General features: G+C 40.5%; 5 protein-coding genes and 1 long non-coding RNA gene across 10 annotated transcripts in view; 3 read left to right on the plus strand and 3 right to left on the minus strand.

Moving 5' to 3' along the window:
* cpt1a2b (carnitine palmitoyltransferase 1A2b) overlaps positions 1 to 2991 on the minus strand; it is a 59337-nt gene extending 56346 nt beyond the window's left edge. The window contains exon 1 of the mRNA XM_076882889.1: positions 2863 to 2991. The gene's annotated coding sequence lies outside the window, so the exon portion shown is untranslated. The remainder of the gene's footprint in view (positions 1 to 2862) is intronic.
* Positions 2992 to 14355: 11364 nt separating this feature from the next.
* Positions 14356 to 47204, minus strand: LOC101479871 (serine/threonine-protein kinase BRSK1). Of its 2 annotated transcripts, none has more exons than XM_076882890.1 (20): positions 45821 to 47204; positions 45347 to 45441; positions 41925 to 42010; positions 41577 to 41717; positions 39929 to 40045; positions 39515 to 39548; positions 39368 to 39436; positions 38060 to 38206; positions 33359 to 33390; positions 32525 to 32689; positions 30384 to 30481; positions 30073 to 30223; positions 29886 to 29946; positions 27986 to 28256; positions 27691 to 27739; positions 25229 to 25352; positions 25003 to 25104; positions 19492 to 19600; positions 15807 to 15896; positions 14356 to 15714 (listed from the first exon to the last, which is right to left on the minus strand). In XM_076882890.1, exons 1-20 carry the CDS (start codon positions 45906 to 45908, stop codon positions 15500 to 15502), a joined length of 2244 nt encoding a protein of 747 aa, XP_076739005.1. In that variant the 5' UTR covers positions 45909 to 47204; the 3' UTR covers positions 14356 to 15499. The 2 variants fall into 2 exon arrangements, with proteins under 2 accessions (XP_076739005.1, XP_004570371.2); XM_004570314.2 differs by having other exon boundaries at positions 27986 to 28592.
* Positions 47205 to 64650: 17446 nt separating this feature from the next.
* LOC101479694 (uncharacterized) lies at positions 64651 to 77161 on the minus strand. Of its 2 annotated transcripts, XR_191727.2 has the most exons (4): positions 77050 to 77161; positions 73697 to 73849; positions 65874 to 65984; positions 64651 to 65018 (listed from the first exon to the last, which is right to left on the minus strand). It is a non-coding gene; the product is annotated as an uncharacterized LOC101479694 (long non-coding RNA). The 2 variants fall into 2 exon arrangements; XR_001167984.3 differs by lacking the exon at positions 77050 to 77161 and having other exon boundaries at positions 73697 to 73918.
* A 2196-nt stretch (positions 77162 to 79357) lies between these two features.
* prl (prolactin) lies at positions 79358 to 84251 on the plus strand. 2 transcript variants are annotated; one of them, XM_004570313.3, is made up of 5 exons: positions 79358 to 80650; positions 81655 to 81767; positions 82123 to 82230; positions 82969 to 83151; positions 83267 to 84251. In XM_004570313.3, exons 1-5 carry the CDS (start codon positions 80608 to 80610, stop codon positions 83456 to 83458), a joined length of 639 nt encoding a protein of 212 aa, XP_004570370.1. In that variant the 5' UTR covers positions 79358 to 80607; the 3' UTR covers positions 83459 to 84251. The 2 variants fall into 2 exon arrangements, with proteins under 2 accessions (XP_004570370.1, XP_076739006.1); XM_076882891.1 differs by lacking the exon at positions 79358 to 80650 and having other exon boundaries at positions 81289 to 81767.
* A 12209-nt stretch (positions 84252 to 96460) lies between these two features.
* On the plus strand, positions 96461 to 99333 carry LOC101479120 (prolactin-2). 2 transcript variants are annotated; one of them, XM_004570312.2, is made up of 5 exons: positions 96461 to 96540; positions 97222 to 97334; positions 98034 to 98129; positions 98377 to 98559; positions 98669 to 99333. In XM_004570312.2, exons 1-5 carry the CDS (start codon positions 96501 to 96503, stop codon positions 98840 to 98842), a joined length of 606 nt encoding a protein of 201 aa, XP_004570369.2. In that variant the 5' UTR covers positions 96461 to 96500; the 3' UTR covers positions 98843 to 99333. The 2 variants fall into 2 exon arrangements, with proteins under 2 accessions (XP_004570369.2, XP_076739687.1); XM_076883572.1 differs by having other exon boundaries at positions 98037 to 98129.
* Positions 99334 to 100170: 837 nt separating this feature from the next.
* LOC101478841 (dual specificity protein phosphatase 3) lies at positions 100171 to 107435 on the plus strand. Its single transcript, XM_004570311.4, has 3 exons — positions 100171 to 101211; positions 104437 to 104669; positions 104948 to 107435. Exons 1-3 carry the CDS (start codon positions 101036 to 101038, stop codon positions 105154 to 105156), a joined length of 618 nt encoding a protein of 205 aa, XP_004570368.1. The 5' UTR covers positions 100171 to 101035; the 3' UTR covers positions 105157 to 107435.
* The last annotated feature ends 14461 nt before the right edge of the window (positions 107436 to 121896 follow it).

The raw sequence follows: 121896 nt of genomic DNA on the forward strand, positions 1-121896 counted from the left end.
AGTAGCAGCTCAGCAGTTCTGGGTCTTCTTTAGTCACTATTTGTCTTTCATGATACTTCAAATGTGAAAAGTCTGGACCGCAAGCCATTCAGCAGCCGGACTAATTTACTAAAATGCCATGCTGTTGTAATAAGTGCAGTGCGTGGTTTAGAAATGTTTTGCTGAAATATGCCAGGCTTTCCCTGTAAATTATGTCATTTGGATGGAAGCAGATGTGCAAGCTGCAAATCACAAATTTTTTTTTTGTGAGCATTCATTTTGTCAGTTCAAACATTTGATGCATTTTCTCTGTTCAACTCCAAATAAAATATGGGTGCATGAAATTTACAAATCTTTGCAGTCTGTTTTCATTTACATTTTACCCAGGGCACCAACTGTTTTATAACCTTGCACTGTTTTTGTAGTTACACTGTTAAACTGCTTTACTGTCAAGCAGTTACACACTTCACTTGGAATTTCCAGGAAAAACATCACTTGGGATGCTTTTGTGCTTATATTTGACTTATGCTGTGTCACTATAATGCTGCTGCCGGCAACTTGTGGCAATATATTTATACTCTAAACTAGAGATGGACCGATCCGATATTACGTATCGGTCCGAAACTAGCGTAAATCACTGGATCGGATATTGGAGAGAAACAAAAAAATGTAATCCGATCCATTAAATATCAAAAAAGCACCTCACAAAACTTGCGACACAGCATAACTCGGCTCATAACCGTAGCACGTCGGACCAGTGAAAAGGGAAAAGGGGGCACAAAGACATACTTTTCTTTCTTATTCTCATTTAAAATGTCGAGCTTTTAATAAATAATTATCTGAATCTTACACCCAAAGTTTTAATCTGATGTAAAATGTATAGAAGTCCATTACTGTATATAGTAACTATTAGGTCTAATATACCCTAGTAAGCTATACTACTTTTTCCTTTGGGAGGGAACCATCTGTGCAGTCTGCAGTTCTGTTGAAGAAAGATGTTGAATCTATTTAATATTTCTTGAAAAATAATTTATTTCTGTGCTTTTTTTTTTTTACACACTGCATCAAATTACAGTTGATTACGTCAATTAAGCATCATGAGGTGGAGGGTGGGTGGTTCCCTATTTTATTTTTATTTTTTTTGCTGGGGGTTTTAAAGCCCTATTAGTTAGGTTGCTTACTCTTTAAAATACCAGAATAGGGAGGATGGAGCAGGTTTAAGTTTATTAGGTTGATCAGTTTTGCTGAACTATGAAATATTTTGGCTGCAGTGTATTTTTTTTTTTTTAAACATACAGGTATAAAAGAATAGCTTTAGTGGGGGGTTTTAAACTTGAGTATGAACTTATACAAAAAGCAGCAAGATATTAAAAAAAACTGTTTTATTGATTAAAAAACACTATATTGGATTCATATCGGTATCGGCAGATATCCGAATTTATGATATCGGTATCGGCAGATATCCGAATTTATGATATCGGTATCGGACATAAAAAAGTGGTATCGTGCCATCTATACTCTAAACGAGGTAGTGTGTCATCAGTGAAAGCCACGACAGATGTTTTCCACCACTTATGTTTAAACTAAACAACTACACTTCTCCCCCCACCTATGTAACCAGAAACAGGTGAAACGGACACTTGACCTTTCACTGGCTTTGCACACTTCGACTAGCTACAAGCCATTGCACCTTTTCTAAATGACCTCTGTAAATTCCTATAGGATTCCAGTCCTGTGTGAATGAGACGTCGACAGATGTTTTTTTCTTTCTATCGGGTTTGTTTTTCTTTACTCGAAGAGTTTAAATTATTGGTGGAGACAATTCAATAATCGCTGGATATTGGTGGGGACATGTCCCTTCCGTCCATGCCAAATCTACGCCCTTGTGTTCTAGTAGCGTTAGTAAAACTACGAAATGGACTGTCTTGCTGAAGCATCTGAACAACGTAGACAAGCTGGTTTTTCCTGCCGTTGGCGCGCGTGCACACGAGGAGGCGCGCGTGCACACGAAAGCATTAACATACACTACCTTAATGTAACGTATAGCCAGTAGGAAAGCTGTTTCTAGCTTTTTAACACGGAAGTTAAACTAGCACACACCAAACACGGGTGCTTTAAACAGTGGTTTTAAACTCTTACCAGTCTACTTAACTACTATCTTAATTATCTTGCCCACCGATCTTTCAGACTGAGAGTTAGATGCCATAATTAGCTTCGTCAAACTTTGTTTTGGAATGTCTTGCATATCGTTAGCTTCATAGCATAAGTGCCTAAGTCATTTGACTAAGTCAATGACTTAGGCACTTATGCTATGAAGCTAACGATATTCTTGTTTGTATGTTTCTATATTTACACCCGCCCATGGCACAAGGTCAAGTCCAATGAATCAGTTCTGTTTGGTGTAAGGGCTTGTCCCAACTCACCAAATCAATACAAGGGAATAATGATAGCAGATTTGAGTATCGGGGAACTTTCCCACCACCAACCCGTCCTGGATACGGCTAAGCTCCTTCCATTCTTGGTAAAGAAAATGCCAACAGTGCAGCCATCCTGCTCACTCGCAATCACTTTGTTTTGTAGTCGCTTCTAAGTGTGGAGCGTGAGCTACCAAACAAAAACAGCTGCCACTAAAACCCCACACCGAGATCACTTGTGTGAACTACACCGTGTTAGTTAGCATATATATATACTGCAAGTGCACATTACTCCCATTTCACTTCAACTTCACAGTGGTCCATTCATGCTCGACACCAGCTTCCACCCCGCGAGATTCACAAAAGCCAAGAGCGCGGAAAATGTCCAGAATAGTTTAAACTGAGAAGTTAGATTTTTCTTTTAAGGTCGCAGTTCAAACAGTGGTCTTCAAAGTTAATCTAAACGTACCTCTGCAGTTTCTCCGTGTGAAGTTTAATACGCAGACGCTGGTACGAACCGCACCTCTTCCAGCAACAGAGTGCACGCCACAGATTGAAAACCCCCAACCGCTCCGCCGTCTGACAGAGATCGTCTCTATGTACAAAGATGCTGCACTCTCACACGCTCATGGGCCTTAATGTGTACGCATAATGGGCATATGGCAAATAACATGAAATTGACACAAAGTTATAAAAATACATAGAAATGAAGTGTGTGTGTGTGTGTGTGTGTGGGGGGGGGGGGGGTATTTATGTCACTTTGACATAAATACATCAAAGGCAAATGTATTTATGTCAGAGTGAGACGTCTTTGCTGTAAATTTCTCCTCAAAAAACTACTGTCAGTGTAGGAAAACCCGCCCACTTGTGATTATAATACGCTCCTTTTTCTCATTAATTATAGCTTCTGAATTACATGAACGGGACCCTGGTAAGCAACATCTAGAAAACAAAAAGAAAAGAGTGCGAGACAGTCTTAGTTTGCCTTTATTTTATTTTTATTTTATTTTATTTTATCCCTCTACTGCATGACTTTTTAATTTTGGGGGAAAAAATATTTCTCCCTATTTTGGGGGAGCTTTAGGGTCCCTAATAATATATCAATCATAAATTTGACACCCAGCCCCCCCAAACAGATATTGGTTTGTTGCTTCAAGGCAACACTGTGCGACAAGGGTACTAAAATGCCAAGTTATTCTATAATAAGTTGTATTAGTACAACAAGGATAAACAAATAAATACACAACAAATAAACAATGTAAACATTTCACAGAACAATAAAACACCAAAATGTCCAACATTTGACCCTAACCCCATGCACGCGCACGCACACACACACGTTGTGTTTCCATCACTTTTGGGAAATTACATTAACTGACCGTAATTGTCGGGCTATAAGCCGCTACTTTTTGCACAAGCTTTGAACCCTGCGGCTTTTAGTCAGGTGCGGCTTTTCTATGGATTGTCCATGAGCGGATTTGTTTTGTTTGTTCCGCTGTTGTACGGCACTACGTTGCCTGGCGGAAGGATCGGGGTTCAAGAGTGGTGTGTTGGTCACATGTCCATCCGCCAGGAAACATAGTGCCATACAAGTAGCGCGAAAAACAAACTTCAAAGCAGCGCTACGCGTTCAGCGGGAGACGTGGATGACGAGCGGCGATAAACTTGCGAAAAGCAAGTTATGCTCAACTCCACTGGTGGATTCTGACAGCGTGGAAAAGTGTGAAAACATCCACGATCACCAACGGATTTGAAGGGCTGGACTGCTGCATGATGAAGAGGAGGACACCGCCACGGCCCTTCAGAGGGTGTTCGACTCTGACTCTGACAACGAGGATTTCTTTGGTTGGTTTTGAAAGTGACAACGAAGGAGAGAAGCGGAGAGTGGATGACGTATCCACCCTGAGCCTGTTCGTTTCCGACACTGGAGGAGAGGACTTTGGTGGTTTTAGTGCGCAGGAAGAAGAGAAAGATGGTGGTGAAGGACTGACTTTTCTTCTTGTTAAAGCCGTGTCACTGCACCTGAGCCTAAAAGGTAGGCCGAATCTATTTTTCTGGTGTGCTGTAGGTTACTGTTATGTACTACATTTGTTACTCATTTATGAAGCACAGTACATGTTTCGTACTTGTAATTACCGCTACTTGTACATATACCTAAAAAGTTATGCAAATATGTACCCATAACTTGTTTTTCAAAATATTAATAAAAGTGATTTCTCCAAACAGCCGTCTCTTTCTTGACAATTCGCTTTGTGCATATTCTCTTACATATGATGAGTCAACATTGAAACACCTGCGGCTTTTAGTCAGGTGCGGCTAATGTATGTACAAAACAGGATTTTCCCCTGATTTTAGCTTGTGCGGCTAATATTCAGGTGCGCTCTGTAGTCCGGGAAATACAGTACATTCATTTCCTGGAGACTTATCCTGACTCTACCCATCACAAGTCCCTGCCTGAACCTTACCCTAACCCTGACTCAAGCCTTCACCGTAAAATTGAATGATTTACCTTGCAATTTGTCCCCATAAAGTAGGCGAGACCTCACAATGTGAGTGTGTAAACAAATTTGTGTCCCTACACCAATAAGTAATACACGACCACACACACACACACACACACACACACACACACACACACACACACACACACACACACAGCACACACACACAGCAAAATTGGTATGGCCCGGATCAGGCCCACACAATGTGCTTACACATGGCCCACATACCGCAAAGAATGACGGCCCTTTGGTCGCCCAGACCTGGTTTGCCAGAGGTGGCCCACACATGGGCCAGCACAAGGCCAGTTTCAGACACACTGGTGTTCCTGTGCTAGCCCATGTGCGGATTAGCTCTGGCAAACCTGATCTGGGCCACCAAAGGGCCGTCATTCATTGCGGTGGGCCATCTGTAGGTGGTGTGCTGCCACGGACCAGTTGTAGACACACTGCTGGCCTTGTGCTGGCCCAGAAAAGTTTCAGCTCTGGCCCCAGATGTCAGCCTAATGTGTACCTTAATCAAGCCATGTAATAACAACATGTGTCAGAACATGCAAAACAGTGCAAAAGTAACATGCCGAAACTCTGTTCATGCCAGAAGTCAGCTGGCTGCTGTCAGCTGGCTTGATACCAGATCCAGACCAGACCTGCTTGCTATGTGGGCACTAACACACACAGACACAGGAACTTTACCAACTGACCCCTGACCCCTGAGCTCCTAAGTGTCCCGCAAACCTCATTCAGGGATCCACTCCTCTACTTCAATGTCACTCCCTGAAAGCTCACTGTCCTCACTTTCTGAGGACAGAAAGTGCACATTCCCATTTACATCCATGTCCTGTAATTATGAGTAGATTTTAAAGTAAAAAATATTGACTATGATCATATAAATGCACACAAACACATCTCTACACACATATGCAAATGCATTATATTGCCTGAAAAAAATTGGGCTGACTGCGCAGTGTTGCCATGACAGTTTTACTGTATAAATAAAAAAAAAAGTAGAACAAACAATCAAATATGCTTCTTAACATATTCATGCACATACAAGTATTTTTTTAATATACATTTATTTTACTATAAACATGTAAAATAGTGATCTTTATCTTGCCTCCTAATGGAGATGTCCCTCGTGTAGTGCAGCTTGCAGAAAGGGGTCCTCCCCCCCCCCCCCCTCCCCCCCAAATGAAAGTCACACCACCTTCAACTCATCATTTTATTGGAAAGAGATGTGTCTGGTAGCACTATTTGAAAAAAAAACAAGTGGTTTTTTTTTTTTTGAAGGGCTAGTGTAAGGCATGAAAATGTGGCTTGTTGCCTCAGAGCAACGCTATGCTGTAGATGGTTATGTTTTGTTTTTTCGAAACATTTGGTTGCTTCCATTTACATCCAATTTTTTGTTCCCAAAAACAGAAAATAGATTAAAAAAATATGTGTGTGTGCGTGTGTTATTGATTAAATAACATTTTAAGTAACACGGTCCAAAGCTCGTTAGGTTAATTGGTGACAGAAAAATTCTGTCTTGGCTGACCTGTGGGGCATGGCAAAGTAGCAGAAGAGAAAGCGACAGGGCCAAGAAGCAGGCTGCATTTATTGTATGAGCATCAGTATGGCTAAACATTTAAACAGCTGCAGAGAGACCAGCAGAAGGGAAAGAAAATGCAGTGAGGGTTGGAGAAATACCACTGAGGCAGAGAGGGCTGGTGGACAGGATACTAGTTGGCAGAGCGACTGATGCCTACTTCTCAAAGATACAGGTTGATAAGGCCCGTGGCAATGGTTAACCTATCTTATCCAAAGATAAGATGTAGTCTGAGCAGGTGAAAGAAGAGTAGGTGTGCAGGAAAGTGGGGCTCAGACACCGGAGCAGAAGGTGGGAGAGTTTATTGCTGGAGAATTAGCTGGTCTAACATCATTCAGGAAGGCTCCAGTTGGGTTGGGTTCCTTGTGGAAGCCGTCTATGATCTCCTTTCAAGTCCAGCAAACCTACACGTCCTCCTGTCCTCTGTGCTAAACAGCTGAGTTCAGTATTGAGGCACAAGTGAAACTTGCAGACCCTACAGACCAAGTTTGACCTCAACATGTTCCCCTACCTGTTGCAGTAGCTGCAGGTCTGGCTGATGATATAGACAGGTGGTTGGGTCGTGGTACAATTGTAAGGAGCAGAAGAGTTGGAGTTACCTGAAAATGCTGAGCTCCTTCAGGAGCAAGACAAGTGGATTCTGGTTGTTAGAATCCAAGAACACCTGATTCCTGAAGATTTTTAGTGACATGGCATCCACAACAACAGCTTTACAGTGTCACATGTAGATGAGCGCATCATCTGTGAGGCTGACATCAACTGTGCATGCAAACATTTGTATAATCCACCTGTTGGACTTCTTGGAGTTACAGTAGAGCATCAGTATGCTGCTTTTTTTTTACTGTTTGACATGGTAACTTACCTATTTCTTCATCTTGGTGTCACTGCAGAGCTGGTGGCCTGCAGACAGTGGGGGTTGAGGATATAGTGCTGGCCAGGATGGAGACAAGATGGCAGCTGGTACCCGTGGCTTTTTGTTCAGGTATCAGGGGGAAAATGTGGGGCTCTAGTGCCCTTGTTTAGAACCACATCGTGAATGAGGCAGTCCTCAAAGGCACTGGCAAACAATTTGAATCCTCATTTGTCTTTGTTGCATTTCTATACCACCTTGACCTCATCCACTGACTGCTTGGAGATCTGTGGCTCACTCCTGAAGGCAGTAATCATTAAGCTGAAAAGTCTTGAAGAATAGATCAGTGTCTGGTGTTCTGAGTATTGTCGTTGTCTTCCTTTATCAGCCTGAAACGTCGCAGACAAAGACTTGGCATGACGTTCCTGAGATGAGGGCTCCTGCTCCCCATTGCCCAGTAGTGATGAATGGAGGACAGCTCAGCAATCCCCATGTGTATCAGGATCATCACAAAGTTCATCATCTCATCTTCAACAGTGGCAGAGGTAGTTTGGATGTCCTTTAAAGCAGCGGTGCCTAACCCCCGGTCCATGAAAATATTGTCCATGGCGCAAAAAATGTTTGGGACCGCTGCTTTAAAGGTTTCAGTAAGTTGGCCTGGTACCTGCTATCATGTTTAAATGGTGAGCACTGGTACTCAGCCAGGGCTGGGTTTTCCTGATCAGGTTTAGTTGGCTGTCCGTTGGCTTCTTCTTCTTCTTCTTCTTGGTGGGCCTCTTGGCTTGTGATGCTGGCTAGTTATCATCCTTGTCACTGCATTGTTATCCACAAGCACCTCAAGTGCATACTCCACACACTTTCTCTTGGCAGAGTGGTCCATGTCACATAGGCCTGGAGTGTTGACATCGTGGGTTGGTGGGATAAAGTTGGGCTCTTCACATTTTCATCTTCTTCCTCCGTACCCTCACATTAAATGGGCAGAATGGGACAACGACATTCTCCATCATTCCGTAAAAGAGTTGATTAGGCTGCTATGTAACTAAAGAGATAATGTAGTTGAGTCAACATCAAGGCCACTTTTAACTATTTGTGAAGGTAAAGAGAATAAGGTCCAAGGTCCAACAGACCAAACCCACACAGATTTCATTATTAGTTTTCATAATTTCTATAAATGTGTTATCTTCTGACGGGAGTCCCTTGGGTTGAAGAACAACCCTTCAACCATATGATATTTGACTTTTAATAATTTGCCACTGTTATACATATGAAGTCCTAACCTTCAGTGTTATTACTGTAGGGCTGTAGTTTGAAATGGTCCAGGCCACTGGTGATTAGTCAGCTATCATGACTTCATTGTGAGAAGCTTGAAGTTTGCAGATTGGCTGGGAGAACTCTACGTGGTTCGACGTCCTCATGGAAAGGCATGGGGAAGCCATTTTTGGATTTCCCGTTTCACCAAGTTACCAAATACAGTAACCTCTACTGGGAGAAAAAGAGCTTACATCATGTTTGATATTTTGTCACCAAAATGATGGACTGAGGAACACCATCAAGTGCAGAGTGTATTAAAGGGCGTCTTGCGATATACGTGATTTGTGCTGTTGAGTTGCATTAACTGAGGAAAGGAAGGAAATGACAGGAACTAATAACTATGATACTGATTTCGATACAATTTCAAGTAAAGATAATTACTCGGCATTTTAATGAGTTGAATGCTTTGAAACACATCACAGACACACACATACATATATCCATTGTTGTTTATTGGTCAGTATTTTTCACAGGCAATAATAATCATTGTCATAATAGTGCACTTTTCCTCTTTTGTAATTATACTACAGACATTTCTCTTTGTCATTAATTGGGTGAGCTGTTTTCTCGACCCCACCCTCTCCTACGCTCCACCTCCGCCCTCCATTTATTTCTCACATCATGAATTTCTCCAGAGTGAAACATTCTTTTTCTTCTGTGTGGAGTGTGGGTCACAAGATGGGAGTTGGGAGTGGGGCTTGAGTGGCGGAGCAAGGGCGGACATGGAGGAGGGACATGATAGGAGATTATAGTCGTACAACTTTAACTGCAGAAGAAGAATGAGCAATAATGATGAGAGGAAGAATTGTATGGTGACTACAGTGTCAATAAAACATAGTGAACGCTACATAGATATGGATGGCATACAATGGAGACAGGCACACAGCGTATACAAATGTATACAGCATCTTTGTCGAAGTATACTGGGTATAAAATGTATACAAGAGGGGTGGTTATATACGGAGGTGAGATATGTGCATGTGGTGAGGGATAGGATGGGTGGAGCAGGAGTCCAGGAATACAAAGGGGAGGAATGGGAGGAGGAAAATGTAGAAAATCTTAAGTGAATAGGTGGAGGATAAAGGAGGAAATGAGTGAGGGGGGAGATTTCTTTCAATAAGGGAGTTTTGCGCAATCAAGCCAAGCGCCCTGTTGTGTCTTTGAATGGATTAAAATGCAGTGTTTGCTCAGTGGAGCAAAATTTAGAAGGTTCCTTTCCTCTTCTTATTTCAATCCTTTAGCTCTTTTTCTCTTCTAAGTGGATGAAAGATGAACCTTTGTTTTAATAAAAAGATCTAACACTACCTTTTGTGTATTTGAGTGTGCAACTTTAACACTCGCCAAACTCTGACCTGTCAGGTGTGTGGATCTCACTGCTGGGTTTTCCCACAGGTGTACATTATGAGAATGGGAATGGAAAAAAATAAAATTTTTGAAGACAGCACAAGTGATTGTATCCACTAAAAGGGAAAGATGTCAAAACGTCATGAGGGGCTCTGCTGTGAAAACTTTCATTTTGCAGCTTCTTCTTTTAAACTATTTATAGGCAGCTGAAGCAGAATTTGTAAAAGCAACCAGGAATATAGCAAAAAAAAAGAAGGAGAAAAAAAAGATGTAATGACAAACACGCCTGAAGGTCAGTGAGGAATGAAGCTGGTTTGCATGAAACTACACAAAATGTTTTACAAGGAGTGCACATGACTGCTCTGTAAACTGTTAGCATTGTAATACTTGGCAGTGTTTGAGCTAAATGTCAATGTTAGCATGCCAAGCAAGTAACGTCCTCTGGGGCTCAAATATGAAGCCAAAGTAGAAGCCCAAAAACTACAGTACCTCAAATGTCCACATCAGTCCCATCGATTTCCATATTAAAATGCAGAATAAACTCATTTACACGGTGGTACAAAAATAAATAAATATTTGTTTTCTTGTTAGCTAATATCCCAGGGGGTGACACTTTATATAACTTGCCCTTACATAATTTCTTAATAATAACATTAAGAATGAATAGGGCTGTTTTGCGACTGGGTTAGGCCTGTAGCCTTTTGCTAGCTATCACCTCAGCTAACTGGAGACACTGTACTGGTATTCTAGAGCAGTTTAACGCAATTATTTGATAAATAACATGGCTTGGCTTTTGTTCAGAGTGAAATTATATTTTATTAGACTGTTAGTAATAATTAAGAAGTAACTGTGTGCAGTGTACCCACAACAGTTACACACAGTCTGTAAATGCACCATGCTAACCAAACATGCCAATTCTTAACTGATAGCTAACTGTTAGCTCAGCAATAGTCATTGGTAGCTCTGAAACAGTAAGATTGTAATTGCTATGTGTATATATTGTTAATATGCAAATGTTCAGCAGGTATAATGCTCACCAAGTTCTTTTTTTTAGATGGGCCTAATAGCATGCTAACATTTACCAGTTAGTTCTAAACACAAAGTGCAGAAAACCACCTAGAATACATGAATTTGGTGCCAAATTACTAAGCCAATTTAGTGGACAAACTGGAATTTTCCCACTCAAATCAATTCAATAATTAAGATAATGATGCTCCTTTTATCCACAAAGACACATATCTAACTGGGCTGAAAAGGACCTTTAATTTGAAAGGCCTTAGCGTGTGTGTTGTACATAGAGACACACAGAAACACGGACTTCTTTGTTACAACAAGTAATTACATAACATTCCAGCAGATTATCATCCTGCTGTCTTTTCGTTTGAGGTCTCAATTAAGAAAAAAAAATCGAACTGAACAAACACCTAAAAGAGGCAAAGACTCAGCACTGAAGGTATTTTATGTGTGTGAAATCTTGGTCTCGCATTATAAAATGGACATCTCTAATGGCAAAAATAATAACAAAATAAATCTAAAGTGCAGAATCACAACATAAAGCTTAAAGGGCTGTTTTGCAGCATTAAAATGTTAGAATTTTAAACAAAAAAACTTTGGACTAATTGTTTAGTTTTTGTCTGCAGTACCAGACATCTAACTAACACTTCCCTGTCTTTATAACCACCTATATCCATTATTGAAAATAATCCAGGAATGCAAATAAATACATACACAAATACATAAATACATTAATAAATAAATAAATAAATAAAATTTTTCAATAAATAGACAAACAAACTATTTCTGCCCTCTTAAATAGTTTCAAAAACGTTTCTTGACATTCACATGGTTGGTGCTATCTTGGTGTTAGACTCTAAAACTTAAAAAACTTAAAAAAACAAAACATACCCATACGCAAAAGCTGGATCAGAGTATAAAAATGAAATACAGTAGAAACCAAAAAAAGCATCTTTCATTCCTTAGATGTGGCTTCATTTTCCTTGCCAGGCAGTTTGTGTACAGAGTCTTTATGACTACAGACACAAAGCAGTTATTTGTAACCTGCCAGTTTTGCATTGTTATCAAAGGAAATGCAGCTGAGGATGGGTTTCTGTTGCCCAGCTGTTGGGCAAAAAAGCAAACAAACACCTGGGTGTCCTGTTTAAAAAGACTTCTTCCACATTTACCTTTAAGAGGACCTATTATGATTTGTATGTCTAGTGTTAAGATATATTAATGCAAACATATTAATGCAATGAACATATGTAAATGTAATGCCAGTGAGCCAAAGGATTTCAGTCAACTCACAGTACAAGCTGACATCAACCAGAATGAGTTTCTTTTCTTCATCTGCTACAGTCATAATTCAGTCAGTACAGTTTACAAGCTCTGGGTCCTGCCCCTCTGCAGGCTTCCAGAAACAAGACAATTGGAAGAAAGTGGGCTTGTAGGGAGGGTCTAAAACAGGGGTGGGCAACTCCAGGCCTTGAGGGCAGGTTTTAGATGTGTCCTTGAACCATCACAGCTGATTTAAATGGCTAGATTAGCTCCTCAACATGTCCCGAAGTTCTCCAGAGGCCTGGTAACGAACTAATCATGTGATTCAGGTGTGTTGACCCAAGGTGAGATCCAAAACCTGCAGGACACCGGCCCTCGAGGCCTGGAATTGCCCACCCCTGGTCTAAAACGACTGAAGGGTTACAGGTAGGATTTTTAAAAGATTAAAGAAATTATATTTTAAAAACTGTAAATCATGCAATGATGCTCTAGTGTTCCAAAGTAGAAATATCATGGTCTGGAAATGAGCATAGAAGTTCCCTGCAAGTCATTTCTTAATTGTCTTTTCTATTGAGGGAGAGGTTTGAATTTTTCTCAGTACAATATTCACATGCACATATATCTGCTGCTCGGTAGAATCAGCGCCCTACCCTGCATATAAAGGTTTAGCAAATATTGAGCTGTAGCTCATTGTATTCTAAATTTATCAAAATGAAACTGTCATATTTGTCCAGCATGTGCTGGCTTGTGTGTAACTTTTAAGAAAGAAATATCAGGAATTTTACAAACCACTTATTAAAAAGAACTACAAAAAGGAAATTACATATCTGCTAATTTCAATGATTCTGTTTCAATCTATTTAGGTAACACAGAAAAGGTAGCTAAACTATAAAGCTAGCAGTGTGTACAGCCATCCAAGAATACTGCATGAATGCTAAAATCTGAATAAGGGTGGATAATGTTTTTCCATCGTGTCATCGCTGTCTGAAAACAGCACTGTTCATGCGAAATGGATAAGATAACTGAGTTATTTGCAGCTTTCAGAATTTGGAACTTCATAAATAAAATAAATAAAAAACAGTAGATATACGACTCATTTTTCTAAACCAAATTACTTGACTGCCATCTGGTTGCAGTAAAAAGACATGTCAAGCCTAAACTCCTATTGTGTGCGGGATCTCTACGTAAGTAGCCATTTCCAGAATTTATGCCAGCGGGATGGTCAGATGGTGATGTGTAGTCACATTTCAAGGGAGATATACATCAGGTTACATTACAGATTGTAGCACAGTGCTTCAGTAAAGCCTTGATGGATGCTCAATCATCCAAGGAAATCATCCAAAGGAAAGTTAAGCTAAGTTAAACGATTTGCTGATAGTGTGTTTCAAAGTTTAAAGGCTGGCAGTTTCACCAAAATTTTAATGACGATCTGTGTAGGTTCTCACTCATCACCAAGTCATCATTAAGACATGCTACCAACAATCAGAAATTGAAGACAAATTTACTCACAACACTTTTGGGTAGCTGGAGCTGTTTGATTCAAGTTGGCCTTTATAAAGACACGAAAAACAAAAATGGAGAGGATGTGTAGATACATAAACAATCTCTTAGGACCTAATAAGTTCTAAAAATATGTTACTGTAACTTAAGTCAAGCTATCAGGTGAATATTTGTGGGTTTCCAATGTGACCGTATCCTGACGCTGGTTGGACTAACACAGACTTGTGTTAGAGCAAGGACAAAAAAGGGAAAAACAGAGAAATGCTGAGAAGCTTAGATAAGACAATCAGCATTTGACAGGTCCACATACTTGCAAGGCCTTCATGTGCAACTGCTGTTTGTGGAAAAGGAGACTGGTTATTTTTAACGCTAAAGCTTCATACTAGCTTTGTCTGAACGCTGGCGTGCACTTTGCCAGGGAACAAAGATTTTGTCACTTCTTTGTTGGAGATCCACTTATGGAAGGTAAAGCTTGATTTAGACTTCTGCAGGAAATCTACATCCTAACTTACGCAGTAACCAGAAACAACCAGAAGGTTGCAGCGTAGGGTTAAAATGGGGTTCCGATTAGGGCGCAAGTTTAAGACGTCATAGCCAGTATGTAGAACAGAACTACGGTGAACAATAAAACCATGTGTATATGGCATGTGAATGTTATATGAGACAAACCTCTTTTAACAAAATATTTCTCCAAGATTGCTTTGGAGGCTTTTCACAACTTGTTCTTCTTTTCTACTACTGAACGGATACTGCTCGACCTCCTGTGTTTATGTATCCACCTTTTTCTCCCCTAGCATTGCCTGTGGTGTGTCCTAGTGTCCTTAAAATGGGGCTAAATCTAACTGGATATCCACTTTTTCTTCTCCTTCATTAAAGGCAATATGGTATCATAGCTTTAAATAAGTGTAATTCAGAAATGACTGTGGGACTTCTCATACACTCAAGCAAGTTGTGTTTGTTGATTAAGATATTCACTTTGCTGTAGGGTTATGTTACATAGCTACATCAGATCCATTGTCAGCACAGCATTAAGTTGGCTAATAATTTAAGAATTAAATCCATTTTCACAACCGAGTCTAAAACAGGACTCTCCCTATAGCTCTTGTTACTTTCATTCCTTAACGCAGCCTTCAATTAGAAACTGATGAGACGAGAGCAGAGATGGTTTCCTGTCATGTTAGGTGATGCTGAAAAGACTTGCTGATTCATGAGACAGCCAGGAAATGAGGAATGAGAATGCCTTGATGCGCTCCGTCACTGACCAACATCTTCACGAGCCACTCTGACTGACGGGTGGGAACTTGATTGTTGAGTTTGAACAATGTGTTGCATGTGATTGGTCAGTGGGAACTTCATGTGCTTTTTTTTTCGATCCATAGGAACAGGTGAACTAAATTTCTTCTATTTTCATAGTAAAGTGGAGCTTTTTGGACATCATTTGTTTTTAGGCTTGTCCCACCAGGGTGAAGCTATCCTTTAGGGCTAATTAGAGATCAGCTCCAGTAGTCTCCAAAAATATACATTTCTGAGAAAACGAGCCATTTCAGGGGGAAATCTTCATTAAATCCCTAGATCAGCTTCAAGGAAAATCTTCTCCCTTTTTCCATCCCATTGCTTAGGACTAAAAGTATGAAGCAAGGCAGGAAGTTAGGAAATAGGAAAGGAAAGAATGTGGAAAGGACTAAAGAGAGGAAGAGAAAAGGGCCCGGCATAGGGCCCTCACTTCTCTTCCACAACATTCTTTTCAAGGGTGAGCCTGTGTCCCGTTGGACGGCGAGAGTCTGGCCTTGTCTTTCCCCGACCCTCGTCTTTGTAAGACGGCTCCGCTGCTGCTTCCGCTACTGCTCCCCCCGTCTGCCGCATGCTCCCCCTCTCCCCGCTCCGATCCGCTTTCAGATCTCCTGGAGTTCTGACGTGTAGGAGTGCTGGGCTGGCGGGAAAGCTGACCGTTCTTCTCATCTAAACAGCAAGCGGTAAAGTTAGGGAGAGATGAAGTAAAGCTAACAAGCTACTACTCCGTGTGCTGTTGGTGGTGTGTTGGTGCTACTCACCAACCAATGCCTGCACAGAAGGCTGATCATGAGTACTCAGTAACTGAGCTTGAATGGTTTCCACTACCCTTTTGAATCTGCGGCTCGGACCTGAATAGAGGAAAAAAATCAGTATGTCACTTATGAGTTAGTATTTTAGGTAAAAGGACAGTAGTCTAAAAGTCCAATTTCTACTGGGTTTATCCACAGACAGCATAAAAAGTGGAAACAGCTTCTGAGTCAGAACAATAAAGCCGATGTGAAAGCACCTTAAACCTGCACCAGATGACAATATCTCTGGTTGGAAAGCGACTTCCTATCCTTTGGAAGGAATTGAAAAACAGCTTTCTGAACTCGACCTTCGTGAACACTTACCTGCTGAGTTTATGGGTTCAGTAACTCATTTTGGGTCATGTTTGGCCCACCCAAACCTTTAATCAAAACTCTGATCATCACACATGGAGAATATGAAGTATTTCTTTGTATTTTCAGTAATACAGTTTGATCTTCTGATCATTTACTTGTTGAACTGCGCCATTACATGCTTGACCGTTCTTTCCTATGAGGAGATATCCAAGATGAAAAACAGGTCAAAAACAGGAGTGTTGGTAGCAAGAACCAAATGGATGAATTTGTTTTATTAGATGAGTTTCTCCTGTAAGGCTTTCCTAGTATATCTAAGCTAAATACCAAAACCTAGATGAGAATACCTTTATCCCTTTTTATTTATCCAAAACAATAATTAAAAAAAGAAAAGACAAATCCTCCAAGTATCAATAAGTTCTTAATATGCAGACCCACATGGAATACCTTCATTGCCCACTAGAGGGGCTCAGCTATTAAGTAAATTCCTGGCATATCTCAGCATGATGTGTGTGACAAGTGGAGGACAAAAGAAGAGGCAGCAGGCCTAAAAGCTATCTATAGCAGATGAACAGTATGTGAAAGTCATGACCTTAAGAAACAGGAAGAAATCCAGCAAAGACCTGGCACAGGACCTGAGAGCTGAACTGCCCTTCAGTTGATCATCAGAAATGATCTCAGTGGAAGGGAAACAGGGCTGAGGTTGGCCAAATTACACAGGAAGTATCTTGATGCATGCTCAGTCATCCAGGTAAGTAAATCTCCAAAAGTTGATTCTGTTCATCTGGACGTAGCATTTTGTGGGAAAAACTTCTTCAGTCTCAGCTGACTGCAGGTTTCCGATCTTATAAACAGTACATTTGCATAATGACTGAAACCAGCCGACTGAAAGAACAATGGGCTGGGAGGTCAGTTCCTTAATCTTAATTATGCAAATTCTCATGACCACTGACCAAAACCCACTGATCAAAGCCCACTGATCAATGGCCATGAGTCCCATTCACAGAGAGTTGGGGAATGGCTGCAATCACAGCATTGTAAGATGGTGACAGATGTACCCTTAGGCCCCTCCTCGATTCAGAGATGGTCTTTCCCTTTTCACGTAAATGGCCTCCTTGACTCCGCCCTCAAACCAGCGTTCCTCCCTGTCCAGGATGTTACATCCTCATCATTGAAAGAGTGTCCACTGGCCTGTAGGTGTAAAGACTGCAGAGTCCTGGCCTGACGAGGTAGCTCTTCTGTGTTGTGCCATCCGCTTCGCCAGAGGTTGTTTGGTTTCCCCGATGTATAAATCCTGACAATCCTCCTGGCACTTAACAGCGTACACTATGTTACTCTGTTTGTGTCGGGGGACCCGATCTTTGGGGTGGACCAATTTTTGGCGCAGCGTGTTTTGGGGTTTAAAAGCCACAGAGACCCGGTGTTTAGAAAAAATGTGTCTCAACTCAGCTTTCTTTAGGAGCCTTTCCTGCTTTGAAAAAGTCCAGCTGGGATAACCACATTTACTCAGGGCCTTCCTGATGTTCTTCTGCCTCCCTGGCTGCTGTGTCAGTGGGGCTGGTGTTCGCTCTGTGTTGTAGCGTCCTGATGACACCCAGTTTGTGCTCCAGTGGATGATGAGAGTCAAACCTTAAATACTGATCTGTATGTGTAGGTTTACGGTACACGTCAGCTTTTAGATGTCCTCCATTACTGATGGAAATCTCACAGTCTAAGAAGGCTAACCTGCCACTTTTCATATCCTCCCTGGTGAATTTGATGGGTCGGTCCACTGAGTTAATGTGATCCGTGACATGTAGTACGTCCTGAGATTTGATTTTCACCCAGGTGTCATCCACATATCTGAACCAATGGCTTGGTGGTGTTCCAGGGTAGCATAGCAAAGCCCTCTTTTCCACTTCTTCCATGTACAAATTGGCCACGATGGGTGAAACTGGGGAGCCCATGGCACACCCATGTTTCTGCCTGTGGAACTGACCCCTGTATGTGAAGTAGGTGGAATAAAGACACAGTTCCAAAAGCAAACACACTTGGTCGATGCTGAGAGTGGTCCTGTTGCTGAGGTTGGTGTCATCCTGTAATCTCTTACGGACTACTACTACTGTTTATAATATTTGGGGAAACCTGCAGTCAGCTGAGACTGAAGAAGTCACTTGGATGAGTGACGAAACGTTTCTCCCACAAAACGCTACGTCCAGATGAACAACATTCAACAATCAACATTTGGAGATACACAGGAACTGGACTGAAAGTCAGTACTAACACGTCTTTGTCAACATGTGCTGAGAAGGTTAGCAGAAAGGTACAACAGTGACAGTACTATCTGGAAAGTGTCTGATTAGATGTCTAATGGCTTCATTTTTCAGCATGACAATAATACTAAACACACTTCCAATCCAGTAAAAACATAACCTGGATAGAAAAACGCACAATGGAACACAATCGGTTATGGATTGGCCTCCCCAGAGCCGCGTGGGATCATCTTGACAGAGGACAGAACAAAAGGCAGCCAACATCCAAAGAAGAGCTTTGAATGTCCTTCAAGAACCTTGGAGAACTATTCCTGAGGACTACTTAATAAAGAAATAAGGAGAAAACATGCCTGAGAGTTCAAAGTATGTTGAAGAATAAAGGTGGTCCTACCAAATACCGTCTGTCAAGCTCAACTGCACATCACTGCACACATCTTCTGATTTCCACAGCAAAATCTAAAGACTTTAGTTAGCACTGTATTTTCCTCTGTTAGCTGATAAATCAGGTGCTGTTATTGGCTCAAACATGATGATGTCAGACCCAGTTTAAGTGTTTGTGATCGTTTCAGTAATTTTCTCTATCTTGTATTTGTCACCTTTAGGAATGCAGTCAACCATCCTCACAGTGGATTCAAACAGATTGTGAAGGAATGAAATAACACATGCATATAACAGAGAGTAATACAGTTTCATTAGTGTCAGCCTTGCTGTTTCTTGCTCCGAACGCTGTAGATCTTCTAGGAAAACAAGCTGGGCTTTTATTGTGAAGCAGCTGCAACAAAAATAGTGTATTTTCCAATGTGTTCATCACTGACAGTGACTTCTCATCTAATACTATAAATCTTAAACTATAAAACGAGACGTTTTTCCTCCATTGGTTGAATATTAAATTTGTTTTAGACGTATCACATGGCTAATTTCCCCCCTTTTCCCCTTGTTTAACCAAACCTTAACTCACAGAGGTTCTGCTTTAATCTGCTGAATGGGTGAGGTTGCAGAAACTGAAGTATGCCCCTGACACAGTGCAGCATTCATTTGCATCTGTCTGGTAACTCCTCACATGTGGAAGCGTTAGGACTCTGGTCTCCTACCTGATATTAAAGTGAAGGTCACGCTGTAAATGCCCAGCTCTCGTCTCCCTTCTCTCTCTGCTCGTTCCCTCTCTCGCTCCCTCTCTCCCTCAGAGAAAGCGATGTCCACCTACGGGAGGAAAAGGACTCTGTAAATCAAAGCGCCCACGTAATTGCTGCATTTTTGAAAACGCTCACTTTCTTTGTCATTGGAAATTTTCAAATTCTACACATAGTGACACCAGATTACCTCGGCTAAAGAGTTTGTAAAATAAACCGAGCAACCTTCAGCCGTACTCCATGGAAGATTAGACTATAACATTTTTTTTATTAATTTTAATTATTATTTTCAATTAAAATACAGGCAGACAAAGACTTTCAGTGGTTTACCACTTTACATATGAATAACATTTCTGATCTGTACACTGTGTAAGGCAGTATTTGTGTGTTATCAAAATAATAGGTCCGACTCAGCTGGGTTTGTGTTAAATAAAACCAAATTTAGTGCCTGCTTCATTCAACACTATCAGCTGCTTGTGGGCCACACGGGTCCCTGAGGGTAATCACCTGCTACAGCTCCATGACAAATACATACCGTTACTTAGAACATGAAGGTGACATTACTGTACTGTAGTACATTTGATGCTTTTCTTTATATGATCTTCAGTATATTATAAGACCTCTTCGAGTACACTGCAGCTCCCAGTTCTTTGATAAAAGCCTGAATAATGAACGCCATTACCAGGTGTGTTGACCCAGGGTGATATCTAAAACCTGCAGGACACCGGCTCTCGAGGCCTGGAGTTCCACACCCCTGCTCTAGTGCTTGGTTTAGACTTCTTGTTGGTCTGATTGTCTTTACTTGTTTTCATCTGTGGCTTGTTCCCCAGTTGTCTCCACTCATACAGGGAGTGCAGAATTATTAGGCAAATGAGTATTTTGTCCACATCATCCTCTTCATGCATGTTGTCTTACTCCAAGCTGTATAGGCTCGAAAGCCTACTACCAATTAAGCATATTAGGTGATGTGCATCTCTGTAATGAGAAGGGGTGTGGTCTAATGACATCAACACCCTATATCAGGTGTGCATAATTATTAGGCAACGTCCTTTCCTTTGGCAAAATGGGTCAAAAGAAGACTTGACAGGCTCAGAAAAGTCAAAAATAGTGAGATATCTTGCAGAGGGATGCAGCAGTCTCAAAATTGCAAAGCTTCTGAAGCGTGATCATCGAACAATCAAGCGTTTCATTCAAAATAGTCAACAGGGTCGCAAGAAGCGTGTGGAAAAACCAAGGCGCAAAATAACTGCCCATGAACTGAGAAAAGTCAAGCGTGCAGCTGCCAAGATGCCACTTGCCACCAGTTTGGCCATATTTCAGAGCTGCAACATCACTGGAGTGCCCAAAAGCACAAGGTGTGCAATACTCAGAGACATGGCCAAGGTAAGAAAGGCTGAAAGACGACCACCACTGAACAAGACACACAAGCTGAAACGTCAAGACTGGGCCAAGAAATATCTCAAGACTGATTTTTTTAAGGTTTTATGGACTGATGAAATGAGAGTGAGTCTTGATGGGCCAGATGGATGGGCCCGTGGCTGGATTGGTAAAGGGCAGAGAGCTCCAGTCCCACTCAGACGCCAGCAAGGTGGAGGTGGAGTACTGGTCTGGGCTGGTATCATCAAAGATGAGCTTGTGGGGCCTTTTCGGGTTGAGGATGGAGTCAAGCTCAACTCCCAGTCCTACTGCCAGTTTCTGGAAGACACCTTCTTCAAGCAGTGGTACAGGAAGAAGTCTGCATCCTTCAAGAAAAACATGATTTTCATGCAGGACAATGCTCCATCACACGCGTCCAAGTACTCCACAGTGTGGCTGGCAAGAAAGGGTATAAAAGAAGAAAAACTAATGACATGGCCTCCTTGTTCACCTGATCTGAACCCCATTGAGAACCTGTGGTCCATCATCAAATGTGAGATTTACAAGGAGGGAAAACAGTACACCTCTCTGAACAGTGTCTGGGAGGCTGTGGTTGCTGCTGCACGCAATGTTGATGGTGAACAGATCAAAACACTGACAGAATCCATGGATGGCAGGCTTTTGAGTGTCCTTGCAAAGAAAGGTGGCTATATTGGTCGCTGATTTGTTTTTGTTTTGTTTTTGAATGTCAGAAATGTATATTTGTGAATGTGGAGATGTTATATTGGTGTCACTGGTAAAAATAAATCATTGAAATGGGTATATATTTGTTTTTTGTTAAGTTGCCTAATAATTATGCACAGTAATAGTCACCTGCACACACAGATATCCCCCTAAAATAGCTCAAACTAAAAACAAACTAAAAACTACTTCCAAAAACATTCAGCTTTGATATTAATGAGTTTTTTGGGTTCATTGAGAACATGGTTGTTGTTCAATAATAAAATTATTCCTCAGAAATACAACTTGCCTAATAATTCTGCACTCCCTGTAGTCCCGTCTACCCTATTTCCTTTGATGAAGCATCTGTGTATCTCTCCTAGTGTATTCTCTGTAAATGACGATTTTTTTATTTCTTTTTTTAAAATTTTTTGGATATCTGTTTCTTGCTTTTTGTTATTTTCTCTGCCTTGACTCCAGCATTTGGGTCCTTCGTTCTATAAATTGGCTAGCTAGCTAGTTTCACTCGTTTTAACAAGTCGGCATCGCATCTTACTTCGTCTGTCACATAAGGCCTCCACTTCAAAATAGGTTAATTTTGCTCTGTTTTGGTTCATTCATAGAGCCAAATATTTGTCCTTTGTTCACATTTACATTTTAGTTTTACATCTACTTAGTTTACAGGGGTGTCCAAAATCATAGCATCAGGCTGCTTTTGTAGACCGATTACATCACAGTGACGCGACGAAGGCTGTCCAAATTCGAAGACTCCTCCAAATGCGTCCTTCATTTCCCCATTTTTGAAGGATGGGTCGGTGTATCCTTCGTGGCCCAACCTATCCCAGAATGCATAGCGCAGCCAATTCCAGTTTCCAACAATGGCGGCAGCTACAGTGGGGCAAAAAAGTATTTAGTCAGCCACCGATTGTGCAAGTTCCCCCACTTAAAATGATGACAGAGGTCAGTAATTTGCACCAGAGGTACACTTCAACTGTGAGAGACAGAATGTGAAAAAAAAATCCATGAATCCACATGGTAGGATTTGTAAAGAATTTATTGGTAAATCAGGGTGGAAAATAAGTATTTGGTCACCTCAAACAAGGAAAATCTCTGGCTCTCACAGACCTGTAACGTCTTCTGTAAGAAGCTTTTCTGTCCCCCACTCGTTACCTGTATGAATGGCACCTGTTTGAACTCATCATCTGTATAAAAGACACCTGTCCACAGCCTCAAACAGTCAGACTCCAAACTCCGCCATGGCCAAGACCAAAGAGCTTTCGAAGGACACCAGGAAAAGTATTGTAGACCTGCACCAGACTGGGAAGAGTGAATCTACAATAGGCAAGCAGCTTGGTGTGAAAAATTCAACTGTGGGAGCAATCATCAGAAAATGGAAGACATACAAGACCACTGATAATCTCCCTCGATCTGGGGCTCCACGCAAGATCTCATCCCGTGGGGTCAGAATGATCATGAGAACGGTGAGCAAAGATCCCAGAACCACATGGGGGGACCTGGTGAATGACCTGCAGAGAGCTGGGACCAAAGTAACAAAGGTCACTATCAGTAACACACTACAACGGCAGGGAATCAAATCCCGCAGTGCTAGACGTGTTCCGCTGCTGAAGCCAGTGCATGTCCAGGCCCGTCTGAAGTTTGCCAGAGAGCACATGGATGATACAGCAGAGGATTGGGAGAATGTCATGTGGTCAGATGAAACCAAAGTAGAACTTTTTGGTATAAACTCAACTCATCGTGTTTGGAGGAAGAAGAATACTGAGTTGCATCCCAAGAACACCATACCTACTGTGAAGCATGGGGGTGGAAACATCATGCTATGGGGCTGTTTTTCTGCCAAGGAGACAGGACGACTGATCCGTGTTAAGGACAGAATGAATGGGGCCATGTATCGTGAGATTTTGAGCCAAAACCTCCTTCCATCAGTGAGAACTTTGAAGATGAAACGAGGCTGGGTCTTCCAACATGACAATGATCCAAAACACACCGCCCGGGCAACAAAGGAGTGGCTCCGTAAGAAGCATTTGAAAGTCCTGGAGTGGCCTAGCCAGTCTCCAGACCTCAACCCCATAGAAAATCTGTGGCGGGAGTTGAAAGTCCGTGTTGCTCGGCGACAGCCCCAAAACATCACTGCTCTCGAGAAGATCTGCATGGAGGAATGGGCCAAAATACCAGCTACTGTGTGTGCAAACCTGGTAAAGACCTATAGTAAACGTTTGACCTCTGTTATTGCCAACAAAGGTTATGTTACAAAGTATTGAGTTGTATTTTTGTTATTGACCAAATACTTATTTTCCACCCTGATTTACGAATAAATTCTTTACAAATCCTACCATGTGGATTCATGGATTTTTTTTTTTCACATTCTGTCTCTCACAGTTGAAGTGTACCTCTGGTGCAAATTACTGACCTCTGTCATCATTTTAGGTGGGGGAACTTGCACAATCGGTGGCTGACTAAATACTTTTTTGCCCCACTGTACTTAGTTTTAATATTACTCTTATTATTCTTTCTGGGTCACAAAATAAACTTTTAAGATATTTTCAGGCAAGAATGTAGCTGTGTAAACTTCAAATATCTGCTCTGTTTATCAAGACACCACATATTTGCATATAATGCTCCGACAGTTTCGGAGACGTCTGTTACCCACCAGCTTGATAGCTAGCCAGGGCGAGTAAAGCGAACTCCCGGCACATCGTTTCAAACCCCCCACGGGGGTAAACTCTGGGTAAACAGGATATATGAGTCACTTAGATAACTTAAAAATGTCATTGTTTGGCTTTTTTCAGTGTTTTATTTGTTCATGAGTAAATCGGTTTGGCTGTGATTAAAGTTATAGTTTTCACACAGCTGAATAAATGTCAAACGGAAAACTGACTAAACAGAAGTGTGAGATGGTCGAGGATTTCCTCCAGTGTCCTGTTTCTTATATTTTAGATAGCAAGGAGCAGACGGCTGAGTTTATTAAACTCCACCGAGACAGTGGTGACGCAAAACTGAAGACTAGACCCATTTCACAGCCGCTCACTTACGGCCTACCCGGCCTTCGGAGGACCCGGTCCACGTAGACCATGAAGGCCGGGTCCTCAGAAGGATGCAGCCTATGAATTTGGACAACCCCTACATCTACCATCTAGACCACTCACTGTACATTTACATCCCTCAAAGCTTCTTTTGAAAAAAGTGTTAAACAAAGATCCACAAATGGGGTTTTAAGTACTTTTATAACCCTCAATTCTTTTAAGGAAGGAGTATTTCCACCAAAAGGTTTTAGAACTTCAAAGCGTTCATCAAAAGTGCTTATTCCTTACAAGACTGACTGACAACATGCAAAACACTTCTGTTAGAGCTGAGGAGGTAATAAGAACGGAGTAATACTTGGAATTTGACAGGTTTCTGGAAGACAGAAGGACCACCAGAGGACTTGTATTCTGCCCGGAAACTATTCTGAGACACCACACTGTGGCAGAGGGATGGGATCTGCAGAAGACAAAGAAAAAAGTGATGCCAAGTTATGACGATCGAATCTCAAATTTGTGCGTTTAACACCGCCGTGGGAATCGTACTAATATGTCGAAGCTTATCTAAGTTTGTCTGCACTCACGGAGAGAAAAGCTTGGACGATGTCAGCCTTGATAGAGCTGAGCGGCTTGTCTCTGATCAAGACAAAGATCTGCTCCTCTTTCTCCAGCGTGATGAAGTTACCAAACCAGGACCGCTTCACCAGCCTGCAAATTAATCAGATTAGTTTCAGTCACACGTTTTATACAGTACAAATAGAAAAATAATGGCTCACTCATCCATAAGCACTGACACAGCACAGAGATTAAAGGTTAAATTCACTAAAAATGGACAAGAAAGCACAACTACAACCAAGTCAGTCGATAACACAGTAATATCACACGTCACAGTGGAGAGCTAAGCAACATGTATTTTCATCCTTGATGTGTCAGCCCACAGTAACAGAGTTGTTTTTTGGCTTTTGGGTGAAGCACAGTAAAAGTGGTAAAAAGTTACCTGGTTATTTAGTGAAAGATGACTGTTTACTGTCATTTACTCTTTTTCAGATATGTTGCTGCTGAGTGTTTTAGGCTGAACTGCAAATCAAAGTCTAACAGTGTCTAAAACCATATAACAAGCTCCACATGTTCTCTCTTTCTAATATGATAATGTAAGTCAGGCATCTCTACGGTGGCCTGAGAGGTCAAATGCACTGCAGCTTAAGAAAACACCAGCAAATGTTGGTGTTTTTGGACAGGAAATAACGTGACTGAAACCAGAGCATGTAAAGGAGTCCTCTGAGAGAGTGCCGTGAGGGACAAAAAGATGAGATTCATTTAATACTGTAGATAAATGTTTGCTATCAGCTGTTTGCCATAAGCTTGTCACTTCTGCAGCTGGTCCATGACGTTACCGTCTCTCCAAAAAACACTCGCTCGAGTGTTTGTTGTGTTTTGAGTGCTTTTGTAGCATTTTTCTATGTGTTGGTGTTTTGTTTTTTAATTTGAAGTGCTTTTGGCCAACGTACATCCCCCCAGTAGAGGTGTGCCATATTGTAAATTCTGGTATTGATCCAATACCAAATACTTACATGGCCTAAACCGAGGCCGATACCAACAGCGATATGTTCAACCAATAAGTGCAGCTTATGTAGTGGAGGGCAGTGTGTCATGACTTACGAGATAAATCTTCACCACTAAATCTCTGTGATTTTTACTTTGAACATTAAAAAAGTTCAGACAACAAAAAAACCCTGTTCAGCCTTTCATGAAGTTTGAAACAAGCTTTGTTGGAGACCTGGAATGTCAATGTGTCTTTCTCTAAACGACTTTGGGTCAGCTGTAGGCTACGAATAAAATCAACAAAGGTTACAATGTTTTTCATTTTCAAAAAAAGAATTCAGTCGGCTACATACTGAACACAGAGGATAGAAACAAAGTATCGATCTTGTCGCGCCAGTATTGGTCCAATACTGATACCAGTGCTGATATTCAGGCTATTAATATTTTCGATCTGCCCACCTCCTCCCCAGAGTGTGTGTTTGAATCTTAAACTTAAGATACTGGAGCAAACTTACTCTCTGCTGTGTTATAATAAACTAGCCCTTTAGCCCTGTTCTAAATGACTTATTTCAGTGTGAAGCATGGTGTGAATATGATGCTTCAAACTCTCAGTTTCTGAATGTTTATCTGCAAACAGCAGCTTTAACTTGTGTCTTAAACCAATGTCTATGGTGATTTTGGTAAAATCGTGACTTTTATCTTGGAAAATGGCTTGCAAGTGACGGCTAATTAACAAGGAGTTAACGTGCCATACCTGTTCTGTTGTCTGACAGCAGAAACAGAAAAATTATATACATGAGAAGAGCTTTAATGGAAAGTTGGCTGTATTAAAACACAGTAAATGCGAAGAGAGATAGTAGCACAAAAGCAAACAGCGCTAAAGAGGTGAAAGCCAGCTAAGTGTAGTTTGCACTGAAGCACAAAAGGCAAAAGAAAAGATGAAAAAAGCAGAGCAACCAACAACCAATACACAGTTCCTGCATATTGGTTTCAAATCGGTCTTAAAACTGTTGGCTGTGCCTCAGCATTACACTTTCAACACATCTGTGTGCTGTGGGGGACAGTCAGTGCTGATGTTGACTGTAGCAGCATTAGATGCTACGTGCTAACACAAACCGGTTCTTTAGAAATAAATAAACATTGTTGTATTCACCCTGGCAGCCAACAAATGTTTGATATTTGTTTTTTGGCTGTGACAGTTTAGAGCTAGCAGGAATGGCTCCATTCATTCTGAATGTAAGAGATCAACATCTAAAAATTGCTGCTCATTCGGTTACGACATCAGAAATGACTGCAAACTTGAATTGTTGATTCAGAGACAAGCCCACTGATCTATAGAAGGAAAGGAACAAAGTGAGAGGATGATCTGATCGGTGATGGGGGATGGGCTTTTCTCTTACTTTGTGGGTCTTTAGACATGTAAGTGAAAGAAGGAGGATTTTGCAAAACACAGTGCGCCCCTTTGAGTTGTAGGAAAGAAAACTGATTGAATGTGTGTACTTACTCTGGGCTGGATTCTGGCGTTAAGCTGGACATATCCTCTGATGTAGGAACTGGAGTCAGAGAGAGGGAAAGAAAAGGTCAGTAATTCTTGATGACAGGCTCAAATGTAATTGCTGTAATTACATATTATTAGAAAATAAGATGTTACTTAACACTGCCCCAGGCATCAGGCTGGAACACGTGCTACTTTCTTAGTAACAATAGATTCTATCTTGGATTCATCTCTTCATAAGATTCATTTGCTCTTGGCTAAAAGACTATTTTCTTTAATTGTGTGTCTTAAACTCCTTATTCACCTTGTAGTTTGCGCCTGTGGAAGCGCGGAGAGCCCAGAAGGTTGTTCTTGAATGAGTTGAGCCTGGATCTCCAGTGAGCAGAGCCCGAGGCAGCCATCCCACCACTGCCCCCCGGGCTGGAGGGCGGGGTCAGCGACAGCGAGGCAGCTCCGTCCGCTCTGGAGGAAGAAGACGAGGAGGAAGAGGAGGGAGGGGTGGTGGAGGAAGGGTGTTGGAGTTGGTGCACAGGCGTGCCCAGCGGGGTGGGCAGCGGCGAGCCTTGCGGTGTGACCTGCGACACAGGGGGAGGGGTGGCAGAGGAGTTAGAGGACGAGTGGACGTTCTTGGACTTGAAGACAGATGGTGACGGGAAGTTGAAGAAGCGTGGAATGGGGGAGAGTATAGGGGAGGGCGAAGGGGAAGGGGAGCGTGGTGTCTGGAGTGGGAGGGACTTCATGGTGTGAAGCTGGGGCCGTTCTGCGGGGCCTTTTGAGGGCAAGGTCTGGGTTTTTGGGTCAGGCGCCGGGCGGGTAGGTCGAGGGGTGGTGGCACTTCCTGGTTTGGGGTCTTTGGAGGAGGAAGCGGAGGTGGAGGTGACTTCTGATTGGCTGAAAGTGAAGACCGGACTCTGATTGGTAGACAGAGAGAGATGGAAACAGGTACAGACAGATGTGAGAGGAAGAAATGGTCATGAAATATGATTCATGGATATGATTTATCAGCGAACCTCATCGAGATGCAACAACGAACGATGGAATTAATTACTTCTACTTCTATCATAAATGTGTATCTGTCAGACACTTTTTACCCATGTCAGCATGAGAACAGAGATCTTTGCATGAGGCAGCATGACATGGCAATGCATATGACTCAGGATGTAACGATATGATGGCGAGGCATGAGAAGCGATGACAGCTTGTGATATATATGAAAAAGTCACAATACAGGAAATTTGTTTTTGTCAAGACGTGAACTGATGATGCATGTACTAAAGCAACTGACAACACACAGACACAGACACACTATTTGTGTTTTACTGGTACCACGCTACAACACACTACCTTGCAGAAAAGCACGTGAGAATGATATTTAATGATATATTAATAATACTAATAACTACCAAAATGTAAGTTTTCCATGAAATTATACATTAAATAAACATTCCGTTGATAAATTCCTAAATGATTAATTATTGGACCTGTGATTTTGTATATCGCAGTTACATTTTATTAAATGTATTTTGGGCAAAGAATAATGTTTTTGTATGTGTTTGTGTGTCTTTAAATAACCATCTGAATCCAAACACAGCCTCACACTACTGTTACTTTAGAAATTCAGTTTTTAGCAAAAGATATGGAAATGGAAACATTCCTGCTGTGGAAGAATCCACACTTTGTCTGCTAGTTGATATTTCCAGCAGCTCATTATGTACAGTCTTTGTGTCCAGCTAAGCTAACTTTCTGGCTCTACTAGCTTTATGCTAATGGTTTATCGTTTAAAAAGTTAACTCTTCGTTGTAGTGCTCATAAACAATAACAGCAAATCTGCGGAGCGCTACATTAGCATATGTAGCTAATACAATAAAACTGAGAAACTGTGCACCTGTTAGCAAGTTACACTGTATCAAATCTGAGAGAGTAATGAAGATGAGCTGTAGCTTAGTGTCCTTACAAAAACAATAACTGTATAAAGACTCTGTCACATGGGTGCACATTACAAATGAACTGTAACAGTCTGTGCCACTCCTATACTTTTACACAATCATGTTGTCAAATAATATAAAATACAGCATATGTATTCTGAATAGATATAGGTTGGTTATATGGACTATGTTTAAAACATTTAAAACAACTAAACAGAAAAATTGCCTAAACCTAGCCACCGAGATCCACACAGAAACAATATAGGGTGAAGTTCTTACCCTGGGACTGCTAAGAGGACTGGAGGACAGACCTGTGGAGGCCCCACTGACTGAACGAGACCTTTCAAAGACAGCAGAAAGTAACACATGCGCTCAATCATCAAAAAAATATTCTGGCAGTTTGTAGCTCTAATCTCTTCCAAAGCTGAACACTTTGTTCTCACTTGTAGTTTTAAACAGTTAGTACCTCTGGCTGTATGCATTAGTGTCCAGGGCCCTGCGAGGCGGGGTGGGAGAAACCTGTTCTGTGACACTGAGGACCTCTAAACTCTTCCTCTCCGGACGACTGCGGCCATAACGATTCAGCATGGGGGAGTCAACACGCTTCCTGGGTGGGTCTGCGAGACAAAAATATTTGTGAATTAATTGAAATGGAAATGCAAGAAATAATTAAAAACATCTCTGGACATTTTCAAGAATAAATAGTAGCATGAACGAAGGTCAACATATACATTTAGAGCTTTACATCTTATTTTTTTATGGTCAGGACGATCTCACCTATGTCATTCCTTGGTGGCAGATCCTCGTCCTCACAGCTGGGGTATCGCTCTTTCCTGTCCAACAGGAGGTAGTAGATCATCTTTTCCTGGTTCTCCCTGCAGAAACAAGCGTAGTAAAGCAGGAATTAAATGCTGGGGGGAAAAATGTAACAGCCAAAAGGTCAGTCTTTGGTCATCATAAAGACTTTACAAAGATGTTAAAAAAGACGTGCAAGGCGATGATGTCTTTGTTTGCTTTCATGGATTGCTAGTTAAAGTTCTACAGGACCTGAAGTGTTTTTGCAGGATTGTGTGCTAGTGGTCATTAAAAAGAAATGACTTTTTTAACCTACCTGTATCTATGTCTAGCTAGCTGGCTAGGTAGCAAACTATATAACTGAGAGAAAGTGGTCATCTTTTGCTAAATCTAATATCTATATGTGAAAAAAACCATGTATTAGAGTAACTTGGTCATACAGTAAGTACATTTTGATGCATAATGTCTAAATAAAGTAGACACACTACTAGCTAACTTTTTTTGCTTGCTTTGGGTCACTTCCTGATTGGGGAAAGTAAGTATTCATTGTTCATGTCAACAAAGTTCAGTGTCAACTCTAAACCTGCCTTTGTGAATTATTTGAAGGTGAGGCAACAAATTAACAAGTTATTACAAACATTAGCAGTTTTGGAAGTCATGTTGCTGCCACACGGATCAGCTAGCTGCTAGCGCCTCTGCTACAGTGGTTGCTAACCCTGTCTGCATGCTTGTAGTATGAAAAACTGCTCCTCCTGCTGTGGCAAGTAAAAGAGCCAGGATATAATAAGGATAAGAATACGAATTATTTTGCACTGCAGACATGTTTCATAAAGCTAAGGACTGCACAGCTGGATAATTATATATGCGTCTAAGAGGATTTTCTGATGGTTTCTCTATATAAATAATTGCACTTTGCTCCTTTTCACTTTTACTCTTATTGTTATTTTGTGGCTTTTCCCCCTAAAATTATTAATACTTGCAACTGAAATATACTAAATCAGAAAAAAAGTTTAGAGATCAGATTAAGGACTCTTTCAAATCACGTCACCTTTAATTCTCCTCCAACTGTAACCAAAGCCGTCCTGCCCACCTGCTATTCAAACCCTTCCAAGGGGCAGCCAATCAGAAGAAAGTTGGCAACAGAAAGGGAGCTTAAATGGCTAAAATAAAGAACAAATGATTCACACTATGTGCAGAGCCACTCCACTCATAGCGGCGACCTTCGAAGGACATTTGAAAATGTACTTTTTGAATTTTCTTAAGTGAATATTCAGGAAATAGATTAACTGTCCAGGCTACCAATTCTTGTTTCTGTTACTCTATATCACAGACATTAAACTGTCATATATCCCATGATGTTGCAATTGTTGCAGGTTTTAAGAGAATTTAAAGGAGCTTTTTATCCCTGAAAATTTCATGTGGCTAACTTGTTTAAGTCATAAGGTCAAATCTGACATGTGTTACATTTATTAAATATACATTATATATATAAGTTCTCATCCAAAAACATCTCAGTTGATTCAGAGGGTGATTGGTTTTATACAGTAGTATCCAGCTCCTTTCCTCAGGCTGAGTTCACTTCACAAAGAACAAAGTTTTTTAATAACTTTTTTAATGACTCTTTTATGTATGTATTGTTTTTATTACTGCCATGAAGAGACTAAATACAATTTTATTTTGGAGCCTCGTGTGGTGGGTGAACATCCACGTTAATTCTGCAGACGGAGAGGACGGACAGAGAGGAAAATGCGAGAGGCATTGTTTGCATTGTTGCTCTTGTTCCTGCCATGTCAGGCAGTTCATGATGTAAGTAACTGGCTGGCCACAATGAGACAAAGAGATAATGAGAAAAAGAGAAATTAAATCAGCAACACAGAGTCGTGTTTTCTGTTTTTACTTGCTCAGTATGTATACAAGCACACTTACATTTAAAAACTGCACTTAGCGCCTGTGTAAGAGCTGAGATGCCAGCGGCTGTGATGTTGTAAACTCAGGAATCAGGAGGAATAACGGAGAAACAGGCATGTGGACGTAAATCTGATTTGTGAGTTGAACCGTGGTTGGCACAGATTCGGCAATATCTCGGATGTAAAAGTGGACATTTCTGTGTTGTATTTACTCACTCCTCACTTGTAAGGTCCTGTGTGAGTTTAACCCGATCTCTGAAGCACCCTAGGGAGTACATGCTTTCCAGGACATCAGGGTCAAGCTCAGTTAAGGACAGTATCCTCTTCATACACACTCGGCGAGGGGGAGGCTGCTCTGGACAGGGCTCGTTCCGACCGCCCCTGGCACAAAAACAAAAAGTCAGTCTATTTAGGCTGTGTAATTAAAAATGCTTTCTCTGAAGAAAGTTTAGCATGTGGTGCAGTGAACACCGCCACATCAGCCACAGGCTTTCATGTTTAAGTATAAATAGATCAGGTTTAAGCATGACTATTGAAAGAGATAGTAGAGGTAGTATTGTTTCACTTACACCCTGACAGAAAATAAAAATGTGAGAATAACTGAAAAGCTTAATTTTGCTTTCCAAAATCCAGGCCGGGAGCTACTCTTGGTCTCCAAGACTGCAGGACTGAAGAGAGAAATCCCAAAATAGATCACAGGATTCACTCACCTACTTGTAGTTAACGCTCACTGATGGTGTACTTTATGTATGAGACACGGTATTTCAGTACCAGCATGACTTAAAAGCTTTATATTTAAGAATTGGAATTAGGAAAGACATCTTATGATTCCATAAAATGCTATTTGACTTTGTTAAATTTAACAAGGGGAAATTCTGCAGAGATTTCTTACGCTGCCTTTGAAACAGTTCCTTTGAAGGATCATAGTAAGCTGGTATGTATAAAAAGTCAGCAGGGGTGGAGGTGCATTGAATAGAGAGGGGAAAATGTAAAATGCAAAAAAAAAGCCAGACGGACAAAAGAACAAAATAAAAAGTTAAATATACTTACAGGTACCAGGTGTGTTTCTGTATTGCTTCAAGCTGTATTGAAAAAACAAGCCAATATTAAAGCACATTAAAGCATATTAAAGAGAATTATTGTGACTTATTTACATGTATAATCACATCTCAACTCTGGGTTCTGGGAAAAATGTCAGCGTTTTTAAGGAAAGCACATCTGTTTATGTTTGATATAACATAAGATGATCACGTTTATGATAATGATTGAGTGATTAATCGTAAATTACCTATAATTTTGAATAAAAATTTTAGTAGATTTACATTTTCAGTAACTCCACCCATGTTCTAATGTCATATTGTGTTACCTGATGTGAGCTTATCATGCTAAAATGATGATTGTTAATAGAAATACCATTATTCTAATTATGTTAGCACAGCTGAAATACGTGCGCTATTTTAAGAAGCAGTATGTTTAGCGTCTGTGTGTCATTTGTCTCATTTGACCAGTTTCGTGTTATATCGGACCATTTGCTTCATTAAAAAAAACAAAAAACATCTCAAAATGAACCCAGACTTCTGACTCAAACCCATATTTTACAACTACAAGTCCAAAAATAGTTGTGAAGTTGTATCAAATGTACATAAAAACAGAACAGAATGATTTGCAAATCTCACAAACTCACAGTTTTTTCACAAAATAGAAACCACTGCTTCTTGTTTGCTATTGCATTCGAGCTGTTCAACACTCAGCAGCCTAATTTTTTAATTACACGATGTTTTCCATTGGTGAAAAAAAGACATTGTCTGGATGGAAGCATATGTTGCTCTAAAACGTGTACTGATGCCCCCTCAGTTCAGAAACTCTCATCTTTGGTCCCTCACCTTTTTAGTCCAGGAGATGCAGGTCCATGTTTTTCAAAAGGACTTTCAAATTTCAGTTAATCCGACCACAGAAAAGTTTTCCACTTTGCCTCAGTCCATTTTAAATGAGCTTTGCCCAGAGAAGACAGTAGCATTAACCTGCATTTGGGTGTGGCGTCGTGTGTTCACAGACAGTGATTTCTGGAATTGTTCCTGAGCCCATGCAGCGATTTACAGGACAGAATCGTGTCTGTTTGTTGCAGATTCGTGAACCCCTACCCATGTTTTCTTCTGAGTCTTTCTAAGATGTTCTTTTTACACGCAGTTGTATTACTGACCTGTTGACGGTTAACCTTATTAGTTGCAAAATGTTCCTCCAGCTGTTTCTTTTAGTACCACTTACTTTTATCGCCTTTTGTTGCCCCATCCTAACTTTTTAAAGACATGTTACAACGGTGATCTAAAAGAAGCCATTTTTCTTACAGGGAAGGTAATGAAACAATGTGAAGCCCATCTTATTAGTGGAAATATTTCAATCTCTACAGGAGTGGACATAAAACCCAGGTCAAACCATGCAATGCCCAGAAGGACCCACGAGCTACATCTCAGGACTGTTTAAAAAGAACATGCCACTACAGCATTGGTTTGCAAAGGTATATCTGAATAAACCACAAAGCCATAGTCCAGACCACAACCTCACTGAGATGCATAAATGACTGCTCACAAACCTCACTGCACTGAAGCGACACTGTAAGGGAGAGCGGACAGAAAATTCCTCCACAGTGATGATGATGAGTGATTGATGAAGTTGACTTGAGGTTATTGCTACCAAAGGTGGTTCCACACGCTGCTAATGTACTCTGTTTTTCACAGCTCTATTTATTAGGCGTTAGCTACTCTTTCTAGCTAGCTAAGATTTGCAGATTTGACAGGCTAACATGATGGTAAACATGCTAACTATTTTTATCTTCATTATATCAACATGTCAGCAAGGTCATTATAGTTATATGAGCTAACTGGTGGAGCATTTAGCCAGTAAAGGGCCACAGATTCTAGTTTTCACAACATGGTAAAAAGTTTCCCTGCAGCAGTCCTACATGCCCTCGTACATTAGATTCTCTGCATTAGGACTGCATATAAGTAGAAGCCATCCCATCGGTCCTGTGCAGCATCTCTTGGGGCTAGAATAATGAAGCAGCTGCAGTTCTGCAAGTGTATAAAAGGAGAAAGTGGGCCTACTGTGTAAGCACTGCATTTATACATCTGCAGAGAGGAAACTTGCAAGCATCTGCACACAGCTAGGGATTTGCATTGGTGAACTTGCTTACAAAGGACTGCAGACAGGAGCCTTTCCAACCGCCTCCTGTTATAAATTAAATGTGATGAAACACTAAAGATGTGTTGCTTTATTTGATCTTAACTACTACTAAACTGGTGTGGAATCTGTCTCCTTGTGCAGTGGGTGGTTTCCATGGAGGCAACGAGGAAGCGGATAGAGACAGAGAGAGTGAGGGAGAGACAGTCTGACCTGGTTTCAGGCTCCATTAATCAACAGCTCATCAGACAAACTCACAGCTTTGATTAAATCTGCTGTAGTAGACTAACTAACCAGACTTTTCCTCCTCTCTGTCCTTATTTTACAGCCCTCTGTGACACACATTGTCACAGTTGTCCCCATCTACCTGCCTGTTAAGCATGAATTAATTTCCACACGATTGCTTTATCTCAGCTTCATTTTATAACCTGAGTTCAATGGAACTTCATCTAGCTGCCCAGATCATTCACTCATTTCTTTATTCGTTCACTTACTCACCCTACCAGTCTTTTCTTTTTCAAGAATCTGACCTGTAGTTAGAAAAGGTTTTGAGTTCCTGGATTCATTTAAAAACTACAAACTTGCGTCTAAGAATAGAAACAACAAATAGTGGTAGTTCTGTCATTGCTGACTCTACTTCTGTCTTTTAGCAAAACCTTACGGCCATGCCTCTGCTCACTCCTTCTACCCTCCTCGTTTCTCTCCTTCATCCTCCCTCTGTAAGGTCTCGTGTCAGGTTTAATGTCTGTCACATCTTGAAGCAAACCCAGAGGCCGGGTCTTTTCTTTTCCCCTCATCCACCCTTTTAAATGTCCAGGCCACGTGCTGTAAAAAATCCGATAATCCCCACCCTCCTTTGCTACTTTTACGACACCTGAAAGGCTTTTACATTTGATGCAATTTACAAGGATTATGGAAGCAGATCTAACATTAAAATTAGTTTTCGAAACAGCATGATGTTGATTTTAAATAGAGGAAGACAAAAACAGGCCTTTCATTTTAATGGTGCTACAGTTTATCTGGCTGAAATGTTACTGACAAATCATACAAATTGCAGGTACTTAGCTAGTTCAGTTAACACTACATTCCACAGTTCAGTGAAACAGCATCTCCACCTTTATTTTTCAAAATTTTAAAAATGGGAAACGTGAACAGACTGGTAACACACACAATACTGTTCCATAACTCATGTAGGAGAAAAAGAATTGTAGTTTAGTGTTAAGATAGTTACCAAGTACATTTTGATAGATAAGTACATTTTGAGATTACACTGATTTTTACCAATTATTAGGCTACTGCACGTGTTCATATTTCCAACCAATGAAGGAGCTTGCAAAGAAAAGCGTCTGGACTTCTTTGAGTTGCTTGAAGACGTTTCACCTCTCATCTGAGAAGCTTCTTCAGTTCTAAGGTCAAATGGTGGAGAGTCCCAGATTTAAGCCCTGTGGGAGTGTCCCCCGCCCCAAGAGGGTGAAGAGGTGAAACGGCTTCAAGCAACTCCAAGAACTCCAGAAGCTTTTCTTTCCAAGCTCCTTAGACTACGATGACTTGGATGACTGAGAACCTTCGCAGACATATTTCCAACCATCCATTCCACTTATCCTTGCTAAGTTGCGCTGGAGCCTATGCTAGCTACCATGGGCCGAGAGGCAAGGTACACCTTGGACATGGTGTTAGTCTGTCAGAGGGCTAACAAATAGAGACAGACAACCAATCGCACTGATGGGCAATTTAGCATTACCGATTAACTTCACCCCACTAACTGCATGTCTTTGGACTGTGGGTGGAAGCCAAATTACCCGTAGAGAACCCACACAAACACAGCGAGAACATGCAATCTCCACACAGAAACGCCCCGGCCAGATGGTGGAATCAAATCATGAACCTTTTGCTGTGAGGCAACAATGCTAATCACCACACCACCATGCTGCCTATGTGTTCATATTTCAATAAATATAATTTATTTCAATGTCATGAGGCAAACAACTCACAGAATGGGTAATAATTTATGGCTTTGACTCTTAGCTGGTAACACTGGCTAGGACCTCCTACTGTGACAAGCAGGACCAACCTGCTATCTGTGCAGGCGGTATTCTTAAGGAAGTAAAGCCCAGTTAATACTGTTAGTAGGAAGCTAGCTTGCAGATATGCTAATGAATGTCGGTCAGATGAGCAAGTCCAACAATGTCTTTATCTGGAACAATCCATAGCCTGACAAGTTAGCTTAAAGTCAGCCATAATTACAAAATGTTTAGTTGTGTTCGTTGTAGACAAAATGAATCAAATTAGAGTACACTTTTTGATTTGTATAGTCATGCCTAATCTTGTGGGTTGAAGCTCCTTTATTCTCCTTCCGACAGATTTTAACAGGAAAACGAAAAGAATTCAGAGAGAGCTCTTCATCTTTGCTTCCAACGTGATGTTGGATAACCTCTTTAATGTCACTGTAGTTACATATCTTGTGCGTTGCTGCATTATTATTATATAATCAACGAAAACTAAAACATGGGCTCAGAAAATCTAGGTAAATCACCATCAGCTAATGTTGGTAATAGTGACATGTTCCCTTCTTACCGTTAGTCTCTTGTCAGAGTTGACTTCTATCATTCCTTTGAGCAAAGCTTGGCAGTCAGGAGGTATAAAGTGTGGCATGTGGAATACTCCACTTTTCACTTTCTCTAGAAGCTGCCGCAGGTTGTCATGATCAAAAGGCAAGGCACCCTGGAAAGTGACGGCAGACGATGGAGAGAGAAAGGATGAGATTAAGAAGTACTGGTGGTTTAATCAAAAAGAAGAACTGCTCACCAGTCTGCAGCTGGCAACTTTGTGTCAAAATTGTTTTCCCAGTCAACCCTAACCATTTAAAGTCTTTATGTACAGATATCAGAATTGCTTTTTTGGTCCAACTCTTCTATCCAAATTGAGATGTATCTCATCTAATAATAGCTGGTGACATTCAGAGTAAGTACCAGCTCCACACGTTACACCTTACGATATCCTGAGGACTAAGGACATGAACATGGGAAGCTGTGGACACCACTGATAACCAAGGCTGCTTCAAGTCCACCTTAAGGAGGATTAGTTTGTGCAATGTGGTATAGTGTCTTGCAGACAAGTCCCAAAAAACTGGAAAGCACTTAGACATGTGCATGGCACCTTGCATTTATGATGTGACAATTGACATCACTCAGACCCAAGTGGACCCTCGATTGCCGTGTCGAACTGATAAGCTCTAAGTCATCATCTGTAACGAACCCAGTCCAACACTAACTCTAAATCCATCCCAGGGCAATCTTCGTGTTAAGTAGTTCTCTCTTGTCTTGGCAATCAGGAAACAAAGAAAAATAATAAATAAATAACTCTAACACATTTCAAAAACTATTCAGATTTTTTCCAGAATGATCCATTTGGCCTTTCTCCAAGATATAAAGTTAGGACAAATCACCCAGGGTGACCTCAGGGGTAAAAGCACATGGCAGACCTCAGCCAAGATCTTGGAAATCAGATCACTGTTATTAACCCACATCAAATATTATCCATTGTTTAGCATTTATTGTGAAAGGACTGTGGAAAAGCTGGGAGGGAGAGCAGGGGGAAGACCTGCAGTATATGGCCTCAGGGCAGATTCCACCTGGACCTCTTTAATAACCGTACAGCATATGGTCCCCAGCTTTCTTTCTTTCTTTTCGTCAAAGAAGCACTTTTTGTTCATCTCTCAACCACAAGGTTCAGTTTTGGGTTACGTGGTTACAGCTAATAACTGAGAGCTCAAAGAGTAAATGTTCTAAATAGACATAAGTCGTACAATCATACAAAAAAGAAAAGAGTACACACTATAAGAAAGAGATATAAAAACCCCAGAAGCTGAGAGAATCTTCTTACCACGAGGAGAGCAAACAGAATGACTCCACAACTCCAAACGTCCGCCCTACGACCATCGTACTTCTCACCCTGAAACACCGCAGTGGGTTAATGTTACACATGCAAACACACACAAAAGACATCATTCATTTAAAGTAGGTAACTCACCCTTATGACCTCTGGGCAAGCATAGTGGGGAGATCTGAAAGGAAAGAATTATTTTATTCACCAAGATATCAAAAACGCTTTCATGGATGTTGATTGTGTTGTGATCTGAGAGTACAAAAACTGAGAACACCTGCTTTTTAATCCACGGACTGAAAAGGTGAATCCAGGTAAAACCTACAATCTGTTGCTAATTTTATCATTTAAATCCACACTCCTCCCAATGGGCTGAGCGTTTGAGCTCTTGGTGAATGCTGCCATTGATTATGTAAAAAGCACAATGGATGTTTTATGGGTTGCTTAAATTCATTAAAATACTAAGATACTGCACACATGCTATCTGTTTTATTCATTACAATAAAACTGATAAGACAACTGAACCACAAAATCTTCTTTGTGGTCTTTGCCCATACTCACCCACAGCTGGTTTCCAGCAGACTATCCCCAACTTGTAGCGAGGCCATGCCAAAGTCTGCTATCCTGATGTTGTTCTTCTCATCCAGGAGAAGATTCTCTGGCTTAAGGTCTCTGTGACTGAACATACAAACACTCAATGAAAGCACTGAAGTATTTTTTCCAAGCCGTAAGTAGAAAGAAGAAAGGTACTTATTTGTATATTTGGTTGACTAGTTTGACGTGAACATTCATAGCACAGTGTTTATTAAAGGTTAGGCTTCTGGAAGAGAAAGCCTCCATGTGGTTCTAATAGGGAACTGGTTTCAATCAGACCAATTATATAAGCAGGTGACATGGCACTCAGATAATGCTAAAAAAATCAACCTGTGTTAGAATTCAAACACAGATGGTGATTGTCATGACTATGCCTCCAAAGAGCCAATCAGCAGTGAAACATGTAAGCCAATCAAGTTGCATATGTGTCACGTTCAGTGTACGTTACCCACACATTACTAACAGTCACCAAAATTTGTATCCACAGTGCAATTTTGTTTGAGTCACCACTAAATATGAAATGAGGAATTTGAAAAATCGCTGTTATCTAACAGCCACAATCAGCAATTTATTAACAAACAAAAATTCTTCATTAGAAGTATATGATGGGCCTAAAAAAAATCACATACAGCTAGCGTATAGGTTTGGAAAACCTTGGGGCTCAATCTGCATTTGGTAATAATTCCACCAGAGACAATTCCTCATTCAAGTGGACTGATTATGCTCTTTTCCAAATCCTCTTTTTTATTGAAGAACTCTACTAGAGTAGCTTTCCACAACTGATGATTTAAAATAATCCTTTCCTTAAAGCTAGCCTCTCTTTAAGACAATTTTTCTGCCCCTCAAACAACAAAATAGGAAGTGGGCGGTGCCCGATATGACCATATTAGGCATCTTTCCCTCTTACTGAAATCATGAAGACACAAGAGTAGAAAAAATGATCTGAAACTATTAGTGTTTTGAGTCATAGGCACTATAGATACATTAGCTGACCTGAGTTTTTGAAGGTTTAATGGCTAATATGAGCACCTACCACTGTTTAAAGGGTCCCTTTAAACTTCTAACATAGTCTCATTTGTGCTTTCTTGGCTAGGACACTCATCTAAAAGAGTTTTAATCCTCTACCTTTTTTCTTTGTTAAATAAAAATAAGTGAAATAAATTTAAATACGAATATTCAATAATATTTATTTTAATTCGCCAAATTCTATTATAAAAAGACGATGAGAAGCTAGAATGTGGCTAAATGAATAATGAATTATCTCTCATTTATTCCATCTTGGGAGCCAGTGGGCTAAACCAGCTGCTTGAATATGAAATAGATAAAACAAACCCAGGTCTAATTATTATTCATAACAACCTGTAAGGCCCAGGCGGCAAATATCTGCAGAATCAGTATTTTTGCTTGCAGTTTATCTGATAATATTCATACTGTTCCTTGAGTAGGAGTTTGTAAGCACTGCTTTTATTTGTAGATCTTTAAATTGTCATACTGCTACTTTAACTAAGTAAAGGATCAGAAAAACTGAGAATGATTTAGTTCTTAAAGCCATTAAAGAAAAGTCATCAACAGGCAAACGACAAATGAGAAAGGTTTCCTGTAGCTTCTCACTGACCATATGGAGTGACTATGGCAGAAGTCCAGGGCAGAGATGATTTGTCTGAAGAACTTCCTGGCCTCTTTGGGGGTGAGCCTACCCTTCTTCACCAGGTAATCAAATAACTCTCCGCCAGATACATGCTCCAACACAAGGTACCTGGGTCACAGACAAGAAATAAGTAACATAAAAAACAAAAGGTTTATCTCTGCAGTATATCTTCTATGCCATGTGCTTATTTATCTCGCTTTTGTCTTACAGAACATTCTTCCCTTTTTAATTCAGTGTTGTTTCTGCTCTAGCAGAGATCCAGAAGCAGATTATTTTATGTCAGCAGAAAGGAGAAAGACACAGAGATGTACTCACAGGTATTTGTTATTTTCATAGACATCATGCAGCTTCAGAACATGAGGGTGCTCTATTAGTTTAAGAATAGCTATTTCTCTCTCCACCTGCACAGACGGAGGGAGGGAGAGGTGTAGAGAAAGGTTAAGAGAGAGGGAGAGAGAAAAGAGCAAGTTAGAAATGATAGAAATGGAAATGTCAGACAGAAGAGGAAGGGAAATATGATGTAAGACAGCAAGAGGGAGGACACAAGCATATAAAAAAAGTTGGGTAAAAATTCAGAACAGGCAGACTTGTTTTTCAACTTCTTTTCAATAGTGTGCTACATTTAGTGCAGAATAATCAGAAATAGTAACAAAGTAGAGATGCAATACACAAATTATAATTTAGAACAAAAAGTTCTGAAATTGAAATTGTTAAGAAATCATGAATCAAATGTGCCCTGTTCTAATACCATTATTTACTTTGCGCAAGCTAGTAAGCAGGTCAAAGCCGTAGTAAGCTAGCTCCATTATGCTAGTTACTAATCAAAATGCTAGTTTAAAGCCTGTGTCTTATCTAAACTTTCATGAAGATAAAGACTTGGCATGTACAGAGTGTGACTGTGAATTTCTGGGCCACTATCCAAGTTAAAAATAACAGTTTGGAACAGCCGCTTCTCTTTTGTTTTGTTTGTTTGTCTTTTAACTTTTAATTATAGAAAAATAACCAAACCTTTTAAAAGTATTTTAGCTCTTCACCACACCATCTCTGAACATTTTAACTAGTGCAAAATTGATGTGTCACCGTACATAAACGTGTACCGCTGCAGTAAATATCATCTTACTTTGACAATACGCAGATATCGTTCACGAAGGCCCGTATTAGCTTATAGAGCTATTCTGACAAATTATTAGTGCATCCCCTTTTAGAGCCTGTGTTTTGTTTTGTTTTTTTTTACTCCTGCTTTATGGATGAATAACATTTACAACTCATAGCTAACAAACCTCCAAAGAAATACATAATTACGTAATTTTGCTGCTAACATTTTAGCCTTTTTTAGCAAGCAGCTTCTTAGCTAGCAGGGCTACTATGGTTGAGTCATTTTGTCTCTCAGAGACCATAGTTCAAATTCCACACAGAATTAATAATTGATGTTAATGATGTTTGGTTAGCATCTGAAAACCAAAATAACTTTCTAGGTTTATGAACTAAAACACGGTTTGGATTCAAATATGGCTGCCACTTTTTCAAAGCTCTGTCAAGGTGACGTATCCCTTTTGAAGAGTCCAAAGAGCACAGCTTAAGGCATAAAATCTACTTCCTATTGTAGCACATTACCTGTGTTTAAATGAACCAAAATATTTCTTTTCGGTGACTGTTTCACATTTTGCCTTGAGACCAGGCCGTGTCAGTTGATTCCAGGAGCAGTTTTCTGTAAAACTTATATAGTCACACTTTTTTTTATTAATCTTTGATCAGTCAAATATGATGAAACCAAAGAAAAAAGCTAGTTTTTCTGTCTAAAGGCCATTCTCAAGATTTATCTGACTAAATTCAGTACTTGTACTTCCTTAGACAGGGGCAGACAGCCCTCATATTAGCTATTGCTAAACTTTTTATGCTTATTGCTTATGTTTTATTACAATACATGAAAATATGGATGCCTATTTTTTAAAAGAAATGTAATTTTAAGTGTTCCTTTTAAATATTTATTCATTCATTCAGCTCTAGTAGCTGTCCACAGCATGACCTATTATAGAGCAGAACACGTGGCAGAGAACTAGGCGCAGCATTGATTTTCCTTCCACACTGGAAGATTGATTGCTGGACAGTAAATTCATGTCATGTCTACTGTCTTTTAAATAAACTTTACAGCTGAAAAATATAGTCTGAAATGCCCTAAAAGTTTAAACAAAGACCTTTGTGAGGCCATTTAAGGACTACTTGTTGTCTATGTAAAACACATCTATGAAAAACTGCTTGGTTTAATTGAATACAACAGGACTGTGACGCAAGAAATATATTTTAAGACAGCATAAAACTAAACATATATGAAAAAGTCTGTAGCCACACAGTGATATCTTTATATTTTGGTAGGAAATTGGGAAATATGAGCAGCAATTTATTGAAACATTCAAAAATGTACAGCAATACAGTATATGACGTAAAAAAAATATTGGTCATACTAAATATAAGTCAGCATTTAGTATGACCACATTTATTCTTCACCATAGTCTGAACTCTCTGAGGCCATTTTCTTGTCATTTCTTAAACTAGTCTTCAGGAATAGTCCTCAAGGCTTCTTGAAGGACATCAAAAAAATCTTCTTTGGAAACTGGCTGCCTTTTGTTGTCTGTCAGCATGATTCCACTCTGCTTCAATACAAGTGAGGTCAACTTTCAGATATTGTTCAAGTTTCAAAGAGAGCCACCTAGACTTCTTTTGCGTTTCTGAGATGGTTCTCCTTCTTCAGGTCATTGACTGCAGATAGTTTTTAGGCCTGTCATTTCTTTTGTCCACCACTTGTTTTTAAAGACACACCACACATGACAAGATTTGCCATGTTTTGGAATCACTTTGTTGGTGCAAAAATTTATTTATTTTTGTCTGTCAAACTGTTCTTTGACATTTCATTTTGCATATTCAGCTAAAGAAATTGGTACAAATTATGTGTTTTTGCAGCACTAGCACTAACTCTTTGCTAAGTTGTCCGTTATGTGTGGACACAGCACTGGTTCATCCCTTGAATTTTGTGCCTTTTTAAGCTTGAGTGATTCAGGGCATTTGTCACGTGCTATTGGTGAATGCTGCTTTTTTCCCAACACAGTTATCAGACTATAGAAAGAAAACATTATTTTGTATTGTTCTGATAAAATAAACACACACATGGAAATGGGACAGGAGCAGGTTCGTGATGTTTAAGCCAAACATACCAGATGTGTGATATATATCTGCCTCACCATGAAATCTTGAGCTATCCGGTGTTTTTAGGATGCTGACATTTTTGCACATCTTAAAACATATGCTAGCACCGTGCTGCACGTCTAGCGCCTAAAGTGAGCCTTGTGCAACCTGCCAGTTCTAAAAAAGACATACCCTGTAAAGCTCCAAGCAATCAACCACATTAAAAACGCCAACATGAACAAGCTATTTAGATTTCAGTTCAGTCCAGTGTATTTCTGCTGCAGTTGCTTTCATCAGAGGGCTTAATTAGCAGAATGAAATCATCCCTATTGTTCGGTATACAGAAGCAGTGCCCACACACACTCGGCAGCTCCAAGTTCCAACACACTGCCGGGCTTTTCTTGACAAAAATAAAGACTAATTTTCTGCTGCTATTTCTGCAGAGTGCAAGCTTAACATGATTTGAGCTTGGCAGCCACCATAATGACAGCCACAGTGCACGGCACAGCTAGAAAGACAGCTGGATAAGTAGATGAGGTGAATTTGGAGTGCTGTACCTTCATTAGAACCGATTCAGAGAGCTTCTCTCTGTTGACGATCTTTATGGCCACCTTCTGCCCTGTTATACAGTGGACACCCAACTTCACAAGTCCTGAGAAGCAAGACAGAGGGAGGAGAAGAGAGCATCTGAATATCGCAGATCATGATGCGGTGTGAATAACAGGAAGGAAGGGACGTCATGATTAATTCAAAAAGCTTTATTCTTCCAACTCAGCTTCAAAAAACTGACTTAGAGTTATCTCCATTCTCAGAAACCTCCTCAAAAATGTTTAGCCTTTGGGAGGCCCTTTAAGAAGGCCGTGGAGGGATAAAACTACAGGAGATGAGAAGACTTAGTGTACAGAATAAATACGGATTAAACCATGAGCTTCGATATTACAGAAATGTTAAAGTAGCTTTGCAGTGGGGTGTTACACCCCGGCGCACCTTGCAGACGCCCTGTTTTTTGCGTTACTCTGCAGGGTGCCTACCTGTCTGTCCCTTCCCGAGGGTCTTCTCCAGCCGGTAAGGCCCCACAAACTGACTGGACTGGCCCACCGTCAGCTCTTTGCTGCTCATCCTTCCCGAGATGAAATTCTATTCCAGATATAAGGCAAATCAAGATAGCGCTCGCTCCTGCTCCGTGCGTAATGCCGTAACGCACATTACAGGCGGCTATACGGCGGTGCAGAGAGGAGGAAAGGAGAAGAGAGGAGGTGCGGACTGGTCGTGATCTAAAGCCGGGCCTCGCAGGCTACTCCCATGCAATTGTTTGTCATGCGGTCAGGAGTGAGAACCGGTCCTGTTTCCACTCTGTAAATCCAGAGTCTTTCAAGTCAGTGTTACCAAAGCACAGGAAGCGGCATCATTCAAGGGAAAGGTAGGAAAAGATCAGAGATGAGGACGTGTGAGGTTTAGCCGGTACCAGAGATGGGAGATGTCCACAGAGGTGCGAACAGTCACATTAAACCCACCCCCCTGCTATAAATAACTGTAGTTTAAAGCTGACTGATCCTATATAGCTTATTCAGCTGGCCAAGAGTACAGCAGTAACGAAAAATCTCATTCAGACCTGGACAGGAAGGCTACATTTGCCACAGATTGATTTCTGTAAGAGCAGTCTCAAATATCCGAAGCCAGAATGCCCTGATCGATATCAGGGACCCCCGTTCTTCTGTTGCCGTCCAAAAAAACTGTTTTCATAATCCTCCCGAGCCCATACATTCCCCTCTTCCTGTCAAGTCGGGCCTCATTTGGTCACAATCTGCCTTTCTGTGTAGATGCGGCGTTGCCCAGATAACAATCTATTATCACAAACAGCATCAGCAAGAAGAATGGGTTTTCCAATATCCGGTGCACACTTTGGCTCGCCCCCTCCCCGGCCCTGCATCAGGAAATAGAGGAAGAGGGGGAAGAGCATCAAAAAGGCAAACAGCCTCGGGGGCAGACCGGGCCAGACGGCCGAAAGGCGTGCTGGCTCGGGACAGCTGCAGCGTGGAGAGGTGCGCTCGGTGCGCCGGGGGAAGGATCAGCGCTCAACCCGGTGATTAATCCCGCTTCTAGAAACAACAAGCATCTTCAGCTGGCCTGGTGGTAGCCGACTCCCCGCCTCTCCTCTTCCCCTGCTCCCTCTCCCCCTCCCTCTCTCTTCTTCTCTGTCTTTCCTTTCTTTCTCGCTGGCCGGTTTTGCTCATGATATCACCGCATCTCCTCCCTTAGCCGGCTGCTTCGTGCACAAGGAGCAGAAAAAAAACGCTAAATAAGTAAAAACATTTTAGTTTCGAGTCTTTCAGGTAGTCCGAAGTTGGCCGCATCCATGGGAGTGTTTATCATTGACGGGATGTCCTCCTCTACTCTGCCGCTACCCGTTTTTTACCCCTCTTGTTTCCTCCACCTATTACACTCCTCCTCCTCCTTTTCATGGGTCAGCATCAGCATCCGGGTTCCATAGTTCCCGCCCCACCCCTCCCTGGTGCTACGCCTCTACCTCGTCCAACTCCCCACTCCCCCACCCCACCATCCAACTCCCCACCTCCCCCTCACCACCATCCAACTCCCTTCCTCCCCTCCCCACCCATCCTTTTAACTACTGCAAAGTTCCACAAAGTAAAGTAGAAGTTATAGCGCCAGTTATAATGCAGTCAGTCACGCAATCGATGTGCACATGTTCAGCACACAGAAAAATCTGTTTGGCAAAACTTTTGAACAACACATAGATGAAGAAAGTGTAAAAGTTCGATTGTATTGTTTCTTTGTTTTTCTGCAGGTTAGATGGCAGCTGCTGTCCAGGTTCTGGTTTTAGATTTTATTACTGTATATGACTGCAAAATTGGATGCACTGTAACAGGATCATTCCATATTAAATGAATCCAGTCTGCCAGTTGTTAACCCCTCAGAATCAGCTTTTTATTTTTCTTTTAATACCTGTCTCGGTTACAGGAAACACTGAAGTAAACGAGGTGGGCATCAAGAACATAATACTACCAGGGTAAAATTTGAAAGGATAACACTGAAAGCACTGAAGGCTCCAAAGTGAGTGTTAAAAATGAAAAAATGAGTGTACTGTATTCAACAAATGGAAGGAGTCACAGCCAGAAGACAAGTCTGGTGTCAAAGTGTAGATTAAAAGAAGAACTTTCATATACTATAACTTGGTTTGACCAGCCGCTTATACCTGTCCCACATGCTGTTATCCTTTAACATTTACCCAGAAAGCTCTGTTTCAGTTTTTCTTCTAATGCTAATGCTAATCCCCCCATATTTAAGAAGTTATGAACGTTTAAGATTGCAGATAAATAAATAAATGAAAATTTAATTAAAAATAAATATGTAAATAAATGAAAAACAGCCAACTCAGACCTGAGGACCGTTACTGCATCTAAGAAACAAAAATGCAATGGTAAATTTTTGTATGCTTTCAACGGTTACGCCAAAGTTGCTATACTAAAAAAAATATCTGATTCTGTGGGTGTCAGGTGGGAGGCACTTACTAATAAATTTCTAATTTGCTTGACTGTCACAGAAATTCAAACTTACAAATATTTTGGGCACTTTGTCATTAATTGTGAAATATATTTTCTGATTACTGAAGTTGAAAATAATTGCAGGAGTTCAGCAAGGCTCTATACTAGGGCCACTCCTCCTCCTACTTGTGGTTGCTAAGAGACGACCTCCCAGTTTGAAAAAACGAATCCAACAGGATTTAATCAACCCCCAAACACTCCCAAGTTAAATGTCCAACAGCTGACTTTGTGTCAGCTGCCTTTTTAGAGTTTGGCAAAAAGAAAACCCCCACCACCGCTTTTTGCTCTTTTGTAACTACTGTGTGGTCTGGCAGCCTGGGATTATTTTATAATGCAGCCTTTATACTCTATTAAGGCTTAAAGTTAGGGGTGTGGCTTCTTAGACTGACAGATGGATCCTAAAAGTGGTGACTTGTGGCCTTGCTGTGTGCAGAACCTCTCCTCCACTAAGTGGAGTCACTGTTTTTGTGGTGCTGGTCCTTTTTAGGTGTGTTTTTGTCGGAATTATCTAACAAATAATGCTTTGTTGCTAATACAAACAGCCTATCCTAGAGGTCTGTGCTCTTGGTGAGTTCAATTCTGATATATGTATGCTCGGCTATTTAGCACCAGTGAGCAGGTATTTGTGACTAGTGTGCTTTGCAACCTTTACTGTTGCTTGTTGATATCTAAGCATGATAACTTAGCACTCGACCCTCTTGTACAAATATGTGCACTTCTGACTCAACCCCCCTCAACATGGCCTAAACACTGACTGCTAGCAAAAACCAATGTGTGACTTTGTGCTGGTCTCTTACATACAGTTTGTGGTGATCATGCTGATTGTTGTTGTTCTGTTTTCCATCTTAAGAATTTGCTTGCATGACTTTATTCCACCTAAAATACTTTGAGTGCTTCCTTAAGATCCAGCTTGCACTCAAACGTCTCTCTGTGACAGGACTGGCAGCCCCAAAACACTGGAATCAGTTTTTAATGAAGAATAAAATCTATAAACCCACTCACAGCAGTAGCTATTACGGGCTATCAGCCATACTTCACTAAGCTTGTAGCAGTGAGCATTTGATTTCTAGGAGGAAACGTTACTCTGTTATTGGAGGATAAAGCAATGGGGTCAAAAGCAAGAAATCAATCAAGTAAGTGGACAATAAAATCTTTAATAGCAGTTGTTTCCAGGGTCAGGAATAACTTGGCTTACAGGCACATGGTTTGCACATAAGCAGTGTATATATAGCAGCACTCTAGTTTCTTTTCTTTCATTGCTAATCTAGTTCACAACTGATGTTAAGACTAGAGTGTGGCCAGCCATGCTTGAAACATTTAGCATTAGGCTGATCTGTCAAAGGTGTATGAAGTGCTTCATGTATAGCAGACGTCAGTGATGCACGCGCACACACACACACACACACACACACACACACACACACACACACACACACACACACACACACACAAAACCAACGCAAAACCACTGGGTGCTGCATCACTGTATGTGATTAAATTTCCACATTGTGATAACTGTATGACGTATCCAAATCTTAATCCCTTTTAATCTTAATCTGTGGATAGAGTCAGGTTGATGTAGCTCAGATTATCCTACAGTGCTTTGTGAGTCTGTAAGTCCACTCATGCCAGGTTATCTTTTGTGTCACAGATGCTGTTTTTATCTCATTGCACATTAAAATTCTACATTTGTGCACATTATTCATTAGTCAAAGATAGAGGAGCACAAAACTTGATTTTCACAAGAGTAAAATAAATCTTTTGTTTTCATAGACGAGTCTGTATAACTGCTGGTGTAAGTGCATTTTCCAACCACAGGGTGGTGCTGTTAGGCTACTACACTAGCATCTTTCTTTTTTCTCCTGATGGAAAGTTGCAGTGTCCATCAGTTTTATAAAAGATTTGAAATTTTGACACATCAGACCACATGGCAGTTTTCTGCCTTAGCCAATGTTAAATGATTCATTAACAGAGAAGAAAGGAGCAAGTCTGAATCTTGTTTATATCTGGCTTTGCATTTCTGAGCGTATGGGCAGGTGATCTTCATCCTTCCTTACCCGCCGTGTATCTTATAGCACTTCATTCCAATGGTTATAGCCTAAAGCGTAGGGGTTTCAAAATGTGGGAGCTTGGCATGTGCCTGACCAGGTGCCACCAGACCAAGGTTTGTCCACCAAATGCACACCATCAGGCTCCCGTGCAATATCTGGCTCCAAGAGGAGCTCGAATCCATACAGTTCAGTCACTGTGTGAAGCTGGAACCAGTCTGGCATAAATTGGTAGCAACCTGGTTGCCAGAATCAAAGGGATGCACAAACATCCGTCGTGACCTCATTTATGGCACCAAAGAAATACATGCAGCTACATGTCTGTGCAGCTACATAGGCTGGTATCTGCACAGACCAAGGAGGACTACTTCATAATATATATTAAAATGTTTGCTCACACACACACACACACACACACACACACACACACACACACACACACACACACACACACACACACACACACACACACACACACACACACACACACACTTCCCCTTTTAGGCTCTTCTCTTGAGAGTCAGACAGAAATACTGCATCTCCTCCCCTCAGGGGAATCTTCCTGAGGCATTTAGCATTTAGGTTGTTGGACACGGTATATCTGATGTCAAGCACAGAGCAGGCAGTTCGACACTGTGTTCCTGTAACATATGCTCCACGTTATGATTGATGTTACTATTTCTTGTGCTGAAGAAAGGGTCCTTATCAGGGCCGTGCAGAGAGGTTTAAAGGGGCGGGTGCTCAAAGTTAAAAAGGGGCACATTAAACCAGGCTGAATAACAACAACACACATTCATCAAGAATCTAATATGGGAAGGGCAGGGCTGTGTTGATCTGAGACTGTAGACATTAAAAAGTCCATAGGAGAGATGGTAGCTGATTAAACAAGTGTCATGAGATAATAACAAAATGCAAAGATTGGTGACAGCGCTTGGAACCATAAGGACACAAAAAACTGTGAGAAATAATTTAGGCTCTGCCTGTGAATCACTCTTTGCTTCTCTTCTTCCTTCCATCCCATCATTTCATATATCACTCTCCACTTGCTGTCTATCTGAGAACAAGGTACAACTTGCTATTGCAATAAACTATAATCTAATTATCCACACCTAACAACTCTTGCACTTAATCTAAATGATGACAGAAAAATGTTATAGCCCTGCCTTTAGTAGCCTCACACAGCTCCTGCTGTTTCCTCCTCATGTCCTTACCAGGCATGTCTGGACAATGTTATATCATGAGTAATATTTTTTTTAAAAATCCATCTAAATAAAACACACACATGCACGCACACACAGTGACATTTTAGACCTTCTTCAGAATACTGTATATACTATGGGCATCATGGTGCTGATCCAGAATCCTTACATTATTATTTATTACTAGAGCTACAATAATAAAGCAAAGAGGAGGGGGAAGTAATAAATATGAAATAATGTCATTATGATGATTCCATTTGTTTCACTATCCACTCTGTGCAGGGCAAAGCTTATTACATTTTTAAACTGTAGAGATACAATCATTTTACTGCTGTAAAATCCAAATTTTGTCTTGTAACCCACCTAAAATTTGCCTCATGAAAATGAACTGCTGTTCCCAAAGAATATCAGTAGGTGGCACTATTAGATTGTTTAGTGCTTGTGAACTTGAGTTGAGAACTATAGAGAAGGAGAATAGCGCTAAGGCTACGTATGCTGGTCGGAGCTACTCACCGAGTTTTTCTTTAATCCTTGTTCAAGAAAAAGGTTGTGTGTGAAGCCACAAATTGGATTTTACTTTTCCGCTTGTTGGGAAACGCGGACACTTTTTGTTGATGCTGATGTACCTCTGTTTTTGTGTTTTTTGTTCATTTCCGGTGAGTTGACTAACTGTGCTAGCATAGCAAGCTAATCGTTAGCTAATCATTAGCTTAGTATAATGTAAATTTCATGTGTTCCTTTTAAGTGCTGTATTATCTTTTTATTTCTTCACTTGTGAATGTTTTAAACCAATCGGAAATATTTCTTTGGAAGCTAGTAGGTAAGTTTTATTTATTGTAATGAGATGATAAATATGAGCAGTCTTTGGCTAAATAGTACTGCGACCACGTTTTGCACTTTCCTCGTGCATCAGTAATGTACATTCTCTCAATTCATTGGATTGATGTGACTGCTGTTCACAAAATATGAGATTTGAGTTAAATTTGTATGATGTGGAAATTGTTTTAAGGTTCTTTGATTAATTTTATTATTGATTGCATTAAGTCATTATATACAAAGAGTGAGAGACATTTGGTCACTAGTGTTGATTAAGTTGTTATTAGAGCTGGGCGATATGAGATTTTTTCATATCACTATGTTTTTTTCATTTCAGGCGATAACGATATCTATCACGATATAAGCCAAATAACTATATTTGTAAGATTTAAATGTGCCGTTGCTCACAAGTAAAATGTGAAATAATCAGCAGCTTGTTTTTATTTAAATATTTATTTCCCATAATAAGTTCAACAGGGTAGATGTACTTAAGGAACATGAGACTTTTTCAGATAAATAAAGGCAAATATTGCAAACTACACAAAAGGCAGCCGCTAAAGCGTTTAAGTTTCAAAATAGAACAAACGAAACAGACTAAATTGTCAATTCCACTTAGAAACAAAATATTAATTCTAAAAATAAATCTTAGTTTGTTTTACAGAAGAACAGACAAAACTGACTAACTTTTGTCAATATCAAATAAACTGAGAACTAAAAGGAAATTCTCAATCTCTCCTTGTTGTATAGCTGAGCTTTTCAAACAGTTTTAACAGTTACTTTAGTCTGACAAAAGCCGAATGACGAATTAGCGCTTCCAGTCAGAGACTGAGGCTACGTCCACACGTACACGGGTATTTTTGAAAACGGAGATTTTCCGTTTTCGTTTTAAAAAATAATCCCGTCCACACATAAAGGGAGAAATGAAGGAAAACGCTGCTATGAACATGCCAAAGCAGCAGGTGGCGCTAGATTCCTAACCGTGCCGAAATGTTGGCCAATCAGAAGTCTAGAAGCCTCGGTGGGAAAAAGTAAACAAAGCTGGGGCATAGAAGCAGAACCGAGTCGCATGTGTGGAGGGACAGTAACTGTGTGTATATGTAAGCATTTAAACACTGCAGAGAGTAGAATTAACAGTATTGTAGAAATTCATTTCACCGAAACAATAACGTGGCGCACAGTGTGACGCATGCACCAGTTTATTGTATTTCCAGACTTGCTTTCGGCACAATTTACAGTGCACGCTACTCTGTTTTTTGTCAGACTTGAAATAGCCGAAATACCTTCACACTACGGAGCTTCTATGGCTCTTCCGTTTGACAATCTCTCCGGCGTTGGAACCATCATCTGTTTTCTCTTCGGTCACGCTCGGTTGATTTTTTCTAGTCGGCACACTCATTTCCTCCATTACGCGCTGGCTCCATTACCCGCTGGCTGCTTCCCAAACAAACACACGTGCGGCTTGGCACTTGTGCTGTACGTAACAAGTCACGTGACGTGACGCTGCGGCTGTGATTGGTTCGGCTCTGCGCTACTTAATTTGGAATGGCTGAACCTTTTTTTTTTTTTTTTTTTTGAGGACAAGAGCGGCGAGGTCTATCGCGATAGCTTAATTTCTCTATCGAGTAAAAGTTATATCGCGATACATATCGTTATCGTTCTATCGCCCAGCTCTAGTTGTTATATGATATTCATGTAAAATATGTTCACTGCCCTGTGCAGGTTGGTTTTTTTTTTGTTGGAGTCTAAAGTTGCGAGCCAGGATTCCGGATCCCCAGCTGCGATGCAGGAAAGATTTCCAGCCTACTTAGAAGTGACAACTGCGTTACTTCTTGACAGATAAGCTTATGAGATCTCAGAACAATACACTACCCGGGTAGTACTACTAACATTAACACTATACACACACACTCACACGCCTGAACTGAAAAGACTGAAAAGAACTCTGAACTCTGAACTCTAAAACTGAATACACAGACTGACAAATATGGACAATTGGAACTGTTGTGAACTGTTGAATGACTGTTTTTGGTTTTGTTTTGAATAAATGTTGACTGTTCTTTTAGCTGTGTGTCATTCGCTTCTTAGTCGATTCCTAGAGACCATAAGCCTAAGATCCTAACTTTCTCTACATTCAGTAGTGGTAAAGTATCGTGTGTTACAGTCTTATTTAAAATATAAATCTAATATAATCTGCTTCTTAATGTATGTTCTTTAAAATACAGCGTGTGTTTTTTAATATATTATAATTATAATAATGCACAATTATGTGGACATGCATATTAGATCGTTTTTTAGTGAAATATAATCCCTCCAGAAAGGCAGGAAAAGCCCGGAAACTTACTTTAAAACTAAATATGTTCCCTAAAACGGTGACAGAGCTACAGATCCATGACAGCCTTACACAGGTAGCCAGCAGCTGTGACCAGCACTACCTGTGCAGTTAATAAAAGGACAGATAATGTTTGTCGCGCTGTTGCACACACAGCACGCTCGTTTGTTTCAGTTCGTCAGTTGCAACAAGACAGCTTACCAACGTGTACGTAATAAGCTAATACTCCTGGGTGCTACACACTACAGTGTGCGCTGTACACCTACTTACTGGTTTTGTCGCATCAGTCTGTGTCTCTGAGTTAACTTGTGTTTCTCCTACAGTTCCGGACCGCTAAAAATGCGCGTGCTCTTTGTGAGCTCGTTCCCGGCTCGTAACCAGCGCGTTCTGCCGTCAAGGGCGATCATTGGTTAAATGTGATCATGTGACTGATGCGAGCCAGATCCTTTTATTTAGCAAAACTGTGATTAATAGTTAAATATTATTGTTGAGGAGCACAGACAGGACTCCGCACGCACACACACATTAAAAATAATAATAATTTTTTTAAAAAAGTTGCCTCAACAAAAGGGCACCTTGGGCACCCATCAGGAAAGGGGCGGGTGCTCAAGCCCCTCTAGCCCCCCCGCTGCACGTGCCTGGTCCTTATACAGTCAGGCCTACAGACTGACTGTGGACATTACAGGGATACATGTGCATCTGTGTTTGAGAATGTAGGACATGATGTGTCCTGTCAGGTGTTGATAGCTGGGGAATATTTCTGGAAACATAGCGGGGCTGCTCTGACAATATGTGCATATGTGTAACGTTGCATAATGTGGGCTGCTGGTCACATTTTCTTCAGTACAGTTGACTTAGACTCTCTGAGTTCCAGATCAGCAGAGGTTATAATCTTAACCCTGCCTTCAACTCATCACAGAAGACGCCTTAGAGCTCAGCGGGTTAAACAGGAAAGACAATTTCAAAGAAGAAAGAAGACCTTATGGAAAGTGAGCGGAGGGTCTTTGGCTCCCTCTTGTGCTCACTATGGGTACTTTTACAAATAAAAGAAGTGGATACAACTAGGGCTGGGCCATATTATACCGTTCACGGTAATACCGTTATAATGTTAGGCAACGATAGGAAAATGAAATATCGCGATAGAATGGGAGTAAAACGCGCATGCGCAGTGCCTTTGTTTTCATACGCACATGGCCGATTGTTGAGTGAAACAGATGAACCAGAATTGGTTTGTAAAAATGGTGCAACTTCCGTGATGTGGAACTGGTTTGGTGTTTGTCCGTCAGATACACAACAAAGCACATTTTTTTGCAGAACATGCAAGCAGCCGTTGTTATTGTCGTATTTGTCGGACTAAGATGCTCTTAAATCTGGGAGTAATCTGGGTCCTAAACTCCGTATACTTCAGGTCAAACAACACTGCAGCATCACTTAGAGTTAAAAACTGTCTAAATTCTTTCATCTTTAATAAAACGATCAGCATTGCTGCTTTACCAGGTGTAACTATAAAGTTTAACTTCCAGGCATCCATGAAAACAAAAGTTATTACATTTAACGGAGTTAGAAGTTAGCAGGAAGCTAGCAGAAGTTAGCTCGCTAGTTTCGCTAGTTACCTAAGCATGATATAGCACGTTCTGACGGAGAGATTTCTGAAAAAAATCAAACGTACAGCTCTGCTATCACTTCCAACATAAATGAAGACAGGAAACTAAACAGCAGTGACGTTTGTAGGGTTACTGAAGTTGGGCTAGCTGGTATATAATGATATATATAATATATAATGCTACGTTTCTCCTCCTCTTACCTCATGTAGTGTATTTTCGTTGTTTTTTTCCTATCAGCCTACCTTCTGACATGTCTGCCCAATGTGATGTTTGTGTAAAGTTGGTCAGAAGGTTCCTTTGTGAGTGCGCATGCGCCATTAGCGTGCTGCCTGCTGTAACCCCTAATTTCCCTCGGGATGAATAAAGTATTCTGATTCTGATTCTGATTCTGATCGCTAGCGACACAGCTATGTTAGCATAACATAAACAGTGAAGCTGGAGGACGAACACTAACACTTTTCCACTTATAAAAGTTAACGTGAAGGTTCTTCATGGTTAGAGACAAATGCAATCGCATGGCAGGATGCTGTAAACGGACCAAACTTCAGTCAGGAGAACAACTGAGATAATCCATCCACAATACAAGGTTAGTCATTAATATACTGCAACATGGGAATAGAGCAGCTGCCAGAGAATTCAACATTAATGAATCAATGGTACAGAAGTGGAGGAAGCAAGAAGAATGAGTTTAATAAAGTTTGATTTATCTGACTGCTTTGTTTCGCTTAATGTGCCTTATAATCCCGTGCACCTTATGGTCCGAAAAATACGTACTGCACACTGCAGTTTAATGTTGCAAAGCACCTCTTTTTAACTTCAGTGGATATTATACATGGTTATGCTCAGGATATGTCAGCCCATTTCTACTGGAAATGCCTTTAGGTTAAACTTTCAGCAAGGAATTTGCATTTGCACTGTTACATTTTTATAAAGCTTTAATGTACATAAAAACCAGCTTCTTGTTTAAGTGAAAATAAATGGAAGGTTGTCTTTTTGCGCTAGTAATGTTGTGGAGTTGTATTTTGTCTCGCATCAATTATATCGTCGGTTATATCGTTATCGCAAATTTTCAAATATATATCGTGATAAATATTTTTGGCCATATCGCCCTGCTCTAGATACAACTGTGGACAGATTTTATATGAACGTGTTTTTTTTTAAAGTAAAAGAAAAATAATTGCAGGAGTAAAAAAAAAAAAAGTGTTTTGAGGTGTCTAGAAAAATGTTTTTATCACACTGGTGCTACTTTCTGAATGTAATAATACCTCTTTTATACCTCTGAAGTGACTGTACGGTACTACTGCAAATTATGCAGTCTATAATATACTTTTTCTATATGTCTGAAGTATCATAAACATGTACAAACTCGAGACCTCTTGAAAGCAAGGCTCTGTGTGAAAGCTGAGGACAGACTAATCTGGGAATGTATGGGTGTGATGCCAAAAAGAGTCCGAATTTACCCCCTGGGGCTGGATTAGGACAGCCAAACAGACAGCTGACAGTTAAGGCCCATGTTTGAGGCTTCTTACTTGAACAAGTTGAATGACTGGGGGTAGATGTTGAATTTCCCTCTCTTCAGCAATTTATAACCTTACGTAATCCCTGCTGTTGGTGTATCTATGTCAACATGCAAGATATATATGATTATGTATAAGTCCAAATGGTATCTAGGATGGTAATATATACTGTAGCACCTATATTGGATTTACTACTTACTCTGTCATACACTGATCATCTGCAATATTTACACTAGAACAGGAAAACCATAAAAGATTCATGTATAATACTGTTCATTCTGTTACAGTGCAATGTTCTTGATTTCTGACATTCAGTTACCCAATAAACCATTGCTACAGTGGAAGTGGTCTCAGACACTTCACTTCACCAAAATGCAAATACTGTTGAAGTCCAGTCTCCAAACTCCCTCAGGTCTAAATTTAATCGAGCATTTCAAGGATGTGTCAGAAAAAGTTTGACCTACACAAAGATCTTGATCTACCGCACTTACGTGTGTTGTCAGTGAATTTTAAAAATACAGGAAGTTGTGGACTTACTAGAAAGGACCACTACAATGCTGTACTGTAACTGGCACATTAGCTGCTTGCTCTTTCTTTCTTCTTCTTTTTTTTTTTGCTACCATTTGTTGCAACTTGTAGAACCTTTGCCCAAACAGTTGTCTTTTGCACTGAGAACAGCAAGATATGTAAAGTTATAATTAGGGATGGGTATTGATAAGATTTTCACGATTACGATTCAATTTTCGATTCTGTTTAACGATTGGATTCTTTATCGATTCTCTTATCGATTCTCTTTAAAAAAGGAGAACACTAAGGTCGATTAGCTTAGAACTTTGTTTTTTATATCTTCTCTTTGAACAAGATGGAAATTTAGGAGTAACATGGCCTTACAAACCCAACATTGAGATCTTAAGAGATCCTTAAGAGATCCAGCCTACGGCTCTTCAATGGGGTGTCACAGGGTCCCCAGGAAAAAAAATTGTAAATGTAAAATAATAAAATAAATATTCTTCTGTAGCAATAACAAAGTGTAACATAAATTATTCTGTAGCAATTACACAAGAATATCCAGAAATGTCCCTGCCTACAATTGAACACATTCACTTACCGAAAATTGGGGGCATCTGCTGCAGCAGCCTTTTACCACAAACTTAGTCACTGCTCGGTGACATTCGTCTATCCTGGCCTGAAAGGAGACTCTACCGGTAGACTGCAGCGAGAACTGCCAGCATCTGAGCCAGACTCTGTCTCTCTCATCATGGTCACCTAAATGCACAGTAATGGCAGGTTTCGTAATAAGGCAGATCGTGCTAACATAATATGCACTGTTAGTTGATTATTTACCTGCCGCATTAACGGGAGAGGACGTGCAAACGTTACCGCTGCTGCTGGGTTGAGATTCACGAGTCCGGAGCGGAATTAAAAACACGACATTCATTTAAGGTCATCGCGTGTTTTGTGAGCAAATGCTTTTGCATATTCGTAGTGTTTCCTCCCTTAAATGAAATATCTACTTTGCAAGTATTGCAAGTTGCCCTGTTGTCATCCGTTTTCGTAAAGTATAATCAAACTTTTGAGCGTTTGAGCCGCTTACGCGCCGTGTTTCCTGCCAGGTAAATGACGCTCCGCAACGTGGTGACGTCATTCAGGGCGACTGGAATCGATAAGGGAATCGTTTGCAAAAATGGCAAACAATTCCAAGGAATTGAAACAGTGGGAACCGGTTCTCAACAAGAACCGGTTTTCGATACCCATCCCTAGTTATAATGTAACCTAAAATATTGTGTGAAAACTCTGGTTTGCTGGGTTATCAAGATTGCCAACATTCATTAAAGGAACAACCTCTAGAACTCAAAAATCATATTTTTATAGACTTTATTCTTCATTAAAAACTGATTCTTGTGTTTTGGGTCATACTGGCTGCCAGTCCTGTCACAAAGAAACAGTTCAAATCAAATCAAATCACTTTTTATTGTCACATCACATGTGCAGGCACACTGGCACAGCACATGCGAGTGAAATTCTTGTGTGCGAGCCCCACAAGCAACAGAGATGTGCAAACACAACAACACAAACGAGCAAAATACAAGAATGGCCAACCTGAAACTAATAAATATATGTACAATATATAATAGTGTATGCATTTCTGGATGTGTATACTAAATATTTTCCTACGTGTGTGTGTGTGTGTGTGTATACACATTTTTACAAATTAAATAGTAAAAAAATAAAATAAAATAATAATAATAAAATATATAAAATATACAGAGTTGAATATGTGCAAAACAAGTGGCATTTATATACAGTGTGGAGTGCATAATGTTGAAGTTCCAGTAGTGAAGCTGAGGTGTCTATGACGTGTTCAGCAGTCTGATGGCCTGATGGAAGAAGCTGTCTCTCAGTCTGCTGGTACGGGACCGGATGCTGCAGAACCTCCTTCCTGATGGAAGCAGTCTGAACAGTTTATGGCTGGGGTGACTGGAGTCCTTGATGATCCTCCCCGCTTTCCTCAGGCACCGCTTCCTGTAGATGTCTTGGAGGGAGGGAAGCTCACCTCCAATTATCCGTTCAGAGCACCGCACTACTCGCTGGAGAGCTTTGCAGTTGTAGGCGGTGCTGTTGCCATACCAGGTGGTGATGCATCCAGTGAGGATGCTCTCAATGGCACAGTGATAGAAGGTCCTGAGGATGCGGGGGCTCATGCCGAATCTTTTCAGTCTCCTGAGAAAGAAGAGGCGCTGCTGCGCCTTCTTCACTGTTTTGTTTGTGTGTACTGACCACGTAAGATCCTCAGCCAGATGTACGCCAAGGAACCGGAAGCTGCTCACTCTCTCCACAGCAGCGCCGTTGATGGTGATGGGGGTGTGTACTTCTCTGCACCTCCGGAAGTCCACTATCAACTCCTTTGTCTTTGCGACGTTGAGGGTGAGATGGTTGTCTTGACACCAGTGGGTCAGGGCGCTGACCTCCTCCCTGTAAGCCGTCTCATCACCGTTGGTGATAAGACCCACCACTGTAGTGTCGTCCGCAAACTTCACAATGATGTTGGAGCTGTTAGTGGCTGTGCAGTCGTAGGTGTAGAGTGAGTACAGGAGAGGGCTCAGTACACACCCCTGTGGAGCACCAGTGTTCAGTGTGATGGGGGATGAGGTGATGCTGCCCAGTCTGACCACCTGGCGTCTGTCAGACAGGAAGCTAAGGATCCAGCTGCAGAGGGAGCTGCTCAGTCCTAGATCCTGCAGTTTCCTGTCCAGCTTCGAGGGAACGATGGTATTGAATGCTGAGCTGTAATCTACAAACAGCATCCTCACATACGTGTCTCTCTTCTCCAGGTGTGACAGGGCAGTGTGTAGTGTCAGGGCTATGGCATCATCAGTGGACCTGTTGTGGCGGTATGCAAACTGTAGAGGGTCCAGTGAGTCGGGTAGTGCAGAGCAGATGAAGTCCCTGACCAGCTTCTCGAACCATTTGCTTACGATGGGGGTCAGGGCTACAGGTCGCCAGTCGTTCAATGAGGAGATGGTGGAGGATTTGGGTACAGGGACGATGGTGGCCATTTTGAAGCAGGCTGGGACTACAGACAGAGAGAGGGAAAGGTTGAAGATGTGCGTGAACACTCCAGCCAGCTGAGCCGCGCATGACCTGAGGACGCGGCCGGGAATCCCGTCCGGACCAGTAGCTTTGCGTGCGTTCACCTTCCTGAAGCACCTCCGCACATCCTCCTCAGACACAGTGTGCGCACTGACGTCATCCGCGGTGCGCACACTGTCCGGTCTCATGGTGTTCGCTGTGTCGAATCTAGCGTAGAATACGTTTAGATCCTCACACAGAGAGGCCGTGGTCTGCGGTGTGCTGGTTTTCCCTCTAAAGTCTGTGATCGTGTTTAGTCCCTGCCACATACTCCGAGGGTTGTCAAACTGTTGTTCCACCCTGTCCCTGTACTCACGTTTGGCTGCTTTGATCGTCTTCCGGAGTTGGTAATGTGCGTGTTTGTAGTCCGATGTGTTCGCGGAGGCAAAGGCGGTGTTCCGTGCTGCCAGTGCCGCGCGAACATCTCCGTTAATCCAGGGTTTTTGATTTGGGAAGGATTTGACTGTTCTGGATGGGACGACATCTTCCACGCATTTCCTGATAAATCCACAGACTGAGTCTGTGTATTCATCAATGTCTCTGGCGGCCACGTGAAACATTTCCCAGTCCGCGTGATCAAAACAGTCCCGCAGCGCAGACTCCGATTGGTCCGTCCAACAGTGCACCGCCCTCAGTTGAGCACCATTTGGCTTTGAAGCTAGCCTTTAAAGTATTTTAGTCTGAATACAGTTAATCAAGCAAAGCTGATTGATCTAACGGACGGAAAACAGAAGTCATGGTCAAAAAGCCAGGTATAAATAAGAAAATAATAAAAAATAATAAAAAGTTTAGACCTCTATTAATAGTTTACACCTTCATTAAAAGTCATCCACCTGTCCAGTTATGTTAGGGACATGTCAGCACTGATGTGTAGGGATGGGTATCGAAACCCGGTTCTTGTTGAGAACCGGTTCCCACTGTTTCAATTCCTTGGAATTGTTTGCCATTTTTGCAAACGATTCCCTTATCGATTCCAGTCGCCCCAAATGACGTCACCACGTTGCGGAGCGTCATTTACCTGGCAGGAAACACGGCGCCAGCGGCTCAAATGCTCAAAAGCTTGGTTATACTTTACGAGAACGGATGACAACAGGGCAACTTGCAATACTTGCAAAGTAGATATTTCATTTAAGGGAGGAAACACTACGAATATGCAAAATCATTTGCTCACAAAACACGCGATGACCTTAAATGAATGTCGTGTTTTTAATTCCGCTCCGGACTCGTGAATCTCAACCCAGCAGCAGCGGTAACGTTTGCACGTCCTCTCCCGTTAATGCGGCAGGTAAATAATCAACTAACAGTGCATATTATGTTAGCGCGATCTGCCTTATTACAAAACCTGCCATTACTGTGCATTTAGGCGACCATGATGAGAGAGACAGACAGAGTCTGGCTCAGATGCTGGCAGTTCTCGCTGCAGTCTACCGGTAGCGTCTCCTTTCAGGCCAGGATAGACGAATGTCACCGAGCAGTGACTGAGTTGGTGGTCAAAGGCTTGCACCCATTTGCCACAGCAGATGCCCCCGATTTCACTTTGGTAAGTGAATGTGTTTAATTGTAGGCAGGGACATTTCTGGATATTCTTGTGTAATTGCTACAGAATAATTTATGTTACACTTTGTTATTGCTACAGAAGAATATTTATTTTATTATTTTACATTTACATTTTTTTTCCTGGGGACCCTGTGACACCCCATTGAAGAGCCGTAGGCTGGATCTCTTAAGATCTCACTGTTGGGTTTGTAAGGCCATGTTACTCCTAAATTTCTATCTTGTTCAAAGAGAAGATATAAAACAAAGTTCTAAGCTAATCGACCTTAGTGTTCTCCTTTTTGAAAGAGAATCGATAAGAGAATCGATAAAGAATCCAATCGTTAAACAGAATCGAAAATGGAATTGGAATCGTGAAAATCTTATCAATACCCATCCCTACTGATGTGTCCCCATCAAATCTGCTCTCCTTCACTACTCTGACTCATTGAATTTGACCTTGTCTCTTTGTGTGTGCTGTTAGTGCCATTTGGAGCATTTTTGCAGATTGCCTGACTGATCACGTGCTTTGCTGTGTGGTACAAACCATCCAACAAATTTGTCCTTCAGACTTGGTGAGTGAGATTCTAGTATTTTATTAGTTTTAACTATCTTATATGTTAGGGTGACCATATTTTGATTTCCAACTTTAATAATACTGTTTGCTTAAAGAAATTTTTAACACATTTAAACAATGCCTTCTCTGTGCGGTCAATGAATGGTGAAACAAAAATGTCATTTAGGCTTTTACAAGTCATCATGGGCAAAAAAAATAAGTCAAAAACCTCTGGAATTAAATAATGGTGCAGAAAGAATGCCTCACCTTTATAAGAAAAATTACCGGGACCGTATGAGGGAAATTTATTTTGCAGTTTATCTGAAAAGCTCCACTTGCGCTTTGACGTCTTTTAAACATCATCAGGCGCGCTGCTGCACGCTGTCTGTCCAGTCTGTGAGCGCAGAACAAGCGCTCACAAAGCATCAGCTCGGAGATGACATCACACATATGGTTCCTCTGTAGGCCTATAGAAAAACCCGGACATTTTCATCAATCTCGAAAATCCTCCCCGACGCTCCGGACAGAACATGAAAAGTGGACATGTTCGGGGAAAAGAGGATGGTTGGTCACCCTATTATATGTGTATTGCAACTAAGCTAGCTAGCATTAGCTGATAACTTGGAACTCCACTGTTTCATCCTTAGCATCAAAATGCTAACACTGAAGATAGCTAAGCATTAACAGTCACTAGACAAACCAGTCCTTACGACATATTTACTTTATAAACTGTCATTAATAATTAATATATATGTTTTTGAAAAAGTGTCAGTATGTTGGGAAAAATTGGAGATGTTGCAGAAAATAAAGACATACTGTAGCAATACAATAATGTGTCTCTGTACAGCCATTTTAACTAGCATTGATGTCAGAAGCAGTGTCATCACTCTATCCTTTTGATGATCACAAAGATGTTCAGATTGCTACTCGGTTATTTAGAAGTTATTCTGCGTATTTACTGTCTTGGTGTACATGCTAACCTCTAACCTCTACAAGGCACAACTAGGATTGGGTCAAAGGTTGCTGCATCCTCAGTATTACAAATCAAGAGGCCAGAAATCACAAGTTGGTTTTTATACCAAGTATTTCATACTTTTTATTACCATTTATAAGTATTCATTTCAAGTCGACAATTTACATCACAGCCCATTGGCTCTCTGGAATTGTCAGTATAATGTATATCAGCCATAGGGACGAGGGGAATAGCGGGTAAGACTGCGGGACCCAGAAAAACCTAAAACATGAGGGGGAGGACAGGGGGGAGGAAACTGTGGTTTCTGCCACCAGATCCCAAACTCGGCCCAAATCAACACAGTGTTTGCCTCTCTGTGATGATCATCATCATCATCTTCATCATTCGAGTTGTTGTCATCGGTCCAGTGCTGTTGTGCAGAAGGAAAATGCTGGGAACTTGGAGGACTCAGTGCAGTGGACCTGCAATAGCGAGAGACATTTGAGCTTGATGAAGGCAAAGATCCTTTGGGCAGACCTGACAAATAATCTGATATCTAACCGCTGATCTCAAACAGATACAGACAAGGAGCGTCACATGTTGCAACCTTCCCAAATCATACCACTTGCTTCTTCCCTTTTTCATTATACAGTAGGCCAGCTGAATACCTTTGGCCACGGGTGTTGTCCAGGCTGCATTCCCACATGGCTCAGATCCAGTGAAATCCAGATCATCTCTGTATGTGGTCTGGCTGATCCAGTTGCATTCTCATCCTTTGTTTTGCATACATTTACGCCTGCATTAAAGTACCTGTTTCCTTACCAAGAACTGATATCTACAGCAGACCGATCACTCAGTCGGGCTGTTTGTTAATTCTGGTGAGTGGATTGTTATTTTAAGTGTCTTCTTATTGAAACTGCTTTTCAACTGACAAAGCGGCAAATATTTTAAAACTCAGCTTCTCAATAATGAGATTTTGGATCTTTATTTAGTCATATATATGTATTTGATTTGCCAGTTTATCAGAATATGTCATTTTTGTTTCTCCTAAAAATTATCCTCCCAAGTCTTGGCAATAATAACAAACTTTTGATATGTCAAAGTAAGGCTAAGCTGAGCATTATAGTCATTATAGTCAGCGTTGGAACAGTAAACCAGCAGGACCAGCTAAAGAGAATTCAGCCATAGTTCATTTTTTAAAGATATATTTAGAGAATAAACACTTGTATTCTCTATTCCTGTTGAAACCATTTTCAGACGATTCACAAAGGTTTCTATAAATAACCCCCCACCGAAGCTGTTATGGAATTAATCATTCAATTATGCAACATGCTTACATTTGAGGCTGGAGGGCGACTCCTCATGACGTCCCTTCAGCTGCACTCTTCACACAAGCAGCGAAGGCCTCCATCAGATCTTTGCAGCCGCCGGCTCCCTTCTCCGCCACACTGGAGGAAAGATTAACAACAGTTAGACCTCAAGTAAACCCACGTACAGGAGTTAAGCATCAACTGGATGCCAATCCAAGGAATTCTGTTGGCAAAACACATGCATGTTTGGTGTGCTAACATTGGTAGAAGCAAAAACACGAGCAACAGCTCTCAACAAGAGGGAAAAGCTGAAGAATAGGAAGAAGGGATGAATGCGACAGAGCGAGAGAGGAAGAGCGATTTCAAGCTTGGGAATAATTGCAGGCTTCCCATTCAGGAGCGAACACAGCCGACACTGCCACAGTGCATTAGGGTGATGGAGCGAGAGAGAGGGAGGGAGGGAGACAGAACAGCCATGTGCGTGGACCCATCTGTTTGATGGGAGGGAGGGAGGTTGCGTGATAATGGAGAGATAATAAGACACAGAGGTAACAGGGGGAGGCCACAGGAGGAGAGGGTTCATGTTACATGAACGTAAACCAATTGACTGGCTCCGCCTTCATGATGTCTCATCATCTCTCTGCTCCACTTTTCCTGCAACCCACCGAAGAGCAGGGGCCTCAATCCCTCCATCACAACTCCAATTCTATTCACAACGGTTCCTACTCGCTGCCAAGATAAAGGTTTTGCTTTTCATCCAGCATGTAGATTTACTCACTTATACGGTATAACTTCTATAAATATTGGTTTTTAATCTGTCTGCTGCTTTTACCTTTCCTTTATGATCAGAAGATTGGTTTTCCTTTTATTCATTTGGCTGCCATTTTGGTGATGTCAACAGACAGTTAACCCCTCGAGGTCTGAGTGGGTAACTCTAACCCTAACTCCACCCTAACCATAATTTGGAGAAAGGGAAAACAAATTTTCTGGGAAAAGCACACACACACACACACACACACACACACACACACACGTACGTCAGGTGTTGCTGTCCTAGTGGGGACATCTCATTGACATAATGCTTTCCCATGGCGCTTACCCCAACCATCAAAAATGAATGCCTAACCCTTACCCTAAACCTAACCATAACCCTGACACTAAAACCACACTTTGAGTGTGAAAAATGCCATCGAACTCGTGGGAACCAATAGGGCTGGTGGTCCCCACGAGGATAGTAAATTTCAGATTTTGGTCCCCACCAAGAAAAGAAAAAATGGCACACACACACACACACACACACACACAGAGCGCCAGGACATTGTTAGCTTACTTTAAGCTGTAAGCTAGCTGTTGGGAACAGCTAGCTTACAGCTTTGGTATGGTACAAATGCATTTTTCCTGATTTCATTTATATATTTGTACTGTAATATATATTTAATATTACTGTACTGTAATATTACTGTTATTGTGAATTTTTTTTTCTTCAAATAGGTGAAAACCTGACATTGGGATATTTGGTCACATGTGGAGTATTCATGCTAAATTAAGCTAACTAGCTCCAGAGTAAATAAAATAATATACGGAAAATACGAAGAAAGGAGGCCAGTTTGATTTTCAGCCTTCAACTTGCAACTAAGTGAAATGCAGTCTATTCTGTAAGTCTGAAAAGTGTGTCAGATCCATTTTAATACACCAGCTGAGCTACACTGAGCATACTGCTTTATCGTTTCATATTGTGGCCTGGCGCCTTCAGAGTGATGTAACGTACAGCTGGCTGCTGCAGATTATCACTCAGCACTTTACTTTGCCAGGAGAGTTGGAGAGAACGGTGTGTGTCTGCTGCTTGGCGAGGGTGTGCAAGGAAATGGGAGTGGGGCATTGAGTGGTTATGTTGCATGCACTGCAATAATGACCCAACATCAGAGCTGAGCGGAATCGAACCCTGAGGCTGTGTTGCCAGATAATCCTGCCACAGTGCCATCAACATGCATGTACATGTCTCTGAATCAAACCCAACAAGAAGAAGAAGAACAGGAACATTATTGTACTTGTAAAGTCCTACTATCTGCATGTGAACAAATATTAAGAAAATATAGGGATTACATAAAGCATAGGAGCAGGGTGCTCACATGCATGGGCAGACGAGGGAAAGGATCTGATGACATCATCGCAACTACAGGCATCACGCAATCTTCTGAGAGAGGGAGAGAGAGCGTGATTCTGAATGAGCGTGGTACAAGCAACCAGGAACAAAACCAATTGGTTGTTTTAGTGAATATATGACCACAGACTGAATGAAAGCAACTCTGCACCACTGAGCACTAGTATCCTGATCCAAGCATGTCCAGGTCCGATTGCCACTCTGCACGGGGTGGAGGAGGGACGTTGTCTCCTTGTCTTGGACACAATCAGGAAGCGTAATCTGAATTATTTAGGCTGGGCTTGCTATAGTCAGTCCACTGGGACCAACATGTATAATAGATCAGTGAGCAGGTGCCGAAGGGTAAAATGATGATGCAGACGCCAGGATTTAGCCAGGAGGTCATGTGATTAGCTGTGTCACTGTCCTGTGAGGTAGCGATGAGAATCATCAAAGCACAGAGTTTATTAGGACGGTGATTGTCCAACATTTCTGCTTGAGACTTCTTAAAACAATATATGTCAACAAGTTAAGACCCAAAGAAGTAAGGATGTTCCATTTTGTGCCTTTATTGAAACATCTGAGTCTTTCAAAAATCTGCTTTTGTAAAATGCACTTTACCCATCTGGATGTTGAAAAAAAATCACCAAAACAATGAATAAACAGATTCCACAGGCGTGAAAGCTGTTGTCCGTCCAGCATGGTGAGCTGGAGGGGAAGAGGCTGTAGCTAGTCTGACACAGCAGCAGTGCTACACTCAGATTACTGACGTCTGCCGAGTCACCAAATTCCAGCCAGAAATTAAATGCATGTGCGTCCATACAGCCGCAGGCGATCGGGCCCAAAGAGGCCGACTGTGGAAGTGAGTGTGAGAGTGTTTATGGAAGGCAGAGGAAGAGTAAGGCCAGCATGTCCACGGTTCCTATGGCTAACATTCAGCATGTTCACTGTAGGAGTTTGCATAGATCGCCATGGCCTGCAAACAGGTGTCTAAACCAGCCTTGACCTCATTTTTGAGGAGACTTTGAGACTGTGGCTACTCTTCAGTGAGCTATCTATGACCATTTGGTACTTTAACTTTGCAATTTCATTAAAGTAATATCATGTTTTGTTGCATTTATTTAATTATTGAACTAAAAAAAGAGCTTGCTCTTTAAAAAAAATACATTGTTATTATACCAGCAAAAGAGAACCTGAAGTAGAGGAAGTAAATGTGTGTTGGTATGTCTATGCTTATGTTAAAAGCTAAAGAGATACTTTCAGTCCTACCTGTATTTTTGCAAATGAATCATAATAAATAAAACACGTAGCACCCTAGGTACATACAGGTATAGGTTACACGTTTTTACAACTAGACAATTTAAGGAATAATTTTCAGCAGCAATAAATAGAAGTTACATTGATAAACATGGCACATTGCCTTCTTTTATAAATTTATTCATTTATATAAATGAATTTAAATAAATTAAGGGAGCCACTGGAGCAGCTAGAGGTGTTTTGAGACTAGGGATGGACCGATCCGATATTAAGCATCGGTCCGATACTGACCTAAATTACTGGCTCGGATATCGGAGAGATATAAAAAATGTAATCCGATCCATTAAATATCCCCAAAGCACCTCACAAAACTTGCGACATGGCGTAACTCAGCTCAGAACCTTAGCACGTGGGAGCAGTATGCGTCACGTGATAGAGCGGCTGTGGCGCGCCAGACCTGTTGGCGGTCTGGTTGAGCATTTGGAGCGTTGCTACCAACCCGGCATTTCATCTCCGAGGAAGTGATCCCAGAGAGAAGTAAAGCAAGTGTGTAAGTTCATCTCTGAATGTTTGTAAAGCATTCCCACGCTAAGCTTAACAACTGATATATGGAGCGACTGCCTCTTCTCTATTTACTTTCTACACCAGGATTCTTTTCTATGCAGCTGACAGCTGGTAACTGTGCAGGGGCAGATCTAGCAAAGTTATGCCAGGGGGCCAGGGACGGCAATAACAGGGACAAGGGGGCACAAAGACATACTTTTCTTTCTTATTCTCATTTAAAATGTCGAGCTTTTAATAATGAATTATCTGAATCTTACAACCAAATTTTTCATCTGATGTAAAATGTATAGAAGTCCATTACTGTATATAGTAACTGTTAAGTCTAATATATACAGGGGTACACGTAAATGGTCCGCAGGTGCGCATTCGCTGTCAAAATAAAAGACGCGCACCGGATAAGAAGTTGGAACGTGTGTTTGTGTACATAAGATGTTCTGGAGGAGGACAGACATTTGTTCAGAACTCTTAAAGATGTCGAAGAAGCAAGCTCCGTAAGCAATTACTTATGCAAAAGAAGCGCGTTTTCTCGAATATGTGCTTCTTATCTGGTGCGCATCTTTTATTTTGACAGCGAATGCGCACCTGCGGACCACTTATGTGCATCCCTGAATATATACCCTAGTAAGCTATAGTACTTTTTTCTTTGTAAAGGTACCATCTGTGCAGTCTGCAATTCTGTTGAAGAAAGATTTCTATCTATTTATTTATTGTAGAAAAATAATTTATTTCTGTGCATTTCTTTTAATTTAAAAAAAATTTTTGTACACGTGCATTAAATTAAAGTTGATTACGTCAATTAAGCAAAACGAGGCGGAGGGTGGTTCCCAATTTTTTTGCTGGGAGTTGGCAGCCCTATTAGTTAGGTTGTTTAATATTTCTGCTAAGTACTCTTTAAAATACCAGAATAGGGAGGATGGAGGATTTAAGTTTATTAGAACTATGAACTATTTTGGGTGCAGTGTATTTTTTGAATACAAGTATAAGAGAATAGCTTTAGTGGTTTTGTTTTTTTGTCTTTTTAAGACAAAAAGTATGAACTTATACAAAATGCAGCAAGATATAAATAAAAACAAACAGTTTTATTGATTAAAAAATACGCTATAGCAGATTCATATCAGTATCGGCAGATATTATTACAAATTTATGATATTGGTATTGGTATCGGACATAAAAAAGTGGTATCGTGCCGTCTTTATTTGAGGCCTCTGGTTGAAACAAATAACACAACATGTGATTCATTTATCAATAAGAGCAATTTTTGAAAAATGTATGGAATAAACATATATTTATAATTTATAATGTTTTTAACACTTTATTAATGCTAGTTAGTCATCGTCAAGTTCAGTTCATCATAAATGTCAAGGAAAATATAGTTGATATACTGTTCATGCATTACATTTTAGTTTTTAACCTGCTCACTTCACCTCTGTGTGACTTTGCCACTGTGACCTTGACAGGGTCATGACTATATTAATCATGGCTGCCCTCTAAGTTTCCAGCTGGGTGTGAAAGAGAAGCGTTTGCTTATTTGGCTGCCCTGCTTAAAAAGGAGCAGGTGTCAGGTGGAGCAATAATGTGACCTCCGACTAGTAACATGCAATGATACCCAGCATATACAGTCACACTCGTAACATTTCTATCCATGACTTTGACAAGCTGCTGTCTATAAATACGCAGGTATTTCTGATATATTGCTTACACAGGGCAGAGCCCTCTTGGCTCTACAGTTGGCTCAAAATTGGCTGGGATAACATTGATGGAGACCGCAGTATAGCAAGAATTCTTCCTTTCAGCACATGAATGTACACAGGAGCATCCATCATATAAGCGAGCATGTATACTGATGCAAGTCCTATAGAGAGCTGACTTGTATAAACTGTACCTTAAACCAAAGAAGTTAATTTGAATGTCAGTATCAGCAAAATAAATCTACTTTTTACATGTAGCGTATGAATTTAGGAGCAAAGCTGAATGAGTGTGGGATTCCCAACAGCTAAGAGGTTAGACTTTCAGTTTCACATAAAAAAAGTCTGCTTACAGATCTTAGGGAATTAGAACGATGGGGCCGTGCCTAGAATGCTAGCATTAGCTGCTACCAACACGACACACCCCTGTAGTTTTAATTTAACATTTAGCTGCTAATTGCTAAGCAGGTAAGTGCTGTGTGTTTACCAGTTAGTACCTAATTCTCCCATTCTTAATGAATGGGTCATTTACAAGGCCCATGTGGCCAAAAATAGCACTGTAAGAAGGTAAACAACAAACCAGGTCTGTGAAGCTAGCTTAAACTAATAGCTAAAATTCCTTAAAAATACTCTGTAAAGTTGCTGATTCTGGTGACATTTCTAAGCTCAACACACACACACACACACTGATTTCACAGTGATTGCCATTCTGCACTCACTGATGATTAATTTGTTAGCATAATTATTTTTCTGTTAAATTTATCCCTAGTTTAAAAAGTGATGCCACAGAAATTACAGGTTATGGGACAAATATCAGTGTAGGACAATTAACTCTGGCTCTATACAACTTAAAGGACAAATAGTGCTGGTGCTGCCTGATTTTCAACCTTTCAAGGTTAGGTTCAGGTCAGCTTCATGCAATGACCCGCATACAGTATAATCTTGTAAAACCATGATATGCCGCATGAGCAACAGAACATCTTATCACCTTAAAACATTTACTTTCAAATACTCTTGAGAGTGCCAGCTTTTGCCAGAGTGCCCAGTGTATTCTTTAACATAAGAGGAACTGAACTTATCAATCAGTTATCAGTTGTATATTTCATTTGAATATATGTTAAACCTCAACATTCACCTAGAAATATCAGAGGTATCGGAAAGGTCATCAACACACTGGCGCATGATTAGCCAATTACCCATGCCATGCCTTCCATTCCCACTCAACCTGCTTGCTTATCTAATAGCTTCACACATTCATATCCACCTTATCAAGACTAAACAGGCTGGCTGAAGAAAACTGGGCAGCTTTTGCTATCAATAAAATGTGTTTACTTTGCCAGCACATAATTATTAACACCAGAACAGCTCAAATTCCAACTACAACTGAAGAAATCACTATAAAAACTGTTCCCTGGAGTTCATTGAACTTGACTGTGAAGAACTCAGACCTCTAAATGTCTGTAGTAGTGTTATGTCATTGCTATCCTCCATTCTCACAAAGCAGCATCTGTTGTGTCCGTTGACATAGCAAGAGGCTAAAGGAGACACTGGATACGAACAGAACGAGCTAACGCGAGGAATTCTGGGGAAAGGGAGGCAAGTGACGTAAGCAGATTCCCAGCCTCCATCCATCCGTATGGCCAAGCATCGAGCATCACCACCGCTGTCACGCATCATTAATCCCTTAATCGCTTTGCCCTACATGGGGTACCCTAAGTTTTCATAACCTTCAAACTTGCGCTCAGCTAGGTTGTCAAATTCATTTACATCTCAACACGCAAGATGTGGAGACTTTTAGTGCAAACGCCAATGACCGCTGAAGCGACTCCATTTTGGGATGGCGCACTTTAGGATACCGCAGTCCACGACCAGCCGCTGCCACACATGCGAGTCTCCCCCTTAATTTGGGTGCCGTGGTGTTTTTCTTTCCAGTTTGATAGCTCGTTAAGTAACGGCCAAGAACATCACGAATGATCCAGATAATTCGGTTTTGACTTCTCAGCGTGTAAACGTTTAAAGGCAACTCTGAGAGTCAGAGATGAACTTGTGTAGGCATCAAAGGTGTACCCAAGAACTGCAAGAGGTTCCTATTATGTTTTTGGCGTCTGGGATAAGAACCTTTCTTCAACTCTAAAGGATATGCAAATATGCAAATGAGAAACATATAAACTGTTTTTCTGTTAATCACTCCAACATGCACCTACCACTTGTCCAGGTCAGCCTTGATGTTTGCACAAGCAGCAGGGACGGGGGCCTCAGCAGGGGCGGCGGCGGTTTCAGAGTCCGACATGTCTGCGGTGGTGCTGCTACGTGGTGTTGAGGGTGCGTATGCTGTCAAGTTCTTGTCCTCTGAACGCCTATGGATCCCAGCGCCACCAACGGAGACAGACAGAGAGAGAAAGTAGAGATGTGAGCGAGCTGGTGAAAGGGGAGGGGAGCACAGCGGGAGGTGGGAGGAGATAAAACATGTGAGAGGGGAAGCACACGTGTGTACATAGCAGTCAAGAACTGAGGGAGGGGGTGGAAGAGGTGAAAGGGCTGTGACCCAGAAGAGGAAGATTTAGGAACAAGGACAGAAAAAGGATTCTAGAATTTGTTGGGGTTCCTTATTTATGAGGTTCATCACACAGGTTTGATGCCTATAATACTACTTAACAGGTGTTAGTTCAGGCATTCAGAAAATAGATAAAAACTCCATGATGCACTGAAGCGACCAATACCACTACTATGTCTGTGAAATGAAAAATCAGAAATCAGAGTGGCCTGAAGTCAGGTTTTTAAAGTTGTTGTTTTGTGGACTGTGAAATGAACGTACGTGTGTGTGTGTGTGCGTGTGTGTGTGTGTGTGTGTGTGTGTGTGTGTGTGTAAGCAAGTACACACACACATGACAACCATGACAGCTCGTCTTCCAACGAGAGCTGTCTGTCAAAAAGCTGCCATCTACTGGTAATTCTGTGCAACTGCAAGTCTTCATCACAGCTCATGGCTGCCATTCCTGAAAGGTCAAGGAATATATATAACAAGGAAACACGTTAAAGGGCACCATCTTTTACAATCACTAGGCAAAATTAAATACCTTTATTATTTAGTCAAAATCAGTGAAGCCAAGTGTCCTTGTGGGAAAATGTGACCAAACTCCAAAGTTTTCCCAAGGTCACATGAGAACTGCGTGGAATGTCAGAGTTAGGACGAAGGCTGCTAATTGTAATTTTTACTATTAATTAATGTTCTGATTGAGTTTTTTGATGAGCTGCTGGTTAGATTCTAACAAATTTGTTTGTTTGTTTTTTGGATACAGACTAACTTTGCTTTAAAAAAAATTAACCTTCATGATGTCTCATCATCTCTCTGCTCCACTTTTCCTGCAACCCACCGAAGAGCAGGGGCCTCAATCCCTCCATCACAACTCCAATTCTATTCACAACGGTTCCTACTCGCTGCCAAGATAAAGGTTTTGCTTTTCATCCAGCATGTAGATTTACTCACTTATACGGTATAACTTCTATAAATATTGGTTTTTAATCTGTCTGCTGCTTTTACCTTTCCTTTATGATCAGAAGATTGGTTTTCCTTTTATTCATTTGGCTGCCATTTTGGTGATGTCAGCAGACAGTTAACCCCTCGAGGTCTGAGTGGGTAACTCTAACCCTAACTCCACCCTAACCATAATTTGGAGAAAGGGAAAACAAATTTTCTGGGAAAAGCACACACACACACACACACACACGCACGCACGCACGCACGCACACAGGCACACACACACACACACACACACACACACACACACGTCAGGTGTTGCTGTCCTAGTGGGGACATCTCATTGACATAATGCTTTCCCATGGCGCTTACCCTAACCATCAAAAATGAATGCCTAACCCTTACCCTAAACCTAACCATAACCATAACCCTGACACTAAAACCACACTTTGAGTGTGAAAAATGCCATCGAACTCATGGGAACCAATAGGGCTGGTGGTCCCCACGAGGATAGTAAATTTCAGATTTTGGTCCCCACCAAGAAAAGAAAAAGTGGCACACACACACACACACACACACAGAGCGCCAGGACATTGTTAGCTTACTTTAAGCTGTAAGCTAGCTGTTGGGAACAGCTAGCTTACAGCTTTGGTATGGTACAAATGCATTTTTCCTGATTTCATTTATATATTTGTACTGTAATATATATTTAATATTACTGTACTGTAATATTACTGTTATTGTGAATTTTTTTTTCTTCAAATAGGTGAAAACCTGACATTGGGATATTTGGTCACATGTGGAGTATTCATGCTAAATTAAGCTAACTAGCTCCAGAGTAAATAAAATAATATATGGAAAATACGAAGAAAAGAGGCCAGTTTGATTTTCAGCCTTCAACTTGCAACTAAGTGAAATGCAGTCTATTCTGTAAGTCTGAAAAGTGTGTCAGATCCATTTTAATACACCAGCTGAGCTACACTGAGCATACTGCTTTATCGTTTCATGTTGTGGCCTGGCGCCTTCAGAGCTGCTGGTTAGATTCTAACAAATTTGTTTGTTTGTTTTTTGGATACAGACTAACTTTGCTTTAAAAAAAATTAACCAGAACAGACAAAGGTGAGACCCTTGGGAATGTTGGAATAAATAGGAATAAAAAGGAATTTCCTTTCACCATCATCATTAAAAAGAAAATAATAATAATAATAATAATAATAACAACTGTGATTGTCTTATAAATATTAATTTGAATTCAGTAAAGCACAGGAAGTGGAAGTCATTGTCCAGAGTCCACACCTCATACAAAGACGGATCGTTTAACAGGAACTGGGTGTACATCAGACACCCTGAAGATGACACTCAATTAGCCACAACTGCTGCTTGAATAAGGATCATAATTCTGTGTAATTCTGCTCCCACTATGTGGCTTGAAAAGATTTATACACTTGTCACAATCCCATTTAAGGAAGAGGGAGTGAATGCATGTGTGTGAGCATTATTAACTTAGGCCGTTTTTGTAGCCACCGCTGCGGAGTTTCACGATAAAACAACACATGCTTTTCTTTTTTTTACTTCTTTTCTTTTACGATCTCAGCCACACATCAGCCAGGACTCACACTCTGATTGTTTCAGGACCCTGAAACAATCCAACAGTCCAAACTCCTCATTCATATTCCACAGAGAAAAGTGTCCCTAAATTACATTAGCATACAATGCCAACCACTTAGTTCTTTGCTTTTAAAAAACAAACAGACTCCTCTTTCCGTCACCTTCTCTCCCAAAAATAATGCTCACTCATGCGTAATTTCACTGGCATGAAGTCATGGGGTAAAGCACAAACAAATTATGACCAAATTCCACTATTCAAGGAAAAAAAGACATGTCATCAGATTACCTGGTGTCCACTGTAAGCATTATTTTTACAGAAAAGAAGGAAAACATCTCTTTGGGCAAAACAACTATGTTGCTCATGCGCGTCAGGACAAGTACACCATGTACTTTCAATCACAGAAGTGGCTTCCTGTGCAGAAACCCCAGCATACCTGCTTAAATGTATTCACCAATGCTGTTAAATCCTACCTATCTGCAGATGGGATGTCTGGATCCTGAGGTGGACAGCTAGGGGAAAAAACTGTGCACGGTGGGTTTGCTGTCAGCAGTCTGAAAGACAAACAGGGAGTGTTTGGGGGAGGGGGAGTGGCGAGGTGGAATATGGAAAGTCAAAAGAGCAACAGCCTAAAAAAGAAGATGCTTCTGTTTGAGACACCATGGGGGTTAAAGGGAACTCAAGAGGAGGGGGGGGGGATTCACATAAATGTGTAACATTTAATGCATAGCGTGCTGGCAGCACTGTGGTGCCCTGCAGCAAGGCCACCCTAACAGTCCATAAAACAATGAAATATGACTCTGGAGGTTCTCACATTTTTCTTTTTCTCTTATTCTGATTCATTTTTAGCTCATCTATGTGCAGCTTCCTCCCTCATACACGTAAGACCCTCAGGCCGCATGCTGACTTGGCATGATTTAAACACCGCATGCATATTTACTAAACATGCAAGCACACAGTCAGTGTTGCTCTGTGAGACAAAGCCAACAACATGAACTGTTTTCTTGACAATAAACAGGAATCTGCTGCCAGCAGGTAGAATACAAAAAAGTGTGTGTGCATGCTGGAGGTGGTGCTAAAATCAGAGGAGCCTTCAAAGTCAGTCTGTAGGTCACACATGAGACGCCTGCTGTGGTACTTTGGTAGTATAGTCTGAAAGGATAAGGTTGGGGGGGGGAGTGTATGGGAGGGCTGTTTAAAGCGAGCATCACATACATGACCTCTTGACTTTTGGAGAATGTGTCCACAAAGGGAACAGGAGCCCGTTTGATGAAACAGTCAACACCACATCACAAACGTGCCTTTTTGTGCTCGAGGCATCGATAAAAGATAGACGTCGCCACTGTCACGTCACAAACTGGTTTGGTGTTCATCGCCATCGCTGTCTTGATGATGACCCTACCATTACAAACTGTAGACTGTAGGTAAAACACAATAGACCCACAGACTGTATGTAGAGACTGTATTGGTTAGGCAGTCCCATTATGAAGTCTCTTTTTACAATCAGAAGTCATGATGTGCATTGAGAAAATCTGACTACTCACTGATTGCTTAATGACTTGGTAGTCACAAAATCATCATCAAATCGGCTTTACTGTCAAACAACACCTTTTATTCGTAGTTGCCCAAATGGCACAGGACCTGAGGTTGAGACAGAGCACAGAGCTCTAGAAACAATTGCTCATGTTCTTTAAGAAAGTGAAATGTTTGGTCTGTTTGCATTTAGACCCCTGAACTCCAACCCACCATGGCAGATTGTAATATTGTAGGTGCTGTTGCGTTCAATATAAAGCACAGTTGAAACAGCAATTGCTGTGAATTGGTGCTATATTAATAAAATCGTTTGGTTGGAACTTTCCACACAACGCTGAGCTGAGTTGTGGGATAAAAATGTTTGTAGTGTTTGCAACTTCAATCCACCAGTGCAGTCTGGAGTCCATCTGTAAACACTGGGATAATCCAGCCATCCATTTACTTAGCCTCTTATCCGAATCAGGCTCTTTCGGGGAGCCTTGAGTCAATCTCAGCTATTGACATGGGCGACCAGTCCATCCCAGGACTAAGAAAGAGAAAAAGACAAGAATTCAAACTCACATTCACACCTATGACCAGTTTAGAAACACCAGTTAAGCTTATATGAATGCATGGGAGGAAGCCTGGAGTACCTGAGAAGCCAGAAAACACAGCGACAAGATGCAAAGTCCACACACAAACGTCTCCATGGCATAACAACACCAAAAGGTGGCTAATTTATATAAACTTTTCATGTGGTATAGACATGAAAACTCATAGATTAGCAAATCAGGCAGAGAAAGAGTAAAACCTTGTTGAAGGTGACCTGTGATGGTGATCTAGTGAAAATACTTTTTTGGGTTCGGGCATGGGAAAAGTTTCATCTTCATGAGTGGGCTCTAGGAAAGAGGCAGCGCCATAATCAGCTCTGCTAAAATCTCCATGGATTGCACACAAACCTGATGGAAAGAGCTGCTTGGAAAAAAATATCAATAAAATCATCATAAATTAAATCACAGCACCATTAAGAATGAGGTGATTACAGACTTTGTCGGTCGCCAAAGACGAGACCAACAAGGATCAATTGCTGATACTCTATAAAACGAGATGAAATCTCAGAAAAGCTGAATTTTACGTCATGTCGTTTGTTTTTTGTCACTTCTCACCAGTTAGCCCAGTAACCCCCCCCCCCCCCCCCCCCCACAAACACACACACACACACCCTGGAAAAGGAATGGGGGATGTGTGTGTGTGTGTGTGTGTGTACTTCCGTGTTTGTCCAGCAGATGCCTCCACTGCCTGTATTTTGCAAAATGAGTTTGCGGGTGAGAAGAGCAAGGTCTAACTCTACTCAAAGGTTAAAAGCATACTAAATAGGCACAAGTATGACCTGGTGTACATAAGTATACTGTGTAATGCTTTATAATAACCATCAATAGTAATGCAAAGATACATGTTTAGTTGACAAGATTCAAGATGTTATTTTTTAAATCGTTACCACTTTTATTTACTCTTCACTAATCATTAATAACTGAAAGTGTGATTTTAGTTCAAATATGATGTTTCTTAGTTTTGGCAACAGGTGCCTACAGAGAAATGATAAACAACAGCATGTGCACATCTCAGCAGTATTTGATGCCTGATGATCAGGATGGTCTCACTGATCAGTAATTAAACTTTTATTATGTAACAATATTTATCATTAACAAATACATAGCATGACATTTAAGATCTTACGTGCTTACTGAGTCACTTCAGCTAAAACTGGTACGTATTACTAAGGAATTCATAATATTATTCTCATATTTTATTTATAACAATATTTTAATATTTTTCTAAATATTTGTGATTTGTAAAATACATTTGTAAGAAGATTAACGGTCAACTTACAAATTGTTTGGTCCCACAGCTCATCCTGGTTATTAAAACTGAAGATTTTCATTTCTACTTTGACTTATGTCATGTCATCTAGATCATTTAATGAGAATTGTAAGTTTAATGGCTTAAATGGAAGAAGCTCAAGGACTGAAAAGATCAGTTGTAATCCAGGTGTGTTAGAGTTGCGTTAGAGTTTTCGTGTCCTGTGGGAGAACCTGTTGGTTGGTTACGTCAAACCTGCATGTGTCACGGCGCTTTTACAAAACTTTATGTGAGCATTTTTATTCATCCACCCAATCAGAATCAGGAACAAACATTTTCCACCTTACCCCACCACACACACACACACACACACACACACACACACACACACACACACACACACACACACACACACACACACACACACACCTTATCAACCTGTGACTGCATCCTGTTGCATCCATTCAAAGCCCCTCCACCATGTTTCTCATTATAAACTGGTTCCAGCAAGTTCTTGACAATTAGCACACAGTCACCCTGCTCCTGCATAACCAAACAACTGGAGCCAAAGAACTATAAAATGGAGGCAAGATGGACCAAGAAGAAGAAAAAGCGACGAGGAGAAGAAGCGACGGCTAACGGACAGAAAAAGAAGAGAGATGGCTCAGAGAAGAACCAGTGGAACCAACCTCTTCATGACAGGTGAGCTCAGCGTAGCCGTTTTACTTCTGAAAACTGATTTGTACAGAACAGTCCACGATGCTTAGAATGGATCATTTGCTTTAAAAGAAAATGTTAGAAGTTAAAATCTGCGTTTATGAAAATGTAAATGTTCAGACCTGAGGTTCTACAGTTTTGTACCAACAAGATACAAATTTGTAAGCGTGATTATATTTAGAAACAACACTGTTACAAGTTTGCTCACCAGCACTGACAACCAAACTGCATAACATCAATATATGCATCTGTATCGCATATATTAAACGTAAATATCATCCTATTAACATTGTTTATTGCAGTGGTCTGATCATTTCTTTGCCCTATATAAACCAAATTTAGATTAGCTTTCAATAAAATTATATGACACGTACCATTCATTCACTAATATACTTTTTTCACTAAGTGTTCTTGCTTGTTATTCAACGTATTGTAGTAATTATTAAAAAAATATATTTTTTTTGGTTTTTTTAAAGGGGATTTTAAAAAGTTATGTTTAAAAATGATTGCACCAGAGTTGGCTATTAATTTGTTTTTATTTATTTATTTATTATACTAGAAGTTAGAAAGCCATAATAATGTATTCTTAATGTATTTTTCAGTGCATAACATTTTGAATTAAATTAACCTAATAATTATAATGGCAGCACTGATGATGGCACTTTTGCATTGACTAAAGCCAGATTGAAAATCAGTTATCAGACCCAGCGTAATATTTATATTTATGATTAACAAGAAATTTTGTTTCTATAAATAAAGTATACCTTTTATAGATTAGATGCAGGTCAGAAATTTGAACTCAAACATAAAAGAAAAATAAGGAAAAGCAAATGACAGCTGTACCTGTTGAATGATGCTCACATTCCACCCAGCCCCCCCGATAAGCAGACGTAAGAGAAAAAGAGGGAAAAAGCCAAAAGGACACCAAACTGTGGCCCTGCAGCTGCTTTCTCTAACTCTGCCTCCGCTCATCTTTTCATGCTTCACAGTGTTGTGTGTGGTGGCAATGTGCAGAGCCGTCCCCATCAACGAACTGCTCGAGCGAGCCTCTCAGCACTCTGACAAACTGCACTCGCTCAGCACGACGCTCACCCAGGAGCTGGTCTGTACCTGTTTGTGTGTGTGTGTTTGCACTGTAAATGAAATGTCACAGTCTCCCCAAACATAAAAAACACAAACTTCCTGTTTAAACCCGATGCTTCCTTATTAGCTTGACATGCAGTGCAGTGGGTCTGCTTGAAGCTGCCTCATCTTCAGGAACTATGCACTGAATTACAGCAAACAATTTTAACTGATCTATTCGAGCAGGACAATATTCATTTAATGTCCTGAAAAGTGGGGATTGAAAGCCTTTCTGTTGAATTAAAGCATTCTGCATCCTTACGTTCCATCACAGAGAAAAATCTGTTCGTTTTCTTTTTTTAAAGAGACTAACGCTCAACTTCTGTCCCTCCCAGGACTCTCACTTCCCTCCTATAGGCAGGGTGATCATGCCGCGTCCCGCAATGTGCCACACCTCCTCTCTACAGACGCCCATTGACAAGGACCAAGCACTTCAAGTATCGGTAAGTGCTTTTACTCCAGTATTGACATTATTGTTTGCTTCCATGTGCTTTAACCACATATTATTCAGTTTTGTATTTAACACCTTCCCCACTGTCTCTTATACATCAAATTGAATGTCAACCTTGCAAGCTCATGCGAAATACATTATATTCCAGAGACCCCTTTAAGCAGTAAGTCATTTAAAGAGTACTTTGAGAATGACTGTGTGGATTTGACTGTCTACAAAAGCTAATGAGAAAAAAAGGGGCATTTTCAACACAATTCAATGATATCTGTTTTATTTAGATGGAGCAAAGTCACAACAAGTTGCCTTTAGGTGCTTTATATTGTAGGGTAAAGACTAGAGAGAAAAAACCACAACAATCAGATGACCCCCTTGGTGACGGTGGGAAGGAAAAACTTCCTTTTTACAGAACTTCCTTTCGCAGAACCAGCCTCGGATTCAGCTGTGATCGATTTAGGGTAATCGGAGGTAAACAGGCCAAAAGAGACACTGTGGAAGAGAGCCTGAGTTTTATAATCGCTAATGATCAAATGCAGAGTGGTGTGTAAACACACAGACACTGAAAAGAGGAAACACTGAGTGCATCATGGGAAGTCCCCTGCCCCCCTTTTAACTTTAGTTAGACAAAAGTAAGAAATCTGTATCTGACTGACACAAATCTGCATACTGCTTCTGTTTTCCCACAAACATCTTCACCTTCTTGTGGTATTGTTTCTATTTATTTCTTGTCCAGGAGTCAGATTTGATGTCCCTGGCTCGCTCCCTCCTCCAAGCCTGGTCAGACCCTCTCGTACTCCTGTCCTCCTCCGCTAGTGCCCTGCCTCACCCAGCACAAAGCACCATATTCAACAAGATCCAGGAGATGCAGCAGTACTCCAAAAGTCTCAAGGATGGCCTGGATGTACTATCTAGCAAGGTGTGTAAGAGATGGCTGCAGGAGCTTTGGGGGGAAAATAAAAAGTTATTTTCATTTACAGTGCAAATACAAAATGTATCATTAAAATGATTTTTCCCGGCCTGTTTGTGTCCAGATGGGTTCATCTGCTCAGGCCATCACTTCACTGCCCTACCGAGGAGGCACCAGCCTCGGCCAGGACAAGATTACCAAGTTGATCAACTTCAACTTTCTGCTGTCCTGCCTCCGTCGGGACTCTCACAAGATTGACAGCTTCCTGAAAGTCCTACGCTGCCGGGCAGCAAAGATGCAACCAGAGATGTGCTGAAGAGTGGGTGTCCAGCCTGACTCTGTGGGGAGATTGTTCTGAAAGCTAGTACTGCCTATAGAATTATACATGGTACTATATTCCTACCTGCTGATTAGTTTTGCAACACGAGGATAAGGAGGAGTTATAAGTTACAAAAACACATAAAAATTGACCTTCTTGCTCCATTTCTCAGTGTGTATGTATAAATTAAAGCTGCTTTCAGCTGTTGCCTTATTCTCAAGGGGTTACCACAGTGGATCGCTCCCCTTGTTTAATTGTGTTTTATGCTGGATGGCCTTCCTGATGCAACCCCAAAGAAGTTTGTGTCTCCTCCTGGGATTATGCCAGGAGATCTTTTGCTTGTTTATGCACACGTGTAAACCTTTACACTATGGAGGATTGTTAAATAGTAGCCTTAAAGGTTAACAGATTTAAAGTATAGGAAGGGGAGCTGCAGACTGTTGTCCGACCTTAGTAATGTGTCATTGTCTTTCTTGATGGAGCACCTTTCCATTTTGATTTCCAGCTGGCCTGGCATTATGAAGTGACCAGACAGTGGTCACGAATGGAAGCAAATCGGTGTGTCAACCTGTGACTCCTCCTCATCCTTTTGTTGTGTTAAAGCAGTATCCCCACAAAGTCATACTACTAAAGGAGAAAATGAGTGGAGAATGTTTTCTTCCTAACTAATGCTTAATTAACTGCAGCATTTGCACTTTAGATTAAATGACATCTTTTAAAAAGCATTGTTGCCTTAGTGCCTTTTAACTGAACTGTTTCTTTTAAATCTGTATTTCATTAAAGTTTTTCTTGCACAGTAGAATGTTGTCACTTATTCTTTGTTTTAATGGAAATCAGTAGCGTGCATGTAACAGCCTGAGCTCATTGATCTCACTATATAATCAGTGGAGTTCCACCGGGGTTCTGTTCTGTTTTCCTTAGGTAGTATTATCAAAAGGCACAGCATTTTCATTCTATGCAGATGATACCCAGCTTTATCTATCCATGAAGCCAGATGACACACACCAGTTAGTTAAACTAGTGGAAGTATACCATCAACACTGACACAAATACAAGAAAACAGCCTTTGAATAGCTGTCCACTGTAGTTAGCACTATTCAATTTAATTCAATTTTATTTATATAGCGCCAAATCACAACAAAAGTCGCCTCAAGGCGCTTCATAAGAGAAAAACCCAACAATCATATGACCCCCTATGAGCAAGCACTTTGGCGACAGCGGGAAGGAAAACTCCCTTTTAACAGGAAGAAACCTCCGGCAGAACCAGGCTCAGGGAGGGGCGGGGCCATCTGCTGCGACCGGTTGGGGTGAGAGAAGGAAGACAGGATAAAGACATGCTGTGGAAGAGAGACAGAGATGAATAACAGATATGATTCAATGCAGAGAGGTCTGTGAACACATAGTGAGTGAGAAAGGTGACTGGAAAGGAAAAACTCAATGCATCATGGGAATCCCCGGCAGCCTACGTCTATTGCAGCATAACTAAGGGAGGATTCAGGGTCACCTGGTCCAGCCCTAACTATATGCTTTAGCAAAAAGGAAAGTTTGAAGCCTAATCTTGAAAGTAGAGATAGTGTCTGTCTCCTGAATCCAAACTGGAAGCTGGTTCCACAGAAGAGGGGCCTGAAAACTGAAGGCTCTGCCTCCCATTCTACTTTTAAATACTCTGGGAACAACAAGTAGGCCTGCAGAGCGAGAGCGAAGTGCTCTAATAGGGTGATATGGTACTACAAGGTCATTAAGATAAGATGGGGCCTGATTATTTAAGACCTTGTATGTGAGGAGCAGGATTTTGAATTCAATTCTGGACTTAACAGGAAGCCAATGAAGGGAAGCCAAAACAGGAGAAATCTGCTCTCTCTTTCTAGTCCCTGTCAGGACTCTTGCTGCAGCATTTTGGATTAACTGAAGGCTTTTCAGGGAGTTTTTTGGACATCCTGATAATAATGAATTACAGTCGTCCAGCCTGGAAGTAATAAATGCATGAACTAGTTTTTCAGCGTCACTCTGAGACAGGATATTTCTAATTTTAGAGATGTTGTTCAAATGGAAGAACGCAGTCTTACATATTTGTTTAATATGTGCGTTGAAGGACATGTCCTGGTCAAAAATGACTCCAAGGTTCCTCACAGCGTTACTGGAGGCCAAGGTAATGCCATCCAGAGGAAGAATCTGCTTAGATACCATATTTCTAGGCTTTTCAGGGCCGAGTACAATAACCTCAGTTTGATCTGAATTAAGAAGCAGAAAGTTAGCGGCCATCCAGCTCTTTATGTCTTAAGACATTCCTGCAGTTTAACTAATTGGTGTGTGTTATCTGGCTTCATGGACAGATAGAGCTGGGTGTCATCTGCATAGCAGTGAAAATGTATGCTATGTCTTCTAATGATGCTGCCTAAGGGAAGCATGTATAATGTAAACAGAATTGGTCCTAGCACTGAACCCTGTGGAACTCCATAATTAACCTCAGTGTGTGAAGAGGACTCTCCATTTACATGCACAAACTGGAGTCTATTAGATAGATATGATACAAACCACTGCAGTGCAGTACCTGTAATACCTACAGCATGTTCTAATCGCTCTAATAGGATATTGTGGTCGACAGTATCGAACGCTGCACTGAGGTCTAGCAGGACAAGCACAGAGATGAGTCCACTGTCAGAGGCCATAAGAAGATCATTTGTAACCTTCACTAAAGCTGTTTCTGTGCTGTGCTGAGCTCTGAAACCTGACTGAAACTCTTCAAATAAACCATTCCTCTGCAGATGATCTGTTAGCTGTTTGACAACTACTCTTTCAAGGATTTCTGATATGAAAGGAAGGTTGTAGATTGGCCTATAATTAGCTAAGACTGCTGGGTCTAGAGATGCTTTTTGAGTAAAGGTTTAACTACAGCCAGCTTGAAGGCCTGTGGTACATAGCCGATTATTAGAGATAGGTTGATCATATTTAAGATCGAAGAATTAATTAATGGCAGGACTTCTTTGAGCAGTTTTGTAGGAATGGGGTCTAAAAGACACGTTGATGGTTTGGAGGAAGTAATTATTGAAGTTAACTCAGAAAGATCAATTGGAGAAAAAGAGTCTAACTTAACATCAATGGTACTAAGAGTAGCTGTAGATAATATTACATCTGTGGGGTGATTACTGGTAATTTTTTCTCTAATGATAAAAATTTTATTTGTGAAGAAGTTCATGAAGTCATTACTAGTTAACGTTAAAGGGATTGTTGGCTCAACAGAGCTCTGACTTTTTGTCAGCCTGGCTACAGAGCTGAAGAGAAACCTGGGGTTGTTCTGATTTTCTTCAATCAGTGATGAATAGTAAGATGTTCTGGCTTTGCGGAGGGCTTTCTTATAAAGCAGCAAACTATGGGTGAAGGGGTTAAACACATGTGTAGGACTGCTTTCTTGCATTTGCACAATATCTCTAAATAATATCTCTATGTCTCAGAGTAATGCTGAAAAACTAGTTCATATATTTATTACTTCTACTGGCCTACTGTAATTGATTATTATAAAGATGTCCTAAAAGTACTGATGGGGAAAGAGCATGCATATTTCACCCATATTCGCTTTGCTTCATTGCCCCCCTGCTGAGTCCTAAATTGAATTTAAAATCCTTCTAGTCACATACAATGTCTTGAATAATCAGGCCTTATCTTATCTTAAATACCTTAGAGTAGTGTATCACCCCAATAGAGTAATTTGCGTTTCCCTATGATATTGAATAGAAAGCACAGCCTTCAGTTTTCAGGGCTCTCTTCCGTGGAAACATCTCCCAATTTGGATATGGGAGACAACTTTTGTGATTAGGCTTAAGACTTTAAACTCAAAGCTTTTTGATATAGCATATAGTTAGGGCTGGAGGAGGTGATCCTGAATCCTTCCTTAGTTACCCTGCAATAGGTCTAGGCTGCTTGGGGCTTGATGCACTGTGTTTCTACTCCATTTTGCATTTAATCATTAATTAATGTGCTGGCCTTAATTTTTAATTATTAATCATAGGCTCTCTTCCACAGTGTGTATTTTGTCCTATGTTCCTTCCTTTACTCCGACTGGTAGCAGCAGATGGCTGCTTCTCCCTGAGCCTGGTTCTGCTGGAGTTTTTCCCTTCCCACTGTCGCCATGTGCTTGATTGGTGTTGCTTGATTGTTGGGTCTTTCCCTGTATTATTGTAGGGTCTCTTCCTTACAATAAAACCTTGATGTGACTGTTGTGATTTGGCGATGTACAAATGAAACTGAATTGAATAGGACTACAGAAGCATTGTCAGTGACACAAATGCATTGGTGGTGGACTGGGACTGTATACGGCTCATTCCATCCAAAGTCATCAAATTTAAAAAAAAAGAAAGAACCCTTCCCACCATCACAAATCGTCCTTAAAATGTTCCAGTTGAAAGATATACTTTCTAATAAGATTCGTGCAAAACTTCTTGTTAACAATATATTAGTTATAGATGCATCAAATTTGTCCTCATATTAACTCACGTTCAGAGTAGAGCGAGAATCTCACATTTTTTTAAAGAGAAAGAGAGAAATTCTTCCACAAATAGTGACATAGTTACTGCAGAGTAACAATGTCACTATTTCTGGACAACTGCAGAGGGCGCTCAACAACCTTGTTTTTATTTTGGAGCATAAGTAGAATACAGCCGTTGAGCCCCACACTGCAAAGAGAGGTGCACCTGATGAATCACTCTTATCAGTGCACGCACTCGTGCTGATTGCAACTACTTGCAATTGGTCATCAAACATTGAGTGCAATTTCTGAGCAGCCATCGATGTTTCCTAATCACAAAAAGCTGCAGTTCTATGTTCACTCTAATGTGACTGAGCCATTGGCAAACTGGCAGCAATATTTTTAAACTTGAAAAAAAAATTGGTTCACCTCTTTGCTTTTAGGGTTTTGGATAAAAATGCACAGACCTGCTTTATTTTAAACTCCATGTACAGCTGCCAACTGAGAGAACAATGTTTTGTGTGTTTTTGTGTGGAGATGATTATTATATGTAGCATAATGATATAAGTGGTTATAACTCATTATTCATATATAGGGATTGAAAAAGGCCTGTTCTTGGAAAAAACAGGAGATCCCTCCTTTCAGAGCATTTGAAATTCTATATAATTGGTTTAAAAGCAAAGACAGTCAAACTGATGGTTCCAGGTCTCATTGTTTAACTAAGATCTTATTTTATTTTAACAGAGAAACAAATTGTGACCCTGAAGTAACATTTCTGTAAAGGTTTGATGAGAAAAACTGACATCCCTATAGTAACCCTTAAAAAAATTATCTAAAAATTAAATTTTTAGAAAGTAGCATCAATTGGTGATTATAAATTTCCCATAGCTTTGAATATGACTGCGAATGGTCTGCCTGCAGTTTAAACTGCCAAAAGTCATGTCCACCTCATTTCATCCATTACTTACTGCTACGTGCATTAACTATTCATTTTTGGGAATTAAAGTAGCGGCAAGTTATTTGGGAGCTGAAGAGGAATAAAGAATCTCATCAGGATTTAGAATATCTGCCCTCTATGTGTCACCTCAGTATTATCCCCACTTGTCTTTTTAAAGAAGTCTTTGACACTATTGGACACGGAAAAAAACTAATCTTGATGCAACAGTTCTTTCAAATTTTAGGCCAATCTCATTAAACTTCCTTTCCTGTCCAAAGTCCAGGAGAAAAATTGAAATAAATGAAATATTTCAGTTCAGGTTTACATTGCGCTGAAACTGTGTTTTTAAAAGTTTTTAATGATCTTTTAATAATTGCTGCCTCAGGTAACTGCCATTTTAGTGTTTTTCAACCTTTAGTTTTTCATTTGAGGAACAAATAAATTCTGTTGTAAAAGAACCGCCTTTGAATATTCTAGAAAGTTGATTTTCTTAATCTAAAAGCAACACAGCAGCACTTTTTTAAGACCGGTGAGTAATGGCTGTACATTTCAGGAGAGAACTCTCTAGTATATATGAAGGACAGACAAGAAGCACTGTCTGCTAGAGTTTAACAAATGTCCTCCTCACAAACCTAGGCTTGGATAGATAAGGGAAGCATATCTGCACATAACATGCACCCACGCATCCTTCTTCCTCAGCTGCTGTGTTTATGCTTTCATGTATCTGTCCTGATTCCAGAGTTGGCGTTCAGTTTGAGCTCCAGTCTGCAGTCTGCTCTATTTTTAGCTCTGAGGCAGGAGGTGCTAAGTGAGGCAGCCGTCCCAGAAGTTCACAGTGAAAAGAAGCACATCTCTCTGAGGCACAGCATGATGGGAAAAGGAAACATGGAAAAATGGTGATCCTATACTTTGTCCATTGACTTGCACACCTGGGAGCTTCAGAAGAACCTGTTTAACTGTAACAATTAGCACTATGACTGAGTTAATATGTATCTTTTTAGCCTACATGAGTAAATAAAAAACTGACATTCGTCTGAAAATTGGGTTGCCGGGGTAGAAATATCATGAGTAGATAGGCATAGCACTCCATATCACAACATAACCACTTTTACAGGATGCGCTCATTGAGAAAAAGTCCCACTGTGTTCGGTAATGTTTGGAGAAGTTTGAATTTTGATCTCGTCTTCTTGAAGTATCAAAGGAAAACCCAAGCAACTCAAAGGGATCATGGATTAATAAAAAAGTTTAGCGATTCTGATTCCATTATTTATATCATTTATTGATTTCATTCCTAATTGATCCTTGTGATTTCTCACTGGGCTCTCATTGGCTCAGCTTTGAGAGTCACCACTATCGCTAAGCAGCAAAAACATTACATTTATGCATTTATGTGATCAGTGTTGGTCATTACTCAAAAAAGTCATGTACTACACATATTACACAGAACTGCTTTCTTAAAAGTGATGCAGTAATTACTCCCAGGAGAAAGTAATTCATTACATTACTTGTTATATTACTTTCACGTTTCTCTGTAAAATGACCTGAACTGCATTGTCTCATAATTATCATTTAACATTGTAAACATATAGGGTGTAGTCCCACACACCAACGCAGTTCTTTATCCTTATGAGGACACATATATCATCTTTTTCTTAGGTGGTGATAGCCGCAGTGATTCTACTTTACCTGAACAGGTAGAAACAGAGGCTGCCTCATAGGACAGCCAGATTACATATATGTGACGTTATAAAATATGATGCATTATTTTAGATTAAACAAAATATAAAGGTGAACCCAACCTTAAACATTTGCAGCAGTTATATTAATTAATAATAATATATAATATTATATTATAATGCATTAAGACCTCACAGTCAAAGGGTCAGGAAACAGAGACACACAGTTTTAGAAACTCTGCCTATCTTGCTGGAGACAATAGCTTTATTTAAGATAAGATAAGATAAACCTTTATTAGTTCCACATGTGAGAAATGTTTTGGTCATGGCAGAGAGTACAAAGAAACCTAATAGAATAGAATAAGATAAAATAGAATAACATACTATACAAAATAGATTAAAATACTTTGTTATGTTAGAAAATTGCTCTTGGTAATATTGCACAGGGTGAAACAGGGTGAAAGTTACCATTGTGCATTGGATGTGTGTGTGTGTGTGTGTGTGTGTGTGTGTGTGTGTGTGTGTGTGTGTGTGTGTGTGTGTGTGTGTGTGTGTGTGTGGTCATCTGCAGAGACCATGTTGTGGAGTCTGACAGCAGTAGGAAGGAAAGACCTGTGAAATCTCTCCGTCCCACACCGTGGGTGCTGCAGCCACTGAAGGAGCTGCTCAGTGCTGTCACAGTCTGATCCGCCTGTTCAGTCTCTTCCTATCCCCGGCAGAGAGGCTGCCACCCCAGCAGACCACACCGTAAAAGATGGCTGAGGCCACCACAGAGTCATAGAAGGTCTTCAGGAGTGGGCCCTTCACTCCGAAAGACCTGAGTCTCCACAGCAGGTACAGCCTGCTCTGCCCTTTCCTGTAGAGGGTGCCTGAATTGTGAGTCCAGTCCAGTTTATTGTTCAGATGAACAATGAAGTACCTGTAGCTGTTCACAGCCTCGATGTCGATACCTTGGATGTTAAGCGGTTGCAGTTGAGGATGTTTGTGCCTGTGGAAGTCTACCACCAGCTCCTTGGATTTTCTAATGTTTTTCTAGTTATATAGAATAAAGAAATAAATTCATCATTGCTTCACAAAATATTAGCATTGTATTAGATGATGTATGAGGTGAGGAAACGTAAAAGTGTAATGTGTCCATATGAGAAATAGGTTCTCAGTATGCTAACATGTCAGCATATGAGTGAGTCATTCATATATACATGTATGCAGTTTAAGAACTTACATACATAAAGAATAAACCATACAATGAAACAATCAACAATGAAACAATCTTTTTTAAAATGCTTATTTTCAAACAGTTTATTTTCATAGAATGAAATTATTAAATTATAAACTAAGTATAACAGCTGCTGGTTGTTAAACAGCGCCTCCACTGGTGGGTTTGGAGCTGAGGAGGACCTCAGGAAGAAGCTGCTGCTTTTGCTTCTATGTAGCCAGCGTGGTTGATTTCATCGTATTTTATTGTGCTGAATGTTCACATTGGTTGGGATGACTTTAGGTTTGATTAGGAGTCACATTCAAGTTGAATTTTAGTCCATTTGATTTACATAGCACCACTAACAATTGTCTTATATTATAAAGTAAAAACCCTACAGTAATAGATCAAACAATCCTCTCAGACCAAACACTTGGGGACAGTGAGGAGGAAAAACTCCCTTTTAACAGGAAGAAACCTGACACCTGATGGGAGAGCACAGAAAAATGTTACTGAGATGCAGTCGGGATATTTTAACTCACTCAGAGGGAAAGACAAGAGTGGAGCAGAAGTGCTCAGTGCATGATGGCAGGTTAACCAGCAGTTGTAGCCTGTAAGGATGGGTCACGGACAGCTGATTGATCTGTAACTATAAATAAATATTTATTAAAGAAGAAAGTTTTGTGTCTAATCTTAGAAGAAGAGAGTGTCTGTGTTCTGAATTCAAACTGGGACCTGGTTCCACAGAGGGGCAGACTACATCCCATTCAACTTTTAGAAACTCAAAGAACCACCAGAGTGAACAACTTTCTCTGTAGCAACACAGCTCATGACTTTTTAACAGTGGCTCCCTGTCCTGGTACTCCTATAACATAACCATACACTGTCACATGGGATGAGCCGTGTGGAGAAAATAAATGAGGATCCAAGTGCAGGCACTCGCTGAGATGTGAAGGTGGTTTATTGTAAAATAAAGCACAAGGTGAAAAATGGCAAAACGGAACTAAAGATAATCTGAACTGGGAAAAACTAAACAGCAAACATGAACACGAACATGAGGGAGGGTGAGCAGAGGCACAGGAAGGTGGACGGCAGGGAAAACACACGGAGAATACACAGTAGGGTCACAGTTGACTCACACACAGACCAGCAACTAGTACACGAGTAGACATGACTTACATACACACAAAAGAACACAGGGAGATTACAAACAGGTGGGGAACACAGCTGGGAGTAATTGACAAGACGAGACAGGGGAAGCAAAACTGAATACACTGACATCAGACATGAACCTTCAAAGTAAAACAGGAAACAAGAGACAATTCTCAAGACACAGACTTGACACTGAACTAAAAGGGACACCTGGAAAACTCAGACCCGATACTGACACAGAACCAAAACCTACGAACAAACAAAGACATCAAGAAATCAAAGATTAACAATACAAAACAGAAAACGCTGGGTCACCGACCCAGGACCGTGACATTGCAATCTACACTACAGCTCAAAAGTCTGAAGTGAATTAGAAACGTCTTATTTTCTCACAACAGTGAAATTCTCTTTAATGTTTTACTAAATTATTGGAAATGTAAAGAAATATAAACAATCACTGGTAACATTTATCATAAGTAACGAATGAGATTTAGTGAAATATCTACATAAGTGTAGTGTTCGGAGTGATCATGAGACACTGTGGTAAAGTTTCACAGGATTATTTGCAGATAGTTATGAATCCAGGATAAACACTGTGGGCTCCAGGAGACGGGGCAGAGGTACTGCAGGCTGTCTGAAGGCACACTCACACACTGTCACAGAAGAGTGCAGGGATCCAAACAAGCTGACTCCAAACTTTTACATGTGTACGTGTGTCTGTAACTGATCAGGATTTTTAGTTGTGTCTATCATCAAAAACTGAGTTGAAGTGTTTTAACTCTGATGGCAAACTCTCCCTAACACGTCCACTTCATGCATGCTTCCTGATCTGTCACGCTCATCAGTGGCTCATGGATGTCTGTACTTGACCACAGAGGCAGAGCATCGTTCAATCCTGCCAGCTGCCTATCTAGGGAGCATTTCAAGGATGACAGACTCCACTTTCTCTGCAGCAAGACAGCTCATAACGTTTTAACAGTGTCTCCCTGTCCTCATACTTCTATATCATCTTCTCTAATAGATCTACAAATCTACACTACAGCTCAGAAGTGTGGAGAGAATTTAAAATGTGTTGTTTTCTGAAAACGTGTAAATCCTGTTTGATGTTTAGTGTGGGATTATAATATTATCTTATGCCATGTTATACCCCTGATTAATGATTGTGAAATTATTATGTAGTTTTAGTTTGCATTATTCTCCTGAATTAGAAGAAGGTGATAACTCTTGCATTAGTTAAACTGATTTGCATTACATTAGACTGCTGATTTATTGTGAATGGATGATATTGTTTTATGATGCACTATACTGCTGAGTTAAGAAGAGAATATTGTGTGCAGAGAGTCAGGGCCTTGGTGCTCTGATAGCAGAGGAGACAGAGCACATTCCACAGGAGGTTCACCCCACCACCTTGTTGGGAGCAGAAAAACAAGGAGCCGAGGTCATAACTTAGGCGCTGTGTGAGAGAAAGAATGTGAATGTTTAGGCTTTTACGACTAGGTGCGGGCCACTAGAGGCTATAAGAGTTTGAGCAACCCTCCACCAGTTTGAGATTTGCTGTGACCCTCTGCATGCATGTCTCCCCATCCGGATGGTTTATGCTCATAAAGTGTTGAATTGTATGGAATTAAAGATTGTTGATTGAGCATTGATACACCGAGTATTGTCCTTCCTTCAGCCCAAAGATCGAAAGAATTGGGAGGATTTAACATTAGTAACAGCAAATTAGTCAGAAATGTAAAAATATGAATGTTTAACAGTAACTTTGATCATGAATCATGGATGGGGTTTAATGAAACATCTACACGTGTACAGAGGCCCGTCTGTTTATCATGTTAAAGCCCAACTAATCAGTCAACAAACTTTTATCGAAGGACATCAACACTGACCAAAATTATTTTGTCAACTAAGATAGTAATACATTTTGTCACATTAGAGTCTTGAACGCCCCATTTTCTCTTCCTTATTGTGATTACATCAAGTTTGCACTTTTCTATAAAAACACTGGCACTCACATATCTTCAAAACCCTCGGGGTTTTTTTCTCAGTTTCACAAATGGAATAGTTTTTATTTCTTAAAATAAAAAATAAAAAAATGTTTCCCCTTTTGTAGTTTAATTGAAATTAACCGCAAAATCATCGAAGACTTAAACTGGTGTGTTTAAATTCAGCAGTTAGTGCAAGTTCGACTTTATATTAAGACTTCAGTATGAAACCATCTTTGAAACAGCTTTCAGTTCAAGCAGACGTGTCAGGTGAGTATTTGAACCAATGAATGTGGGTCAGTTCTACAGTCATCGGTCTATCCCAGACCATCCCAGCTTGCAGGGCAGATTATCGACTACGCCTTGAGTGGGGGTGGGGTTAACATTTTGCACAGTCTGTTGTCTTTTGTTTGTTGTTGGCACAGTTTGTATTGTATTACAACATTATATATGTGCATTTGTAGGAATTCTTCATGAGCCAAAAGAACATACTCCTTAATCTTAATTTTGTTCCTTCCTAAATTATCAAAAGTCCTTTAAGGAACAAGTGAGTGTAACCATTTACTCTTTTAAGTCCATTTTTTGACTGAAATGTGAGCCAATGAAGAAAAATTAAAATGGGAGAAACATGAACCGTCTTTCTAGGCCCCGTTCTGCTTCTTGTTGTCGTCTTTTCAGCTGAAGGTTTTTCAAGAAGGTTTTACAACAACCTGATTAATAGCTGAGAATAGAAAACACAACTTGAACACACAGTTTTCCAAATTGTAGGAGATGAAAGATAGCAGTCTGACATGTTTTTAATGTGAGTGTTAAATGACACCTGAATAAAAATCTTCACAGTGTCACCGTTTTGGCCAAGGTAATGACATCAATACTAAACATCTTATTTGACACCATCTTTCTAAGATTTATATACAAAGTACAATAACCTTGGTTTTTCTGAATTTAGAATTAGAAAACTAATTAGAGGTCCAGGTCTTTATGTCGGTAGTTTATTTGTGTCATTTGGCTTCATAGACAAGTACAACTGGCTATGCTGATGAACGCTGACCTGAGGCCAAGAAGAACAAGCAGAAGCCATAAGAAGGTCATGACTAACCTGCAGTAGTGTTTCTGTGCTATGACGAACTCTGACTGCAAATCTTCAAATTAGTTGGATTTTAGAAAAAACAGAACCTGTAAAAACCATTTCAGACTTAAAAGAACAATAAATATCAAGAGTAGAAAAGTTGAAGCTGGAAACTTGAAATACTAAAAAGAACACCTGAGAAGCTGTTGGTCAGTCACGTGAACCTGCAGGTGCCACCGTGCTATTACAGAACATTAATGTTTTTATTTATTCAGTCAATTAAGAGTAAGGAGGGACGTTTTCCACCTTCATGCAACACACACAAACACACACAGAGTTGTCAAACTGCAATTACGTCCTGTTGCATCCATTCAAAGCCCCTCTGCCATGTTTCTCATTATAAACTGGTTCCAGCACGTTCTTGGTAATTAGCACAGAGTCACCCTGCTGCTGCATAACCAAACGACCGGAGCCAAGAAATTATAAAATGGAGGCACAAAGGAGCAAAAGGCAAAAGTGACAAGAAGACGAGGAACCAGAAGCTGACGGACGGCAAAAGAAGAGAGATGGCTCAGAGAAGAATCAGGGGAGGCAAACTCGTGATGGGTGAGAAGAGCTCAGCCAATACAAAGCTTCATAGTGCTCTACAGATCATTTACTTGCTCAAAAAATGTAAAGAAATGAAAAACATTAAACCTGAGATTCTACCCATAAGAGGATTTTAGCTTAATTACAGTTAGAACCAATATTACCAGTTTGCTCACCAGCTCACAATCAAAGTTTTGGTCTTTAGCAACCACATTTCGGAAATCTCTCGCACAAATATTCATTTAAATGTGAAAGATTTGGAAGACAAAAGTTACCATACATCAGAGATGTACTATATATATGATATGAAAAATTATTCCTTCAATCATTCATCTTAGAAAAATAATTTACAAAGATGTGAAATAACCTGCATTTATTTTTTGTTTATTTATGATTCACTGCACCAGATTTAATAATATTATGAGTATAAAGCCACGGCATTGCTCAAATTCTATTATTGTTGGTTTGGCAGCCCTTAAGAGGACAGTGCTAATAATAATGATAAATGAAAACTTTTATTTTAAACTTTTACAGCTATTTGTATGAGACCTTTTATAGAACAGGTTATAAATGTAGCTGAAAGACTGCTTGAGGAGTGTACTTATTAAATAAAAGGGAAAAAGCCAAAAGGACACCAAACTGTGGCCCTGCAGCTGCTTTCTCTAACTCTGCCTCCGCTCATCTTTTCATGCTTCACAGTGTTGTGTGTGGTGGCAATGTGCAGAGCCGTCCCCATCAACGACCTCATCTATCGAGCCTCTCAACAGTCTGACCAACTGCACGCGCTCAGCACGATGCTCACCCAGGAGCTGGTCTGTACCTGTGTGTGTGTGTGTGTGTCTGTCTGTGTTTGCACTGTAAATAAAATGTCACAGTCTCCCTAAACATAAAAAACACAAACTTCCTGTTTAAACGCTGATGCTTCCTTATTAGCTCGACATGCAGTGCAGTGGGTCTGCTTGAAGCTGCCTCATTAGCAGTTTTCTAAGTTACAACATTTGGTTAAACTCTTGAAAAAGCAGCAGCCTTTGTGTTGAATTAAAGCCTGCCAAGCAGTTGTTGGTTATAAGGTAAGTTAAGATAACCTTTATTAGTCCCACACTTGGGAAATTTGTTTTGTTACAGCAGAAAATATGTATGGTCATAAGTGTAAGATGTCTCTGGCAAAAGGTCGGCAGCCTTAACCAGGTTTCCTTCATGGGTCGACCTTCAGGATCAATAAAGTTTTATTGAATTGCGCTGAAAAGTGGATAGTGCAAAGTTATATAGAAAAATTAGAAAAACACTGGAATAAGATAAGAATAAGATACTGTACACAACTGTACACAGTAGAATAGAATAGAATAAAATAAAAATACTATATACAATAGAATAAAATAAAATACAAATGCTATTTTCAATTGAGTATAATACAACAATGCCAGAAAAGAGTATTGCTATCAGTGATCAATAAAAGTCAGCATGCTAAAGCCTGAACAATCTGTCTGATTTTTTCCCATTTACTTAAACAGCAGGGCTCTGAAGTATTCCCTATAGACAGGGTTCACGCGTGCCACACCTCCTCTCTACAGACCCCCACTGACAAGGAGCAAGCACTTCAAGTATCAGTAAGTCATTTTACTTCAACCTTGCCTACTCTCCGTCACACTGTTGCTATGTCATATCTCTGATATCTTCAATATCTCTGCATCTCTGCTCACACAAGGCACAATTTATTCAAGAGCCCCTTCAAACAGTAGTTTAAAGCCAACGAGAACAAAGGTGTCTTCATCTCACTGAGACATTATGTGCACACATGTTTTCCTCTGTTTTCCCAAAATCTCCTTCACCTTATTGTTTGGATTTCTCCTCTAGGAGTCAGATCTGTTGTCCCTGGCTCGCTCCCTCCTGCAGGCTTGGTCGGGCCCTCTTGTAGTCCTGTCCTCCTCTACTAACGTCCTCCCGTACTCAGCCCAAAGCACCTTATCCAAAACTATCCAGAAGATGCAGGAGCACTCCAAAGACCTTAAGGATGGCCTGGATATACTATCTAGCAAGGTGTGTGGGCTGCAAACAATAATTTCTGAATATGCATTTATTTGAACCAAGAATATTTAAAAATAAAGTCAAATGAAAATAATTTTTCCCGGACTCTGTTTGTGTCCAGATGGGTCCAGCTGCTCAGACCATCACTTCACTTCCATTCATAGAGACCAATGAGATCGGCCAGGACAAGATTACCAAACTGCTGTCCTGCTTTCGCCGGGACTCGCACAAGATCGACAGCTTCTTGAAAGTCCTGCGCTGCCGGGCAGCAAACATGCAACCCCAGATGTGCTGAAGAGTGGCTGTCCAGCCTGAATCTGTGAAAAGATCGTTCTTACAGCTTCTATTGCTTATCAAATAGAGAATTGCTCATGATAGAAATTTGCTGTCTTAGATATTATCTGGTTTGCTAATTAGTAAGCTTTTTAGGCTTCAGGGATTAAGGATAAGGAGGAATTATAAGGCAGGAAACTATCCATGGTTTGACTCTTTTAGCACAGTGAGTAAAACAGTGATCTTACTTTCCACTGAGCTAATTCTGTGTGTAAAATCTCTGTGACTCCTCCTTGTCTTTTCCTTCTGTTGCAGCAGAATCCCCTGAAAGCTAATCTACTAAAGATGAAATCTAGGGCTTCAATGAAGAGTTATGTTTTCTTCCTAACTAGTGCTTAGTTGATGAGAAACTGCAGCATTTGACTTGAGTCGTGTCTTTTAAAAAGCTTTGTGAATTCAGTGCCTTTTAAGTAAACGATTTCTTTAAAATCTGTATTTCAATAAAAAAAAATCTTGCACGGTGAAATTCTGTTATTTATGTGTTTGTTTGTTTTTTCATGGGAAATGCAATACCTGTGGAAAGAATAGGAATACACTCAAGTTTCTTGGTGACCATAGACTGTATACAAAAGACAGACCTCACAGACGTTTCACAGTGGTCTTACCTACAGAATTGTTGATTCACATTTTAAAGCGTCAATTTGACAGTATTTATGTAGAGCAGTATTCGAGCCAGAAACAACCATATTTGGAAGATAGGGTGTTGTGCTAAGGTGAAGCTAGGTGCTATAGGTGTATGGAGTGTCTAAAAACAAAGGTAGCCGCTAAATAACAGGCTAATAAAACCCTAGGATTTTGCTGACAATATTCAAGTACAAACTACAATATTTACACAAAGCCAGACGGGCTGTGCCACAGGCTGAGAAGCTAGCAAATAAGTTTAAATCAACTTGACCTGACTCACAATGATGATAACAGTTGCAATATATATATATATATATATATACATATGTACTCCCGCATTATAAGGCACATTAAACGAAACAAAACAGTCAGATAAGTCAAACTTTACTTAACTCATTCTTCTTGCTTTTTCTACTTCCGTACCATTAACTGTTTAATGCTGAATTCTCTGGCAGCTGCTCTATTCCCATGTTCTGCTCATGAAAACAGGGTTTGATCTTTAGTTTCATTTTATAAACTGGACTTATTTTTCTACAAAGGTTTGAACTTTGAGAGTATTTAAACAAGAGAGAAAAGTGTGAAAATGTAATAACACTTATTATTATTATGATACTCTAATGCAATTTTCTCCTCTTTTCTCTCCCACCATGGTGGGTGTTAGGTATTTTAGTACCATGGTAGCATTTACTGGATATTGTTTTATAGTGACATTATACAGGAAAACTCTGTCATTCAATAAGGCCCCTTTGTTTTAGTTATTTTTCTCTTTGACCCAAGAATTGATGTGTGAGAATCACAGGCTGGTACAAGGTTGAAATACCACAGAGATCACTCCCTCAGCTACATTAGTTTCTTAATCTTTTAGACGCCTGTTGAAGGCCAAATGGTTTGTTTCAGATTTCACTAATGTAAGAACTCTTCGTTTTGTGCCTTGAAAATATGTCGCTGAGATAATCACAATTGTAGCTGAACTGATAAACTACACAAAGGATGCTTCTTCACCCAAGGGCAGGAAGACGCTGCCTTATCTTGGTCTGTACTGGTTTAAACTGATAATCTGCTGTCTCATGAATTTTACCCTCTATATAAACTGTTGTACTTGTGAATAAAGTTGAGTCACTTTGGGAAGACAATCTAAAGCAGTCTCTGTTTTCTTGTTCTCCCAAGCTGCTCCCGAGCTCGTACTAACACGCTGAATGGCATGCTTGAATATTACTTGAGAATATATTTGACTGTGTTACAGACTAAGGGACATTCTCTGCTGATAGGTGAAGGTACATTCTCTGCTGATAGACGTCCACGCCTCGAAGGAAGTCGATCCACGGATTAGGCCTTGGAAACCGTTTCCTTCAGTGGGGACCATTGGCCCAGGGCCGCCCATACGGGCGCTCCGGCCCTGTCGGTGGGTTTAATCTACCCCACACTGAGCAGCGCGCTGTTCAGAGCAGCAGAGCGCTCCATCAGCCTCGTAAGCCGATACCTATCTGCCACGTTCATTCCTTCTCGGCGGATCCACTGCTTTGCTTCGGACATGAAGAACAAACATAACCAACAGGTGAAGACATCGGCTTCCAACCGATTCGACATGTCCAGCTTTGAGGTGTCACTCCAGCAACTCAACGATCTGTTGACGGACGAAAGCGGCTTCTACAGCTGGCCAACAAAACACTTCCACGAGGTCTACCCGAGGATATACGTCGGCAATGCGTGAGTCATTGTTGTCATGTATAAAGCGCTTTTTATAGACAATACAAATCCTTCATTATGACCACGTGTTTGTAAAAAGCCTGTATCATTCTGAAAATGTGCTCATACGTGCAGGATGCACTATGAAACTTACAGAAAAATATGGAGAATATGAATGAAGTTATTATTGTTATTAGATTATACCTATATGACGAGGAAAGGTCAGCCTGCAGAGAGGATTCACTGAGTAATGAAAGATGTAAACACATCATTGCATCTGTTTGCTTTGCACGAGCACGCTTCACTCATGCGCTGTAGAAAGATCTAGACGCTCCAGAGAATGAATACTTTAGCTTGAGCTTACTAAAAGGACTTATTGCTGTTAACCAGCACTGTAACATATATGACATATTTAGATTTGTTAAAAATCGTATGGTATGGCTAAATCCATTTTTTCTCTTGTCTGAGTGTGAAATAAAATAAAAGGATGCAGGAAACCAACCAGCATACCATGGCCTTCACAGTCTGTTTAATTTTTGAAGAGGTGGAGGGGAGAGGGAAAAATGGTAGGAGTGGAGGAGTTTATAAATAGCTCATGTTCTTAACCTGCAGAGCATCCACAGAGGCATGCTCTACTTTTACTGATTTCTGCATGGTCAGCATTGATGGCACACTGAACTGTGTTGAATTAATTTTTTTGAAACGATAAACTATACCTCAGACATCCAGGGTGTCTGAAATCATGTTTTATTTGTAGCCTATAGCATGTTTGAACAACAGACGTCGACCCAAAGTTAGAGACGGACACATTTATTTTCCAGTACTCCAAAAAGTACAGTTTGAAAATACATGAAAAGCTAAGAGGTGTCTGTTATAGTACTGTAGAAAATCAAAATTACAAAATGTGTTTCAGAATTTGTAAATTGATGAGCTGATTCATCACATAAGTCAGTGCTTTCCCCTAAATTGTCTTTTAAGACTGATTATACAAATGACATGAAGCATGTTCATGAAGCTTTAGAGGCTCTGATTCAGTGGAATCAGACATTTGTTTAACTTTGTTCATAATCTCTGTGATAGCTAGCCTAAGTGTTAGCTTACTGTAGTGAAACATTTGCTGCTAACACGTGACACTACATGGCGTCTTCTTATCTCACGCTCAGAAACACTCTTTCCCCCCAATAAACATAACCAATTCTAAAAGGTAGTCACAATGTTTATTAGATGACAGATAATCACGTTTTTTAATCATATAATATAATTGATAATTTAAAAGTACTGGAATTCTAATGAATTAATGCTAATGTTAAAGTTTGAGGTAAACATCATTTGAATTCCTTCACAGCTCTTTAATGTAAGCTGTATGCAGTGAGGAATATTCTAGATTTGAAAGAAAATAAATTTTACATGGCTGACTCTAAAAGCTTTACAGCAGCACTTTTGTTTTTTAGACCTGTGAGACCTCTCTAGTATATGTGAAGGACAGAGCAGAAGCCCTCTCTGTTAGATCTCAACAAATGTCCTCCTCACAAACATAGGCTTGGATAGATAAGGGAAGCATATCTGCACATAACATGCACCCACGCATCCTTCTTCCTCAGCTGCTGTGTTTATGCTTTCATGTATCTGTCCTGATTCCACTGAGCTGGCGTGCAGTTTGAGCACCAGTCTGCAGTCTGCTCTATTTTTAGCTCTTTACATCTCTGAGGCAGGAGGTGCTAAGTGAGGCAGCCGTCCCAGAAGTTCAGAGTGAAAAGAAGCACATCTCTCTGAGGCACAGCAGTGCATTTATATGATGGGAAAAGGAAACATGAGACAGAAACATGAGTGACACTACACTTCCTTCTTTAGCTTGCAGTCTTGTGTTCTCCAGAAGAATCTGTTAAAACTGAAGAAACACCATCAGGAACAGCTCAGGTTCATTAACCTGTAATTGCTAGTGAGCATAGACTGTATATAAAAGATGAATACAGTCACCGTGATATCAACCACTGGTTAGGGATGGGCCTTTGTGAAGGTGCTAAAAGCAAGGGGTGGATCTGACTATTATAACTACTGATATAATCCTTGTTTGACTTCATCAATGGAGTCCATGAATGTAGATGTTTATGTAGACTGTTCTGGAGATTCACAGCCCATAGTTACCTGATTCAGAAAAACATTTATTACCTTGTTGCAGAATGAATAATGAATGAACAACATGAATTGTGTTTTGTGTTGTAAAAGCAAGAAATGCACAGGTGTTGTTAATGTTGGCTTATTTCCATTAAGTCACACTTAGCCAGCAGGCTTCCATAATATATAGTTTAAAACAAATCACAGTTTGTCTGGAGCCATGTTTCCATATTTAGTTTCTCAGTTTTAGCACCGTTACCTTGAAATTATTTCATTTGATAGTCTGGCGTCTGCTGGCCTCTGCTGGACACTCCCAGCACTCCTCCTCACAGCCAGACTGCACTGATTTCAGTGCATGAATTAACTGCATGTGAAAAAATTGTCATTAGATAATTGCCAATGTTTATAATGAACTCAACAATGGTGCCATTCAAAGCAACCTAACTGCCAGTTTTAGCCATGAATGGGTATTTTGTTTACTCTTCGTGCTTGCTGCAGATAAAGCTTGAGAGAATAGGAACCAAATGCGGATAAATGAAAGCCAAGGACGTAGTTCTGTGCAGCAAACATATCTAACAGTGCAAAGACAGGAAGCAAGACAGATACTGGCAGCACATCAGTAAGCAAGGGAGGCGGGTTTGTTCTTTTAGTCATAATTACTCTTTTATTCTACTTTCAAATTCAATTTTAATTCTCTAGTATCGTGTCACAGTAATCTGCAGAAAGGACCTACAGTATCAGAGAGAAAGCTCCAACAATCAGATGATCCCATAAGATCAAGCATTTAGCAGTGGTGGGGAGGAAGAACTCATTTTTAACAGGAAGAGGCCAACAGCAGAACGAGGACAGTCGTCTGCTGTTTCTGGTTGGGAGTTGAGAGGAAAGAGATGACTACAAGAAGATCATATAGACAAACTGAGGTTACACAAAATTTTATGACATGCATTGTTTGCGATTGTGGCGAGTCCAAAGCCACACAGCGTAGAAATTTCACGAAAACCTTTTGCAGTAGTCCAAGCACTGAGTAACAGGGGTCAGACTGTGTTTAGTGTGTTGTCACGTTGATATTAAGCACAACCTGTAAGGTCCCCTTCATATTGCATATTTGCTTCTGTTCTTTTCTTGATGCAGATTTGTGGCGACGAATGTGATGCGCCTGAAGCGCCTGGGCATCACCCACATCCTGAACGCTGCAGAGGGAAACTCCTTCATGCACGTCAACACCAGTGCTGAGTTCTATGCTGGCACAGGCATCATCTACCACGGCATACCGGCCAGCGACACAGACCACTTTGATATCAGCATTTACTTTGAAGAGGCGGCCGACTTTATCGAGAAGGCTCTGGCGTACAAAAACAAAAAAGGTCAGAATAGAGGAGCACACAGATGTATGTGAAGTATTTGAAAAAATACAGTCATATCACGCTAACTGCAAGAAGTTCTCGTCAGTCAAGACGCTGGCTAGAACAAAAAAGAAAGACAATGTTTGCCATTAGGTTGTAAAAGGAGTGGCAAGTTTCATAAGCTTCATACTTTGAGGCCAACACGTATTAGATTAGAATTAGATTTGTCAGGTGATAACTTTGCACAGGTTTGAGGGCTTTGATCAAACTGTAACACCTGCATCTCTTTTCCTCTGTAGGTAAAGTGTACGTCCATTGCAGGGAGGGCTACAGCCGCTCGCCTACCTTAGTTATCGCCTACCTGATGCTGCAACAGAACATGGACATCCACACTGCTCTGGCCATGATCCGACAGAAAAGAGAGATCGGACCCAACGACGGCTTCCTTCGGCAGCTCTGTCGGCTAAACCAGAGGCTGTCCGCTGAGGGGAAGCTCTGGAACAAATGAGGCAGGCAGGAAAGCATGCTTATGCTTAATCGCACACCCGTCCTTTCACTTGTTCTACAGCCTGAACGAGCCACAAATATGTGAGGGAGTGCCTGCTAAACATGGAATTTAATGTGTAAATTCGGGTACACTGAATTCCCAGCATGTTTACAGGGTCTCACGTCTGTGAATATTACGTTCATCTGAGCTCACCTCGTATTTTTCAGATCCAGTCTGTGTAGCGTAAATATTTTCCTGTTGCTCACTGTTTCAGAGAACATTTTAAGATTAAGAAGTAAATGTTGATATACATTTATATATGTTGAAAGTGGTGAAAATTTAGATAGTATAGTTCTGTGTGATACTGTCACCGCCTTTTCTCATTGAAGCTTCCTTTCTCTTCCGCCCTCGTGGGGTCGAGCCCTTAGTGTTGGCTTCTCTCCTGAAAACACTGCCAAATGTCTCAGTGGCAGCCGCTGCCGAAGGGGACTTCAAGTGGATACTGTGATTTTTCAAATCGAATCAATGATTTTATTGCACTAGTTGGAAAGATATAATAGCTATTTTTCAACTTCTAATACTCTGACACTTATGTACAATATCGATGTTTAGTATATGCTTTAGGTAAGTGCACATATTCTGACCTCACATCTGATAGCCTGCCTCAAAAGTATTTTTCAGTCTAAACATCATTCTACAGTTATTGTGCTTTATAGAGAAATGTTAAAATGTTTTACATTGCCAGATGGTTACCTTTTTATTAAAGAGAAACTAATGTACTTTAATATTATTGGACCTGCTAAAAAGAACTAATTATTTATGAGAGTTGGATGAAAAGATTGACTGTAAAACACAAACCTACAGCTGCCAGTTAGCTTAGCACAAAGGAAAATGCTACGCTGTAGCACAGTAGCTAATATAAATATCAGAAGAATTATAGTTAGACATTTTGGTATATAGTATTTTTGTAGAAATTTAATCAAACAAGGAAAAGCATGTTAAATATTGAGCTTTACAGTTTTGTGTGTACCATTATGCAAAGGTAGGCTCTTTGTTTTGTTTTTTCTTTTTCTTATTTTTCAAGCTATGCTAGCTACCTGCTAAAAGTAGCTTTGTACATATTTAGTATACAAACACGTGGTATCAGAGAACTTCTAATACAGAGCTCAACAGTAACATACTCCCTTTCTTTTAATGGTTTAGGTTCCATTTTTACCACTGATGTTTCAGAAAAACCTTAAATATTAACATTTGGGTCATGAATCCAGCTAACAGGCTACAAGATGAATCATGACCATGAAGAGATTTGATTTTTAATCCCACTACAAATACCAGATACCACATCAAATGATCCTTTTCATTATCCCAGTGCTGTATAATAGTTATGAGTAGTTAAGAATATCCTTTTTGAGCTTCTCCTGTGCGTGTACGTGTGTGTGTAGTGGAGTATAGCTTAAATAATGATATGATACAGTGCTTCATTTGTTGTTGCAATCACTGTTCTCCCAGTTTCTGAGAAAACCCCCCACAAATCTAAAATTTGAGGGTATCCATAAATCACATTTTTCAAAATAAAAGGGATAGAGATAAGCGGTACCGTTCAATTTGTTGTTCCTTTAGCCATTGAACTCCTTTTGCTTGCAGTCATTGAGGACCATCTTGCAAGTGCCCTCTGTTGAGCTTCTAACTGAAATACAGCTAAATGAGATTAACAGGACGTTGAATTGTGCTCCCTTATTGGCCCCAGTGGTATCAATCCAATCATCTAACTCTCATCATGACCATGAAACTATTTTTCAATTCCTTTAATGTTAGCTTTGGGAGATTTGAATTCTTCCACTGAGCAACTCTATAATTGTAAACTGATTGTAATGTTAATACTGCCAAAACAAGACAATTATTTCCCAGTTGCTTCTCAGTCAACGCCTTTTGCACATTTGTATGTTCATATGAGTGTTTTTGTCAAACTATATCTAGTTTTATATACGGCAGCATGTCAAAGTAACACTTTTAGCCCTGTGTACACACAGCTGTGTATATCTGTGTATATCTGCTGAGTCATGGTGTGCATTATTAAGTGTGCATTATTAAGTGTGCATTATTCCTCACAATGTGCATTAGTCTGCCTGTGACTTGTGAATCATCATGTGCATTACTGAGTAGTGGTGATATAACTGGTCATGTCAGTAGACTTTCCGATGATGACACTGCTCTTATGAAGTGCACTTTATCCAATGACGCTGGTGATTGTTGTAGCTCTCTTTTCATATATTCATAAATAAATAAATGAAGTAAACATGGCTGTCTTTCTTTAATGTGTGGCTTCTTTCAAAGGAAAATATCTCAGGTGTGAGATCTCAGCATGCCAAGATCCACAGCTAGAATAGATTACACAATACATAATTCAATTCAATTCAATTTTATTTATATAGCGCCAAATCACAACATAAGTCGCCTCAAGGCGCTTCATAGATACAGAGAAAAACCCCAACAATCATATGACCCCCTATGAGCAAGCACTTTGGCAACAGTGGGAAGGAAAAACTCCCTTTTAACAGGAAGAAACCTCCGGCAGAACCAGGCTCAGGGAGGGGCGGGGCCATCTGCTGCGACCGGTTGGGGTGAGAGAAGGAAGACAGGATAAAGACATGCTGTGGAAGAGAGACAGAGATTAATAACAGATATGATTCAATGCAGAGAGGTCTGTTAACACATAGTGAGTGAGAAAGGTGACTGGAAAGGAAAAACTCAATGCATCATGGGAATCCCCGGCAGCCTACGTCTATTGCAGCATAACTAAGGGAGGATTCAGGGTCACCTGGTCCAGCCCTAACTATATGCTTTAGCAAAAAGGAAAGTTTGAAGCCTAATCTTGAAAGTAGAGATAGTGTCTGTCTCCCGAATCCAAACTGGAAGCTGGTTCCACAGAAGAGGGGCCTGAAAACTGAAGGCTCTCCCTCCCATTCTACTTTTAAATACTCTAGGAACAACAAGTAGGCCTGCAGAGCGAGAGCGAAGTGCTCTAATAGGGTGATATGGTACTACAAGGTCATTAAGATAAGATGGGGCCTGATTATTTAAGACCTTGTATGTGAGGAGCAGGATTTTGAATTCAATTCTGGATTTAACAGGAAGCCAATGAAGGGAAGCCAAAACAGGAGAAATCTGCTCTCTCTTTCTAGTCCCTGTCAGGACTCTTGCTGCAGCATTTTGGATTAACTGAAGGCTTTTCAGGGAGTTTTTTGGACATCCTGATAATAATGAATTACAGTAGTCCAGCCTGGAAGTAATAAATGCATGAACTAGTTTTTCAGCGTCACTCTGAGACAGGATATTTCTAATTTTAGAGATGTTGCGCAAATGGAAGAACGCAGTCTTACATATTTGTTTAATATGTGCATTGAAGGACATGTCCTGGTCAAAAATGACTTCAAGGTTCCTCACAGCGTTACTGGAGGCCAAGGTAATGCCATCCAGAGTAAGAATCTGCTTAGATACCATATTTCTAGGCTTTTCAGGGCCGAGTACAATAACCTCAGTTTGATCTGAATTAAGAAGCAGAAAGGTAGCGGCCATCCAGCTCTTTATGTCTTTAAGACATTCCTGCAGTTTAACTAATTGGTGTGTGTTATCTGGCTTCATGGACAGATAGAGCTGGGTCTCATCTGCATAGCAGTGAAATTGTATGCTATGTCTTCTAATGATGCTGCCTAAGGGAAGCATGTATAATGTAAACAGAATTGGTCCTAGCACTGAACCCTGTGGAACTCCATAATTAACCTCAGTGTGTGAAGAGGACTCTCCATTTACATGCACAAATTGGAGTCTATTAGATAGATATGATACAAACCACTGCGGCACAGTACCTGTAATACCTACAGCATGTTCTAATCGCTCTAATAGGATATTATGGTCGACAGTATCGAATGCTGCACTAAGGTCTAGCAGGACAAGCACAGAGATGAGTCCACTGTCAGAGGCCATAAGAAGATCATTTGTAACTAGGGATGGGTATCGTTTAGGTTTTATCCGATACCGGTGCCAAATTGGTACTTTTGAAACGGTGCCGGTGCTCAAACGGTGCTCAAACCGGTGCTTAAAGAATGGAGAACACAAAATTGGTCCAAAAACCTCTCATGTTCAGCTGGTTTTTGTAAAAAGATAACAATGTTAGCCTTTTCTGCAGCTATGGGGCATATAAGGTATCACTCTTGGCTGGAAGCAGTGCTTAAACAATGGAAAAAACACAAACTTTATCCAAAAACCTCTCATGTTTAACTGTTTCCCTCTTTTTCTTTGGTCATTTTAGCCTTTTTGGCCAGGGTGAAGGGAGTATCTGCCATCAAACAAGAAGACATGTAGCTATGATGATGTTTGCTAGTTCACCTTACCTGCATTAATGTAATAACGTGGTTAGCCTACTCAACGTAAATTACACACGAACAACATTAAGCTACTCACGCAGAGAAGAACGGCTGCTGCTGCATCATCATCCTCATCATTTCTGCTACACTGGCAGGGCTAGGGGCCAGGACTCTCCTCTTCAGGTTTTTGGGGGATGTTGCTAACTCCGGGTCCGATAACAGGCACCACACCCGCAGTAGATGCGCTCGGTGTGAGGTCTCGCAGCAAGCTATCAAATACAGCGCATTTCTTGGCTTTTAAAAAAAAACGCTATGCGTCGTCAGGTGTTTCATCGGATTCGAGGTGTTACCTCCTTTGACAGTATCACAGTATCAGCTTAAAGCACTTGTTGCTGCTGAGTTTGCATATTTTGCTATGAAGTACAGCCAGACTTTCGACCGCTTCGCCTTGGGCATTTTTAATCTGTAGCTCTGCTCTAAAAGAACGTACGTACCTGGACCCGCCTACTATCCTCGGAAACGTAAAATGATTGGCTAGAAGTGTATCACAGCTCAGGAAAAAAAAGCACCGAAATAAAGCACCGAAATGTGCGCTGCTTTTCGGTCTGGTTACTACCGTTTATGTCAGAACCAGTGCCATCATGGCACCGGACACCGGTACCCATCCCTATTTGTAACCTTCACTAAAGCTGTTTCTGTGCTGTGCTGAGCTCTGAAACCTGACTGAAACTCTTCAAATAAACCATTCCTCTGCAGATGATCTGTTAGCTGTTTGACAACTACTCTTTCAAGGATTTTTGATATGAAAGGAAGGTTGGAGATTGGCCTATAATTAGCTAAGGCTGCTGGGTCTAGAGATGGCTTTTTGAGTAAAGGGTTAACTACAGCTAGCTTGAAGGCCTGTGGTACATAGCCGATCATTAGAGATAGGTTGATCATATTTAAGATCGAAGAATTAATTAATGGCAGGACTTCTTTGAGCAGTTTTGTAGGAATGGGGTCTAAAAGACACGTTGATGGTTTGGAGGAAGTAATTATTGAAGTTAACTCAGAAAGATCAATTGGAGAAAAAGAGTCTAACTTAACATCAATGGTACTAAGAGTAGCTGTAGATAATATTACATCTGTGGGATGATTATTGGTAATTTTTTCTCTAATGATTAAAATTTTATTTGTGAAGAAGTTCATGAAGTCATTACTAGTTAATGTTAAAGGGATGGTTGGCTCAAAAGAGCTCTGACTTTTTGTCAGCCTGGCTACAGTGCTGAAGAGAAACCTGGGGTTGTTCTTATTTACTTCAATCAGTGATGAATAGTAAGATGTTCTGGCTTTGCGGAGGGCTTTCTTATAAAGCAGCAAACTATTTCTAAATGATGATCCTCTAAATTTGTAACACGCCATTTCCTCTCCAGATTACGAGTCATCTGCTTTAGGGTACGTGTTTGAGAATTATACCACAGAGTCAGGTACTTCTGATTAGAGACCTTAGTTTTCACAGGAGCTACAGTATCCAGAGTCGTACATAGTGAGGAGGTAAAATTATTAACAAGATAATCGACCTCTGTTGGGGTAGCGTTCAGATAGCTGCTCTGCTCTGCTCTATGTTGGTACAGGGCATTGAAGATGATAACAGTGGGTGGATTATATTCTTAAACTTAGTTACAGCGCTTTCAGAAAGACATCTACTTTGATAAAGTCTACTCTCCACCGCTGTGTAATCAATTATTGTAAATGTAAATCTTATCAGGAAATGATCAGACAGGAGAGGGTTTTCAGGAAACACTGTTAAATGTTCAGTTTCTATGCCATATGTTAAAACAAGATCTAGAGTGTGATTAAAGTGGTGGGTGGGTTCTTTTACATTTTGAGAGAAGCCAATTGAGTCTAATAACAGACTAAATGCCATGTTGAGGCTGTCACTTTTAGCATCTACATGGATGTTAAAATCACCCACAATAATTATTTTATCTGAGCTGAGAACCAAATCAGATAAAAAGTCTGAGAAATCAGACAGAAACTCTGTGTAAGGCCCAGGTGGACAAGTAAGACTGGTTTCTGAGTTTTACAGCTGGGGTGGACGAGGCTAAGCATCAGGCTTTCAAATGAATTAAAAGTCTGTCTTGGTCTTTCATTAATTAATAGGCTGGTGTGAAAAATTGCTGCCACACCGCCCCCTCGGCCTGTGCTTCGAGGTTTCTGGTAGTTAGAATGACTCGGGGGTGCTGATTCATTTAAACTAACATAATCATCCTGCTGCAACCAGGTTTCTGTAAGGCAGAGTAAATCAATTTGTTGATCAATTATTAAGTCATGTACTAACAGAGACTTGGAGGAGAGAGACCTAATATTTAATAATCCACATTTCACTGTTTTACTCTTTGGTTCAGATGTGGATAATGTATTGTTCTTTCTTTGTAATTGTTTATGTTTAAGTCGTTTGTTGCTGGTTTTTAGTTTGTTTTTTGTCTTTTTGGAAGCTGACACAGTCTCTATGGAGATGGGTTTTTGGGGGGGTAGCAGGAGGAGAGAAGCTGCAGAGAGGCGTGTAAGACTGCAACTCTGCTTCCTGGTCCCAACTCTGGATAGTCATATTTTGGGGGGTTTAATAAATTTGTCCATATTTCTAGAAATGAGAGCTGCTCCATCCAAAGTGGGATGGATGCAGTCTCTCCTAACAAGGCCAGGTTTCCTCCACAAGGTTTGCCAATTATCTATGAAGCCCACATCGTTTCTGGGACACCACTCAGACAGCCAGCAATTTAAGGAGAACATGCGGCTAAACATGTCACTCCTGGTCTGATTGGGGAGGGGACCAGAGAAAACTACAGAGTCCCACATTGTTTTGGCAAAGTTGCACACCGATTCAATATTGATTTTAGTGACCTCCGATTGGCGTAACCGGGTGTCATTACTGCCGACGTGAATTATGATCTTACTGAATTTATGATCTTACTGAATAATAGCAGCAGTTACACAATAGCACATTTTATTTTATCCCATCATACAGAATGCAGTACCACACAATAGTATTTTTTACCAACAAGGAGATTCCCAAACAGTTATGAGGTGAAATGTTTTCATATCTCAGCATGATGTCCAGTGTGTCCTGAAAAAGGTCTGAAGCAGCAAAAGAAGTTTCAAGCCTAAAAGCAACAAAACAAAACAAGCCAACAAAAAAAAAAAACTGTCTACAGCAGATGAACAGTATCTTAAAGTCATGAAGTCAAGAAGAAGAATGCAGATGTGACACAGGACCTTACAGATGATCTGGTGGCTGTCAAGAAGGCAAGGAGGGGAAAATGGGAGAAAAGAGTGTTTGAACTAAAAATCAATGTTTCATGAAATGATAAATCCAAATTTGAAATTTTTGGTTCAAATCATCATCAGTACGTATGGAGGTGGTCAGGAGAGAGATACAACAGCAAGTGTCTATCCAGTCTTTAAATGATGACATAATGAATCCTGCGTTCAATGAGGCTGTTGTGTTTTTAACATATTTTAATGCTTTGTATCTTGTTCTGTTTAATCTCAACAAGCCCCTAAAAACACTGTCACTGTCACTGTCAGATCACTGTCGGCCTCTCTCGGTTTTTATTACCGCTAATCAATTCAAAGCTCAGTGTTACGGTCACATACTGCAACACTGCTCAAGAGGGAGTTAATGAAAAAAGAGGTACAGTACCTGCTTGAAAATGGTTTGGCCATAGCTCTTGGAGCTCTCCATGTCTGCTGACACCAAAGTCAGACGGTTCTCCTCATTTTTGTACTGATTTTAGGAGGGTAAGTGCAGTCACAGTCCCTGATTCACATCCTCGCATGGAAGACTTCATAGACAGAGTTGATGGCATCAGTCACCCGGTTTCCTACTTCTCAGCTAAGTTCAAGCCTCATCAACTCAACTATTCCACCATTGAGAAGGAAACCCTGGCCATGATGCTTGCTTTGCAGCATTTCGACGTGTACGTGGGGTATGGTTTATACTGGCCATAACCCTCTGGTATTCCTAAAGCATATGTACAATCACAACCAAAGATTGAGGAGATGGGCGTTGCTTGCTCAGGAGTACAACATAGACATCAGACATCAGAGAGGTATGGACAATGTGGTAGCTGACGCACTGTCCAGGACCCAGTGTTAATCTTGATAACAAACTTGGTGACATGTGTTAAAAGTATATCTGTTTTACTTTATGTGATATTGTATGTTGGGGGAGGTGTTACGGTCGCTGACCTCGCGTGGCTCTCCCTATGTGAGAGAGCCTTTTTCTCCCTCTCCTGTGTTCCAGGTCTGCCTGATGAGCCACAGCTGAGGTGTGTTGCAGCTCGTCAGCCACGGCATAGACTGCCATCTCAAACCGCCGCACCCCCTCCACTTCCCCCATTTGCCAGAGCTGTGAGCTACAGTGGTTTGGGCAGCAGGCTTTAGCTGTGTGTGTGTGTGTGTGTGTGTGTGTGTGTGTGTGTGTGTGAGAGAGAGAGAGAATTTAAACTCTGTGTAACTTTGGTTTTCTTTCTTTATTGTGAGCAAAGGTGTGCCTTTACAGTGTTAATCATTAATCACAGTGGAAGCAGGCAGAGGTTCTCTGCCATTTTTGTTTCAATTGTTTTCTCCTGTTTTTGGCTAGACAGGGACCTCGGCCATTGTATTTTGTTTTTGGACAGAGAGTTCTTGGTTTGTTTTTTAGTTAAAGGGGGTGCTTTTTTTTGTTGTTTTGGCCCTGGAGACCCTGAAGAAAAGAGCTTCCCTGAGTTCATTTTTACTTTAGTAGTTTTGTGCAATAAATTAGTGATGGGAATTCCGGCTCTTTTTAGAGAACCGGCTCTTTCGGCTCACGACCGGCATTTCAGGTTGTTTTGTTGCTTTCATTAATTTGATATTAACAACAATATAAAATTATGCACAAAAGGAATTACTAATGTTAAAAAAAAGTGGTTTTATTTATATATGTTTATATATAAAAAGTGGCCTGTATTTGTATAGCTTACAAATAGTCCCTAAGGACCCCAAAGCACTTTACACATCCAGTCATGCACCCATTCACACACTGGTGATGGCAAGTGTAGCCACAGCCGCCCTGGGGCGCACTGACAGAGGTGAGGCTGCCGAACACTGGCGCCACCGGGCCCTCTGACCACCACCACCACATTTCTGGCGTTAACTGAACTTCCAAAACAGAGCTACCTGGATTACTTAAATTACACAATTGAAAGCATATTTCTATTGTTTGTGTATTTATATACAAGCACTCATATATATTCAAATAATTAAAAAACAATGTTCATTTACCTGTTACTACCACACACCAAATCTGGTCGTTGGTACTTGCTGGCTTGGTACTTGCACTAGGTAACAAAAGCTCAACACTGCGCCTAGCATCCTGGAGCACTTCTGTTGTGTTTTGTACGTGTTTTGTAGTTTTTACATGTTTTGGAGTTTGTGCGTGTTTTGTCTCTAGGGGCCACTGTAAATATACTTTTATTTATTCACTCCACATACAATGTTATAAATAAATCATATAATACAAAAGCAAACTATTTTCCTTTCAACTTTTAACTATTTAAATTTTCAGCTTTTTCCTTTTAAACTAATTTAAAACAACACAAAACACTGCAAACCACAACACAATTAAATACAAATTAAAATATGAAAACAGAAAGAACATGCATATTCTCTGTCATATGGGCCTGCATGAATAAACTTTCTGAATCCTTTATCATCTGCAACTGAAAATAGTTGTGGATGATTACTATACCTTTCTACTGTGATGTTGTTGTCCCTGACTCTTTCTCTCTCCCTCCCTCCCGCTCTGTTCCTGTGCTACTGCGAGTGTAACTACCGCCCCTCCCCCTCATCCCAGCGCAAAGCACAAGGCTGCATGCTGAGTGAAGCGGAAAAAAAGTGCGAGAGAGAGGGTGAGAGAAACCACGGCTCCCAATAAGGAGTCGGCTCACATTGTTCACTCCAAAGAGTCGGCTCTAAGAGCCGTTTCGTTCGCGACCGACACATCACTACAATAAATCATGTCTAATGACATCTATTTTTCAGTAGTTTGTTTTCTTTTTCACTTTGTGTTACCCCCCCACCCTAGATAACGCTTCGTTTTTAAGTGGGGAGTAACACTCAGTTTTTAAAACCTTAGGATGAAGCTACAGCCCAGCCCATGCAGCAGTAAATTAATGACTAACCTCGTATTATGGATGGATTATCTCAGTTGTTCTCCTGACTGAAGTTTGGTCCTTTTACAGCATCCTGCCATGCGATTGCATTTGTCCATCAGGAACCCTCATCTTTTATTGAGTGGAAAAAAGTTAGCATTCATCCTCCACCTTTACTGTGTTTATATTATGCTAACATAGCTGCGTCGCTAGCGATCACATAGCACATCATTATATTAAACCAGCTAGCCCAACTTCAGTAACCCTACAAACGTCACTGCTGTTTAGTTTCCTGTCTTCATTTATGTCGGAAGTGATAGCAGAGCTGTACGTCTTAATTTGTTTCAGAAATCGGGGGATGTTGTCAAAATTGACAGATATATGGACAACATGGGCAACAGCTTAATTTTTCACCATGACAATAATCTCAAAACACACCTCCAATGCAGTAAAAATTTGAAATCGAAAAATGGAACATCATCAGTAATGGATTGGCCTCCCCAGAGGCCGGATCATCTGGACAGGGAACAGAACAAAAGGCAGCCAACATCCAAAGAAGAGCTTTGACGATCCTTCAAGAAGCCTGGAGAACTATTCCTGTAGTAGTCTTTAAGACTACTTAAATAAATTCCCAGAAAGTTGCCTAAGAGAATTCATTCTATGTTGAATAGTCAAGGTTTTCTTACCAGATATTGAAGTATTGGTGGTGTATTCCTGTGTATGTTTGCATGTTTCTATGAAATGCTGCACACACTATGTTGAAATGCACCTGAAATGCATCTGTTTCCACCCAGTCTCTCCATGGAGTTCCTACCTGCTTCATTAATGGTGGAAGCTGCCAGTAGAGTTTTTTCTTATATATTTCAATCTAGACACCATGCACACAATTCAGCAAAGCAGCCAAAATAGTCTTTCAAAACATTTGAATTCATATTTTAATCTCACATCTATTTTTACCTGCATCCAAATATTTTTTCGTGCACTGTCTGTACTTGTCATTAGAGTCCACAAAAAGACACAAACATAAACCCTGGTAACTTTGAACATTGATAGCTGGTTGTCATTTACTGTGTCCTCTAGAGGGGGCTGTGGGACTACTAGAGTTTTAACAGCAGGTTAAACAAAGCATCACGATGCTATATTTACGACATTAAAAGTTCTATGCACTGCCAGACTTTCAGTCACAATTGTGCAGTCTTTTTGCTTCAGTGTAGCATGCATTAATGCCCACAGAAAGCAGAAAAACCCATATAAGAGTTCTGTATTTAACACTTTTGAATACCTTTAAAGGCCATTTTAGAGGAAATTAAATCTTGATTTTTATATGTTTTATGAAACAAATACATTTCCACATTGGGTTTCCAGCCAATTCCTGGAAGACTGAAATATGCAGAAGCTAAGAACTAAAGAATCAAGACACATAAAATATATATATAATCGAAATATATCGCATATACTATTATATATATTGTACATATATTTATTAGTTTCAGATGTAGCCATTCTTGTATTTCGCTTGTTTACATTATTGTATTTTGCACAACTCTGTTGCTTGTGAAGCTCGCACACAAGAATTTCACTCACATGTACTGTACCAATGTACCTGCACATGTGATGTGACAATAAAAGTGATTTGATTTGAAATAATAAACTCAAAATGCAAGATCTTTGAAATCCACTGTGACATTTCCACAGTGCTTCATGTCATCTGCAGCTGTTGTTGGTGGTTGGTGCATTTTGTTTTATCAAGTCCAGAATCAACACAGAACCTACAAGAAGCTTTATCTGCTACGTGAAGATGCTGATTTCCTTTTTATCACTGTGTTTGACTCGCCAGCCATCCCACCTGACCTGAACCCCACAGAGTTCTTGATTATATCTGTGTTATCAGGAACTCTGTGGGAAAAACACCTGACCCAGAAATACAGACAAGCTGAGGGCTGCTATCAAAGCAACCTGGGCTTCAGCATCATGTCAGCTGTGCTGCTGGCTGACTGTCTCTATGCCATGCTGCAATCATGCAGTAATTTATGGAAAGGAAGCCCCAGCTAGGTGTTGAGGGTATAAATGAGCAGCCTGAGATACTGAAGTCAATGAACTGTGAGCCAAAATCATAGAAATAAAAGCAAAAAAGCTTTGAACTATATGAAAATTTACCTTTTTTGAATTAACAGAAAGTAATATTAATCAAAACAAAGAAACAAAAAAACCAAAAAAATTTTCTCGCATATTTAAGATTTAAAGGGCGCAACATATTCCAGTGATCCAGTGAGTGCGGTGTAGTGTAGCTCTTGGCACAAAAAGAACTTTGATGATGCCATCAGGTGCAGACAACATTTTTTGAGGCTAACATCAAAGACGGTGTTATTCTCAGAGTTACCACTAGAGGGTATATTTGGACCAACATGTTCTAATGCGCTTCGTACTCAACATTCATTTTTTCCACCAGTCGTTATTGTGTTGTCACTAACTTCAAAAAAATAAATAAAAAGTACATGACTTCCATCACATTTATCATATTACCAAGAGTCAAGTCTCTGGCGTCCTGACAAGGACATTTTAATAAGCACCTCGTCCTCACTGATAAACCGTGCACATGTGCATTCCACAGGTTTGACAGGTTGAGCTCCGTGGTGGGGCCCCTTCCCTCCCTGATGTTATCCTTCCTCGTCTTTTCATGCCTGAGTTGATGCAAGGACATGTCTGTTAGGAGAGGAGGGTAACTCTCTTACATAACCCCCATGTGCATGAATGAATCCATGGGGGGTGGGGCAGTGTGTGAGGTGGTTCTCTGTGTATCTCTCCCCAGTATTTGAAAGAATTTATTTCCAACTGGCTGATCCACTTTTAGCCTCTTAAACCTAACCGACCCTGCTGCCGGCACAGTCATCACAGACGAAATATTGAAATTCAGTTGTAATTCTGGCGGTGATGGGAGTGGCCTATTAAATAGCCCCTTACAACTGTGTCAGACAGTGTTAAATGCTAACATGCTAATGTCAACTTTAACTCCTTTTGATCACCGCTTAGCACTAATCAGAACAGCTCAGGCTGATTTTGGATCTTTTTGTAAATTTCATGGATATCTATTTAATGCAGTCTTCAGTAAGCTCTCATTTCTTTATATTTTGTCAGGAAAATGGGAAATAGGTGCAGAAATTTACTGAAATGTGCAAGCAAACATGAGAATACAGTATATAAGGCAGTTCAAATCAGTTTTCACACTGTCTTAATAATGCTGAGGTTGAGCTCTAAGGAGGCCAATCCATGACTAATAGGGTTCTATTGTGTGTTTTTCTATCTAGGTGTGTTTTTAGTGCACTGGCAGTGTGCTTGGGATTATCGTCATGTTAAAAAAATGAAACCGTTTCCAATCAAATGCCTTCGAGGTTGCATGGTGGGTCAAAATTTGGCAGTAGTTTTCTGTGTTCGTAATTCCATCGGTTTTGAGATTCCCAACACCACTGGCTGAAATGCAGCTCCGAATCATGACAGAAGCTCCACCAGGTTTTGCAGATGGGAGTAGACACTGACTTCCTTTGTTCAGATAATGATTTGAACCAAAAATTTCAATTTTTAAGAAATCCCTTAATGGGACCTGTTGTCACTGATTTTCAGCCCAGTTCTTGTGTGATGTAATCATGAACAGAAGATTTTGTTTCCTATTTCTTAAAGACTTTTCAGATACTGCTCGTCTGCTGTACATATTTTTGCCTAGTAAGCCTGCCACTTCTCCTTGTGTCCTCCATTGGTTCAGTTTCCTCAGACTTCTCCAAGTTTATACCACACCATGCTGAGCTGTGTCAAGCTTTCAGCTAATAGCTCTTTGCCAAATATATTTTATGGCTGTCAAACTTGACTAAAGCAGTAACAAAGTACCCAAAGATAATTTTTAATATGATTTCTTTGCTATGTTGTCTCTTGTGGGCTGACAAAATACTGACTCATCCCTCAAGTTAGTTGCCTTTTTGTGTTTGAATGATTAATGATTCATAGATCAGGGTTAACAAACAAAGAAATATTGGTCTGAAAATTATTGCTCAAGACCACTTAAAAAACAAAATCCAGCTGCTTGGAGACAAAATATAAAGAAATGACGGATGGCTCAAGACTTTTGCACAGAAAAAACATGTACAGCTATTTAGATGTTCCGACTTTCTCTTTGCAAGGGACCCGTGGGTTTAGCTGTCTCTAAACCCACGGGCTGAAGAAACTCTAAATTCTGATTATTCTTGGGTGAGACACCTGCTTTGTAATAATGTATATCTAAGGTTTTACTCAACAGGGTACCAACAGTGTACAATTTTGTATCAAATCATCTGTAACACGTGGGTTTATGTTTTTAAAAAAAGACACGTGTGCTTTTCTTAGAAAGATTAAAATTGCAGGGAATGTCATTGTGAATGTGAGCATCATCAAAATACAGTGTTCTATTTTTAGAGGCTTGCTGCGAGCGCTTTTCCTTTAGTTGAGGGGAAAAATCTGTAATGGATGTCCTGATCTGTCAATCTGTGTCTGTGTACAAGGGTGTATGTATGTGTCTGTCTGTCTGTCTCTCTCACTCACACACACACACACACACACACACACACACACACACACACACACACACACACACACACACACACACACACACACACTCCACGCCAGTCTGCTGCATGTCTGTTCTGTACCAACTGTGCCCTTCTGTTTTTTTTTTTGAGAGGGAAGGACGGGGTGGGTTGGGGGTGTGAGTGGGCTGTAAGGGACTTTGGATTGGTGGAGATAAAAGCTGCACATTGTTACATCATCTCCTCCACAACAGCTCCACAACAAATTTGACATCGACTGGCTTTTATGACTCGTGGTGTTGGTCATAATTTAGTATTCTGTGTCCAAGTGTAGCTCAAACACGGTGAAGGAAACATACTTAAACTATTTCAACTGTACAGAGACAGGATGGAGAATTAAAAGTCAATAATAACTTTTAACTAGAAAAATTTGCATTTCCTGCGAAAATGCTTTGTGGATGCTGAAGCTGTCCGCTGAAACTAGATGAAAAAGCTGAAAAGTTGCAGAAATTGTAAAAACTTTGCAGAAGCATAAGAACCTTTTTCTAAGAACCAAGAAAAAAACGTTTTTCTTGTAAAACAAAGGGGGGCCCAGCAAAAAAATTTTTGCTAACCACTGGCATAGCAGAACTTAGCAGAAATATTATAACTTAGCAGAAACATGATAACTTCTCAAAAATACAAGAATTTAGGAGAAATAGTATAAAATAACAGAAATAATATATTTAGACGAAAACACTTAAACATTACAGAAATACTATGATTTAGAAAAATACTACAACATAGCAGAAATACTGTGATTTAGCAGAGACTGTGATGTACCATGAATACGGTAATTTTGCACAAATACTATGTTTCAGCACCAATACTCTGGTTTAGCACAAATATTATAACATAGCAGAAATACCATTATATAGCAGAAATGCTATATTTAGAAAAAAAACATATAATTTAGTAGAAATACTATGATATAGCTTAATAACAATGATTTACAACTAATACTATGATTAGAGATGGACCGATCTGATATTACGTATCGGTATCGGTCTGATACTGACGTAAATTACTGGATCGGATATCGGTGGGAAATAAAAATATGTAATCCGATCCATTAAATATCAAAAAAGCACCTCACAAAACTTGTGACACGGCGTAACTCTGCTCATAACCGTAGCACGTCGGAGCAGTATGCGTCACGTGATAGAGCGGCTGTGGCTCAACCAGACCAAAGGTGGTCTGGTTGAGCATGTGGAGCTTCGCTACCAACCCTGCATTTCATCTCCGACAAAGTGATCCCAGAGAGAAGTAATGCAAGTGTGTAAGTTCATCTCTGAATGTTTGTAAAGCATTCCCGCGCTAAGCTTAACAACCGATATATGGCGCGACTGTCTCTCTCTCCTGCTGCTACTTCAATCATGAAACTGATCAATGATCAGCTGATCAGCTTTTCTGTCGCGAGTCTGTCTCTCTTCTTTGTTTTTGGCCCACTTTGCACCAGAAAGAGGAAACCAGCGGCTGAACAACAGCAGCACGTTTAAGCTTGATAAGCTGTTGTTAGAATTTATTTAATATTACTTTCTACACCAGGATCTTTTTCTACAGCTGACGGCTGGAAACTGTGCAGGGGCGGATCTAGCAAAGTTTAGCCAGGGGGGCAGGTAGGGCATTAACAGGGAAAAGGGGGCACAAAGA

The sequence above is a fragment of the Maylandia zebra genome, linkage group LG4 (genome assembly GCF_041146795.1).
Source record: "Maylandia zebra isolate NMK-2024a linkage group LG4, Mzebra_GT3a, whole genome shotgun sequence".
NCBI classification, from domain to species: domain Eukaryota; kingdom Metazoa; phylum Chordata; class Actinopteri; order Cichliformes; family Cichlidae; genus Maylandia; species Maylandia zebra.

Coding starts and splice junctions, on each gene's coding strand:
- LOC101479871 (XM_004570314.2), bottom strand. CDS start 45,908: ATGAGCAGCAAAGAGCTGACGGTGGGCCAGTCCAGTCAGTTTGTGGGG. Junction 30,482..32,524: donor CAGGACCTTACAAGTGAGGA/GTGAGTAAATAC, acceptor TTGTTTCTGCAG/GGAGAACCAGGAAAAGATGA. Junction 28,593..29,885: donor GTCCTCTTAGCAGTCCCAGG/GTAAGAACTTCA, acceptor TCTACCAATCAG/AGTCCGGTCTTCACTTTCAG.
- prl (XM_076882891.1), top strand. CDS start 81,516: ATGATGCTCACATTCCACCCAGCCCCCCCGATAAGCAGACGTAAGAGA. Junction 82,231..82,968: donor ACCAAGCACTTCAAGTATCG/GTAAGTGCTTTT, acceptor TTTCTTGTCCAG/GAGTCAGATTTGATGTCCCT. Junction 83,152..83,266: donor TGGATGTACTATCTAGCAAG/GTGTGTAAGAGA, acceptor GTTTGTGTCCAG/ATGGGTTCATCTGCTCAGGC.
- LOC101479120 (XM_004570312.2), top strand. CDS start 96,501: ATGGCTCAGAGAAGAATCAGGGGAGGCAAACTCGTGATGG. Junction 98,130..98,376: donor AGCAAGCACTTCAAGTATCA/GTAAGTCATTTT, acceptor TTTCTCCTCTAG/GAGTCAGATCTGTTGTCCCT. Junction 98,560..98,668: donor TGGATATACTATCTAGCAAG/GTGTGTGGGCTG, acceptor GTTTGTGTCCAG/ATGGGTCCAGCTGCTCAGAC.
- LOC101478841 (XM_004570311.4), top strand. CDS start 101,036: ATGAAGAACAAACATAACCAACAGGTGAAGACATCGGCTTCCAACCGA. Junction 101,212..104,436: donor AGGATATACGTCGGCAATGC/GTGAGTCATTGT, acceptor TTCTTGATGCAG/ATTTGTGGCGACGAATGTGA. Junction 104,670..104,947: donor GGCGTACAAAAACAAAAAAG/GTCAGAATAGAG, acceptor TTTCCTCTGTAG/GTAAAGTGTACGTCCATTGC.